Source organism: Convolutriloba macropyga, chromosome 4 (assembly GCF_964194025.1).
Source record: "Convolutriloba macropyga chromosome 4, txConMacr16.3, whole genome shotgun sequence".
Classification (NCBI taxonomy): Eukaryota; Metazoa; Xenacoelomorpha; order Acoela; family Convolutidae; genus Convolutriloba; species Convolutriloba macropyga.
In genome coordinates this window covers 25,669,054-25,813,232 of record NC_134471.1, presented here as the reverse complement: position 1 = coordinate 25,813,232, position 144,179 = coordinate 25,669,054, and the positions used below count along the sequence as shown (strand labels likewise).

General features: G+C 34.2%; 4 protein-coding genes across 5 annotated transcripts in view; 1 reads left to right on the top strand and 3 right to left on the bottom strand.

Annotated features, from left to right (window-relative positions):
- Positions 1 to 9,586, top strand: part of LOC142337555 (uncharacterized) — a 288,613-nt gene extending 279,027 nt beyond the window's left edge. The window contains exons 4-6 of the mRNA XM_075386865.1: positions 6,838 to 6,996; positions 7,944 to 8,003; positions 9,015 to 9,586. Coding sequence (XP_075242980.1) covers positions 6,838 to 6,996; positions 7,944 to 8,003; positions 9,015 to 9,450 — 655 coding nt within the window. The 3' untranslated portion in view covers positions 9,451 to 9,586. The remainder of the gene's footprint in view (positions 1 to 6,837; positions 6,997 to 7,943; positions 8,004 to 9,014) is intronic.
- Positions 9,587 to 49,066: 39,480 nt separating this feature from the next.
- Positions 49,067 to 125,428, bottom strand: LOC142338341 (uncharacterized). 2 transcript variants are annotated; one of them, XM_075388048.1, is made up of 5 exons: positions 124,653 to 125,428; positions 123,094 to 124,025; positions 62,508 to 62,760; positions 56,244 to 56,446; positions 49,067 to 49,878 (listed from the first exon to the last, which is right to left on the bottom strand). In XM_075388048.1, the coding sequence occupies exons 1-5, from the start codon at positions 125,419 to 125,421 to the stop codon at positions 49,552 to 49,554; spliced, it is 2,484 nt and encodes an 827-aa protein (XP_075244163.1). In that variant the 5' UTR covers positions 125,422 to 125,428; the 3' UTR covers positions 49,067 to 49,551. The 2 variants fall into 2 exon arrangements, with proteins under 2 accessions (XP_075244163.1, XP_075244164.1); XM_075388049.1 differs by having other exon boundaries at positions 123,094 to 123,953.
- Positions 125,429 to 126,018: 590 nt separating this feature from the next.
- LOC142338035 (nidogen-like) lies at positions 126,019 to 132,982 on the bottom strand. The gene is made up of 2 exons (XM_075387667.1): positions 132,599 to 132,982; positions 126,019 to 126,644 (listed from the first exon to the last, which is right to left on the bottom strand). Exons 1-2 carry the CDS (start codon positions 132,948 to 132,950, stop codon positions 126,019 to 126,021), a joined length of 978 nt encoding a protein of 325 aa, XP_075243782.1. The 5' UTR covers positions 132,951 to 132,982.
- Positions 132,983 to 134,368: 1,386 nt separating this feature from the next.
- LOC142338340 (uncharacterized) lies at positions 134,369 to 136,573 on the bottom strand. Its single transcript, XM_075388047.1, has 3 exons — positions 136,152 to 136,573; positions 135,031 to 135,343; positions 134,369 to 134,772 (listed from the first exon to the last, which is right to left on the bottom strand). The coding sequence occupies exons 1-3, from the start codon at positions 136,341 to 136,343 to the stop codon at positions 134,372 to 134,374; spliced, it is 906 nt and encodes a 301-aa protein (XP_075244162.1). The 5' UTR covers positions 136,344 to 136,573; the 3' UTR covers positions 134,369 to 134,371.
- Between the last annotated feature and the right edge of the window lie 7,606 nt (positions 136,574 to 144,179).

Below are 144,179 nucleotides of genomic sequence, written 5' to 3'. Positions count from 1 at the left end.
CGGTCTTTTTTATGCGATTTTTTGCTTGACTGATTTTTCGTCTGTCGCTTTTGACTTTTCGTCCTCAAAAACGAGATAAGCAGGTAGCGCCCAGCAGACATTAAGTGCTCGTAGAGCCTTTCAGCTCGGTTTAAGCTCAAACTGTATTGGAGACTTATACTTATGGTGTGATGGGAGGTTCTTAGAGGTTGAAGACACCCCCACTGTCCCCCCCCCCCCGCGGTGCACCCCCGCCCCCTGGCTGCGTTCGTACAACCGATCGCTACAAAAACACAATTTTATACTAATTTTCACATTTTTTTTCACGCATTTTGAAAATTTTTATCGTATTTGGAATTCTTTTAAACTTAGTTGTCAAGGAACCTCCTGTAGTGTTTTATAACAGGTTACTGCATAGTTACTAGTGGTAGTGGAATGGTTTCGACTTTCTAACATCTAGAATGTGAGCTTTTTTTGACAATACGTGCAATTTTTTTTCAATTTTTTTGTTATTTATTTTTCATTATTCATGTCCTTGCAGACGCAGGGAAAACATGTCTTTGCATAAAACGTCCTAAAAAATTTGATAAAATGTCACTGATAAAATTCGTTTTGCATCGAATTGCTTTCAATTTTTTAATATGACAATTTTTAGCAGTTTTTTATTAAAACTTGCTTTTTTCCAACTTTTTGAAATTTTTTGTCAGTTTTTAGGTTTCTGCAGCCTCTAGAGCCAAGAAACCTCCTCTAGGGTTTTACAATAGTTTAGTGTGTAGTTTCAAAATGTAATGAAATGCTTTTCAAGGTTTCGACTGCCCAAATTTTCACTTTTTACAAAACTTGCAATTTTTTTGTCAGTTTTTTTTTGACATTTTTTGTCCTTCTTCGGATTTTTGAGGCAAAGATAATCTCTGTTAGGGTGTGATAATCAATAACTGGAATTTTTTTTTCGGCCATGGATTAGTTTTTGACTTTTATTATCACAAATTTTCGCATTCTTTTATGCAACTTAAAAAGTTTTTTTGAAATTTTTTTTTGTCATTTTTTAGGTTTCTTCATCCTGAAGAGTCACATAACCTCCTCTAGGGTTTCATTTTAAGTTACTGCATAGCTTCTAGATGTACTGGAATGTGTTTCAGGATTTAAGTATCAGCAATTTTTTAAAGTTTTGACAATTTTTTTTTAGTTTTTTAATCTTTTTGAATTTTTTTTTCAATTTTTTTTTGTTATTTCTCATTATTCATGTCTTTGCAGACGCAGGGAAAACATGTCTTTGCAGAAAACATCCTAAAAAGTTTGATAATATGTCACTGAAAAAATTCTTTTTGCATCGAATTGCTTTCAATTTTTTTATATGACAATTTTTAGCAGTTTTTTTAATAAAACTTGCTTTTTTCAAATTTTGAAATTTTTTGTCAGTTTTTAGGTTTCTGCAGCCTCAAGAGCCAAGGAACCTCCTCTAGGTTTTTACAATAGTTTAGTGTGTAGTTTCTAAATGTAATGGAATGCTTTTCAAGATTTCGACTGCCCGAATTTTCGCTTTTTACAAAACTTGCAATTTTTTGTCAGTTTTTTTTGACATTTTTTGTCCTTCTTCGGATTTTTGAGGCAAAGATAATCTCAGTTAGGGTGTGATAATCAATTACTGGAATTTTTTTTCGGCCATGGATTAGTTTTTGACTTTTATTATCACAAATTTTCGCATTCTTTTATGCAAGTTTTTTTGAAAATTTTTTGTCATTTTTTAGGTTTCTCCATCCTGAAGAGTCACATAACCTTCTCTAGGGTTTCATTTTAGGTTACTGCATAGCTTCTAGATGTACTGGAATGTGTTTCAGGATTTAAATATCGGCAATTTTTTAAAGTTTTGATAATTTTTTTAGTTTTTTAATCTTTTTAAATTTTTTATCATTTTTCTGGCACCAGAGTCCTAGAAACCTGCTCCAAGTTTTAGGATAAGCTGTTGCACAGTTTCTGGAGTTAATGGAATGGTTATCAAAATTCTAATTATTTCAGCTTTTTGATAAAATTTAATTTTCAAATTTTCGGACAATTTTTGTGTTCCAAGTTTATGGATCTTTACGAGCCAGTGAAACTATTTAAAGCTGGAAATAGGGATACTGGATAGTCTTTTGAGACAATGAAATGGTCTTGAAGACTTTAATATCTTGAATCTTGGCAAGATTTTGTGATTACTGGCTATTGTTTTCATAATTTTTGAATATTTTTGTCCTTTTCTGAGTTTAACGATCATTACTGGCCAACGAAGCTTTTCAAGTCTTTAAGTTGGTTTACTTGACATAACTCCAGAAACAAAAAATAGTTTTGAACTTTTTCACTGCAAAATCTGGCAGCTTTTATTTTAAATTTTGCAATATTTTGCAAATTTTTAAAATATCATTTTTTTATTTATTTACTAACATGGCTAGAAAACTGCAGAGTCGAATCAAGCTAAAGCCAGCCTCACTAAACCGTGGCTAGCTACTGACAAAATCAGCCCCTCGCTGGTTGTTTGAGATCAATTCGCCCGAAGTTAGTCGGTTATATAGTTTTTGATCCTATATAAGTGGTTCCTACCTATATGAACTACAGACCCCCCCCCCCCCCCCCAACTAGGCACCTACCTTTATTGCTTACTAAAAAAATTTTGTCCATCTATTTTTCGTTTGCTTTTTTGATGTGTTTGAATTGGGAAAGGTTAGTTAAGAGATTATATTGCATGGCTCTTCGAGTTGTGTCCGCTAGTCTACCGGATATGTCTCCTATGCAATTATCAAATTGACTGATTTTTCGTCTGACTCTTTTGAATTTCCAAAAAGAGGATAACAGAAAATGACCGGAGGGCAACCAGTTTTCGTGAAGTCTTTCGACTTACTAGACTCTAAGTATGAGATTCATGGAAAGTGTTTTTTGGAGACATAATTTAATGGCGTGAAGAGCTGCTCCTAAATTTTTGACGCCCCACCCCCATTATTAGCTCCCCATCCCCACTTTACCCCCAGTCCACCACCCCTGTACATCTTTAAACCCGTAACCCATCGCGACCCCCGTGCCCCAACCGCGCTCACGCCAAGGCGCTTCATTTAAGCTTAACATAGTCTCCCTAAACTCTAGCTAGTTCTTGAAGATGCCAATCGCTGGCCAATTGTTGAGAGCGTTTCGGCCAAACTTAGTAATTTATGTTTTGTTAAGATTTTTTATCGACGCTACATTAAAATGTGAACCTCCGGAGTTATCCTTTTTCATTGCAGTCTATCGCTTAAAACAATGGAAATGAAATGGTTGAAAGAGATGGCGATGCGCATGCTTTTTTAAAGGATTAATCAGTTTGAGCCGCATCATCCCCTGTATCTTGCAAGTCATAATGGTAATCACAAGCTCTGGCTATTTTTTCAAATTCTGGCTATTTTTTCAAAATTTTTGTTTTTAGAGACTCGAAGCGGTGAGCTGTTGAAATTAATCTTATTGTCGTCTTGGTTTTTTTCGTTATCTGACCCTTTAATATATTCAATTTTTTACGCTGTAAAGCTCAGAACTGCTTTTCGTGTCGTCCTTAGTGTCGGTTTTCTACTGATTTTATATTTCTCAAGTCCTTTGTTATATTTCCAAGCAGTATATTTTTTGTAAAGATTTGGGTGAAATTTTTCATCTTTGATGATTTACTTTTTTCTATAATTGATTTTTAGCATCAATGGAAAGGTTACTTAGATAAAACTGAGAAACCTTTTCAAATTCAATAGGGGCTCCTTTATAAATGAGACTGGCACTAAAAGAACAACGCATCTAAAAGGTAAACACTAGACTTTTTCATTTTTTGAAAATCTTCAATTTTTTAATTAGGTTTAACAGATTGCATCAGCAACTCCCTCAACTAAGTTTTTGTGTCTGTTTCTATCTATATTCTATGGCCCACTATACTTCACTACCTGTTTAATCAAACTACTGGCCTCGCTTTTCCTTTTTTCGTCCATTTGCTTTGTAATCGTTCAGTTTTACGTGATCTATCTCTCTGCACTTTACTCATTGTACCTTAATTTGTCTTCTCACACTTCTGTTTTTCCACTTACTTTTTTTCTTTGCTGTCTTAAATGAGATCTCATTCTTTTTCGATCACTGACTGTTAACCACTTGCTTTTCCATTCTCTCTATATCTATACCTTCTCTTTTGGTTTGTCTGATTGCACTTTTCTCTCATTGTTTATCTCTCTCTATCTATCTATCTGTTTCTTTTCTTCTTTGTTTCTTTCTTTCTCGGGTTCTTTCTTTATCTTTCTACTTTTTTAGTTTCCTCGACTTCTTCCCTTTCTCCTTGTCTCTTCTCATTCTATTCCTTCTGTCTTTCTTATCTGTATTTTCATTTGCTATTTTTGTGTCCTCTCACTCTTTCTCATCTATCTATCTAGATCTCTCCTTTTTCTCATTCTTTCACTTTGTTTTCTCTATTCTTCGTTCCTTCACTTTTTGTCTTCTTTACTCTCCTGATATCAAGCTTTATTTGTCGCTGTTCTATTCATTATGTATGTGTGTGTCTTTTGTTTTTGCTGAGAGATTGATTTTTAATTGCTCTTGAACGAAGATCATAGCAATTATTGTAAACATGTGTCTTTTTTAAGCAAAATTTTTGCTTGACGGTTTCGACTTTTCGAGTGAATTTACGCCCTTGACTTAATGCGTTTCGCGTGATCTAAAGTTCTCTCTCAATCACAATTTCAAGCAGCTGAACTCCATTGGCGGCAATTTAATACTAAAAGTCAAATGAAAATTGCGCCGATGCTGGTGCCATTTTTTCACTTTAAATCAATAGTGGTATATCGTAACCTCTAATGTGGTTATTTGAAGCCCACTATTGAACTTCTTGGTCCCATTTAGCCCCCCCCCCCCAACTGAAGCAGGTTGTAATTGATTAGAGCTCCCACTAGTCTTTCGAGAGCAATTCTTCCAACGTTTAGTCGGTTATGTTTTGCGATGGTTTGTTCCTTTGTGACTGCTCGATTTCTCTGACTTTATTTCAATGAATTGGAATTCAAAATAAATTCAAAAGTCGAAAGTTAGCCAAAATCAGTTTCCTTTTTAATAGCCGCGAAGCGATAGCGGCTATTATTGGAGACAGCGTGGTTTTTTTTTAATTAGTCGTCTCCATCGATGATTCTTACGACCTAACTTTTTGGAATTGAGTTAAGTGACTTCTTTTGCTTTGCAGTTAAAATTTGTGTGTCTGACGTCATTTCTGCTTTTAGATCAATTGCGTGACTTACCTCACTCACAAATTGACTTCTGAAGTCACTTATGGAACTTTAAATTTTATGAACATAAAATAGTGTGCATCTAAGTAGCGCCAAACTTATATGCCCTAGTTCTTGAGTATTAGTCTTGAGCTTTTGATTTCGAATATCAATTTTGAAAAAGCTCTCTTAGCGCTTTTTCCCTCTAGACTGTATATGTCAAAAAATTGACAGTCCGAATCTAACCCAAAAAGTGTAGTTGTCTATTAAAGGACTGGTGGTCGATCTGTCTATCTTATTTCTTTAGTTGTTTCAATTCATGGAAGGCCACAAGCGTCTATCGCGGCTATTTTCCGGCAATCTGCGGGCTATGTTATTCAAGTTTTTGTAGTGGTATTTGTGATACTTGGTAATACTAAATTTGAACCTTTTGGTTAAAAGTACCTCGCGCTGAAGGAGGCTGCAGAAAATCAAGACCACGACTGTCTGAGGAGATAAATTCCTCCGTTGATTTTGCTCTGTTTCTTTTTTCGTCGTAGAGCAGTTTGAACACCGTACACCATTGAGTGCATCACTGAGTTCAATTGGATGTGTTTGCATTAGTTGTGTATTTTTTCATTTTGGTACATTCCGATAAATTTTTGGCCTGCAAATTTCAACTGAATTGCGAGCGTAACGTCATTTTCAATCTCGTGGAGCAAGTTTGTTGTTCATATGCGTGATTAAGACAGGTCAACTGAGTGCGTGTCATTCTAATTGAAGGTAATTGGAGAGCAGCTGATAGAAGCAGCAATAAGTTGCACGGTTACCTAATCAAAATATAACATTCGGCAATTATTAAAACGAAAAGTTTCTTTTTCGTCTTATCTTTTTGAGACTGCAGATCTACAAGGATATCTCGGCTGTTTTCTGGCATGTTCGAGTTAAGTTGCGAATTTGCCACCGCCAAGTTGTGTGCGCTGCTAAGATATCGAACCTGCATTTTTGTTTGTTAATTGGTCTCAAACGAAGTTTGTAGCAATTATATTAGTCCTGCCGGTCTTTTTTTAATGCGATTTTTTGCTTGACCAATTTTTCGTCTGACGCATTTGACTTTTCGTCCTCAAAAACGGGATAAACAGGTAGTGCCCAGCGGGCATTAAGTCTCTTAGAGCCTTTCAGCTAGTCTTCAAGTATGCGATTCATAGAGTCTGTTTTGGAGACTTATATTTATGTTGCGAAGGGCGGTTCGTAGAGATTGACCCCCCCCCCCCCCCCCCCACTGTTGCCACCCCATCAGCCCCCCGGTGCAACCCCCCCCCCTCCGCTGCGCTCACTTAACCCCCTTCAATTAAGCTGAAGCTAGCCTCACTAAACCGTGCCTAGCTACTGACGAAGCCAACCGCTCGACGGTCTTTGAGAGCAATTTGCCCGACGTTAGGTTATGTTTTTTCATTTTAACGCTGTTTATTGGTGACGGTGTAGCTTAAACAATTAATTTCAAAGTGACTTATCTCAAATGACTTTGATTTGAAAGCATTAGGCCAAGTAAAGACTGTTCTGTTTAGTTTTTACGATAGAGTCAATCGAGCAAACTTTGGTGCCAGTTTTTATCAAGTCTTTAATGTCTTTGACTTTTGACTTGTTTGCGTTTTAGACTTGTTTGCGGTGCTCGTATTCGCACTTCTTTCGCTCTTCCCAGAAACCAGGGCCGCGCAGCTGGGGGTCCAGGAGTTCCCAGATGCTATCAGTGTGGACGATTTGGTCACTACTCTAGAGAGTGTAAACCGAAAGTAACAAGAGCCGTTCGAGACGAGTAAGCAATGGTTTCAATTTGATGCTGTTTTTAATCATTTTTTTCCAAGTCCTCCGACTTGGAAACGAACCTGTGAGCTGTCGTCGTGTTGTTGTAAACTAGAAGTAAGAAGAGTAAAATGAAATATCAGAAAAAAACCGTGATAACAGATTCTTGTTTTCATTTTTGGCCTTTTGTCACGAATAAACATCAAGCACAACTGAATTTTAGCTTGTTTATGGTGTATGGTTTTGCTCATAACCTCAACTGGTTCTTGCTTTTAAACTGATCAATTCTGGATCAACATGTTGCTAAAAAATCGCACAACGTTGATGATAAGTTTTTGTCGAACAATTGAGTTGATAATGAACTGGTTGACATCATCGTAAATAATTCAATAATTTGAATTATAGCAAAAAATTCATAACTACGTTATGATTTATGGTAAATAATTTATAGCGTAGAATCGGCAGATTTCTGAAGCACTTGAATTGATAATTAACTCAATTGTCATAATTTTTGTTCAATGATTCAACAACAGTACAAAAAATCGGCTAATTTAATCACATGAACACAAGTTCATCGTATGTTTTTGCGGTGATAAATTGAAAGCGCCCACACAGTGACCTGTTCTGGGTTATGAGCAAATTGGCCTCTCGGTCGAAGTGACATTCAATATGAATAGCTTCGACTGGGATGTGTCATCTATGTAATGATGCGAGAGCATTCGTCACGGTGGTTATGTACAGACAATGAACTGCCTCGAATGCACTACTGAACTGATCTGAACAATTCTGGTCTCATATGAAATGGCCACTATGGTTCATTACCAAGTAAGTAAGACACGTCCATTACATCATTAGGATTGATTTTAAAGAAATCAAAAAGTTTAATACAATTTTAATAATTTAAATGTAATAACGCTTAATTTGATTCGGAAGTTGATTAATTTTGATCTGCAATTTTAGCTCGAGCTCTTCCGAGGAAAGGTCACCCTCACGGACACCTGAAAGGGAAAAGAGACACAGGTTAGTCAGTTTACGATTGCAGTCCAACTTTCTAATTGGTAGACCAAAATTTTGATAAATTTAATCTTATGGCGTAATCGGAGTTAGTACGAAAAACCATAAATGGCAATCGGGTCAGCTAACCAGTTTCAGCGAAGTACCAACCGGTTCTTTTTGGATTAGGAATGTATTTTTAATAGCCGCCATCAGCCTCTCAAACGGCTATTATTTAGGCGCTCTCCGTTGTTTACAATTCAAAGAATTTGAATTGTATTGGGGCTGTTCACACATTTTCATGATATTTGAAGTCAAATTGGAGTAGTGATTTTGGTTACGCCGAAACAGGAAGTGGAGCGAAACAGCGAGTGGTTTTGCGGCGTGAAATTTTTTAACTCTAATTTTAAAGTTGAGTGAGAAAACGGTGTTTGAACAAAAGTTCGCTTTCTAGCTATTGATTTTTTGTTCAGATGCGGCAATTTCACGTTAATTTTTACTGTTTTTTTTCGATTTTTGGATCGGATTTTTTTAATGATTTTCCCAATCCATTCATAGTTCATTCTAGGCCTATTTTTCAACTAAATGGGTTCTAAATTCTTTCACGCATTGAACTACGCAATGTAGTGAATACGGTCAATGTCAAAAGAGTAAATTCAAAAGAAAGGGGATAAACCGATAAAGCCCCGTCATTAAGTCATAGTGCATTAGGTTATCAAAGTTCTTTAGAGCGATTGCGAGCTGATATTAGTATTAAGCTTAATACCCTTCAGTTTAGAAGCTGAACTATGTATAGGTTTAGGATCTAACTGAAACTGCACACTGAATTGGAACAATTTTTGAAACTTAGGAAAACTTAGGAAAATTCTGTTAATTTCAATCTTTTCTTTTTTCTTTTTCAATCCCGATGTGCGTCTAGCGCGTCAACGGCGGCTATTTTCCGGCAATCTACCGGCTTTGTTCTAGAATGTTATAAAATGGTTTTGCGTGCCAACTATCATGGTAAGACAAATTTTGGATATTGGTATTGTATTGCAGTTATGACAGACGGTCGAGATCACGCTCGGGTCGACGAAGCCGATCAAGGTCGCGAAGCCGAGGTGGAGGTGGTGGTGGACGGAATAACGACAGCCGTGGGGGCGGAGGCGGAAGGAGGTATCGCAACAGTCCTCCTCAAAGATCTCGAAGCAGAAGCGGAGGACCCCAGGGTGGTCGGAACTCCTACCAGCCGAATGGAAGCAGCAGTGGCGGAAATTATGGAAGCAGTAGTGGAGGCGGTGGAAGAAGAGATGGCAAACCGGAGTACGACCAAGGTGGATATAGTAGAAATGACATGAAAGAATACAGTCGAGGTTTTGGGTACAAAAGTCGAAGCAGAAGTCGCGATCGAAGGGATAACCGTGACAACTATGAGGCTTCTCGGGGTGATTCAAAACGGGGAAGTAAAAGAGGATACAGTCCTAGATACCATTAAAACTTGAGTGCAATTCTAAACTGTTTCAAACTTTCCGAGTTGTTCTGATTAAGAAGGCTTATTTTGATGAAAACTTATTTTGTGCGTCTCACTTCTTGTCCTGTACTGATTTAAAATTGAAAATATTTTTGGTGGACACATAGTAATGACAATGGAAAAGTTACGATTCGCTCAAAGGGCCGAGATACATAATATGAGTGGCGATATATGGTGGCTTTTTCAGCAAAATTAAATAAATATGGTTATTGAGGATAGGGGCAATTTTGCTTTTTGCAAAAATCAGCAAATCAGCAATTACGAAAAGCAAAATCGCTTTTCGTAATTAACATCCAGATGAGATCGCAAACCAGTCGATTTACCTCAGAAATGGGGGCGGACATTTTTTGCCGAAATTGTTTTCAAAATAGGTTAATAGACAATTGGTGTCAACACATTTGAGACAAGTCAAACCAAATTGCCAGCTTTTGACGTTTGTCAATGTTGTTCAAACTACTTAACAGATAGAACAGAAGAGTGGTTTTTCTGTTCATACAGTTTTTTGAAAGAGCAGTCGAAGTAAGTTATTCGAACAAAGTTATTCAGGTGAAAGTTTTCCTACTGCCGCCTAACCAGTGAGGCTAGTCTTTTGAAGCTCAATCTAACTTCTAGTCAATTTGCCCACCACTCGCCAGTTTGGCTTTGCGTCCAATTTCGCTAATTAGCAGGTTTGTAATGCTCTCAAACGAAGTGACTGTCAGTGTAAATGTTTTCAATTGCTGTCAAACAAAGTTTAGCAATTTTATTAGTCCTGTGGTCTTTTGCGATTTTTCGCTCGACCTATTCGTCTCACCATTGTGACTTTCGTCCTAAAAAACGTCTGAGTTTTTTGTTACCATTTGACTTCACGTCATTTGACTTCAAAGGGATGAACAGATCAGGCTTGGAGAGCATTAAATTGGTTGATCAGTTTTAGAGCCTTGCACCCTACTAGTCTCCCGAGTATGCGATTCACGGAATCTGTTTAGACAAAAATCATTGTGGAGGGCGTTTCCCCAATCCACTGACCCCGCACGCTCAGCGCCCTCTCACTTCACTCACCCACAGGGCTTAATAATTGCCAAGTCACAGCTAGCAACTGACCTCGCCAATCACTCGTTTGAGAACAATCCGACCGACATCCCTCGTTTATTTTTCCAATTTTTAAGCTCTTCAAGTGCTGTTTTTTTGTAGACTCACCTATGACCCTTGGAAATGAGTGGCGTGGGTATTTTTCTAATTTTTCGTGAGATTGGAATTGCTTCTAACTACGTTGAGATGCAACATTAAACTTTAACTAAATGGCGCGCAAAAAACTAAAGATTGTGAGTATTTGTTCAATATGACTTTATTATGGTTTCAATAAAAATTCAATCATTTTTTGGAGTTAAGTTTTTGAAAAACAGTTAAAACTTCTTAAATGCAGTCTTTAAAGTTTTTTTACCATTTTTTTTGCAAAATGTTTCATTGTTTCGTATTTTTGAATTGTTTTTTCCCTATCTTTTTATTCTCTTTAGGAGAATAGATCTTTGTATTGGGTGACTGATTATCTTTTCTAGGTTTCAAATGCTGAACAATGAAATTCATTTGTTTTTCTTGATTTTTTAAATTTGATTCCTAACTTTCAAAAATTTTTTTGTTACGGTTTTCCTTACATTGTGTCCATATTCTTCATTTTATAGTTAGTATCATTCTAGTTTTGTCCTGGCACCTACATTTATTTTCGGTATATTGTTTTTAGTTGTTAAAAAATTGAATGATCTCAGCTTTTTCTTAATGATTTTCGTCATTTTGGTTCGCAATTGATTTCATTCAACATAAGGCAGTACTAAGAGTTTGATAGTAAGCCTTTTCCAAAATTTCCACTTATTACTGTTTATTGAAACATTCTTCCGGCCTTTGCTAATAATTTATATGATTTTTTTTCCTTTGAATATTCTGCTGCTTATGTCTTTTCTATGATCATTTTAATTTTTGAATTAGTATGAAATCTTGTTGTCTAGCATATGTACAACACGGAAGCAATATGTATTGTTTTTTGTCGTAATTGTAGCGATTAGAAGTGTAATTATAGTGGTTTTCTGTTTCTAAAATTAGCATTCTTTTTTCAAAAGGTTTAACTGAGTTTCTAAGATTTTATCTGCCGTTTGCTCTCGCGATCTTTTTGAGACTACAACCATGAGTTAGTTGAGGGTAATTGATAGCCCTGCCAGGTTTTTCAGTCGATCAGTATTTTGATCATCTCAATTCTTTCGGATTTTTTTAACGTTACCAAAAGTTTTCAGTAATATGAAATTTTACTGCATTTTGTTTTTCTTGGTGACAGTGGTTTAAGTTTCATCAATTTTTAGATCAGACCTGGGGAGGTTATGAGTTAATAGTTTAATACAAAAGATAATGGCTTCCTCTGCAATTATGGTTTTGTTTGTGAAGTTTTGACGCTTCGAGTCGCTTCCTGAATTCTTCCGGCTATGTTTTTTTTTTACTTCGTCGAACTTTTTTCGCTTTACCATTTTGCCGCTTTTTCAGCATTTTGCGTGAAATCTTTTTGACTTCTCTAGGCTAGTTTCTCTCTTCTCTCATTCTGCTAAAAGTGAATTTGAACATCAGTTGCTCAGCAAAGCAATTCAAAATGAACAGAGTCAGAAGAAAAATTGAAGTCAGAAATAGAAACGGGATAAACCCATAAAGCCCAATTTTAGATGCCCGCTATTTGAACGTCGTGCCTATAGGTCTTAGTTACCATCTCTTATGCTCATTGGTATTGATAGTAGCCCCTGTAGCCTCTCTCTAAGAAACAGAAGTATGTTCAACTACGAAATGTCATCAAAATAAATTGGACTTAAAAATGTTTTTGTACAAAAATCTTTTTTTTCGATATCTTCTATTCTTTCAATCCCAATCATGCTGATTGGAATCAACGGCGGCTATGTTCGGGCATTCTGCCGGATATGTTAATGAATTTTTTCCAATTTGTAGAATCTTGGAGAAAAAATTGATGGTTCAACGTATGTAATACAGGCTTCTTTGTTTATAATCGGTTAATAACAAATTTTGACTTAATACAAATGATGTTTCTCAACGAATGCTATCGATGCAACTGTGCGTACCACTCAATGAGCAGCTATCATTTTATAACTAATTGGTTTACAAATATTTGCAAGTATTTATTCCTTTTGTTATCTTGTCATTTGGCGGCGTTGAAGATAATTGTCGGCTTTCCAATAAAACGTAAGTGAAGAACTGGGTCTCAATTCATTTTTTTACATTGACAATTCTTGTTTTCGTAAAAATAATGTATAGTTTTTAGTTTCGCATGTATTTAATGTTCTTTTTGCTGTATTCTCACTTTGTGTCATGAATTAACGGTCTCCTCGTATTGATACTTGATAATGAGCAACTAATGAAAAAATTTATTGGTTTCAGATCAAAGCTAGATTTTTTTTAGATTTTTTAATTGAGCATATGTTCAGTTCTTCCTGTTGTTCTATCACATTGAGAGTTGCACCTGGCTCTGTAATGAAGAGTAATTGAACCTATTTAAGGTATCTAGCTGATGCCTTTTGTGTCTGATTTCTAACAATTTGTTTTCATTAGAATTCGTTGAAATTTTACTGACTGCAATAGCGAGCTATTATCGAACTTTTCTGTTTTTCGTTCTTAGTGTGTTGAGTAAAGATTTCTGTAACGACCATATGAGGTCGCTCTCAACTGGTATGTTATTGGGTCTCATTGGTATTCCATGGCCGAAGAACCAGCAATAGTGTCATTTTTTTAAATTATGATCATATACTTAACGTTCAATTTTCTTATTATGATTCCTGATGGTTAGGTTGCAAGTTTATTCAAAAATTTGGATTGTAAATCATGACTTCCTATGTCTGTTTTGTTATCAAGATTTTTTGCCACGAGCATATGATGTCAAGCTCACTTGAATTATTTTTCATTTCAGTCAGACTTTTTTCATTCATGCAACTTCTACTGAATTGCATGTAACGCAATTTTTCACCCTTAATGAACGGGGTTGTTTTGTTCTGTCATGTGATAAAACTTCAGCTGTGACTTACCGCAAAAATGACTTGGCCATTCTCAAAAAGACTTTTGCTCACTTTCATTGAAGATTAGGTGAACAGAGTATATGTCACTCAAAGTGAAAGCAATTTGAGGGCAGCTAACAGAAACAACTAAAGTTATACAACTCACTCTACCTAATGATTTTGTGATAGCTGTGAGATGCTTCTTGTTGAATATTGATTATAATTTTTGTCTGAAACTAACTTGTTTTGAAACTCTCGCTCAAATACTTTGTTTGCAATATTTTTTTGTAAAATTTTGTAAAGTACAAGTTATCTGCTGATTTATATGGCAGTTTATAATGCAGAGAATTTTTTTGTCAAGTCCTAATAAATTCAGATCGTATTATATTACAATGTGTTCTGGGAGCACCTTATACAAAATTTTACTAGCTTTGTCAGCCCTATGGATGGCTAAATATGCATTACTTTTTTCTATTGCGAATAAAAACTTTAGCCTATTGTGCTCTTTTTTTCCAAAATTTTTCACTTGGCTAGTTTTTATCTTCGCGTCTTCTGTATGAGCGAGTTCTCAACTTAGCGTGCTATAGAGAACACATCTTAGATGGACAAACGAAATACAAATGGAAACTCAATCTCATTAGATCTTGTAATTTCGTTTCTATTTATTGCTTGTTTACAGGATTCTGTCTGAACTGGTCACTTTTATCTTTAAAGTGCAGGATTAAACATATCTAGCTGTTTTTATCCAAACATCCTTTTTTTCTTCAGTTACATTCGGTTTCTGTGCAATCGCAATTTCAGTTTGTTGAGGCTCTGGTTATCAATCGGGAATTTTTTCTCCAAAAACTGTTGTTTAAGTTTTTCGGATAAAAAAGTTGCGGTCACCGCTCCACTGGATCAGTCTTGCCAGGATAGTTGAGCAGTTTTTTTTCCGATGTTTATTGATATTTTTCATTGTTTTTTGTTGTGCGCATAATTAACTATGATACTATTGAAAGAAGTACTGTGCACACCCGTGTTGGCTAGATGCTATTGTAGCGCTACTATTATACTATGAACTATTTTTTTTCTTTAATGCTCTAGACAGAAACTTGTTTTGCTTTACTCATTTTGTCACTTACTGACATTTTGCGTGCAATCTTTTTTGACTTCTCAGAGCTAGTTGCACTTTTTTTGATTCTGCTAAAAGTGCTTTTATACAGCAGTTGCTCAACCGAACAAACTAAAATGAACAAAAACCGACAACTAAATTGAACGAACCCCCATTAAACTGTGCACCCCCACTAGCACCACGTGTCATTGCATAGTAAATCATTATGAAAATGTACTGCACGTGCATTGGGGATGCAAATAATATGCACTCACTAAGCTGGGGGTAACAAGCAATCGAAAAGATCTGAACTGATTTAAATCCAATAATCCCTGTTTTAGATGCCAGCTCCTTGGACTGTGTTCTAATACTTCCTAGTTACCACATCTAATTTTGATTGGTATTGATCTGTATATTCGTTCATTATGTTCATTAGGAAACAGGACTCTGTATAACTATGAAATCCAATCAAATAGCTCGCACTTCTAAAAAAATGTCTGGGTCATCATTCTATTATTTCCAAAGTTGGTTATGTGAAACAATTGCACCTATTGTCACCTGTGAAAATTTTGATAGATCCTGTTTTATTGAAATAGGAAAACATGATTAAGACAGTTGTCAATACAGGTGGAAAATTTTTGAGTTTGTGAACAAATTTTGAGTAATTTTTCGTACGGCAATTAGAAGGATCGAGCAAACTAAAGTTCACCAAACTTTTGCTGAGCGAGTGAAATTTGTTCTCACGAGGTTGTGATCAAAAGTTTTTAATTTTTTTAATTTTTTTTTGTTGAATGGTCATTCTGGGCTGTATTAAACACTATTTGATGATTTTGAGGTTACTCGTTAATTTAATACTGTTATTAAATCTCGGAAGGCAATTTGGTTTTAGATAGCTCAAAAAACTATGGGAACTAGAAAATCAAAAAGAGCTAAGAATTCAGTAAAATTTTTATTTTTGAAGGTTCCATATTCATCTAAATAAATACTTGCTTCCTAATATGTGGCTGTATGTGTGTTTATGTGTATTATATATGGCGCTGAAAGAACGCTCTTATCATAAATACTTTCGGTCAGACACTTAAAAAAAGGATCGTTTCCTTTGGTGCACGAAGCCAACTAAGTTGGTTCCTATTATCTGCCTCCCGGACGCTCCAGCCATATTTTTTACAATGATTTGCTATGTAATGACAGGTGCTCTGTAACGGTAGGGGGTGCGTTCCTTACGGTGGGGATGCAATTCTAGGGTCAGCACACACTAAATCAAATTAAGGTAAATTAACCTTAATGGAATTAAGATAAACCGTTGTTAAGGTAAAGTTTACCTTAATTTACCTTAACTTGGGTTGAGGTAAAAATTTACCTTAACTTTGCAAGGTAAAATTACCTTAGATTACTTAAACTTTTTAGTAACGTTCTGCTGTACAGTTATTGAAAAATTGTTAGGCCTGCTTAACAAAAACGAACATGCCTTCAGTACTCCTCTTCGAGTCGTACGAATAGATGAACTATACGATTCAAACAGTGATCCAAAACCCAAACCTTATTTCTTCAAGGCGAAATTTCTAAATGGTCACTTCTGTTCGCCTTCCTATTCTTTACTAAAATTATTTACCTTAAAAGTTCAGGTTAAGTTTTTTAAGGCGAATTTCAGGTATTGTTTCAGGTATTTTTATCTTAAATTTCAAGGTAATTTTTGCAATTTATCAAGATAAGTTCCGGTAATTTTACCTTAACTGTTCAGGTGTTTTTTAAGGTAAATTTAAGGTAAGTTGAGGTAAAAGTAAATTTAAGGTAAGTTGAGGTAAAAGTTCAGGTGGTGCCCCCTTAATTTTTCAGGTAGTTTTCAGGCAATTTTAATGTAAGTTAAGGTAAGTTCAGGTAAGGCAAAACTACCTGAACGTTTCAGGTAAGTTAAGGTGTTTTTTTCAGGTAAGTTTACCTGATTTTTATTTAGTGTGAAGAGTACAGGGTTTATTTTGCATCCGAGATAGCAGATTGAAATTGAAATTACAAACCTATAACTAATTTCACAACAAGTTTGCTTCCTTCAACGAAACCTTCTGACTAGAGCTTTAAATAGTACCTGTAGAGCTTCCAATTTTAGTCCAGAATAACTTATTATCATAGTTTTATCTTGTTCGGAACAATTAAAAGTAATTCAATTTATCTCTAGAAATGTCTTCTTGAGCAATTTTGAGCCACTTTGCAGCTATTTTGGCAGCCACATCTTCTTTTTCTTGGGAGCTCGATGACACAATTTTATTGTACTGGATGAAGAACTTCTCATAACGTTCATCAATTGCGAATGAAATACAACGTAAGGCCAAACTGGAATTCCCAGCCAGTTTTTTCCAGTCCATTTGGAATCTATAAACATCCCTTTCCGGATTAAAATTGGACCGATTTACTCCGCAACTTTGTTCTAATTTCGCATTTTCTTCTTCGAGTTGCAAAATTTCGTTTTTGCAATTACGAGACGCGCAATGCTGGGCTTGGAATTGTTCGAACTTTTTGTCGAAAGCGACGAGGGTGTAGTTGAAAAACCAAATTGACTGCTCGTGAAACTTTAAAATTTCCGACATGTTTTGATCCGACACTTTGAAATGACTTGATGACACTTTTTTTCTCAAGGACGCAAAGTCTGATAGGGGCAGACATGTCAGCTTATGAAGCATGATAATACCTTTATTCATTCGGTTAACTGGAATAATCAGATCAAAGTGATTGAAAACATCGACCGCGCATGAACGAAATTCTTCAAAAATTTTTATTGCCCGACATCTGTTAAGAATAATACTTGTTCCACCTTCCCACAGTGGAAGGACTTCTGTGGGCATATGAAAGTGGGATTTTTCGTTATTTTTCATCCTTTTTTTGAAGTGATCGAGGACTTTGTAGAAATTAGAAGGTTGAAATTCATTTTTTACGTTTCTGTAATTTATTAGAGAGTTGACTTGGTCCGCAACATTTCGGGTAGTTGACACCCAAAAGAAATGTTTGTTTGGAAAAAGCGTTTGGAAATCTCTGACAGATTCTATCTTAACATGTGAAACCGAATAACCAAGATTTTTGTGATTCCGATTCAAAAAAGCCTCCAAAGTTCCTGTGTATAATATTTCATATTTGTGATAATGAGTTGCAATTTGTGTCACTATTGACGACAGTGTTGTTGAAGCTACCTTGTAATTCTTGGCAAACATAATTTTGGTTCTTCCTTGGCCACAAAGTTTATGTTGTAAGTTGGAATCAAATGATTGAATTTTTTGAACGGCATTGAAGTAAGAAGGTTGAGGCAATATCGATTGATAATGTGAACTGAATCTAAACTTATAACTGTGGAATAAGTTCACAATTTGCCACAGTACAATTGGAAGTAAGAAATAACATAAAACGTAAACAACTGTTTTTTGAAAAAATAACATTATTAGTTTCGCCCAGATCGTATAACCCGCTTGCTCTTGAATATAGCAACGAAAAAAGTAGTTAGCTTATTATAAAACTCTGCATGATGTAAGTTTATATTCTCAAAAAATTAACTATTCAGATTGTTGTGCCGGGGGCACGCGTAATATTTAAAAGTGTCTTCTTTGTTGAAACGAAGGCTCATTTCTCAATTCTTTGTACAAATAAAGGTTCAGAAATGGTTCCGTTTGTCAGGTCGCCACAGAAGATTAGTGACGCAAATCTCACGAAATTATAAACTGTTGCCGGAAAAAAGGGGGCAAAGCGTAGCCCCTATTATATTATTCAGAGAGGAACCTTCAAGTCATGTTTTTCTAACTAACCGTCACCAACAGTGGCGTCAGTGAACCGATGTAAATAGCTTGGTTCTCTGTCGTTCAATCGCATCACCACAATCTTAGAGTCAAAATTAACTTAATGCGGAAGACCCGCACAGTTGCTCCAATGACACCACCCCTAACAAAGCTCGAACGCGCAGCCCCGACACAAAGATGAAGGTTAAAGTGGGAGCAAAGACAAAATTCATGAATCAACCCAAAAAACCAACAAACCCAGTTCCAACAACAAAAGGGTCTTTCACATTATAACCAACCCGGCTTAGTGGTCCTATACTTTAGCCGCCCCCCCCCCCACAAACACACACACACACAGAGACACACAATCATGTTAAGGGGGTAAAATTTAGTCAGGGCTATAAAGATAAACACCGAAACAAACTCCTCCAATGACAATTCTTTCAAGAAATCCAACACCAAGCCGAAATGAGCGGCCGAAGGGTCGAAGGGTGTGCAAACAATCACAGAATTTTGCAAAAAAGGAAGCAAATTGTTGAAAGACGATTTCTGGGTTAGAAGAAGCATGCTATGAACTGATTTTGCAAATGCACCAGGATTAGCAGGATTAGCGTTATGAGTACATGGGCAAAAAACCGACTGCTGGAACAAGGAAGACGACACGGTGAACTAAAATTGAGAATCATTTTCCACCAGATGACACTTCTATATCAGCAGCAATCAACAATCTTGTGAGCGATGAAACACCAACAGCAGCCATTTTGAAATTTGAAAGGGCGATAAAAAAAAGCAACATTGCTGCAAACAAACAACAACAAGCAGCAAGCGATAAAACTTTAACTGTCAATCAAGTGAAAAACAGCAACACACACAGGCAAGACAACGTCAACTGCTTTTGGAACATCAGACTAGCTTACCTGGATGTATTTAACGGCCGAAAAGCAGCAACACAGTAATTCGAATAGGGTTTTGAAATTACAAGAATCCTTCTGCAACACAAAAACGGCCATTTTCAACATGCTTTTAACCACCGGTATCCATCCACACGCCTTATCTTGAACTTTTTCTCTAGCTGAATTTTCAAAATGTCAAGTGGATCCAGTGTAGCCTGCATAGAAAAGTTCCGCAACCAACAATATCAGACCTCAACCAATGTCTTAATGAAAATACTGAAGCTGCATCAGAGCAACCATCAAGCACTCATTCCAGACACTGATTAACTTGAACAAACACAGCGGCAAAAAACAATGAACGTGATCAACCCAGCTGACAGCAGCAGTCAGAAATATCGAAAGCAATGAACTTTTAGTTTGCGTCTTCATTAACGACGAAAACGTCAACTATTTGATTATATAATATTCAAAATCGAAACGACTCTACATAGCAGTCCATCGCAGCAATTGCCTGCACTGCGATAGCGTTCTGCTCGAAAACTTACTAAATTTTTTTAATCGGAGACATAACCATGGGAAGCGAATTCTAAGGTCTTGCCTTTTTATGTTTCAGCCAACGGAACACTGCTCAAAACAAGCAACAGACAACTTGAAAAGAATTCTCAGGGGGAAAATGCAGTTTTCCAGAAGACAGAAGCAAGCGTCTCAACCAACTCAACCAACTAGTTAGCGGATTGCTGAAGGCAAACTTTTAAAAACTAAAGAAGGGATGCGAGGTGAACAATTACAGTGCTAATTTTTAGTACAAAGTCCAGAAGAACACAAGATGGTACATACCTCACTATGGTGTTGTCGCCACAAACTAATCAAAATAAGAAAAACTCGAAGTGCTAAAGAAGAGCAGTGTCGGACTGGACCAACAGATTTTAGCTAACTACTTCGACAAGGAGCAGTTGTTATCTAGTGTTCTATTGTGGAGTTTTTCAAGCTAACTGCTGTAAGAAAGCTAAGGTGTAACTGGAGTTTTATGAATAACAACGGTACATCAAGTGGACCAGGGATTTGCCTGCCTGAGCCCAGTTTGTTTTCAACTGACAGCAGTAGGCAACATCGTACACCATCCGTAAGACCATACAGAGAAGGAACAAACCAAATGGACGACCTGGCTTCAGCCTTTGAATAAATTCCGCCATCGGTCTTTCGTTTTGTCGGCTGATTGATTTTTAAATCTCCATTTCTGTGATAGACAAAATTCTGCTGCAGGAGCTATGGACACCTAGACGAGAACGGGAGAAACAACACCATCACGTGGAAGGAATGAAAGCAATTACAGCCTGGACTTAGGAAATCGAATAGATAATAAGATAGGCGTCAAAAATATGAATGGTATATGGTACTTGGGAGTTCTATGGGAATCACATCTGCGTTTGGTCACAACAGCCTGTATAAAAGCTCATGAAAGCGCGAGGAAACAGCAGATCGTTATCCTTTGTAGTCTTCAAGTGAACATCTTTACAACAACAAAAAAAATGTTACCGCAGGTACGCTTCTACGCAGCCAAAATAAAGAAAATAAACGTAGAGGAATTCATTTTCATGCAAAATTTTGTGAATTAATTGCACGGCAGTCTCTTGAGATTGATTAAAAACTTCAATGTTGAACACAAATTTTACTTTGGAATTAACTGACGAGATACGAGATGTACCAAGCACTTACCATAGTGAAGATGTCTCGAAACTGAAAACGGTCCAGCAGAACAAGGAAAAAGTAAAAATTTGGCTTCACAACAGAATGTGCTCTGCGTTACTCACTGGCTACAAGCACCAAATTTTTACACGGAGCACACAGTCATTTCAGGAAAACGAAAAACCAACACAAACAATTTTGTTGATAAGCCTAAATAGGAACGTTTTTTTCACACAAAAAAATAACAAACTGAAGAAAACTCCATTGATGCAAGCTGATTGGATTGACTTTATAACTGCATGCGTATGTAACCATTCGATTGAACAATGGAATATGCAGGTCACCACTGCAAAAGGAGTTCAATTTTCTCAGACAAAAAAAAACGAGATTGTTTGACAGTTTCTCAAATGGGAGCAAATTTTCAACAATTATGTAGGCATCGATTATTAAGTTTAAGGCATTCAAGCATTCAACATTGTCGCTCTTTTATTCAAAAGTGGTATGAAGTAGATTTTCAAGGGATTTTATTACTGACAAAGACAAACACAGCTATGTAGACAGTCTCAGATTGTTGCGGTAAACATTCTTTTGACCTTCATATTTCAAGAGCTTCAAAACTTCAATTCTAGATGACTTTTTCAACAAATCCAACAATAAATTACCACGTGATTTGAACTAAGAAATTATGATTTTATCCGATTTTATCACAAACACTTGTTTCCTTTTGGGCTTGAGTTCTTCTTGAACTTAAAGCATTTAAGTCTTTGAAGCGTTTAAAGCAAGTGTAGATAACAAAAATAAGTGTTGCAACGCAACACAGATCCTCCAGTTTGATATTTCAATCAAGTCAGTTTCTTTAAAAGCAACTGTTCAATATCTTGTTGAACTTTTTTTGGCATAGAGTCAGCGTTATACTGCCATAAAAATATTTTTTTGCGCGTTCACCTGCTAAGAATTACAAGCTTTTCCATAAGTTAGAAATTTACAGCACATCTTATGCATAACGGCATTTCAAAGGGGTCTATAATTTAAATGTCGTAGTGACAACGCATTTTACTTTATTTGCACAGCAAAAGATTAAGAGGAGGGTTTTTTACAACAGCAAAGATTCGAAGATACGTTGAATCGGAGAAAAAATGATGGGACTTTTATCCCCTTCGAGCTGCACAGATTATCCAGAGAACAAACCAATTGGACAACATGGCCTCAGTTTTTAAAGATATCTCAAAATTTCCTGTAACAATCCGAGAAGTTAGAGGGGAAAGATAATTGACAGGAAAACCGAAACAGATAGAAAAGTTCCGCCATTGGTTTCTCGTTTTATCGTCTCATTGATTTTTAAATCTCCATTTCTGTGATAGACAAAACTTCTGCTGCAGGAGCTATGGACACCTAGACAAGAACGGGAGAAACAACACCATCACGTGGAAGGAATGAAAGCAATTACAGCCTGGACTTAGGAAAACGAATAGATAATAAAATAGGCGTCAAAAATATGAATGGTATATGGTACTTGGAAGTTCTATGGGAATCACATCTGCGTTTGGTCACGCGAATAAAACTGCCTGTATGAAAGCAGATGAAGGCGAGGAAACAGCTGATCGTTTACTTTTTGTAATTTTGAGGTTAGCACCTTTGCCTCAGAAAAAAAACCAATCTTGTAACAGCAGGTATGCTTCTGCGCAGCCAAAATAAAAAGTAAACTTAGAGGAAATCAATTGCATGCAAAATTTTTGGAATTAACAGCACTGCAATCTTGAGTAGAGTTAAAAACTTCAACGTTGAACACAAATATTACTTTGGAAGTAGAACTGACGAGGTACGAGATATCACAAGCAGTTAACAGTGAAGATGTCCCGACTGACACTGAAAACCGTCCAGCAGAACAAGGAAAGAGGAAAAATTTGGCACCACAAAAAATTTGTTTACCACCTCATAATAAACAGTTTTGTCAACAAGGTTAAATAGGAAAGTTTTGGCCATACAAAAAAAGACCAAACTGAAGAAAACTCCATTGACGCAACTAGAGAAGCAAACTGATTCGATTGAGTTCATAATTGCATGCGCATATAATCATTCGATCAAACAGTGGTATGTACAGATCACCACAGTAAGAGGGAATCCATTTTACTCAGACAGAAAAAAAACGAGATCGTCTGACAGTTTCTCAAACGGGAGCACAATATCAACGATTACGCAGGAATCGATCAACAAGTCTAATTCAAAACTTGTATGGAGTAGATTTTCGAGGGATTTCACTACTGACGAAGACAAACACAGCTATGTAGACAGCCCCAGTTTGATTTTTCAATCAAGTCAGTTTCTTTCAAAGCAACTGGTCTATATTTTGTTGTCAGCGGTCAGCGTTATACTGTTACAAAAATGTTTTTTGCCCATTCGCCTGCTTAGCATTACAAGCTGTTCACATATGTTAGACATTTACAGCACATGGTATGCATAACGGCATTTCAAAGCATTCTATAATTTAAAAGTCGCAGTGACAACGCATTTTACTTTATTCGCACAGCAAAAGATTAAGAGGAGGGTTTTTTTTACAACAGCAAAGATTCGAAGATACGTTGAATCAGAGAAAAGATGATGAGATTTTTAACCCCCCCCCCTCGAGCTCCAAAATTTTGTGGGCCGTGTGAACGATATGTTGGAATGATCAAAAGAATGCAGGATAATAATCGTACAACAATACTGGATCAGGATTAAACTCTTCTAATAACACTATTTTTAAAAGCAGTAAGTATAGCCATCGTATAGCCATCGTATAGGTGGATTTCGTATAGCCATCCATTAACCGCATGCTAATAAACGAATTGCTCACATAATTGAATAAAACTTTAGCTTTAGTAAATTCAAGCATCAAAAATTTCATAGGTACACAGACAATTTCATGTCTTCACGCGTTAGCATGCACTTTAACAAAATAGAATTCAATTCATTTATTTGATAAATATAACTTTAATACAGATGTTAGATAAGAGGCTTTAAATAAGAAAATTGGAGACTATTACAACGTGTAATTTGGCGTAGTAAATTATGCAGATAACTGAGTTATTTTTGGCAAATTTTCTCGAAAAATTAATGAAGCCGTTTTATTGAAAAGATGAATTGGTTGAAAATTAACTAAGAAAGAGTCAGGTAACTATAAAAAAGGCTTTGGGTTTAGTTGAACTTTAAAAGTGATTCAAGCAAAACAGGTAAAAAAGCATTAAACAGAAATAAAACAGATAATCGATGAAGTCGATCAAGTGATAACAAATTCTACACAAAGGGATCTGTTTTTGCAAAGTATGCATAGTATCAGGGTTACAAAACTTAGTATCAATTTCTTCGTTTTTAAATGTATGGGATTCAAGTGTGTTGGATCAGTCAAAAATGATGATAGGTCGCAAGTGTAGGTTCAATTATATTTAAGAGATCAGGTCATCAACGGGAAGCAAAGCTGGAAACAGAATCAAGAACCATTATGCGACTGCTCGACAACATCGGCATCTCTTTCAGAAGCACTACAACATTTAAATCAAAAGACAGGTCGGACAATTGAAAACAGCAGCAAGAAGCATATAAATGCAGCACATAATTAATTTCAGCATTTTCAGATTTTTTTAATTTATATAATCATACAATCTTTTTAATTTGGCCGTACCATATTGTCAGCAGAACAGAAGAGTGTAGACATAACAGAAGACAAAACAACAAATCAGCAAAGGGAACAACTGGAGATTTTTCCTGATTTTCAGCAGCTACTCAAATTGAACGCAGGACTCATCATATCCTACAACAACTGAACAGCAGCAGAACTTATCAAAAAACGATGGTAATCGTTGCCTACCTTCAGGAACACTTCTTCTCTAGAATTTCGTGTCTCATCAGCAGTCAGAAAGGCATAGCAGCGAAGACTAAGACAAATCAATTTTAAAAATCTACCAGCAGCATTTACAAAAACAATTAATTATAAAGCCATCAGTCGACAAAGATTACAAAAATATAAATAAATCTGTGGCTTGAAATCACTAAATGTTCAATTGTAGATACATCTCAATTCAACATCAAAACAAACAAATGCCAAAATAATCTGTATATTGTGCACGCCAAGTCAATAAAAACATACGACAACAAACGATACTGACTTCAACCACAGCAGACTTGAAGTTCTGATTTTTTTCTGTATTTGGAGTTTGGGTTGGGTGGAATATTTGGGGTGGAGTTTTGGGCTGGGTGGAGTTTGGGGTGGAGTTTGGGTTGGGCGGAGTTTGGGGTGGAGTTTGGGTTGGGTGGAGTTTGGGGTGGAGTTTGGGTTGGGTGTAGTTTGGGGTGGAGTTTGGGTTGGGTGGAGTTTGGGGTGGAGTCTGGCAGAAGAATGTGCAACACTCTGTTCAAGTCAAAGCGTAATGTGAACACTTTTGTACAAAAGTTGTTCACAAATGATTCTAAGTTTCTTTACGGTAGCAATCAAAGATTTGTTGCTCAAATTTAACAAAAAACTAAACTGTTACCGGGGAACAACGTTAGTAAAGGTTAGCCCGGCATATTGTTTCAAAAAGAACTTTTAAGCCAGGTTTTTGTAAGTGCCACCAAAACTCTTGTCAGTAAATCAAGCTGAAAAGCTTTGTTTTCTGACGTCCGATCTCGTCCGAAGTTAACTGAAATCACAAGTGTTTTTCAGTGTTTTTAACTGCAAAAGTGTTTTTCAAAGAACAATTTAAATGATATCTAGTAAATTTATACGAGAATTTTTTTCTACGTACCCGGTCCGACCTTTTTGGTACTCATATCAAACAATTCCACTTTTTTATAGCTTTTTTTGAGTAATATCAATCCTATTCATGTTTCTGCACAAACAATTTTTCTAACGCCTTTCTCTTTAAATAGAGAAAGCTAAGTATTTTATAATTTTTGCGAACTTTCATGCAAGTTTTCTCCCTTTTTTATTTTATTTTTTTAACGTTTACTGTTACCGCTAGAATGTGTAAAGTTCTTGGTTTGACTCTAATTTATTTAACAGGTGAAGGAAGTCCAAATCAATTATCAAAACTTTTTGTTTGTTTGAAAATCAAAGAGTGAACAATACATAAGTAAAGATAAAAACATTGCTTATAAACAAAAGCTGTTTTAGGAGGTGACCGTAGCTATGGAAAATTTATTTTCTTTTTGCAAAAGCTTTACATGACAGCTTGGAAATCACCATAATGATAAAATTCAATAATAATAAATAATATAATAAATTAAATAATAATGATAATAATAAAATTCAGAACTAATATTTGATAATGAGAATAACTGCATACAACTGCTTTCAAAATATCAAACAATTTACTCAATAATAACAGCAACAAGTAATAAAAAACTTGCTGAAGAAGATATTTTAAAAAGCAGGGTGTTTAAGTTTATATGAAAAAAAGGAACAAAAGCCTTCATACAGCAAATGCAGACCTCTCCTTGTCAAAATTATCCCCCCCTGATTACCTCCAAACTGATAAGGGGGAAATTGTCTTTTGTGGATAAAACGATGTAAGATTAAAATGGTAATGGGGGATAATCAGGGAAATTTTTAGATTTTACATCCCAAAGTTTTCCCCCAAAAAGATGTAAGATTACGGAGACAATTTTAGGGAGTAAATTGATGTAAGATTACGGGGTGATGGGGAGTAAGGGGAGAATTTTTATATTTTACCCCTCCCTCCCCCCCCCCCCCCCCAAGTTACCAACACCCCAATGAGATATAATATTAGGGGTTAATTTTAGGGAGGTAAAGCGATGCAAGGTAATGGGGTAATGGGCAGAAGGCGGGAAATGTTAGATATTATCCCATTAAAATTACCCCCAAAATTGTAAGATTTGGTGGTATTTTGGGGAGGTAAACCGATTTAAGATAATGGGGTAACGGGCAGTAAGGGGGAAGAGAAATTCTCTTTAAATGACGCAAATAAATTGATCTTTCGTTTTGCGTAGCTTACAATTATTGTCCCCCTACAGGCCTCATATATAGCACATGATAACACTCGGCTTACGTTCTGTTCAGGGATATAATTTACCCTCTACTCTTACATTACCATTGCGCCCTACTCTTGCATCGTTTTACCTCCCATTACCCCTCTCTACTCTTGCATCGTTTAACCCCCATTACTGCTTACTCTTGCTACGTTTTACCACCCGTACCCCCTACTCTTGCATCTTTTTAAACCCCATTCCCCCATCTCTTGCATAATTTTATTCCCGTACCCTTACTCTTGTGTCGTTCCCCCCCTTTACACCCTACTCTTACATCATTTTACCCCCATTCCCCCTAACCGTTTCATCCCCCCCCCATTGTCACCCTACTCTTGCGTGATTTTACCCCCAATACCCGCCTACTCTTGCCTTATTTTACCCCCAAAATTACCCCCTACTCATACACTATTCTTACCCCTAAAATTACCCCTCATTACCCCTACTCTAGCATCAAATTACCCCCCCCCCCACCCCTCAAAATGATGTAAGAGTTATAGAGGGGAATTGGCAAAAAATTCCCCCGATTACCCCTACTCTTACAGTTTTTTTGGGGTAAAAATTTGACACGGGTAGAAAAAGTATTATAGAAATAAAACACTGGACAAAAACAGAACTTACGCACACAACTCTTATTTATTGATTTACTTTGAATTTTTTTGCTTGAAAACGAAAGAATAAAAAAAATATGAAGTCCTGCTTTCTTCCAATGTAAGCCAAATTTCAAAGTTTACCAGATCGATTCAGTTTTTGAGATCTTTTAGACGATAGTCACATTCAAATATCTACGCTAAAATTTGACCACCGCAGTCTTTAACAAAAAATATTTCCACCATAATTGAGATTGGAACAGAATTAGGGCTTATTCGCGCAGCTACAACCAAATGGAAATAGTCCTGTTTTTCATTTTTTATCATAAATAATAAAATTTGGGGTTTTTGGAATAATTGTTACTCCGACGAATAGGCAGAAAATGATTTTACAAAAAGCGTTTATAAATATCTTGCAGTTTTGAACTAACAGTACTTCTTTAACTTTTAGATCAAATGTGTTTTTACCCTGAGTTAGGTTTGATAACTTCCAAAGAAAACAATATGACTGCTGTGAATGTTTGTGTTATTGAATAGCTGGTTATAATCTTAAACACATAGTTAAAAGAAATTAACTACTTAAAAGAAATTTTTTTGTTTTCCTTTTTCTTTATTATTTTTGTGTTTCTTTTGTGTTTCATGACAACCATACTGTCTCCATTTAGCACAATCATTCATTGAGAACAATACAATTAAGAATATCCAATAGAGAACAATGATCCATTGTTATTTGACACGGAGACGGTAAATAAATTCATTGAAGCCAACAGCATTTGTGTAAGATTTATTTGTCAGCCGGAAGCTTAAAAAATTAGATTAATTCTTGAAGCGGAGGCAAAGCAGGCTGTACGTGCAAGTATTACTAAAACAACCTTACAGTAGTCACCAATTTTGCTGTCTGTATTAAGAAACCGTAGAGTGGTATTTTAAAAAATCACTCGAAATTTATTTCCTATATAATTAGTTTGCTGACATGTCACTTTAATGACAAATGAAGTGTTTTAAGCGATGCATATCTTTCTTGGGTGCTAGGGATATTGGCCGGCAGGGTTTTTAACTGACAAAGACCCAACGGGTAGGCTTTGGTAACGATAGTTAATGAAAATAGTGCCGTATATTTGGCCGTTTCAAATTGGCCAATCACAGCTCCAAAATTAATTTACTTGCTTGTGCAATTTTTTGGCTACTTTTCGCAGTTTTTGGTTTTCGGCTAAAAGCCATTTCGGCAAATACGGTTTCCACCGTCTTTTGAAATCCCTTCATCACCAGGTGACCGATTAAAATGAACAAAAAGAAAAATTCTAATTGGAATAAAATGTCGCTATGTCAAGGAACCCTTGTCCAGGACGCCTTCAGTTTTCTCGAATTGCGACTGTTGAAAATTTTGTTAGTTACAGAGTGGAAAAGTGGTGACGAAGTTTTTGGTCCCGCATCTCTTTTAGCAAAGTTTTTGTTGCAACCCCATATTAGTAGGAGAGAGGATACTGTTTCTTTGATCAGTCAATTTTGTCTGATTGACATAATTGACTTAAAAAGACATTAATCATATCATCAGAAAGCACGCCGAGCGTTAAAAAAATCAATTGCAGGATTCTACAAAAAATTTTCTTCTTTTTTGACCTATATGAACGGTCATTTGACTTATTCATTTCCGATCACTGTTTATATCGTTGTGTGTGACCTGGCTAAAAAATATCCAAAAAAACCTTTGAAATTATTTAGTCCATGAATAAATTTTCTGTTGGCACAATCATGTGTTATCATCATTAACACCTAATCTACTATATTAAATGTAAGCTGCACTTGAGCGCAATGGTTGACAGCTCTCTTATCTGCACATGTTTTAACGGTCCCTACATGCAGCCAATACCACCATACTTAGACTCCTGATCTGCAAATGTTTTTGTGCTCATTGAGCATGCACCTTGGCAAATACTAGCGAGACGAAAAAGCCATAGAGCAAAATTGTGCTTCTATAGAAAGTTCAATAGACGGCAGTCGGCATCGGTAGCTTAAACGGATATAGCTATGTCTTGTAGGCGAGGGCATTGCTTCGAGCCCGAGTGAGGGCAAAAAAGAACGCATAATTTTTTGGGAAAAAATTATAGGTTGGTTTTTTTCCGTTCTTCATTTCTTTCTTTTTATTGTTTATTCATCGTCCTGTCGTTCTTTCTTCCTTCTTCATTTCTTTGTTTCTCCCTTCCTCTCTCTCTCTCTCTCTCTCTCTCTATGTGTGTATCTCTTTATCTCTTTGTGTATCTTTCTTTCTCTCTTTCCTTCTTTCTCTTTTATTTCTCTCTTTATTTTGACTTTTTTCCCCTCACTCCTCTTTCTTTCTCTCTCAATCTCTGTCTCTTCATCTCTTTCCTCATTTTTCGTTTTTTTTGCTTTTACTTTATTTTCTCACTTGAGGTTCTTTTGTTCTTTTCCCTTGTTTTTTTTTGCTTTTTCTCATTTTACTTGTCTCTTTCTTTTCTTTCTCTTGTCTTTGGTTTCTCTCCGTTTCGCTTTTCGCTTTATTTTAGCTTTTTCTCTTATCCTTTTTTCTCGTTCAATCCTGTCCTTCTTTGCTGTTTTTCTTTTTGACTTCCCCCCTCTTTGATTTCTCATTAATTGTGTAAAGACTATTTTTTTGTTAACAGGAACGAGACAAAAAACGATTCACCAAAAGTTGCTTATAAAGAAGTTTCAATAGACTGCAGTAGTCATCAGTAGCGTAAGGGGTTAAACATAGGGCTTTTAAGTGAAGGGCATCGGTTTGAGTCCAAGTACGAGCTGATCAGAACGCACGATTCCCGGGTAAAAAAATTGGAAGTTGGCTTTCTTTTTCCGTTGATCAATTTTTCCTCTTATTGTTTTTTCATTGTCCTTTTGTTCTTTCTTCCTTCTTTGTTTCCTTCTTTCTCCTTTTCTCTATCTCACTCTTTGTCTCTTTATCTTTCTGTGCATTTTTTTCTCTTTCCTTCTTTCTCTTTCTTTTCCCTCTGTATTTTCTCTTTCTTTATTCTCACAGTCTTTTTTTCTCTCTCTCTCTCTGTCGCTTGGTCTCTTTCTTCATCTCTCGTTTTACTTTGCTTTCTCATTTTTATCACTTGATTTTCATTTTTCTTTTGCTCTGTCCTTTCTTTTTTGCCTTTTTTCCATTTTATTTGTCTCTTTTTTCTGTCTCTTTTCTTTGGTTTCTCTCCGTTTCTCTTCTTTTTCGCTCTTTCGTTTTCTCTAATTGCTTTTTTTTGTTCTTTCCTGTCTTTCTTTTCAGTTTTTCTGTTTACTTTCGTTTTTCTCTTCCCCTCTTTAATTTCTCATTAGTTCCTTTAATTCATGCGTTTTAAGGCGCCCTATATTGCCATATTTTGCTCTCATAAAACATGCCGCAATTCAAAAACAAGCGAGCCTAATCTGACCGATATTGTGCTGATGTGGATATGACTTGCTGATTTGGACGTAAGCAATAGGCATCGGTAGCGTAAGGGACAAGACCAATTGTTGTTAAGCGAGTGGCAGGGGCTCGAGTCTGAGTATTGAATGAGAAAGACACGTAATTTCTTGGGCAAAAGGTTGGCAAATAGTTTTTCTGTTTCTTCCGTTCATGCTTTTCTCTTTCTTTCTCTCTCTTTCTCTCGTCATATATAAACTCCTAAATTGTGCACGTAATGAATAAGTTCCGAATCTTCTCATTTTTGAACGCTCCTTAAACATGCAGCCTAGCGTTGTATATGCGTTTTGAGACGCGCTATGCCACCATGTAGATGCTGGTTATATGCAAATTTCTAGCGCTCTTTTAACATAGCGCTCCTTAAACACAGCAAAGCCAAAATTGTCGCTCAACAAAAATTGCTGTTAAATAGCGTAATGGACGCCAAAACAAAAGTCGGTTGCCTAAGGGGTAAAAGATGTGGCTTTTAAACGCGGGGCATGGGTTCGAGTCCCGAGTCGGTACGAAAACGAAATCCTAAATACTTTTAAGCCTTTTCGGATATGATATTGTGATGTTTTTGCGGGCTTGGCAGTTTTGTTCTAATTTTTGTTGAAATAGCTTAATAAGAAGTGGTAAAGAGTCCTTATAGTGTATACAAACTATAGCAGGTCATGGCTAATTGGGGAAAGCAAATCGCTTGAGCACAAACGTTGTTGAAGGTTTTTCTGTGTAGCAGCCTAAAAACATTGGCTATGAACTAACAAGAAACAAAACAGTAGTTGTTGGTAGCTGTTGTTGATGAATGCGACGCAAGCTTACTTCATTATTTGTCATACCTGTAGTACTTTATAATTTTTGAGAGCACTCGATTCTGATTGGAGGTGGATTTGAGCGCACACTATTCTGATCAGGCGTAAACGGTAGTCTGATTAGATGAGGTTTTCGAACGCCTAAAGGTTTCGAGCGCGCGATAATCTGATCAGAGGTAACTTTAGTCTGATTCAGTCTGATCAGAGTTTATTTTGGTCTGCGCCTCAACCTGGGTAAGACCTTAATCGAGGAGTTTCCTCGAAAACTTTTGTTTTTTAAACAGATGCCCTTGACCATTATCCTCTTTACAATAAAGTGTTCGCGTTGAAATTTATAGGAGGAAAGCGACCGTTTAGCTGGAGCAGAATAGAACTGAATGGAGTTAATTTACAGAACCCAAATACATTTTCGTTTTCGTCCAAAAGCACCAACTCTTACTCGCTGAATTTGCTTTCAATTTTAATTGGATGTATTTCCAATTTGTTCTGTTGAATTAAAAGAACAGGAGTATGAGTGATATCTTCTTCGAAAACGTCTCTCTAATGTACTGAAGTTCTAGCATACTTTTTGGCCTGTTACATTTGCCAATTCAAAACAGGACGACGTAAATTGATAATGATAACTGTTGTGACGTCATCGATAGAGGAGAAACTTTTTTCCTTGAATCCGTGATAGCAGTCCCGGAGTGAGGTGATGGAAATAATAATCAGTTATCCAGACAACTATTGGCCATGATTAGACAATCCAGGCAAAAACTAAATTCGCCATGACTCGGCTATGAATCAAACAGTGTCGAATCTAATTTGACCGCCTCAACATCATTTTTGCTGTATTTAAAAGCTGTATTTATTTTGCTGTATTTGTTCTCAAAATAAAAATAATTTCAGGCATTCACTCATTCTCTTCCTAACTTTGTATAAATTGGACGCAAACTGTTTGCGTAATTTCAACTATCATTGGTTATATGCTAATTATAGTGTGGACTAGATCCGCTGCATTCGCCTTTCGCATTTCGCCAATTGAAAAAGTTTGCAAAACTAGAGAAATCGGAATCATAGGTCCCCATTTCAAATAGAACATTCGACCCCAATTCGGCACAATTGTCCATGGCACTATTCCTAAACTGAGCATCTTCTCTCTGGTCTCTGTTGTACAATGTATTTCCGGCTTTTTCTGTCGTTTTAGCAACTTTTCTGGACGTTTCTCCGGCTGTTTCTGACGTTTTTAGCAACTTTTTTTGACGTTTCCAAGGTTGTTTCGGACCTTTTTAAGAGTTTTTTGTTGTGTGACATTAAATAAACAAGGGGGGGGGCAAGACAGCTATCTGATTTAGTCCATCACTTTATGTTAAATGAGAGCATTTAGAACTAATTTCTATTAACTCTAACAAAGTATAATAAGGCGATTATAAGGTTTTTCAAGCTCTCACGGCTTATGTTTATATATTTGTTAGTGTTGAGTCAATTTCTGGTTGCGCCTTTGATTCTGTTTTCAGTGCCTTGTATTCTCGTTTGTTTGCATCATTTGGATGATTGACGTATCACGCAGATGTTGATTGGTATTGTAGAGACGTCTGTCCGATTCTTTCAGATATTTCAGTACGACGTGTGCAAGTTCAAGTTGAAGCGTGTCCTCTTCAGTTGACGACTGAAGCGTGTCAGTTCACAGGTGCACAGAATTACGATTTAAACACGAACGAGAAATACAATTGCCACAAAACTGGCTGCATCAAAATTCGTCGGCTACTTCTCACTGACTAGGAACTCGATTGGCAAAGATGGAGAGAATTGCGCACGAGCAATACGATTGGCACACAGCTGGACGGATCAATATTTTTTGGCTACTTTCTCACTGACCCGGGACTCAAATGGCAACGATGGAAAGATATGAGCTTTTAAACTACTTTGAAAATGCTTCAGAAATACAGTTTATTTTGAATAACCATATGTTGATTAATTAATTTTTGAAATTGTTCATCCCGATAAGGGTTTTTCTTGCTGTTCAGTGCAGAAACATCCTAAAATTCATCATGATCATAGAAAACACAGTTACTGAGGTTCATAATGTTCAGCAGATTCCCAAAAGTTTACTCTGGATTTTACCATGAAATGTCTGATAAGTGCCATGATCACAGCTCTGCGCATCGTAAAAATCAGAATGAAAATACTATGATTCAGTACTGAATTTATATGACACTCAGATCCGGGTACGCTTCGTACGTTTGTACCTAGTTTGTGTGGTGCGAATTTTTTAAGATGTAACTGATTGCAATCTCTCAGAGGTCATTTGCTGGGTATGGGGTGATACTAATGACATGTGATGCACAAAATAGTCATTTTTCATTGGTCGCAGTAAATTTTAAATCCTTTAAGCATAACTATGCAATAAATTTTGGTTCTCAATTTGCAACTTTCATCTTTTTCGCATTTTGCTCAGCAAATTCATAATTTGATTAACTCACGTTTCCAGCGCTGTGAAATCATATTCTGGCAATAATGTTATTTCAATAACAACTCAGTCTCCTACTTCTGCAATTTAGGCACAGTTACCTAAAACGTTTCTCAATTCTGCTCAGCATTTTCACCCTACTGTTATAACGTCACTAGGAAATTTCGCCTTTAGAAATCCGATCCTTAGTTGATGAAAAAGAATTCACCTTGCGAAAATATATTTTGAAACAAAAAAGTACGACAAGACGCAGTTACAAAGTGCCCTCTTTTGCATTGATCCATGCTAGACGAAACCAACACTAGATTCTCCGCTACGATGGAAAAAATGGATAATGTTGTTCAAATTAGCACTTTTGGCTATTGAGTTTTTGGTCGCGTCGACTCTCAACGCAAGAATGTGTAATGACCGCTGGAACCCATTTACAAGGGGACACATTTGTTGGTGCATCAGCTCAATCTGAATAAAATCTAGCTCAGGCAATTTCCAGCAAATGATAAATTTTAAAACAAAAACAAAACAAAGCGAACATAGCAGGAGGACAAGTCCTGACGTACAATTCAAAGAATTTTCATTGACTAAACAAAAAACTAGACCTAGAACGGTCTATGTGTGAATTGGGAAAACCATTTCTAAAAAATCAGATCAAAAAAATTTAAAAAAAGAAACAGAAAATCAATGTCAAAATGCCGCATGTGGAAAACCACTAGCGAGAAAGCGAGTTTTTTTTGGAACACTGTTTTCTCACTCTACTTTAGAATCAGAGCGAAAAAAATTCACCACACCGCATAACAACTCGCTTTTTCGCCCCACTTCCTGTTTCGCCGTGACCAAAATCACTACTCCAATTTGACTTCAAAAATATTGAAAATGTCTGAACAGATATTAAAAAAAGTCAGCGCCCAATACAATTCAAATTCTTTGAATTGTAAAAAAGAGAACGAACTCAACAGCAATGCCAAATTCAAAACAGCCAGGTATAAAAGCTGTTACACAGATTTCGTTACTCTATTCGAACTGAAATAGCGGTGCCAAAACACAGGATTTATGGTTCTTAATTATATGCTATTTCGTGGAGCGAATTCGACATTAAATTTGAGATATGAGAATTCGTTTTTCTGGGTGCTAAGTTCGCTTGCAATTGGCGGCACGATTGTAGCTATAGTTTATAGAATTGTATTTTGCTTAGCGAATTACAACTATAAGTTGTTTGAATACAATTGAGTGTTTGGCGGAGCGGATTTGAGAATAAAGAGAGGCAACTAAACTTGAATTACGAATTGAGCAGAATGAGGAAATCAAAATTAACCTAATTTGATCAACAATTTGATCACAACAAAATATCTGCAAACGCGGCAAGACAAATCACAAGATTACATGAACAGACAGGTTTTTCAGACAAATTTTGTAAACAAATTTTATAAACGTGAAATATGAAAATTTGATCTTCAAACAGGAAATTGACAATAGAAATTTGAACTAAATGAAAACAAGATGAACTAATTTAAAATAACTTAAAATTAAACAGATTTGGTGTACCCAAATCAATAGCCCTTTTTTAATACATTGTAATACTATACCACGTTTCACGCTCGGCGAAAATAAACGACGAAGTGGTTTATCAGAAAATTAATAACATATTTACTGATTACTATAAATAATACTTCAATGTTTTTGCAAGGTTCAATCTGAATCACTTTCATATAGTCTCTCAGCTTCGCCGACTGTCATGGACGTTTCTGGTCCCTCGTAGTTTGGTGAGATATAATACGCTTTAGTCCTAAATTCCGTGATTGACGGCGAAGATCTTGACTCTGAGCTGCGACTTTCTTGATTGAAGATACAATCGACTTATTTTGGATTTGAGTTTGTTTAATTAGCTGCCTTCTTTTGTTTCGTGAAGGTGCTGTAGACGAAGAAGTTGTTGGAGCGCATGTTTGGACAGACGCTAATGATTCGTCTGATTCCGTGATTGACGGAGAAGATCTGTTTTCTTTTTAATGGCTGTATTGCTGCAGATGCTTTGGTAGCGGCTTTCCTTTTTGCTCTTGAGCGTGGCTCCGCAATTACAATTGATGTCAATGGGAGCTCCATTGGCGGCGCGTAATCACTTAGATTTTCTGAGGGTGGCTGTGGCGGTACTGTTCTTTTGGGTTTTGTCGGCAATCTCACTCTCAGTGCTCTCGTAACATTAGAATGAATGGATGATACAGCACTGGCATCATCGGCGATCTTTCGATGTTTCATTCTCTTATTTCCCTCTAACTTCTTCCTTGCCTCTTTGGCATGTTGGTTTATTAATTCTTCCGTTATTTTCCCGGAGTGTACTTTTGGTCTCCTATTTGCTTTAGTCCCAAATTTCGCCAAATCAGAGTTGCGGATCGTAATTTCCCTTTTACCTGGTTCTTTGATAACAGAAGTGTATGAATCCGTCTTGACTACTGAGGAACCAGGCGCCAAGACACCGTAATGTCCATCAAGACTTTTCTTAGACCTTTTAGTCCTCGGTTTTTTCTTGGCTAATTTGACTGATTAAGATGTTTCTGTCCGTGGCACTGGCAGGCCAACATCAGGATGAGTTATCAGTCTAGACTCCTTCTCCGGGTTGGCATTCTTTCTCCGGGTTGCATCTTTGCTCAGTTTGTCCCTGTTGTGTTCCAGTTCTGTGTCGCTTCTGGCGTCTACATCCCAATTTTCTTCAGAATTTAGTTCCTCCCAACTGACTGTCTCCAAATCTAAATATTTATTCAAATGTCTCCAAATAGCTCTATCAAAAACGGTGTTCTTCGAGATTCGCGAGCTGGCTGCGCCATGTCATACAGATTTCGTTACTGTATTCGAAGGAAATAGCGGTGCAAAAACACAGGATTTATGGTTCTTAATTATATGCTATTTCGTGGAGCGAATTCGCTATTAAATTTGAAATATGAGAATTCGTTTTTCTGGGTGCTAAGTACGCTTGCAATTGGCGGCACAATTGTAGCTTTAGTTTGTAGATTTGTATTTCGCTTAGCGAATTACAACTATAAGTTGTTTGAATACAATTGAGTGTTTGGCGGAGTGGATTTGAGAATAAAGAGAGGCAACTAAACTTGAATTACGAATTGAGCAGAATGAGGAAATCAAATATAACTAAGTTTGATCAACAATGTGATCACAACAAAGTATCTCCAAACGCGGCAACGCAGTCAGGATTTTCAGACAAGTTTTGTAAGCAAATTAAATAAACGTGAAATATGAAGATTTGATCATCAAACAGGATATTGACAATAGAAATTTGAACTAAATGAAACCAAACTGAACTAATTTAAAATAACTTAAAATTAAACAGGTTTGGTGTACCCAAATCAATAGCCCTTTTTTAATTCAATGTCATACTATACCACAATCTCGCCTTAGACTTCGAATGTCCTCAAATTTACTTTAAAAACAGGCAACATGCTTGGCCAGTGCCCTTTGTCAAAATTGTGAACTTTTCTGGTCACCTTGATATAACAAATTGCAATGCATGTGGAACATACTGTTACTAACTTTGTTTAAAAACCACATTACACGTGTTTACCTTAAAACTATTGAAAGCAACATTCAACTATAACCACAAAAAGCAGATGCACAGCAAAAATCCTATTCCGTCAGTCTACTTCAGGAAGAAAACCAAGTTTCACTAATTAACTACAATCATAGCAGCTCAGATCATAACATGGTTGCAGTTATTGTTCACAGAATAGAAGAAACAGCCTTTGAATTTGAGAATTTTTCCTTGAAAAATTGGAGCTTTTGTTTGAGTCGGAAATCGTGTGTTGCAAGAAGAACACACCTCTTGCCAGTCAAATAGCCAATAATTCACAACAGTTAGGCCGCAAAGTCAAATTTTGAAACTTATCGCTCATTTTGAATGATCAAAAACTCATATAGACAGATTTAATTTTAACGGAGGCTAGTAACTATTCGAAGCAAATTTGAATTTTATCAACGGTTGTGTGAGTGACATATAATGAAAACAATCAAAAGAGCATCTGAATTAATCGAAAAAATTGATCCAAGAAACATCTGCCAAATGCATATAAGTATACAAATCAATTCGGTTTTACAAAACTTTTTAGAGTTATTCTTTAATACGTGTAGGGTGAACTAAATCTTCATCTGGCCACCGCACAAAACTCACTCACATGCCAACAGAATATCAATAAGCAATTACTTTTACGCGTGAAAATAGCAATGGGTTTACTGATGATATATTGACACTACGCAGATACAGCAGATTAATTTTTCGAAGACTTTTTTGTGTGCCTTAAAAAACTGGACAACGGCAGTCTTATTTAAATTGAGCCAAATATATTTTTTGTTAAAATAGAGACAGATTGGCTCAGTTTAATTTTTTTTGAATTCTAATTTTTCACACCTAAAAAGCAAAATATCATCTTTAATGTCACTCGCTCTGACAAGTACACTAAAAATACGCTCTTTTCGGAGATAATCAAATGGCATCATCAAATTTATCTCAAATTGGGCACAAACTCTAAACCCTTTACCTCCTCTACTAAGAAATCATCGGGTAGGTCATTTGTAAAAATCAATTCATTACAACAAAAAAACCGCATCGTGAAATCAGTTTAAAATTTTTACCAGAATTGGCAACCGCAAAACTGATATTAACTATTGCGCTTCCCGATCAGGCAGCTGCTGGGAGAAAACATACTTGTCACGTCTTTTCATTTTATTATGCGGACGCGTTACGTTGTCAGCGAGATGCAACAAGGAGGCTCAGTAATGTGCAATTGCACATAAGGTTCCGACCCCGCTCATCCACAATTTTGGCATAATTGTCTACCAAATGAGGAACAGATAGAAAAACACAAAAAATCAAGTATTTTTCAAAAAAAACTGGTGTATGAACGAAAAGATAGCCTCCAAAGCAAATAAGTCAGTGAAGTAAAAAATGAAGCATTAGATTGATGAGATAAGCCGATATTAAGAAAGCGAGCGAAGACGAACGGCAAAATCAAACAACAACAACAAACATAAATTACATCAAAAAATTTATGTCCGTTTTAAAAAACAAAACTTAATAACAAAGTGAAAATAGCGTCAGATAAAACTAAGAAAAACAAAATAACCTGTAATTCACCAAAACAAATGGATATTAAACAGTTCACAACAAGGCTTGGTAACAATTAGACAAAAAAAACAGAAATTTTATAGTTAGAAAATTCTCTGAATTTTTTAAAAAGAACAATTAATTTCAAAATAATGAAAACCATTAGGAATTAGCTAAAATATCCCATAGGTTTACAATTACCAATGCTTCTATAGAACACAATCAAGAATTGTCGGTATTCAAATTTTTATGCAGCTGCAAAAAGAAAAACAAAAAGACAAAAAACAAAAATTCAATTAAAACTAGCCAGAAAATGCTTTGGAAGCCGTAAAGCCATACTTTGGCCGCCAAAATATGTTCGATTGCACCTTCGTCGAACACAGATACTGTGTTTTGTGACCGCTCATTAAAGAAACTAAATAACAATTAGAGAAAAGAAAAAATGCCAAATTATGTAATAACTGTTTTTTTCGAAAAAAAATTTATTTCCAAAGACATGAAAGCCATTAATTAAAAGATTAAAATTTGAATAGGTTCGTCCATTTTTCCAAAAAAGCCCTTGAGACCTGCAATTATCCAGAATATGTCTGACGTCTACAAAAAGAACGTCAAATATGACAAAAATCAAAAATTCATATACTTTTTTTGTGAAAAACCCGTGTGGAAGCCAGTAAAGTCACAACGAATTCGTTAAAACATTAGATTTATTACACCAATCCCTTTTGACGCCTTCCCTTGAAATGTATTAAGTGACCTTTCTTTAATGAAACTGGGTAACAATTACACAAAAAAAAAAGCAAGGTTGTGTAATACTTGTTTTTATCGAAAAAAATTTATTTCCAAAGAAATGAAAGCCATTAATTAGAAAATGAAAAAATTGAATGGGTTCGTTTATTCTTCCAAAGGAAACCCTTGAGACCTGCAATTATCCAGAATATATCTTACGTCTACAGAAAGAACATCAAATATGACAAAAATCAAAAAAAAATTAGTTTACGTTTTTTGTGAAAAACCCGTGTCGAAGCCATTAAAGTCATAATGAATTCTTTAAAAACATTAGATTCGTGACACCAATCCCCTATGACACCTTCCCCTGACAAATAAAATGTCATTTTTAACCTTTACTTCACGAGACCAGATAACAAACAGACAATATATGGAACAAAATTGCGAAGTTGAAGTGTTTTTTTTTTCATTTTGGAAAACAATTGTTTTCAAAGTCATGAAAGCCATCATCTATCTTCCAATATCAGAACATCGGCTGATCTACTTTTCCCTGAAAACCCAATCAAATTGGTTCATTGTACAGTAAAATAAATATGACTAAAAAGACAAAGTAAAAACGACAATTAAAGACAAAATTTTAAAAATTCAATTAAATTCTTCGAGAAATAATTGTCGAAGCGGTAAAGAACCACAATTTAAATAATAAAGGATTAAAATATTATCAATTGTGCGTTAGTTTGAACACAAAAATCTGATATATGAACTGCCGATAACATGATAATTTAACAAAACTAGAAAACATGAAAAATGGGCAAATACCTAAAAATTAAAAAAAAAATTGCGAAATCTAGTAGTATCAAAGCCAGAACACCATATCAAGAGGCGTAAGATCACAATAAAGACTAATTTTGAAGTCAGCAGAAAGAAGGAGCACTCTTTGATTGCTGACACTAAGCTACAATTTCATCAAATTAAGAGAAAAATTGAGGCAAAGTTCAACAAGCAATTTTTTAATTAAAAATCAAATATTTTAAAAATCAAAACGACTATGAGCTTTCAAGCAATCCACTAGGGAAATTATTTTGACGCAAATTAGGAAGCCAATAAGACCTATCACTAGTGAGCTTTGATTTGAAATGTATTGTTGTTTAATTAATATAAAAATGACCGAATTTTTAATATAAAAACCGACTGATGACAATCCGATTTATTTCTGGATTGTAACGGTTCAAGGTTGGTACAAAAATAGTCCTGCTATTACTGATTGTCCATAAGAATATTTAATTCTTCGAATGTCATTAATATAGATATTTTGTTATTTAAAAATCAAAAATAAATGCTGCGTTTTTGATAATCAACGAATAAACTTAGCAAAGAACGGTAAAGTTTCAATTACAGAGCACTCTCAACGGAAATTGAAGTAGAATTAGCCCCCTTTTTAGTCTACAACGATTGTGTTAGTGGTGTTTGGTTGTTCACTTCCTACAAATCTAATCAGAGAAACTAAAGAAACTTATTTCTTGCTGTTTTTGATGAAAAAGTCTGAATTTTGTGAAATATTTAGCCGGAAATTGTGACAAAAAAATTATAATGAAAATAGCAGACAATATTTTTGTCTTTAAACGTAATATAAACAAGAATTTCTTGAAAAATTTTTTTAAATTTTATCAAAATTTGCGAAAGTTTAGTCAAAAATTCCGAAAAAAGCTGAATGAAATCAACGAAATTCACTCTATTTTCTCGAAAGTTTAAACCTCAATATCTCCCTGTAGAAAACGAAAATCCAAAAAAATCTTTTTAATTCCATATTCTACGCTGGACAAGCTTTCTTATGATACCAGTCTCAACTCTCTACGATGAATATATCGATCGGCCAAAATTGACTGAACAAAAAAACCCATTTGAGTATAAAGTTCCTCCCCCCTCAAGAGGGGTCGGAACAATTATTTGGATGGTAGAGTAAGTTCAATAGTCCTAAACTACCTACTTGGAAAACAATTTACATTATTTACTGGCCGTGGAGCACTATCATCCACTGTAAAAAAAAACGCTCTTCGAACAAGTTACACAAAATTTGTTCAACTTATTTGGCAGATAGTCCTACTCCTTATGAGATTTCAATTGCATGTTGTCTCTGCAGATTTTTTTGTTGATTATATATCTCTTAACTATCGCTTTATATTAAAGATGGAAAAAAGTGATCGCTGTGATTTCTTTTTTTTGGAAAATAACTTTGAAAAAAGTCTCAGATGAGGCAGCACTGGTGACTTGTTTTGGTCAATGAGGCCCTGAGAAAAATGAACAAGGGGACGAATGTGCGAAAAGATTTTTTCTAGTTATTTTGCACAACTTGTATTTTATAGACAAAAAGATCTCGATCACTGTAGCCTTTGATGGTAAAATTTATCAGTGAACAGGAGCATAATTACAAGACTCGTTTTTAATTTTTTCTTAATAAATTTACAGTTTTTAAACCGGCTGGAACATTTTGTGCAAGAGTACTTTATCAACCCTCCATATCTAAATTTTCAATATATGGGCACTTCTGTTCATGTTACCTGTAGTTAATGAAGTACTCCATGTAAACAGTGTCATTTATCATCTCTGCCACCTAATTAAATTTTGATCACACCACGGTCAGATTTTTTACGCAAAACAAAATTTTTTCGCGATGATTACATTTTTAGTGACTTCACAGCCCTCTTCTCTCCTCTTAGATACTGACATTTTTTTCTGAGACTGAGGGAGCTATGTGTTGCTTGCGAAAAATGAAGATATATCATTTAATGGCGGCGAGTTAAACTTGTTTATACCAAATTTCTGAATCAAATCATGTCAAAATATCTTCGTCGACAAAACAGTAAGTCAAGAAAATCGAAAAAATCAAGAAAACAACATGGAAGGAATCCTTTTCCGAGATGCTTTTAATTAATAGCTTTCTGATGTTCTTTTTCTTTTTTATCGAAGCCCAGAAATTTTGTAGATTTAAATTGTACGACGTTTGAATGTCTTTGTTTTAAGATTATAAGGACTTTGCAACCGGTTTTGCGTGATCTTTAATTGTCAATCGCTCCCCATATTTTCCAAAATGGCTATCATGTAAGACGCTTGCTTAACAAATGTCGATCTTGCAAATTTCTGGCAGAAAATGGTTGTTTTGGAAGATTCTTGCAATATAACCATTCCGCTGCAGAAATTAGCCCTTGATCTTCAAGTATTGGAGCTTAACAACTTCAATTCACTATCATTTCTTTAAGACATCTAAGATGAACTAAGAAATCATAATTTCAACTTCTTAAACAGCAATTAATTTTTGAAGCGTTTAAAGCAAGTCTGATCATTAATAATAGGTGTTGCATCGATTATACCAAGATGACAAGAAAAAAATCATGCAAGATAACCATTTGATTTCGACCCGGTTAACAACAACTGGGACCTGTTTTTCAACTGAGGCAAATTGCTCTTAACACTTTTTCATCCCCCCTATTTGACATACTGCAACCTCTTAATATTAAAAAGATATAATACTATAATTAGTATTATATCTTTTTTAATATTACGAGGTTGCTGATTATTCAGCGCTACTCTTGCATGTTTTTAATACTACTTTTTCAATGATTTTGTAAGATTAGCGGTAAATTTAGCGGTGATTTTTTGGAGGAACTGCAATTTTTGGCGGTGAAAATTTTTTTTCACTGCATGAGGGTTGAAAAAATTTTTTTCAGCGCTTAAAATTGTTTTCAACGCATTCATCGTATTTAGCGCAATTCTTACACTTTTTATTCAAATTCACCGCTAATCTTACAGCTTTTAGCGATTTTTAGCGGTGACACCTTGACCCGGGTTGACAAATTTTTTAATACCCCATCGACAATTCTGTTTTTCAGCGACAATTTAATTTCTCTATGTTTCCAAAAAATGAGCTTCCAAATTCCAGAACAGCTGATATCACACACGTCCAGCTAATTTCCAGGACGTATGTTTTAGTTCCGGCCAAAATCTAGGAAGGTTGTTTTAGTTCCAGCCAAAGTCCAGGACATCACATTAGGTCCAGACAAATTCTTTTCATACCCAATATCTGTCGAGGACAGTCTTTTCATACCTTAGGTCTGTCGAGGACGGTATTTTAATAATTCCAGGTCTCGACTAGGGCTGTTTGATCATCGACATTTTGTGATCAACATTTTGTCATGAATTTGTCATCTGTAGAATACAATAAAAACTGGGAAAATATTTCAAATAACTATTTGAAAGGACCTTTCACAAATTGAAGCAAAAAATGTCCTTTCCATCTCTGATTTTTTTTCATAAGAGTTAAAAACTAAAACAAAGGTTTCTCCTCGTTTGACAGCTTTTTAATCCAGTCATCAGCAACTTTTTCATCATCATATCCAGGTTCTCGGATGTGTTTGTTGTAAACTTTGAAATAGTCAAACGAATTTCCACTCATCGCAAACGACAAACATCTCAAGGCCAAACTGTGATTCGATCTCAATAACTGCCAATTGTAGCTGATAGTTGAAAAGTTGACGTCATCAAAACGTTTCAGACTGCAATTTTCTGTCAGTTTTCGGTTTTCTGCTTGAAGCTGTCCAATTTCGCTCTCACAATTCGGATTTGAACAGAATTCTGCTCGAAATTGTTCGAAATATCTGTCAAACAAAGCTGACGTATAATTATAAAACCATAATGACCGCTTGTGAAATCTCAGTACTGTCGACATATTTTGAACCGATAACTTGAACCGATTTGTGCTAACTTTTTTATTCACGTACGCGAAATCCGACAAAGGTAAGCACGTTATTTTATGAAGCATTATCAAACCTTCATTAATTTTGTTTGCCGGAATAATTAAGTCAAAATTGTCGACAACATCTTTCGCGCATGTTTTGAATTGCTCGAAATTTTCAATTTGTCGACACTGGTACAAAATGAAACTTGTTCCGCCGTCCCAAAATGGTTTCAGTTTTGTCTTATGTTTGCGTGGTCTGTTTTTATCATCTTGAGCTTCGAATAATCTGACAACTTCCTCAAATTTTGACGGCTCGTAATAGCGTTCAAGTTTCATGAAATTTATAACTGAATTAATTTGATCTTCGACGTTTCTGGTGGTTGATATCCATATAAACTCTGGTTTTGGAAACAATTTTTTGAATTTTTGTAGAGATTTCAGGTGAAAATGCGATAAAACATAACCAAGACTGGTTCCATTTTGGCCCAAATAAAAGTTATACTTTTTCGGAATAAATATCTCGTATTTGTGATATCGAGTAGCAATTTGAGTTAAAATTGATGAAATAGTCGTTCCGGCTACTTTTGCGTTTTTGGTAAACATAATCTTTGTATCACTTTTATTACATCTAATCTTCGTTAAAAATTTATGATTATAAATATTATCGGCTCTATTTCCGTTCGACAAATTGAAAGTATTGAAATCTGCGAACAAATTTGTGGAGTTTGACTTTTGCAAATTTCGACAAAGAGCAAATAGTTGAATTATTACAGAAAACGAGACAAGAAGAAGAAATGAAATTTTTATTATTCTCAGTTGGTTGAACATTTAAATTTGTACAACGTTTTAAATTGCGGCTGAAAAATCGTACTTCATAAAACCGATTATTAATTAGATTGTGCGTTGAAGAGAGCTTTTTGGTCTCTGAATTAAACTTTAACGCTTCTCATTTATTTTTTGGCAAATTTATCTTCATTATGAGGTCTCAGTGCTCTCATTACTTATGATTGTATTACTGATTTTGCTGAACTTACATGCGCTGATGGTGACAATTGTTTTGATAAATGATACAATTTTTTACAGTTATTAAACAAATAAAAGGTTCAAAATTACAGCGGCATATCTTATTCTCCATCAGTTATCCCACATCAAAAAAAAATATTCTTCGAGCATTACAGCTAAGAGGAGAACTATATTGCAGGCCATCTTTCTTTCTTTTAAAGAGAAAATTTTTGTATGCATTTTTGGAAGATAAGAGTGGCACCTTGGCTGAAAATATGATATCCAGAAAGAAAACTTCCACCTCTCCACTGCAGTCCAAAAAAAATTACGCACACACGTACAAACAACCAGCACCACATTCGCAAACTTCAAATCCTGTATATTAAATGAAGGGCACTTCATAAGACACCATGTTTAACGAAAGGTGAAAATGCGTGTTTGATAGGCCTCTGTAGAGCATGTTTAAAAACTCTCGAGGAGAATTTTTAATAGCTGTCATGATTAAGAGGCAGGAAATTTATTATAAATAGATGCAGAAAGAGGGCAGTGTCCCAGAAACGCTTCTAATGGAAGACGATTGTTCAAAGAGCGCGCATGAGAATAAACAATTTTTTGCTCCCAAACAAATTATTTGTCGTTTAATTGCTTTCCACAAAATTTCTCATGCGTTGATTTTGCTTCTCGATCTCGATTTTCGATATTCTTCGATTTTCATTTCTCGAATTTTGATTTGAAATATCTAAAATATTCTCTCCTGCAGCTATTAAAGCACTAGAAACAACAGCTTTTTTCTTGTAAAAGCGAGATAGAAACAGCACCAGGTTTTTTAAAAAAAAATTCTTAGTTGTTTATAGGAGGTTGTGATAATGCTTAAGCTGCTTGGAAACGTTTATAGCTCATCACTAAGGCAGGTTACAATTAGCCTCATACTTGGTTTCAAGACTATTTGTTCGGATGCTTGTCGGCTGTTTTATTGTCCACAAAACACAGAAAAATTATTTCAATTTAAATACCGATCTATCATTTTTGCTCAAACGTAGAATTGGAGAATTTTCTTTTAAGGACTCAAAGGGCAGTAATGGCGGTGTTTTTTTCCTAATCGGTGACTTCTGTATTGGATGATGTGTTTCAGAGGAGCTCAAATAAGGCGTTTGAAAAAATGTATAGGTCAATCTGCTGAACAAATTTAAGAGAATTTGAGTGGATTTAGTTGATATATTTTTCGTAGAAAAAGCTATAAAAGTTGGTCCCTGGCGGGTTTTAAAAACAAAATTTGTCATTTCAACATAATTTCAGTAGAAAAACTAATTAACTAAGTTATTTTTAGTGCGTCTGGAGACCCTTTTAATCATCAGATTAAGAAAAATTGGACTTCGGCTGCGTTGTTCGCTTTTGAGCAGTTTTTGTAATCTTATTCCATTTTTACAGGACCTTGAGTGCTTTTTGCTGACCTTTGTCTTAAGTTTTTTAGTTGGTCTTCCAATTAAATAGATTAATATTTTGATTTCTGTCTATTTTCAAAAGTGGTGTAAATTAATTAAAATTTTTGCCTACAGTAGTCTTTTTTCTCAAGCGTTTTGCCTATTTCTTCTGAGTAAGGCTTTTTAAAATAGCTTGGTGCGTTTTTGATAAATATCCTAGAGCTATTATATAGGTGTTTCCACTAACTCTTGGCAGTTCAATTTTTTATTCATCGCAATATTTACCGAAATAATATATATAAATTTGCAACTTCTTGTCGATTTTTTGTTCTTTGCCTTTTTTGTTGTTGTGTACTATTTCCCTGGTTACATTCGCTTGGTGCGCTGATCGAGGAATTTTGTGAAAATTTTATCCTAATTTTTTTTTATTTTTTCTTGGTGTCCTGGTTTTCTCTTGGTAGCGTTTCACGTAATTTCTTGCATCAAATTGTGACAAAAAAATCTTTTCGAGGCGATTTGTTTTGGCAACAGTGGTTTCAGTAGCGCAACTTGTGAATAACTTTTATCGGACTTTTTTTCCAGATATCATTTCCCACGTTATGGTTCTTCTGTTCTTATTTTAAAATGACCTAATTAGTAGACTATTTGTTTACATTAAGTGGGTTGCTAGAATCTGTACTTTGAGTCAATTCCAGAGTGTTGGGGTTGATTCCAGCATGATTCCAGAGTGATTTTTGCAGCACGAAATTTTGAAGCGTGAAACATATTGTAGTGGTTTGAGTGTCGAACAAAAATGGATAATTGAGCGAAAAGAGAACTTTTGTTCATATTGGTGTTCTTGAGAGAATGAGAAGAAAAAGTTTCTCTAAATAAGCAAATTTTTTCAATAACGTAAACTTTTTACTTTTCAAACTTTTTTGGTTTTAAGTGTTTTTTCTGCTAATTAATTTGAATGGACTATATTAATTATTTTAAGATTGTTTTAGTAATGGACTTAGTTTTTTTGGTAATTATAACGAAATTTAAGAAAATTTTGAATTTCTTCGGCTGTTTCGAGTTTTCTTAGACCGATTTGCCTCGATTTTTTTCGACCTGTTTTGTTTTTTTAACATTCTATGTCAAATGAAAAGAGTACTGTTTCCAGAGAGCTTTTTAATTACCATTTTTTTACCGCTTTGTTGGTTTTAAAAACAGCGCTTTAATGAGAAATTTGACAAAAAAACGGTAACTTGTAACTATTTTCTGGCAATTTCTTGCAGTTTTTCAATTTTTCATTCAAATTAGATAATCTTATGTCAAATATTTGTTCGGATCATTTTGTTTTTTCCCTATTTTAGTTTGAGTATTGTATTGGTCTCGGATTTTTTAAAGAAACATATTCTTTTCTAAGTTCACTTTTATTATATATGGATATTATTGAATTTCTCTATATTTTTTAATTCATTTGAATTTTTTGGAAGAGTTGTTCGATTCGTTTCCGGTATTCTGTTGTTTATGAGATTTTTCGGCAAACTCAAACTGTTCTCAATGTCTCGCTGCTTGTTGCAATGCTAGAATGATATTGTTTGTTGATGTTTGCTCATTTAGATTAGTATTGTTCGTTGATGTTTACCTATATGCTCATATTTCCTGTACCCATGAAAAGACTTTACCTCGACTCTAACAGGGTGCTGGATCGTGTAATTATATTCAATATTGGACACCGCTACTAAAATTATAAAGTCTTTTCATAAGGTCTAAACCCTTGTTATCTAAAGATTTGATATATCAGGATACCCTTATGATCTGACCTGCGCTTCTTAGAAATTCTTAGTTATCAGGAGCTCCAAATCAAAACTAAACTGACAATTGATCAAAATAATACTTTATCGTGATCAGAGACGTCCTGGCCAGACTTTCTTGGCTCGTTGAAAATAAATTATGATGAGTTTTACTGGTGCGAAATTATCAATTATGGTATTAAGCTAGTTCAAGACAATTTATCGTCAGAGTATAATCAGATTTTAGCTCCATAAAAATGAACTATGGTGTCTTTAGCCAGATTTTAAGTGTTTGCTTGTGCGTTCAATTATCAATGTATCTGAATCGATGCACTTAAGGTGATGTGATTATTTATAATCGATATGGCTACCTGGTTTGGTGGTTAGTAAATTAAAACTCACAAACTATAATTGAACTATATTTCAGCAGTTACAGCCTTACAATATCGAGCTTAAAATTATTCCACGTTTATGAAGCTAAATCTATGTTATCGAAAACTATCTCAAATATAAACTGGTAAAGCTTTATAGAGAATCTTAAACATCAGTCTGAGAACCGTTCTAAACTATTTGTAGTTTAAGCATAACTGACTTTTGTTTGATTTCAGTTAATTTATGTTTCAATTTATCAACTGACTGTATGTCATTTGATGCTGGTTTGAAGCAGAATTTGCTACTCTGCGCTTTACAGCAATGATCACTGTTGCAGAAATTGTTGCAAACAAGGCCATTATCAATGTCAGAACTATCATCACAGGCGTTGAGAAAAGACAGCTGAAGTCGCAAGTTTCTTCTGTTGACTGAACAGAAAGAGAGCTTTCCAAGTACACGTCTAAGAGCTGTGTGTGTATGTCCATTAGTTCCTCCATCTGTTTCCAATTGTCGGCCAGTTGCAGATTGCCAGTTAAAGCCACGTCCAGAAGACAATTTTTGTCAGCGCCACATTTCTAAAAGTTGATTATCACATTCAATATAAGTAAGACACCTCCCTCAAAATTAATGTTGCACACGTAATTCTGAAAACTAATGCTTGATGTTTGGAAGTCAGTGCTCGCTATTCCCGTTTTGCCTGCTTATTTGCAGATTGAAATTAAATTGTTGCAAAGCACTAATTTTGTGGCTAATGACGACGACTCCTAAAGTTAAATATCTAGTTTCATTCAACCTAGTTGTATTACAGTTTCAACAACTGGTTTTGGGAATTCAATTTCTTGTAAAATGGGTTGAAAGGCTGTTTAGATGGGTTGCCTCGAATACCAGCGAGGCCAACAGCTAATGCAGTTAAGATTCACAAATGAAAAAAAAACAATTTCAAAAATTCTCATTGCCACATTTTTGAGCTAATCTTTTTTAATCAAGCATCGTACATTGATCATTTACAACAAAATAAAAATAAAAGCGGTAGAATTATGGAATGGCATTACAAAGTACAAAAATCTTTACACCATTCGTTCGTGCTTCCGCAACGAAACGCACACCTGGAGCCTAAAATATCTTTTAAAGCTGTACTGCAACTTGATCCACTGGCCAGTTTCCCCTGTTTCTGTGGATAACAAGTCTATTTGGCCAGACTCAAGCGAAAACTCAAGCTAAAACTTTATAAAGAAGTCCAACAGAATCTAATTAATTGTTTCTGTCTTTGTTTCAGAGTACTGTAAAACGTTTTTACCTTCTAAACTTTCCTGATAAATGGCTCAGCATGAGTAAAAAACAACACATGAAGTGCGACATATTTTTCCAGATATATTCAAAAAATTGTTGCAAATATTTTTTAAAAAATTGATTTTTCGCGACTTATGGACAAAATTTTAAATATTTGAGACAAATTTATTTTATTTATAGCCCGATAGTATCTTATTATCATCCAAAGATTTGGATTGTATTTGTGCGTTGTTTTTTGTGAGGACTTTTAAGAAAATCTTGTTTGCACAAAATTTTATTTCTGAGAGTGGATTTTATTTCACGTGCGACAATTGACCTCTGTTTTCACTCTTATTTCTCTTGAGTTCTACCAAAATGTTACTTACGTGTTCTAGTTGCTCCTTTTTGAATTCCTTGAATCACTGAACCGGTGGCTCATGCTTTTTATTAAGTTGTAACCATTTTTCTCATAAAACATCAGTGAACTTTTTGATGTTTGCCCGTATTTTTTAATGTTTCGGTTGTCTTACCACTTAATTCCAGTAATGGCAGGTTCCATTGGTTAACAACGATGTCTAAGTGAAAAATCGAATGGTTTCAGTTCACAGTTAAATGTCTCTTTGACTTTAACTTATTGTTCCGACCCTCTTGAGGGGGGAGGAACTATATAATCAAATGGGTTTTTTTTTGTTCCGTGAATTTTCGCCGCTCGATATATTCATCGTAGAGAGTTGAGACTGGTATCATTAGAAAGCTCGTCCAGCGTAGAATTTGGAATTAAAAAGATTTTTTTAATTTTCGTTTTCTACAGGGAGTTATCGAGGTTTAAACTTCTGAGAAAAGAAGAGTGAATTCACGTTGTTTTTATTCACATTTTCCGGAATTTTTGCCTAAATTTTCGTCAATTTTGCTAAAATTTGTTATAATTTTTAAGAATAGTGTCGTTGATTTTATTTTTGAAGACCAACATGCATTGTTGACTGTTTTGATTTAATTTTTTTGGTCGAAAAATCTGGATAAACATTTCAAAATTTAGACTTTTTCATCAAAAACAGCACGAAATAAGGTACTTTAGTCCACTTTGATTAAATTTGCCGACACTGCACCCCCAAACAACACTCATACAATCTTTGTAGACTCAGAAGGGGACTATTTCCACTTCAGAGTCCGCTGAGAGTGCACTGTAGTTAAAACTTTGCCGTTTTTGCTAACTTTACTCGTTGATTATCAAAAATGCAGAATTTATTATGAGTTTTCAACTAACAAATTATCTATATCTACAACATTCGAAAAATCAATTGCTCCTAACGGACAATAAGTATTAGCAGGGCTAGTTTTGGACCATTCTTGGACTGTTAGAATCCAAAAAAAATGGGTTAATCAGTCGGTTTTTTTTAAAAAAAAAGACTTTTTTTTAATAATAAAGAACAGAACATATCAAATCAAAGCTCAGGAGTAATAGGTCCAACCAATTCGCTTGCTAAGCAGCTCCAAGCTAATGCACTTAGTTTTTTAATTGAAAGTTTATGGTCGTTACTTTTTTTCGAAATAATTGACTTTTCAATAAATAATGGCTTAATTAACTTTTCCTCTATTTTTTCTTAATTTTTCAACTTCCAGCTTAGTGTCAGCAAAGAAAGACTGCTTCTTCTTTCTACTGATTTAACATTTGATCTCGGTTGCAGTTTTAAGCCTGAAGTTATTGTTTTCTGGCTTTGATACTACAAGATTTCATATTTTTATATTTTTTTTGTTTTTATATTTGCCAGTTTTTCACGTTTTCTAATTTTGTCACATTATCACATTATTGACATTAATTCACATTAATGGCTTAATTAACTTTTCCTCTATTTTTTTCTTAATTTTTCAACTTCCAGCTTAGTGTCAGCAAAAAAAGACTGCTTCTTCTTTCTACTGATTTAACATTTGATCTCGGTTGCAGTTTTAAGACTGAAGTTATTGTTTTCTGGCTTTGATACTACAAGATTTCATATTTTTTTGTTTTTATATTTGCCAGTTTTTCACGTTTTCTAATTTTGTCACATTATCACATTATTGACAGTTCCCATGTTACCTTATTAGCATTCAGAATAAGGCAAAATTGAACATATTAAAATTTTGAAAGATATACATCATCGTTTTAACGGCCTCGACGCCTCTTTCTTGAACAAATCAATTGAATTTTTTAATTTTGTCTAACTGTTATTTATACTTTGTCGTTTCGGTCGGATGAAAATTCCTGTATAGTGATAGCTTTCATTGGCTTTTCATGGAAGAATAGAAGAACAGATATTCTGATACTAGTAGATAGCTGATGGCTTTCATGACTTTGAAAAATCGTTTTCCAAAATTTAAAAAAAAACTTTTTAACTTCATAATTTTGTTCTTTTTATTTTTCTTTTTGTTACCTAATCTCGTTAGTTAAGTACAGGTCAAATATGACATTATGGATGTCAAGAGAATAAAAGGGATTGATGTCCCAAAATCTTTTCTTTAAAGAATTCGTTATGACCTTACTGGCTTCGACACCGGTTTTTCACAAAAAAAAGTAAATTAATTTGATTTTTGTCATATTTGACGTTCTTTTTGTAGATGCAAGAAATATTCTGGAGAATTACAGGTCTCGAGGGCTTCGTTTTCTTGAATAAACGACCCTATTTAAATAGCTCTTTTTGTATTTAATGCCTTTCATGACATTGAATGTAATTTTGTTTCGAAAAAAAAATTCAAAAGTTTTACATACTTTAGCACTTCGATTTTGTCTACTTGTTACCTCGTCTTAGTAATGAATGGCCACGTACTACATTATAGTTGTTTGAAGAAGGCGCAATCAAATATATTTTGAGTGCCAAAATTTGGCTTGACGGTTTTGACAGCGTTTTCTGGCAAGTTTCAATTGAAATTTTTTTTGTTCTTTGTTGTTCTTTTTAGCCGCTTTAAAAAATGAATAAGGACAGGTCCTAATGCCCTTCTATAGAAGCAGTGATATTCGTTAATTTGTGGTAATATTATTTGATTCCTAATGGTATTTATTACTTTGAAGTTAACTGTTTCAAAAAAATAAGTTAATTTTTTTACTTTACTGTTTTTGTTCTTTTTGCATAATTGTTACCAAACCTTTTTATGGACCGGTCGCATATGTTTTCTGGTTATTTAAAGTTATTTTTGTTTATTTTTAAGTTTATCTGACGGTATGTTGACTTTGTTGTTAAATTTAGTTTTTAAGAGGGACATAAATTTTTTTATGTAATTAATGTTTATTGTTGTTGTTGTTTGATTTTGCTGTTGGTCTTGACTCGCTTTCTTAATATTGGCAATCTAATGCATCAATTTTTACTCCACTGAGTTATTTGCTTTGGAGGCTATCTCATCGTTCATACAGAATTTTTTGAAAAAGACTTGGGCTTTTTTGGGATTCGCAAAAAATAACTTTTGGGTTTTTCTATCTGTTCCTCATTTGGTAGACAATTATGCCAAAAATGTGGATGGGCGGGGTCGGAACCCTATGTGCCATCGCACATTACCGAGCCGCTTTGTTATTGTTATAGATTGTTAGCCAATTTTTTTTTATACTCAACGGCAAAATTAAGTTAGCGCCACTTATTTTCACGAAATAAAAAATCAAAAACTAAAATGCAGAGTTTGAAAACTATTTTTAAAAGAATTGATGTCCTACATTATGCCTTTTGCCTACCTGTGAAAAATCAGATAAAACGTAACGTTCACGTACCAGAAATCTTAATGTAATGTTGATGAACTTCATCAAAGTTTCATTGTAAAAAGAAAGTTATCACAAGGGAAAAAAATTTTCAGCTTTGTTCAACTATGGCCAAGTTAAACATTAGAAAAAGCAGAAAGATGTAAATAGATTGTGATCTTGTGACAATTTTTGTTTTACAGGAGCAAGGTAATCTCGGTTGAATTTCGCCAACTTTACTTTGGGGTTTCTGGAACGTGAATGTTACGTTTTATCTGAATTTCATCGGTTTAGAGGATAAATTGTGTTAAAGTAGTTCTTTGCTATTTTACTTCGCATAAATAGGGGGTACTCAGATGAAACCCAACGTTCTAGAATTGTTATGTAATGTTGATGACCTTAACTATTTCTTCACCTAAAACTAAACAAAAATAACTTATAAATCACCAGAAAACATATGCAACCAGTCAATAAAAAGGTTTGGTAACAATTATACAAAAAGAACAAAAACAGTAAAGTAAAAAATTAACTTATTTTTTGAAACAGTTAAATTCAAAGTAATGAATACCATTAGGAATCAATTAATGTTACCACAAATTTACGATTACCACTGCTTCTATAGAAGGGCATTAGGGCCTGTCATTATTCTTTTTTTAAAGGGGCTAAAAAGAACAACAAAGAACAGACTCGCTTTCTTAATATTGACATATTACAGCAATCTAATGCATCAATTTTTACTGCACTGAGTTATTTGATTTGGCGGCTATCTTATCGTTCATACAGAATTTTTTGAAAAAGACTTGGGCTTTTTTGGGATTCGCAAAAAATAATTTTTGGGTTTTTCTATCTGTTCCTCATTTGGTAGACAATTATGCCAAAATTGTGGATAGGCGGGGCCGGAACCTTATGTGCCATCGCACATTACTGAGTCGCCTTGTTATTTTTAAAGATTATTAGCCAATTTTTATTTATACTCAACGGCAAAATTAAGTTAGCGCCACTTATTTACGAAAAAAAAATCAAAAACTAAAATGCAGACTTTGAAAACTATTTTTAAAACAATTGATGTCCTACATTATTCCTTTTGCCTACCTGTGAAAAATCAGATAAAACGTAACGTTCACGTACCAGAAATCTCAATGTAATGTTGATGAACTTCATCAAAGTTTCATTGTAAAAAGAAAGTTATCACAAGGGGTAAAAAATTTTCCGCTTTGTTCAACTATGGCCAAGTTAAACATTAGAGAAAGCAGAACGATGTAAATAGATTGTGATCTTGTGACAATTTTTGTTTTACAGGAGCAAGGTAAACTTGGTTGAATTTCGTCAACCTTACATTGGGGTTTCTGGAACGTGAATGTTACGTTTTATCTAAATTTCATCGGTTTAGAGGAGTAATTGTGTTAAAGTAGTTCTTTGCTATTTTACTTCGTATAAATAGGGGGTGCTCAGATGAAACCTAACGTTCACGTTCCAGAAATTGTAATGTAATGTTGACGACCTTAACTATTTTTTCACATCTTTCCGTTCTCTCTAAAACTTAATTAGGCCATAGTTGAGGCCCAAACATGAAAACTTGGCCAAACTTGAAAACATATTACCAGTTGTGAGAACTTTCTTTTTACAACGAAACTCCGATGAAACTCATCAACTTTACATTGGGATTTTTGGTACGTGAACGTTACTTTTTATCTGGTTTTCAAAATGCGTTTTTAAGTTGGAGTAATAGTCCCTTAAAATGAATTTTTACTTCGTGAATATAGGGGGTTCGAACTTATTTTTGCTGTTCAGTATGTTCAGTATGCGTTATTCATTTTGCTGTCTAATCAATTAGTCTTATTAAGGGTGTAGGTCTCTTTGGTCGCTAATGAGGCATAAATATCTCACTCCCTCCCCTGCCTTTCAGTTATGATAACTTTCTGAAAATGAACGAGAACCTCAACTTTGGTTCCATTCCGCGGGGTTAAATTATACCTGCTTCGCTTTGCTTTCGATTTGCGGGTTTTGAAACACCGCCTCGTAAACTGGGGTAAAAGGAGATCCTATTTCGATATCGTCATCGATTGTCATCCTTGAATCGATAGCGAACAGCCACATGTCCCTCTCTACTTTCCAACTGTCACCAAAGTTGTGGTGAATGAAGGTCATGTTAGAGGTCAAAGGAAGAAAGGTCTCGTCTGAAATCAATATTAAGCTGTAGAAAGTGACATCCCGTTTATGCTTTATTAATGGTTCCCGAAAACTTGCTTTGAGCTATAGCTCCCTCGGTATAACGATGTTGATTAGTATATTGACAGAAGCGCACGGATTTGGCATGGAAGCCTCCATCTAACCAAAAGGTTCGATAGATCAGTCGGTTAGAGCATCGTGATAATAACGCGATGGTTGAGAGTTCGAGCATCTCTCAGACCAAATTCATCTAATTCTAGTTTGCTCTAATAATTTTTTTAGTAAGCGGGGACCGCCTGTTCTCTTTAATGAAATTTACACATTTTTTGCTTATGGTTTTCGCAAAAATATTATTTTGTCCCATTGAAAACTAAAATTTGAAACAGAATGGAAGTAATAATCGCAAAAAAGTCAGCCCAAAAATTTGCAATCGTTATCTTGAATCAATTACTAAAGTAACATGATAGACAAAATAGTGCGAACAGAATATGTAAAATTGTGGAAACATATGAAGAAACGAAAAAATTCAAAACCGGTTATCAAATTTCTGAAAAAATTGATTTTCCAACAATGCCCTTTGGATACGTCTCTGATTTGTCAATGATGACGATAACACCAAAAGTTGGCACATTTAACAATATTAAAAACACTAGGTTAAAGCACAAAAAACTTGTGTAAAAAGACAAAAAAAATGTCATTTTTTCCAGTATACACATGGCCATTGATCACTCATTAACGTACTTTTGGATACCTATAGCAAACGTAAAAAAAAGCAAAATAAGGCAATTGAACAAATTAATCCAAAAAAGCTCAATAAACAGAAAAAGTCAGAAAAATTACTAAAAGAAAGCATAATAACAGACGGAAATTTGATTTATACTGATCTTTGCCATAAACGAATCGTTATTGACAAAAATCAACTCCATCGAAAACCAAAACACCCTGAAAATTCATTTCAAACTATTGGCATAACAAGTTTTTTTCTGACAAACCGAACTTCGCTGTAGGAAGCTCCCAGCGGGTTACTTGTTGGCTCTTATCAAACATAAAAAGTATCGGCTTCATAGGGTAGAGTCCATATCGTAAATTGCTACTTTTGTTAAACTCTGCCTTGTTCTTTTTTCTTCACTTTCTTGTCACTCCTGTAGTTTATATGATTCTCAGCCTCTTCGGAGTTGTATGAACATGGCCTTCTCGCGATGTAAACAACCTGGTTCAACAAAATTCCAATTGAGTTTTAATGATCGGAATTATAGCCACTGAAATTTTAGTGGCGTATTTATTCGTCACCTCGCCCAAAGTGTATAAGTGTGTGTAAAATGGAAACAATTTTTTTGCTTATAGATTTTAAGTTGATATAAATTCGATATAAATGATTTCGTAAAATCATTTTTTTACATATCTCAGTTCACTTTGTTGCTTGATAACTGCTAGGCGATGTTTGATTGTATTGATAATGCAATCAACGAAACCGAGAGCTCGAAACCAATCAACGAAACTGAGAGCTCGTAAATATACTTTATGTTACTACTTTTACAGACCATTCTACGGTATTAATTATCAGTAGCCATGCTTGATCAAAACGTACGTTTCTCGGTACACAATTATTACAACTAAAATTCATGACAATGTTACCCCACGTTTGACAAAAGAGTTTTGAAATGGATATTTGTAGAATCTATCAGTTGCAATTAGTGCGTAGAATTGATGATTATTATCTTCCGGTCTGGGGCGGGTAAAACCTAAATTTTGTTCCTTCAATTGGTTCCTAACACATTGGAATTGAGTAACCACATGACTTTGGATTTATAACCTTCGTGTTCCTGTCCAATAAAAGCGTATTGTGTGCATGCGCGAAAGACTGGCTATCAGGTCAAGATCAATGCAACTTCACAAGACATCAGCAGACATGTTGTTCATTCCCGTACTTTCTGGATAGGCCGAGTGAAAAGATTCGATCATCGCGTCCTTCAGGATATGGGATAATGCTACCCTATCATCAATGTACAAATACCAATTCCTTGCGTTAAGATCTTTCAAACACGTGTGAATATAGCGCCTTACGTCGTTCCTCGTCCCTGGCACTCAAACACTCGCATGTTTTTTAAGGATTGCGTCCTTGGACGTTAAGTTAACACTATTTGGCTGCACAACTGATACCAGAGAGCGATGATCAGTTCGAACTGTGACTGTTTTCCAGCAACGAATAAATTTAAAATGGTCTTTGCTCCAAACTAGCCCCGGAATTTCTAATTAAATGACATTTTTTATTCACAATTGGTCAGGAAACGTAGCGCATAAGATATAGCTTTCCATCCCACTGTTAATTTTCATTTTTGTACTTCCGCCAAAACTTCCCGAGAAGCGTCAGACCTGACTATTTATTGTATTCAGATTTGTGTCAAAATAGGACTTTTCCGTTATCTTTGAAAATTACCTCTCTATTCGATCGTTTGGTTATAATCGTTTGGTTCCTGTCATACGAAACATACTTGGAGCATGTACTGGAAATATTCCGAAACAGTTGACACACATTGGCTAAATCCAGTTCTGGGTGATATACTGAGCCCACTAATGATCTCAACTGTTTGAAATTTTTTAATGCGCAATAATAAAAAGGCTGCAATTTTCCAACAAAGGGAATACTGTCAGATCATTCAAATTTGTACGCTAAAGATTTGACTGCTTCTCCAGAAAAATGACAGTCAGCTAAGATGAGGCTTAGTTTCTTTCTGCCTAATAACTCGAGGCACGTTTCAAGTTTTCTAGGTTATTGCCTGAAATTGATCCTATTATGATATCGTCGATGAAGCGTCATGTCAAAGATGTTTGGAATTCTACCGGAAAAACTGTTAAGCCATAGCTGAACTCCCGTTAACTCTGTACGTTCCACTACAGTCACTTGCGATTGAGTTGACTATGCAAGTACTTCAGGTTTATTGTGCTAAGAATGGCGTAATGGTGTATCCGATGTCCATTAGAAACTCAATGCTTAACATCTGTTACTTATTATAATGAATAGCTTTGTTTGTAGTTTTAGAATTCTGGGCAGTTGTTTTTGACTTGTCTCGCTTTACTTTACCAATGACTGCAAATATAAAAATGTAGTCAACCAGTTTGGAAGTTGTTCACTGTTACCAATAGATAAACCCTCAGCTATTTGCTGTTGTATATGAGGTTGGATATGAATGGGTATTCTTTAACTTTTTTGGTGCGTTGCTGCTGATTTTTTTTATATTGTAAAATATCAATATGGGGGTTTAAATTTACCAGCATTCATAAAAAAATCTGTGAATCTGCTTGCGATATCTAAATTTGCGGACAAATTTGAGCTTGAACTTAATTTGCATGTCTTAAGTGCCACAAGTGTAACACAAAACTCGACATTATATCTTTCCTACAAGGGTTTGGCGACGACCATGCACAACCCAGATGTACTCTGATTCAAATTTCCTCCGGAAAAAGATTTCACAGGACAATGTAACAAAACTGGTCTTCTGTTGAGCTTTTCTTGATTGTTCAAAAATTTGTTGTTTCGGTTTGATTCCAATCTTTCTTAGAACTGTTCTGCAATATCTCTCCTGCCAACAAATTGTTGATAATAGTGCAAGTGTTTCGAGAGGTAGCAAAAATGTTCGTTTCATTTTGCCCAATTTTTACATGCGTTGGTTTGCTCCTTTCTTCATCAGATTTACAATTTATTACTGTATAATTATCCGACATTCTATTTGTCGAATGAATTTTGAAAGGGCTATCTCTGGCGTCTTTGAATCCGTTTTCAAACCTCGCTAACCGTTCTTGAGTATTGAGGGTTTTTTGGATTGTCTTGCGAGGATCGACAGACTCTCATGAAAAATTACTGGTTGCTACGTTTTCTGCATGCTCGTCCGATGGTGCGGAAATCAGGATTGTGGTCACTATTCAAGACTAAGCCACGATTTCTACAAAATTTTCTCATCTGAGGTGTTTGTCATTGTCATCTTTGAGAGAAATGATGTTTATCCGAGGGTCGAGTTTCCATGGCTAATAACTTAAACCATGTGACCGCATGGGGTTGCTTGGGATACATTCAATCGAGCTTACGTGTTTATAACCCAAGGCCCGAGGCCTCAGGATAAGGTTTGGCCTAAAATATCCCCAAATTGGTCAAAAACTTCTTTTTAGCGTAATTTGGGTATTTTTGTGTGGATTTCAAGAAAATTAATTCGTCTGCCAGGTACAATTTTTTGGGGAGCACAATAAAGAAAATTTAGTAGACACCTCCTCTTCAGCGAAATCTAATGATATTTTTAAACCTATCATTTAGTGATTGCTGGGATTCGAAATAACTTCTGAAATTGCAACCAGAGCTCCAATGGATGAGGTTCGCGAAAACAAAACAAAACTACAGTCTGAAACTTGAAAAGTTACAAAGTCAAAGTTTTATTAAATTTTCATTTGTTTCATCTGATTTTTTAAACTAGATTTCAAATAGGGGTTTTGAAAGAAACTCTAAGCTAACTTTTTAAAATTTTTTTGAACAAATACCAGAAACGGGATTGACATTTGCAAACCAAAAACATGCAAAAGATCACTTAACCTTTAATTGAGTTAAATGTTGAGTGATTTATAAATTTTCTTATTGCTTGAAACTTCGTAAACTTCAAAATGGTACACCTTTAACAAAAAGGCAGGATTAAACATTTGAAACCTTCTTTATTTAATATTTTCGAGTGCTCAAATCTAAACCGCGGATCTCATTTCATTGATTTTTTGGTTGTCAGTAATATGTAAAAGTAGAACAAGACAGTTTAGATGATTTGCAACGGAACATTTAAAATGTAATTTAAAATGCGATGTTTCATTATGATGAGAAAATTGTTAACCTTTATGCCCATTTACTGAAACAACAGACAACTGGCAAGCCGGGCAAAATTTTTTGTCCATGAGACAGAAAAAGATGAAAAGTTTAGGAACTCTACGAACATGTCCCTCTTCGTGTAACTTCTTTATAAACATGCCTTGTCAAATTGGTTTTCACTCTTTGACAATATCTGAACAGTTTGCAGTTTCATAAAAAGTTTGACGATTGAATAGTTACTTTCAAAACACGGAAGCAAACAGCTGGTTGTTGCCGTGTCCATCATTTTGGGCACTGTCGCAAAACAGCTCTGGCAACAAAAATAATTGTGCCGTGAAATGTTCACTCACAAAATTTTATTCCAAATAATTTCCGACTAATGAAGTCAAAATTATCTATAGCTGTTTCCATCGTTCATAGTATATCTCTTCATTTGCATATTGCACTCTTGAAAGCTCGACTCTAATTTTTTATGAAAAGACTTTAGCTGGACTCATGAAAAGACTTAAACTTGTTGCTGGATCGTGTAATTATAGTCAATGTTGGCCCCCACCACTAGACTTTTAAAGTCTTTTCATATGTCTGCACCTAGACCTGAGTGGAAGCAGATGTTGTACTCATCCTCTGAACATGAAGAAAAATAAAATTAAACAAGAACAAACAACTAATAGATCACTCATCATCAGTTTTTTTTATAGAAGACTTATTGAAAAAGACCCATAGTTTTGAAAAAGTAGTTAACAAACTTTTTGGCATTAAGTATTAGAGGCATTTAAGGTATAAGATGGGCCTAATGTTTATGAAAACATGTTTTACTATTTAGTTTCTTGCTTCGCAATAATAAAGTTTACAATTCTTATTCGGTTCTCGATTTAACTATATCCCAGGTTTGGGTCCAGACCCAAATTGAGCTATGATCAGAGTTTCCAGACCAAAATGACCACCGATCATGCTTTTCAGACGGAAATAACCTCTGCTCAGACTTTCTAGACCATAGTACTTTTTTACTTCCATAGGAATCAGTTTCCACATTAACAGGGCCTTTTTAGCAGCACATGCTCATTGTCTATTTCATTAACCAATAGTTCTGAATCTAAAGTTGCTTTCGTTTCACGCAGCAACGTTTTCACAAATACTGGATTTTTGACCACCTCATTCGATTTTTTTTCAAAAAACGCCGCCATGTTATTGATTTTACGAATATTTCAACTCAAATAGTAAATTCTTACTCTTTAGAGCTAAGTCATTGCTCATATCGCCGTCGAAGTTTCCCAAAAGACCTCTCAGTTTTCCCACTGCATCCGATGGAGGCGAAATTCCTAAATTGAGAATTTTGTTTCCGGCTTCATCCGAGACAATAATAGCTGAGATGACCAAGCCTGATTCAATCATGCGCAGGGTAAATTCAGTCTGAATTTTGCTGCCGCTGCCACTGCGCATCAATGACAAGAAGACTGCATCTCTTTCTACAGAAGGTGCCTCCTGAAACATTATATTCAATTAAAAATTGAAACTTGAATTTTGCCAATTTGATAGTCAAGATATAAATTGGTAAAAGCATAATTCCTGGAACAAAAAGGATTCTCGTCAGACAAAAAATAGTCTGGCAACCTGAGCAAAAACCATATGTTGCTTTAGTTAGTTTTGCTTAATAATAATAATTTTGGTTCCGGCGTAATCGCAGCGGAACAGCATTAGGCCTACAGTAGCCTGTTCTCAGCTGCTCTTTTCTTATTACTGCCCACATTTCAGACTGATCTTTTTATGAGCAGCACTGCTCTTTTGTTGGTAACTTTGGCCGATTTTTTTGCGTCTGAAACTTTCACTTGGTACAATCATTGCAGCCAACTTTGGTCAGGCTATGGTCAACCTGAAGCTATGGTTAAGTAAGAGTTCATCCTTACACAGACAACTTCACGGAGGCAGGGGATTGAACTCTCAATCATTGCCGTGTGAATCACACACCTTACCTCTCGGTTATCACGACAATATAATATAAAGGCAATCCTGCAATTGAGTGTAATAAGAATGATCGAATAATGATTCAACGATTAAATTGAATGTGTACGTGAAAGTGTAACAATGTGTACGTGAAAGTAAACAATGCTTCTGATGTTGTCAACTTGAGAAATCCGGTTGTGAGAAATCCCTTCAAATGGCCTCACAATTCGATGATGACTGACGATGACAAAGTTATGAGATTATACGCCTCAATGTCGCCAGATCAAAAACGGCTCATGGGAGAAAAACTGAATCATTGTGAAACACAATGATCATTTTTTCGTCTATCACCCCTTGCCTTCAAATCGATTGAATGATCAAACAAAACTTTCAGTTCTCAGTGCATACTGAGAACTTTCACTTGGTACAATCATTGCAGCCAACTTTGGTCAGGCTATGGTCAACCTGAAGCTATGGTTAAGTAAGAGTTCATCCTTACACAGACAACTTCACGGAGGCAGGGGATTGAACTCTCAATCATTGCCGTGTGAATCACACACCTTACCTCTCGGTTATCACGACAATGTAATATAAAGGCAATCCTGCAATTGAGTGTAATAAAAATGATCGAATAATGATTCAACGATTAAATTGAATGGCCATACTTTTACCTCCGCTTTTTAACGGATCAACAACACAAAACCATCGTCACACAAAGTCACTGAATAACAGCAAATTTAACATTTGACATTGCGCTTTAGGAGGTAATTCTGTTTTTAAAGAGTGCAACTCTACAAAACTTCGAAATTGAACGTAGATACGATAAATAGAATTTCGCAACAAGAGTCTAACTGCGCAATTATTGATGGAGAGGTAGTTATATACAACCAAAGCTAAACGAAGTGAACAGTATATTCATTCGAAGGACTGTCATTTGGCATAAAGTTTGTGGCATGGCGTTATTTTTTGTTTCAAAAGAAATGATTGCGCTTTTAGAGGTCGGCTGCGCTCTAGCTTAACTTTTAAGTGACCGATTGCGTTCAAAAACATCAAGTGCTGAAATTCAAAACACCATTGTTTGTTCAATTTATAGACAAGTTTGCTCATTTAAACTCAGTTTTTTGCAATTTCATAATTACCCATGGAATCTATTGATGCTCTTATTGCTGGAATCACTGATGAGGCTACAAAAGCAGTTGTGCTGGCTGTTGTACAACAACTAAAGGAGCATCAAGACCAATGTGATCAGAGGTTTGCTGAATTATGGGACTTTGTATCAGCTCTTGACAACAGATTAAGGGAGCAAGAAAGGTACACCAGTAAAGATTCTATAATTATCGATAACCCGCCCTGTGATGCTCGACATGAGGAGACTTTTCTACCTCAGCTTCTTGTTTTTCTCAATAAAAAGTACAAGAAAAATGATATTACGATTTCGGAATCGAGATTAAAAGCATACCATATACTTCCTGGACCCGTACCCCTGCAAGATAATTTATTGCCTTCAATCATTGTCCAATTTGTTCACTTCAGTGATAAAGCCGAGATATACAAAAATCGTAGGATGCTTAAATCGATTTAAAACGAAATCAACAACAAAAATATTTGGATGATAGAAAGACTCCCTCCATTAGATGCGTTTGTCAAAAAGCTTGCTGAAAATAAAAATCTCATAGCGGTCAGCAATAATTGCAGAGTCTCGGTGATGTCCAAAAACAATAGCGGTAACAATGTGTACGTGAAAGTAAACAATGCTTCTGATGTTGTCAACTTGAGAAATCCGGTTGTGAGAAATCCCTTCAAATGGCCTCACAATTCGATGATGACTGACGATGACAAAGTTATGAGATTATACGCCTCAATGTCGCCAGATCAAAAACGGCTCATGGGAGAAAAACTGAATCATTGTGAAACACAATGATCATTTTTTCGTCTATCACCCCTTGCCTTCAAATCGATTGAATGATCAAACAAAACTTTCAGTTCTGAGTGCATAACAAAAAACATAACGAATATTTGAGCTTTATCCTGTTTCTCATTCACACTTTAACTTTCAAATTAAGCCCTTTGAGTTTTTTGGATAACTTTTTTCGGCTAAGGGTCTATGTTCCAAAGAGGTACAATTGAGACAATTACTTACAAAATTATATAATAAACACATGTTAAATTGCGACTTCCGCGATTTGACTGTGGTGTTTCTAATTTTTGGTTACTAGACGTTCTTTTTCTTGCGAATCGGACTCATGGTTTAACGAAATAAAACAGAATTGCGACTTTCTCGATTCTCTCAAACTCTTAAGATGGTCACAGTCAAACAGGATTAAGACCTGCGCAAATCCTGGTACCAATTGAAACTTTATTCGATGTAAATTATTTGTTGACTACTCTTAATTTGCGACTTCCGCAAATTACGAGTGCTAAATAGTTTTTTTTTAATTTTTTTTGTTTTAAATTTGATTACTGAGCAATTTCTTGAATTGATATTTTATTTTTAAGAAAGCTGTTTGTTTCTAAAAAACTAAAGGAACGCATGACGTTAACTTTTGTGTATCATATGGGATTTAAAGTTTTGCTTCAGAACATCCGTTAAATTCAAAAAAAACTTTGATGACCTTGAAGTTTTCTTACATCATCTTGATACAAAGCCTCACATTATTGCTCCGACTGAAACCTGGACATCCGAAAAAACATTAAAAGCATCATTTCAGCTGACAGGTTACTCCAAGTTGATAACTTGTGATAGAGAGAGTAGAGGTGGTGGTGTGGGATTTCTTGTCAGTGATGAACTCTCGGTAGAAATAATACAAAAGACAACTAAAAGGCACCAACAAATCCTTACTGTAGAAATAGAAACCGGCGAGAGCAAGTGTTTAGTAACTGTTTTATACAAAGCGCCAAATTACTCAACCGACAATTTTACAGATGATCTGATAGAACACTTCGAGAATACAAAAAGCGACGTCGATTCACGTATTCTGTGCGGTGATTTCAATACAGATATTAGAAAATTGAAAAAAATAGTACAAAACTAATAGAATTTCCCAAGTTATTTGATTATCATTTAAAAAACATCTATGATTGTACACGTGAAACTGTAAATAGCCAAAGTGCAATTGACTTTTTTTTGCTAATCACAATTGCAAGTTCTATGTAGAGAAAACCAAAATTTCAGATCATTATTCGATCTTTCTAGAACTAGACATTGCAACAAAAAATAGTGTTCCCCCTGTCCAAAGTTGATCAAACAACTACACAAGCTTAAAGATGAGAACTTATGTCTTGATATTATTTTTGGCTCTACAAAAAGTTTCAGGAAAATAGAAACTTTATCAAATCTTTAGAGTTAAATGATGTCTTTACTGTCATTCAGGAGTTGATTTTAAAGGCCAAGGAAACTTATATACCCAAAAAGACTATTTTCTTTAGAAGTGGTTGTAAAAACAGCTGGGTTACCAATAAAATTAAAAACTTGTCGCAGAAAAAACACATTTTATGGACTAAATATCTTAAAAGCAAGCTCGAGGAAGACAAAGTGAAGTACAAAGTAGTAAGTAACCGGCTGAAGGCACTCTGCCGGCTGACTAAAACTGAACACTTTGAAAAGAAAGTCTCTTCTAAACATAGTTCCCGGACTTTATTCCACCTAGCTAAAGACATTAGAAACGACCAGAATGAAAACAGAAGTATTTGTGATCAATTCAATGATTTTTTTGTGAACATTGATCATCAACTAGCAAATAAAGAGGTTTGTCAAGACAATCTGAGACAAGTAAAAACTGTCACAAATACCTTATTTCTCCAAAAAACCAAAAATTCTGAAGTATACAAGATAATTAATAGTCTACCAAACAAAAGTTCGGAGGACTGCTACGGTTTAAGCAGTCTATTACTAAAAGTTGTAAATCCAGTGGTGTGTGATTTGCTTGCTGATCAGTTCAATAGGTGTATAGATGAAAATGAATTTCCCGAAGTTTTGAAATTAGCTAAGGTTTTGCCGTTTCACAAGAGCGGTGATCGAAACGACGCTGGTAGTTTTCGACCAATCTCTTTACTACCAATTATTAGTAAAGTTTTTGAAAAACTTTTGTTCAAACGAATTTAAGATTTTCTCAATGTCAACAGGGTTTTATCGCCCAGCCATTTTGAGTTTAGAAGCAAACGTAGTACCATTGATGCGGTTGCAGAAGTTGTTGAGTTTTTAGGAACAAATAGAAATCTTAAGACACCATCTAGCTGTACCTTCATTGATTTAACTAAAGCTTTTGACACGGTGGACCATGATATTCTGTTTAAAAAATGTTATGCATACGGACTCAGAGGGAAAATATTCAGTATTTTACAATCTTTCCTTGCTAATCGATCACAATATGTAAAAATTTAGAATCAGACTTCATGTAAAAAAGCAATAAGCATCGGTGTGCCTCAGGGTTCAGTCTTGGGTCCCTTACTATTTCGGCTATACATAAATGATCTACCTGCAGTATGCCAGCATTCGAAAGTAACTATGTTTGCAGATGATACAAATTGAACTGCTCATGATCTAAACATTCTCAACAAAGACATGACAAATGTAGTGAATTGGATGTCTGCTAACAAATTGACTGTTAATTTTGAGAAAACGAATATTGTTGTTTTTAACAAAAGCGAAAAACAAAACTCAAACAAGTTAACTATAGGTCAGAAAACAATTGAGAGCAAAGACACAGCTAAATATTTAGGAATACACATTGACAAAGAACTTAATTTCAGAAAGCATATTAAAATGGTCCAACAAAAACTTCAACAAATCACATCAAATTTATTTCAATTGAAACGTTTTTTCAGACAGAAAACTATGGTAAAACTTTACAAAGCTTATGTTCAACCAGTAATTCATTATGGGGCTCTTATCTATGGGTGTGCTAATAAAACAGATCTTAAAGACCTAGAGTGGTCAAAAAACAAAATTTTGAGAATTATATTTTCTTTAAAAAAAACTGAAAGCTTGAGAGATTTGAAAAATAGAGAAAAAATTTATTCGGTTTTCGAAATACATATTTATGAGCTGTTCAAAATAATGTCCAGATGTGTTCGACAGGATCACAATAACGAAGTTTTCAAAAACATGATAACCGAAGATGAAATTGTCAAAAGTATGGGTGTTCAGGGACGAAAAAAACCTTTAAAAACAAGAGAAAGAGCTACTACTGAGAGAACTAACAAAAATGATAAAGCTCAAATTTGTCCAGAGGAGACATCACTCTGACAGGTCCATTGACCTATTTGATGTTCTCCCCAAATGCATATAACTTCTTGATTGTAATTTGTTTGTGTAATCATTAAGTGAATTACTCGATATGTATTTGGAAAAATTCATTATTATTATTATTATTAATTAATAGCTCGATAAGTCAAAAACTGAAGTCTAAAGCACATCTAAGAATAATTAGAGAAATACGTTTACTTGTAGTAATTGATTAGTCTACGAGAGCACAATTGAGGTAGAGCGTTGTACAATTGTAACGAATCCAGGATTGAATCAGTGACGTTGTGGTACACTGTTGACCCCCACATGCACTGAATTCATTACCTAACCCCTATACTTTGTACAATCCTTTAATTATTCATTTATTTTCCACATTGTCATAAAAAGAAGTATGACCAGGAATGTAAATCAAATTTGTCTCCGATGCTCATTTGAGATTCATACTTTACAAAACATAACTTGAGATCATATGGTAATTTAATCTGTATAGTTTTAAAAACTCATGTTCCTATCAGAGACGTCCAATGAAAGAGCAACGCGGTTCTCCGTATCCATACCATATGGATTACTGTATGGCATGGCGCAGTCAAACAGTAAAACTTCCTCTAGAATACGTCTAAGAATCGAACCAATTGGGCAAAAAGCATGAAGCGAACCTCCAGTACCATGGAAGAAAAGGAAACCATACAAGAAACTCGCGTTGTTAGCAAAGGAAAACATAGATCTAACAAAACTAGTGGGACCTACTCCAAAGAACGCCAGATCACATTACGAACCCATATAAGAAGAACCAAATTATGACCCAACTCCAACATGCAAACGCGAACGCCGCACTCGAAACGTGCAACTCAGGACGAATTGGCAAAATAGATATAGGAATATGAGCAACTTGGGGTTGTGCGGGATAAGACTGTGAAAATATCAGACGAGAAATCTTGTTCGTTGCTCATTATCAACATTCGAAAGGAAGGTACCTAACAAATCAATTAACAGCACCCACAAAGGAGGATAAATCAATCGAAATAAAGACTTATGGAATCTACTGGAACGAACTTTCAGCACTGTGGCAAAGATAAACCTTGATAAATTTACGATCTGGAGCAGAAAGTACAAAGAAGACGAATCGATGGAACAAATTTATAGGGTGACTACAGAGATTGCAGAAAATAGCGATTTATAACATCTAGAGAGCGAGTTGATCAGAAATAGTTTAATTTTTCAAAAGAGGAACTGCAATATTCAGAGCGAACTACTCATAGAAACAGTTAGTCCAGAACGAGCACAACAACTCGTGAAGATAATTTTACACAAGAATTGAAAAACCAAACACTTATAGAAAGCAACACAAGTGATTTAGTTACACCGCAAGCACTGAAATTCGAAAAAGTGTCGGCACTGGAGACACGAGCATTGGGTTACAGGAGAAATCGCACACAACGACGATGCCCACAGGATTTTGTAAAAAAAACAACAGCCGAATCTGCGGATTATTGATTGAGAAACACTGTAAATTATAAAGCCCGACAAAAGGACAAACAAGTAGATAATGCAATCTAAGAGATCTTGTCTTGAGGGTATGCAGACTCTCACACAAATCCACAATTAGACAGGCTGACAGAGATGTCAAACACTTAAATCAGGAAAACAATTCCGTCAAAATTTAACGAACACTGCTTTTCGAGACAAATCGACTTCAGACGACTATTCAATTTTGTGAACCAACGGGACAGAAAACAAATATAGGTAAACATAAATTTCAAAAACGTGAAAAGTAGAGCACTGGGTGATTCAAGGAGCACCTACATAAAACTTAACAAGTTATTATCACCCAAATTACACCAATTCACGCCAAAAATCACCTCGAGCACTTATGATTCGAAAAAAATTTGAATTTAACCGATCAAAACTATTGGTTCTTTGAAGTGTAGAGAAGAGTCAAGCGGATAGACAGTGGAAATCAAGAAATATTGGATAGTACCGGGTGGTCACCAGCCGTCAATTGGAGGTGAATTTTTTGAAGCAGTAAATTATTAATCAATTTATGAGGCATTTGTCTTTTACATTTGAGAGTCGCAAATAAGCATACTAGCCTAATAGTCCGTTCAGGACTATCGAAACATCCTGTAGATATTACAAAGCCTAAAAATTTTTTTCAACACACCAAAAAAGTAGACTCATTCCAATTAATCAAACAGAAAAAGTCCAGTATCTTACAAAATTATTATCTAAGAGTCATGTCGAGAAATTAGGACGTTGTTCAGACAAACATTTGATTTTTTCACCAGTGATAAAAATCTTTAAACGAAATCTTTAAGTCTGTTAAAATTTCATTATACTCAAAACCACTAAACAAAGCAAAAACAAAAACAATTATCGATTGCCAAACATTGAAGTTTTAATGGGAAAATACAGAAAATAATTATAGTAGTAAGAAACCAGTACACTTGAGATCACTTTTTGGCTCTTTTTACCCAAACGTGTTCGATCATGCGCGCGGATGAAAAGTTCTTGGCAATTATTCCCTGTATGTTAGGATTGTTGCCTGAAATTTTAATGGACTTACCTTTTTGAACAGGACATGTTGGCTTGCCTCTTTAATAAGGTATATAAACACACTGTGGAGAATACTGTCTGTAAGCCCGGCAAATGCCTAAGGGCTTCAAATCCACTCTATATTTGTCATGAACACTTTTGCGTAGAAATCTGGGCTTCTAATGTGAATAAACTATATATTGGTACTGCGTAATCAGGGTTAATTCCTGCATACGCAACTTTGAAGCACACAAGTTTATAAGTTTATGAGGGATATTTAAACCCTGTGAAGAAGATTGTTTGTATACAAACGTTTGCGGGCTATAAATCCAGTGAACACTTTTGCGCAGTAGCAGAAATCTGGGTGTCTAATGTGAATAATCTATGTATTGGTATTGCGTCTCACGTTGAAGATTTTGTTTTTTAACTACATGTGAAACGTCTGGGTTGGAAGCGTTCTACTTGCTGATGAAATTATTACCTATGGGCTATTTTTAGAACACAAACTCAAACTCGAACTCGTCTGGCTCAGACTGTTAATAGACTTCCCTTTCATTTATTACACAATAAGCCATATGATTCAGACGTATTACATTTTGACGAAATTCGTATCCGAAAACAACAAGTTCGAACACGATAAAAGGAAGTAATTGATTCTTCAATAGAATTTATATAAAAAAGGAACAAAAAAGCATTCTGAAAGATAATAATTTACTGAAACTTTGACCTCATCAACTGTTGTTTTGTCCAGCAAAGAACAATTGACAGGGAAGACAATCTTCGATTGAAAAGAACACAAGTTGAGAGTAACTTCTACCCCCGCAATTTAAATCAGGTTAATTCATCATTTGAAAAGAATTCACCGTTTGTAGTTATACTAAGAAGTTAGGTCCTTGAGGAATCTGAAAAGTATAGAAACATCTTGTTTTTAGTTTTGAAGGATCTATCAGAAAAACGAGTGGTGTCAAGAAGAACAGTTGGGTGGAACAACATCTTGTCACTTTGGTTGCAGAGAGCATACGGACCCAAAAGACGGAAAAAAACTCTTGTTTGAATTCCGAGGGCTTCAAAAACAAATTGACATAAGAAAGCAAAAAAAGGAGAACATCTGGAAACCAGAAGAGCAGCATTTTTTGTCTATCCTCAGAGCGCATCGAGAATCCCTAGACAAGTGGAGTGGTTCAAAACAGTATACTTTTGGAAAGTAAGTTAAAAAATCTTCTTTAATCATCACTTACCTCCGCCATCATTTCAACCTATATAACTCACCCACGGATTAAGAAAAGGTACCAAAATAGTTAAAAATTAGCATCCCTTAATCATCAGGATGCAATTTTTCGCTATGTTTTAAAGGAGAGGAGCTGAGATTAGTCGATTAGCAAATAATTAAGAAACATATTTAGTTGTTAAGATTGTATCACAAAATTTATGACCTATCAGATGTGAAATATGAAAACTACTTTAAACTAGCACAAATATACTTTAAAAAACATCACTTTTGCTCATACAACATATGTATGAGTCAGCAGAGGTCAATTGTACATCATTTTTTCCCTCTTAATGTACAAGTCCTAGAGAAAAATTTCTTAAGGAAAAGTTGTTCCATCAGTGAAAACTAACACAAAACTCTTTAAAAAACATCAATTTTTCTCACATAATGTATGTATGAGTCATCAAAGGTCAATTGTACATCATTTTTTTCCTCTTAATGTACAAGTCCTAGAGAAAAGTTTCTTAAGGAAAAGTTGTTCCAATAGTAAAAACTAACACAAATATACTTTAAAAAGCATCACTTTTGCTCATGCAACATATGTTTGAGTCATCAAAGGTCAATTGTACATCATTTTTTTTCCTCTTAATGTACAATTTCTAGAGAAAAGTTTCTTAAGGAAAAGTTGTTCCATTAGTAAAAACTAACACAAATATACTTTAAAAAACATCAACTTTGCTCATATAACATATGTATGAGTCATCAAAGGTCAATTGTACATCATTTTTTTCCTCTTAATGTACAAGTTCTAGAGAAAAGTTTCTTAAGGAAAAGTTGTTCCATTAGTGAAAACTAACACAAATATACTTTAAAAAACATCAATTTTGCTCATATAACTTATGTATGAGTCATCAAAGGTCAATTGTACATCAATTTTTTTCCTCTTAATGTACAAGTTCTAGAGAAAAGTTTCTTAAGGAAAAGTTGTTCCATTAGTGAAAACTAACACAAATATACTTTAAAAACATCAACTTTGCTCATGTAACATATGTATGAGTCATCAAAGGTCAATTGTACATCGTTTTTTTCCTCTTAATTTACAAGTCCTAGAGAAAAATTTTTAAGGAAAAGTTGTTCCATTAGTGAAAACTAGCACAAATATACTTTAAAAAACATCAATTTTGCTCATATAACTTATGTAAGAGTCATCAAAGGTCAATTGTACATCATTTTTTTCCTCTTAATGTACAAGTCCTAGAGAAAAGTTTCTTAAGGAAAAATTGTTCCATTAGTGAAAACTAACACAAAACTACTTTAAAAAACATCAATTTTGCTCACATAACATATCTATGAGTCGTCAAAGGTCAATTGTACATCATTTTTTTCCTCTTAATGTACAAGTCCTGGAGAAAAGTTTCTTAAGGAAAAGTTGTTCCAATAGTAAAAACTAACACAAAACTGCTTTAAAGAACATCAATTTTGCTCACATAATATATGTATGAGTCATCAAAGGTCAATTGTACATCATATTTTTCCTCTTAATTTACAAGTCCTAGAGAAAAATTTTTTAAGGAAAAGTTGTTGCATTAGTGAAAACTAGCACAAATATACTTTAAAAAACATCAATTTTGCTCACATAACATATGTATGAGTCATCAAATGTCAATTGTACATCATTTTTTTCCTCTTTATGTACAAGTTCTAGAAAAAAATTTCTTAAGGAAAAGTTGTTCCATCAGTGAAAACTAACACAAAACTACTTTAAAAAACATCAATTTTTCTCACATAATATATGTATGAGTCATCAAAGGTCAATTGTACATCATTTTTTTCCTCTTAATGTACAAGTCCTAGAGAAAAGTTTCTTAAGGAAAAGTTGTTCCAATAGTGAAAACTAACACAAATATACTTTAAAAAACATCAATTTTGCTCATATAACATATGTATGAGTCATCAAATGTCAATTATACATCATTTTTTTTTCCTCTTAATGTACAAGTTCTGGAGAAAAGTTTCTTAAGGAAAAGTTGTTCCATTAGTGAAAACTAACACAAATACACTTTAAAAAACATCAACTTTGCTCATATAACATATGTATGAGTCATCAAAGGTCAATTGTACATCGTTTTTTTCCTCTTAATGTACAAGTCCTAGAGAAAAATTTTTTAAGGAAAAGTTGTTCCATTAATGAAAACTAGCACAAATATACTTTAAAAAACATCACTTTTGCTCATACAACATATGTATGAGTCATCAGAGGTCAATTGTACATCGTTTTTTTCCTCTTAATGTACAAGGCCTAGAGAAAAATTTTTTAAGGAAAAGTTGTTCCATTAATGAAAACTAGCACAAATATACTTTAAAAAACATCACTTTTGCTCATACAACATATGTATGAGTCATCAGAGGTCAATTGTACATCATTTTTTCCCTCTTAATGTACAAGTCCTAGAGAAAAATTTCTTAAGGAAAAGTTGTTCCATCAGTGAAAACTAACACAAAACTACTTTAAAAAACATCAATTTTTCTCACATAATGTATGTATGAGTCATCAAAGGTCAATTGTACATCATTTTTTTTCTCTTAATGTACAAGTCCTAGAGAAAAGTTTCTTAAGGAAAAGTTGTTCCAATAGTAAAAACTAACACAAATATACTTTTAAAAAAAATCAATTTTGCTCATATAACATATGTATGAGTCATCAAATGTCAATTGTACATCATTTTTTTTTCCTCTTAATGTACAAGTTCTGGAGAAAAGTTTCTTAAGGAAAAGTTGTTCCATTAGTGAAAACTAACACAAATACACTTTAAAAAACATCAACTTTGCTCATATAACATATGTATGAGTCATCAAAGGTCAATTGTACATCGTTTTTTTCCTCTTAATGTACAAGTCCTAGAGAAAAATTTTTTAAGGAAAAGTTGTTCCATTAATGAAAACTAGCACAAATATACTTTAAAAAACATCACTTTTGCTCATACAACATATGTATGAGTCATCAGAGGTCAATTGTACATCATTTTTTCCCTCTTAATGTACAAGTCCTAGAGAAAAATTTCTTAAGGAAAAGTTGTTCCAATAGTGAAAACTAACACAAATATACTTTAAAAAACATCAATTTTGCTCATATAACATATGTATGAGTCATCAAATGTCAATTATACATCATTTTTTTTTTCCTCTTAAAGTACAAGTTCTGGAGAAAAGTTTCTTAAGGAAAAGTTGTTCCATTAGTGAAAACTAACACAAATACACTTTAAAAAACATCAACTTTGCTCATATAACATATGTATGAGTCATCAAAGGTCAATTGTACATCGTTTTTTTCCTCTTAATGTACAAGTCCTAGAGAAAAATTTTTTAAGGAAAAGTTGTTCCATTAATGAAAACTAGCACAAATATACTTTAAAAAACATCACTTTTGCTCATACAACATATGTATGAGTCATCAGAGGTCAATTGTACATCGTTTTTTTCCTCTTAATGTACAAGGCCTAGAGAAAAATTTTTTAAGGAAAAGTTGTTCCATTAATGAAAACTAGCACAAATATACTTTAAAAAACATCACTTTTGCTCATACAACATATGTATGAGTCATCAGAGGTCAATTGTACATCATTTTTTCCCTCTTAATGTACAAGTCCTAGAGAAAAATTTCTTAAGGAAAAGTTGTTCCATCAGTGAAAACTAACACAAAACTACTTTAAAAAACATCAATTTTTCTCACATAATGTATGTATGAGTCATCAAAGGTCAATTGTACATCATTTTTTTTCTCTTAATGTACAAGTCCTAGAGAAAAGTTTCTTAAGGAAAAGTTGTTCCAATAGTAAAAACTAACACAAATATACTTTAAAAAAAATCAATTTTGCTCATATAACATATGTATGAGTCATCAAATGTCAATTGTACATCATTTTTTTTTCCTCTTAATGTACAAGTTCTGGAGAAAAGTTTCTTAAGGAAAAGTTGTTCCATTAGTGAAAACTAACACAAATACACTTTAAAAAACATCAACTTTGCTCATATAACATATTTATGAGTCATCAAAGGTCAATTGTACATCGTTTTTTTCCTCTTAATGTACAAGTCCTAGAGAAAAATTTTTTCAGGAAAAGTTGTTCCATTAATGAAAACTAGCACAAATATACTTTAAAAAACATCACTTTTGCTCATACAACATATGTATGAGTCATCAGAGGTCAATTGTACATCATTTTTTCCCTCTTAATGTACAAGTCCTAGAGAAAAATTTCTTAAGGAAAAGTTGTTCCATCAGTGAAAACTAACACAAAACTACTTTAAAAAACATCAATTTTTCTCACATAATGTATGTATGAGTCATCAAAGGTCAATTGTACATCATTTTTTTCCTCTTAATGTACAAGTCCTAGAGAAAAGTTTCTTAAGGAAAAGTTGTTCCAATAGTAAAAACTAACACAAATATATTTTAAAAAAAATCAATTTTGCTCATATAACATATGTATGAGTCATCAAATGTCAATTGTACATCATTTTTTTTCCTCTTAATGTACAAGTTCTGGAGAAAAGTTTCTTAAGGAAAAGTTGTTCCATTAGTGAAAACTAACACAAATACACTTTAAAAAACATCAACTTTGCTCATATAACATATGTATGAGTCATCAAAGGTCAATTGTACATCGTTTTTTTCCTCTTAATGTACAAGTCCTAGAGAAAAATTTTTTAAGGAAAAGTTGTTCCATTAATGAAAACTAGCACAAATATACTTTAAAAAACATCACTTTTGCTCATACAACATATGTATGAGTCATCAGAGGTCAATTGTACATCATTTTTTCCCTCTTAATGTACAAGTCCTGGTGAAAAGTTTCTTAAGGAAAAGTTGTTCCATCAGTGAAAACTAACACAAAACTACCTTAAAAAACATCAATTTTTCTCACATAATATATGTATGAGTCATCAAACGTCAATTGTACTTCATTTTTTTCCTCTTAATGTAAAAGTCCTAGAGAAAAGTTTCTTAAGGAAAAGTTGTTCCGATAGTGAAAACTAACACAAATACACTTTAAAAAACATCAATTTTGCTCATATAACATATGTATGAGTCATCAAATGTCAATTGTACATCATTTTCTTTCCTCTTAATGTACAAGTTCTGGAGAAAAGTTTCTTAAGGAAAAGTTGTTCCTTTAGTGAAAACTAACACAAATACACTTTAAAAAACATCAACTTTGCTCATATAACATATGTATGAGTCATCAAAGGTCAATTGTACATCGTTTTTTTCCTCTTAATGTACAAGTCCTAGAGAAAAATTTTTTAAGGAAAAGTTGTTCCATTAATGAAAACTAGCACAAATATACTTTAAAAAACATCACTTTTGCTCATACAACATATGTATGAGTCATCAGAGGTCAATTGTACATCATTTTTTCCCTCTTAATGTACAAGTCCAAGAGAAAAGTTTCTTAAGGAAAAGTTGTTCCATCAGTGAAAACTAACACAAAACTACTTTAAAAAACATCAATTTTTCTCACATAATATATGTATGAGTCATCAAAGGTCAATTGTACTTCATTTTTTTCCTCTTAATGTACAAGTCCTAGAGAAAAGTTTCTTAAGGAAAAGTTGTTCCAATAGTGAAAACTAACACAAATGTACTTTAAAAAACATTAATTTTGCTCATATAACATACGTATGAGTCATCAAATGTCAATTGTATATCATTTTTTTCCCTCTTAATGTACAAGTTCTGGAGAAAAGTTTCTTAAGGAAAAGTTGTTCCATTAGTGAAAACTAGCACAAATATACTTTAAAAAACATCACTTTTGCTCATACAACATATGTATGAGTCATCAGAGGTCAATTGTACATCATTTTGTCCCTCTTAATGTACAAGTCCAAGAGAAAAGTTTCTTAAGGAAAAGTTGTTCCATCAGTGAAAACTAACACAAAACTACTTTAAAAAACATCAATTTTTCTCACATAATATATGTATGAGTCATCAAAGGTCAATTGTACTTCATTTTTTTCCTCTTAATGTACAAGTCCTAGAGAAAAGTTTCTTAAGGAAAAGTTGTTCCAATAGTGAAAACTAACACAAATGTACTTTAAAAAACATCAATTTTGCTCATATAACATACGTATGAGTCATCAAATGTCAATTGTATATCATTTTTTTCCCTCTTAATGTACAAGTTCTGGAGAAAAGTTTCTTAAGGAAAAGTTGTTCTATTAGTGAAAACTAAAACAAAACTACTTTAAAAAACATCAATTTTGCTCACATAACATATCTATGAGTCGTCAAAGTTCAATTGTACAACATTTTTTCCCTCTTAATGTACAAGTCCTGGAGAAAAGTTTCTCAAGGAAAAGTTGTTCCGTTAGTAAAAACTAACACAAAACTATTTTTAAAAACATCAATTTTGCTCACATAATATATTTATGAGTCATCAAAGGTCAATTGTACATCATTTTTTTCCTCTTAATGTACAACTCCTAGAGAAAAGTTTCTTAAGGAAAAGTTGTTCCATTAGTGAAAACTAACACAAATATACTTTAAAGAACATCAATTTTGCTCACATAACATATGTATGAGTCATCAAAGGTCAATTGTACATCATTCTTTTCCTCGTAATGTACAAATTCTAGAGAAAAGTTTTCCAAAGGAAAAGTTGTTCCATTAGTGAAAACTAACACAAAACTACTTTAAAAAACATCAATTTTGCTCACATAACATATGTATGAGTCATCAAAGGTCAATTGTACATCATTTTTTTCCTCTTTATGTACAAGTTCTAGAGAAAAGTTTCTTAAGGAAAAGTTGTTCCATTAGTAAAAACTAACACAAAACTACTTTAAAAAACATCAATTTTGCTCACATAACATATGTATGAGTCATCAAAGGTCAATTGTACATCATTTTTTTCCCCTTAATGTACAAGTTCTAGAGAAAATTTTCTTAAGGAAAAGTTGTTCCATTAGTTTAAACTAACACAAAACTACTTTAAAAAACATCACTTTTGCTCATATAACATATGTATGAGTCATCAAAGGTCAATTGTACATCATTTTTTTCCTCTTAATGTACAAGTCCTAGAGAAAAGTTTCTTAAGGAGAAGTTGTTCCATTAGTAAAAACTAACACAAAACTACTTTAAAAAACATCAATTTTGCTCACATAACATATCTATGAGTCGTCAAAGGTCAATTGTACATCATTTTTTTCCTCTTAATGTACAAGTCCTGGAGAAAAGTTTCTAAAGGAAAAGTTGTTCCATTAGTGAAAACTAACACAAAACTACTTTAAAAAACATCAATTTTGCTCACATAATATATGTATGAGTCATCAAAGGTCAATTGTACATCATTTTTTTCCTCTTAATGTACAAGTCCTAGAGAAAAGTTTCTTGAGGAAAAGTTAGTCCAATAGTGAAAACTAACACAAATATACTTTAAAAAACATCAATTTTGCTCAGATAACATATGTATGAGTCATCAAAGGTCAATTGTACATCATTTTTTTCCTCTTAATGTACAATTTCTAGAGAAAAGTTTCTTAAGGAAAAGTTGTTCCATTAGTAAAAACTAACACAAATATACTTTAAAATACATCAACTTTGCTCATATAACATATGTATGAGTCATCAAAGGTCAATTGTACATCATTTTTTTCCTCTTAATGTACAAGTTCTAGAGAAAAATTTCTTAAGGAAAAGTTGTTCCATTAGTGAAAACTAACCCAAAACTACTTTAAAAAACATCACTTTTGCTCATATAACATATGTATGAGTCATCAAAGGTCAATTGTACATCATTTTTTTCCTCTTAATGTACAAGTTCTAGAGAAAAATTTCTTAAGGAAAAGTTGTTCCATTAGTGAAAACTAACCCAAAACTACTTTAAAAACATCACTTTTGCTCATATAACATATGTATGAGTCATCAAAGGTCAATTGTACATCATTTTTTCCTCTTAATGTACGAGTCCTAGAGAAAAGTTTCTTAAGGAAGAGTTGTTCCATTAGTAAAAACTAACACAAAACTACTTTAAAAAACATCACTTTTGCTCATATAACATATGTATGAGTCATCAAAGGTCAATTGTACATCATTTTTTTCCTCTTAATGCACAAGTCCTAGAGAAAAGTTTCTTAAGGAAAAGTTGTTCCATTAGTAAAAACTAACACAAAACTACTTTAAAAAACATCAATTTTGCTCACATAACATATCTATGAGTCGTCAAAGGTCAATTATACATCATTTTTTTCCTCTTAATGTACAAGTCCTGGAGAAAAGTTTCTTAAGGAAAAGTTGTTCCATTAGTGAAAACTAACACAAATATACTTTAAAAAACATCAATTTTGCTCACATAATATATGTATGAGTCATCAAAGGTCAATTGTACATCATTTTTTCCCTCTTAATGTACAAGTCCTGGGAGAAAAGTTTCTTGAGGAAAAGTTGTTCCAATAGTGAAAACTAACACAAATATACTTTAAAAAACATCAATTTTGCTCATATAACATATGTATGAGTCATCAAAGGTCAATTGTACATCATTTTTTTCCTCTTAATGTACAAGTCCTAGAGAAAAGTTTCTTGAGGAAAAGTTAGTCCAATAGTGAAAACTAACACAAATATACTTTAAAAAACATCAATTTTGCTCAGATAACATATGTATGAGTCATCAAAGGTCAATTGTACATCATTTTTTTCCTCTTAATGTACAATTTCTAGAGAAAAGTTTCTTAAGGAAAAGTTGTTCCATTAGTAAAAACTAACACAAATATACTTTAAAATACATCAACTTTGCTCATATAACATATGTATGAGTCATCAAAGGTCAATTGTACATCATTTTTTTCCTCTTAATGTACAAGTTCTAGAGAAAAATTTCTTAAGGAAAAGTTGTTCCATTAGTGAAAACTAACCCAAAACTACTTTAAAAAACATCACTTTTGCTCATATAACATATGTATGAGTCATCAAAGGTCAATTGTACATCATTTTTTTCCTCTTAATGTACAAGTTCTAGAGAAAAATTTCTTAAGGAAAAGTTGTTCCATTAGTGAAAACTAACCTAAAACTACTTTAAAAACATCACTTTTGCTCATATAACATATGTATGAGTCATCAAAGGTCAATTGTACATCATTTTTTCCTCTTAATGTACGAGTCCTAGAGAAAAGTTTCTTAAGGAAGAGTTGTTCCATTAGTAAAAACTAACACAAAACTACTTTAAAAAACATCACTTTTGCTCATATAACATATGTATGAGTCATCAAAGGTCAATTGTACATCAATTTTTTCCTCTTAATGCACAAGTCCTAGAGAAAAGTTTCTTAAGGAAAAGTTGTTCCATTAGTAAAAACTAACACAAAACTACTTTAAAAAACATCAATTTTGCTCACATAACATATCTATGAGTCGTCAAAGGTCAATTATACATCATTTTTTTCCTCTTAATGTACAAGTCCTGGAGAAAAGTTTCTTAAGGAAAAGTTGTTCCATTAGTGAAAACTAACACAAAACTACTTTAAAAAACATCAATTTTGCTCACATAATATATGTATGAGTCATCAAAGGTCAATTGTACATCATTTTTTCCCTCTTAATGTACAAGTCCTGGGAGAAAAGTTTCTTGAGGAAAAGTTGTTCCAATAGTGAAAACTAACACAAATATACTTTAAAAAAAATCAACTTTGCTCATATAACATATGTATGAGTCATCAAAGGTCAATTGTTCATCATTTTTTTCCTCTTAATGTACAAGTTCTAGAGAAAAATTTCTTAAGGAAAAGTTGTTCCATTAGTGAAAACTAACACAAATACACTTTAAAAAACATCACTTTTGCTCATATAACATATGTATGAGTCATCAAAGGTCAATTGTACATCGTTTCTTTCCTCTTAAAGTACAAGTCCTAGAGAAAAGTTTCTTGAGGAAAAGTTAGTCCAATAGTGAAAACTAACACAAATATACTTTAAAAAACATCAATTTTGCTCATATAACATATGTATGAGTCATCAAAGGTCAATTGTACATCATTTTTTTCCTCTTAATGTACAAGTTCTAGAGAAAAATTTCTTAAGGAAAAATTTGTTCCATTAGTGAAAACTCACCCAAAACTACTTTAAAAAACATCACTTTTGCTCATATAACATAGGTATGAGTCATCAAAGGTCAATTGTACATCATTTTTTTCCTCTTAATGTACGAGTCCTAGAGAAAAGTTTCTTAAGGAAGAGTTGTTCCATTAGTGAAAACTAACACAAAACTACTTTAAAAAACATCACTTTTGCTCATATAACATATGTATGAGTCATCAAAGGTCAATTGTACATCATTTTTTTCCTCTTAATGCACAAGTCCTATAGAAAAGTTTCTTAAGGAAAAGTTGTTCCATTAGTAAAAACTAACACAAAACTACTTTAAAAAACATCAATTTTGCTCACATAACATATCTATGAGTCGTCAAAGGTCAATTGTACATCATTTTTTCCTCTTAATGTACAAGTCCTGGAGAAAAGTTTCTTAAGGAAAAGTTGTTCCATTAGTGAAAACTAACACAAAACTACTTTAAAAAACATCAATTTTGCTCACATAATATATGTATGAGTCATCAAAGGTCAATTGTACATCATTTTTTCCCTCTTAATGTACAAGTCATGGGAGAAAATTTTCTTGAGGAAAAGTTGTTCCAATAGTGAAAACTAACACAAATATACTTTAAAAAACATCAATTTTGCTCATATAACATATGTATGAGTCATCAAAGGTCAATTGTACATCATTTTTTTCCTCTTAATGTACAATTTCTAGAGAAAAGTTTCTTAAGGAAAAGTTGTTCCATTAGTAAAAACTAACACAAATATACTTTAAAAAACATCAACTTTGCTCATATAACATATGTATGAGTCATCAAAGGTCAATTGTACATCATTTTTTTCCTCTTAATGTACAAGTTCTAGAGAAAAATTTCTTAAGGAAAATTGTTCCATTAGTGAAAACTAACACAAAACTACTTTAAAAAACATCACTTTTGCTCATATAACATATGTATGAGTCATCAAAGGTCAATTGTACATCGTTTCTTTCCTCTTAATGTACAAGTCCTAGAGAAAAGTTTCTTAAGGAAAAGTTGTTCCATTAGTGAAAACTAACACAAAACTACTTTAAAAAACATCAATTTTGCTCACATAACATATCTATGAGTCGTCAAAGGTCAATTGTACATCATTTTTTCCCTCTTAATGTACAAGTCCTAGAGAAAAGTTTCTTAAGGAGAAGTTGTTCCATTAGTAAAAACTAACACAAAACTACTTTAAAAAACATCACTTTTGCTCATATAACATATGTATGAGTCATCAAAGGTCAATTGTACATCGTTTCTTTCCTCTTAATGTACAAGTCCTAGAGAAAAGTTTCTTAAGGAAAAGTTGTTCCATTAGTGAAAACTAACACAAAACTACTTTAAAAAACATCAATTTTGCTCACATAACATATCTATGAGTCGTCAAAGGTCAATTGTACATCATTTTTTTCCTCTTAATGTACAAGTCCTAGAGAAAAGTTTCTTAAGGAGAAGTTGTTCCATTAGTAAAAACTAACACAAAACTACTTTAAAAAACATCAATTCTGCTCATATAACATAGGTATGAGTCATCAAAGGTCAATTGTACATCGTTTCTTTCCTCTTAATGTACAAGTCCTAGAGAAAAGTTTCTTAAGGAAAAGTTGTTCCATTAGTGAAAACTAACACAAAACTACTTTAAAAAACATCAATTTTGCTCACATAACATATCTATGAGTCGTCAAAGGTCAATTGTACATCATTTTTTTCCTCTTAATGTACAAGTCCTAGAGAAAAGTTTCTTAAGGAGAAGTTGTTCCATTAGTAAAAACTAACACCAAACTTTCTTTAAAAAACATCAATTCTGCTCATATAACATAGGTATGAGTCATCAAAGGTCAATTGTACATCATTTCTTTCCTCTTAATGTACAAGTCCTAGAGAAAAGTTTCTCAAGGAAAAGTTGTTCCATTAGTAAAAACTAACACAAATATACTTTAAAAAACATCAATTCTGCTCATATAACATATGTATGAGTCATCAAAGGTCAATTGTACATCATTTTTTTCCTCTTAATGTACAAGTTCTAGAGAAAAATTTCTTAAGGAAAATTGTTCCATTAGTGAAAACTAACACAAAACTACTTTAAAAAACATCACTTTTGCTCATATAACATATGTATGAGTCATCAAAGGTCAATTGTACATCGTTTCTTTCCTCTTAATGTACAAGTCCTAGAGAAAAGTTTCTTAAGGAAAAGTTGTTCCATTAGTGAAAACTAACACAAAACTACTTTAAAAAACATCACTTTTGCTCATATAACATATGTATGAGTCATCAAAGGTCAATTGTACATCGTTTCTTTCCTCTTAATGTACAAGTCCTAGAGAAAAGTTTCTTAAGGAAAAGTTGTTCCATTAGTGAAAACTAACACAAAACTACTTTAAAAAACATCAATTTTGCTCACATAACATATCTATGAGTCGTCAAAGGTCAATTGTACATCATTTTTTTCCTCTTAATGTACAAGTCCTAGAGAAAAGTTTCTTACGGAGAAGTTGTTCCATTAGTAAAAACTAACACAAAACTACTTTAAAAAACATCAATTCTGCTCATATAACATAGGTATGAGTCATCAAAGGTCAATTGTACATCATTTTTTTCCTCTTAATGTACGAGTCCTAGAGAAAAGTTTCTTAAGGAAGAGTTGTTCCATTAGTGAAAACTAACACAAAACTACTTTAAAAAACATCACTTTTGCTCATATAACATATGTATGAGTCATCAAAGGTCAATTGTACATCATTTTTTCCTCTTAATGCACAAGTCCTATAGAAAAGTTTCTTAAGGAAAAGTTGTTCCATTAGTAAAAACTAACACAAAACTACTTTAAAAAACATCAATTTTGCTCACATAACATATCTATGAGTCGTCAAAGTTCAATTGTACATCATTTTTTCCTCTTAATGTACAAGTCCTGGAGAAAAGTTTCTTAAGGAAAAGTTGTTCCATTAGTGAAAACTAACACAAAACTACTTTAAAAAACATCAATTTTGCTCACATAATATATGTATGAGTCATCAAATGTCAATTGTACATCATTTTTTCCCTCTTAATGTACAAGTCATGGGAGAAAAGTTTCTTGAGGAAAAGTTGTTCCAATAGTGAAAACTAACACAAATATACTTTAAAAAACATCAATTTTGCTCATATAACATATGTATGAGTCATCAAAGGTCAATTGTACAACATTTTTTTCTTCTTAATGTACAATTTCTAGAGAAAAGTTTCTTAAGGAAAAGTTGTTCCATTAGTAAAAACTAACACAAATATACTTTAAAAAACATCAACTTTGCTCATATAACATATGTATGAGTCATCAAAGGTCAATTGTACATCATTTTTTTCCTCTTAATGTACAAGTTCTAGAGAAAAATTTCTTAAGGCAAATTGTTCCATTAGTAAAAACTAACACAAATATACTTTAAAAAACGTCAACTTTGCTCATATAACATATGTATGAGTAATCAAAGGTCAATTGTACATCATTTTTTTCCTCTTAATGTACAAGTCCTAGAGAAAAGTTTCTTAAGGAGAAGTTGTTCCATTAGTAAAAACTAACACAAAACTACTTTAAAAAACATCAATTCTGCTCATATAACATAGGTATGAGTCATCAAAGGTCAATTGTACATCGTTTCTTTCCTCTTAATGTACAAGTCCTGGAGAAAAGTTTCTTAAGGAAAAGTTGTTCCATTAGTGAAAACTAACACAAAACTACTTTAAAAAATATCAATTTTGGTCACATAATATATGTATGAGTCATCAAAGGTCAATTGTACATCATTTTTTTCTTTTAATGTACAAGTCCTAGAGAAAAGTTTCTTGAGGAAAAGTTGTTCCATTAGTAAAAACTAACACAAAACTACTTTAAAAAACATCAATTTTGCTCACATAACATATCTATGAGTCGTCAAAGGTCAATTGTACATCATTTTTTTCCTCTTAATGTACAAGTCCTGGAGAAAAGTTTCTTAAGGAAAAGTTGTTCCATTAGTGAAAACTAACACAAAACTACTTTAAAAAATATCAATTTTGGTCACATAATATATGTATGAGTCATCAAAGGTCAATGTACATCATTTTTTTCTTTTAATGTACAAGTCCTAGAGAAAAGTTTCTTGAGGAAAAGTTGTTCCAATAGTGAAAACTAACACAAATATACTTTAAAAAACATCAATTTTGCTCATATAACATATGTATGAGTCATCAAAGATCAATTGTACATCATTTTTTTCCTCTTAATGTACAAGTCCTAGAGAAAAGTTTCTTGAGGAAAAGTTGTTCCAATAGTGAAAACTAACACAAATATACTTTAAAAAACATCAATTTTGCTCATATAACATATGTATGAGTCATCAAAGGTCAATTGTACATCATTTTTTTCCTCTTAATGTACAATTTCTAGAGAATAGTTTCTTAAGGAAAAGTTGTTCCATTAGTAAAAACTAAAACAAATATACTTTAAAAAACATCAACTTTGCTCATATAACATATGTATGAGTCATCAAAGGTCAATTGTACATCGTTTTTTTCCTCTTAATGTACAAGTCCTAGAGAAAAGTTTCTTAAGGAAAATTGTTCCATTAGTGAAAACTAACACAAAACTACTTTAAAAAACATCAATTTTGCTCACATAACATATCTATGAGTCGTCAAAGGTCAATTGTACATCATTTTTTCCCTCTTAATGTACTAGTCATGGAGAAAAGTTTCTTAAGGAAAAGTTGTTCCATTAGTGAAAACTAACACAAAACTACTTTAAAAAATATCAATTTTGGTCACATAATATATGTATGAGTCATCAAAGGTCAATTGCACATCATTTTTTTCCTCTTAATGTACAAGTCCTGGAGAAAAGTTTGTTGAGGAAAAATTGTTCCAATAGTGAAAACTAACACAAATATACTTTAAAAAACATCAATTTTGCTCATATAACATATGTATGAATCATCAAAGGTCAATTGTACATCATTTTTTCCCTCTTAATGTACAATTTCTAGAGAAAAGTTTCTTAAGGAAAAGTTGTTCCATTAGTAAAAACTAACACAAATATACTTTAAAAAACATCAACTTTGCTCATATAACATATGTATGAGTCATCAAAGGTCAATTGTACATTGTTTTTTTCCTCATAATGTACAAGTCCTAGAGAAAATTTTTTTAAGGAAAAGTTGTTCCATTGGTAAAAACTAGCACAAATATACTTTAAAAAGCATCACTTTTGCTCATGCAACATATGTATGAGTCATCAAAGGTCAATTGTACATCATTTTTCCCTCTTAATGTACAAATCCTAGAGAAAAGTTTCTTAAGGAAAAGTTGTTCCATAAGTGAAAACTAACACAAAACTACTTTAAAAAGCATCACTTTTGCTCATGCAACATATGTATGAGTCGTCAAAGGTCAATTGTACATCATTTTTTTCCTCTTAATGTACTAGTCCTGGAGAAAAGTTTCTTAAGGAAAAGTTGTTCCATTAGTGAAAACTAACACAAAACTACTTTAAAAAATATCAATTTTGGTCACATAATATATGTATGAGTCATCAAAGGTCAATTGCACATCATTTTTTTCCTCTTAATGTACAAGTCCTGGAGAAAAGTTTGTTGAGGAAAAGTTGTTCCAATAGTGAAAACTAACACAAATATACTTTAAAAAACATCAATTTTGCTCATATAACATATGTATGAGTCATCAAAGGTCAATTGTACATCGTTTTTTTCCTCTTAATGTACAAGTCCCAGAGAAAAGTTTCTTAAGGAAAAGTTGTTCCATTAGTGAAAACTAACACAAAACTACTTTAAAAAACATCAATTTTGCTCACATAACATATCTATGAGTCGTCAAAGGTCAATTGTACATCATTTTTTTCCTCTTAATGTACTAGTCCTGGAGAAAAGTTTCTTAAGGAAAAGTTGTTCCATTAGTGAAAACTAACACAAAACTACTTTAAAAAATATCAATTTTGGTCACATAATATATGTATGAGTCATCAAAGGTCAATTGCACATCATTTTTTTCCTCTTAATGTACAAGTCCTGGAGAAAAGTTTGTTGAGGAAAAGTTGTTCCAATAGTGAAAACTAACACAAATATACTTTAAAAAACATCAATTTTGCTCATATAACATATGTATGAATCATCAAAGGTCAATTGTACATCATTTTTTCCCTCTTAATGTACAATTTCTAGAGAAAAGTTTCTTAAGGAAAAGTTGTTCCATTAGTAAAAACTAACACAAATATACTTTAAAAAAACATCAACTTTGCTCATATAACATATGTATGAGTCATCAAAGGTCAATTGTACATTGTTTTTTTCCTCATAATGTACAAGTCCTAGAGAAAATTTTTTTAAGGAAAAGTTGTTCCATTGAAAAAAACTAGCACAAATATACTTTAAAAAGCATCACTTTTGCTCATGCAACATATGTATGAGTCATCAAAGGTCAATTGTACATCAGTTTTCCCTCTTAATGTACAAATCCTAGAGAAAAGTTTCTTAAGGAAAAGTTGTTCCATTAGTGAAAACTAACACAAAACTACTTTAAAAAGCATCACTTCTGCTCATGCAACATATGTATGAGTCATCAAAGGTCAATTGTACATCATTTTTTTCCTCTTAATGTACAAGTCCTGGAGAAAAGTTTCTTAATGAAAAGTTGTTCCATTAGTGAAAACTAACACAAAACTACTTTAAAAAACATCAATTTTGCTCATATAACATATGTATGAGTCATCAAAGGTCAATTGTACATCATTTTTTCCCTCTTAATGTACAATTTCTAGAGAAAAGTTTCTTAAGGAAAAGTTTGTTCCATTAGTAAAAACTAACACAAATATACTTTAAAAAACATCAACTTTGCTCATATAACATATGTATGAGTCATCAAAGGTCAATTGTACATCATTTTTTCCCTCTTAATGTACAATTTCTAGAGAAAAATTTCTTAAGGAAAAGTTTGTTCCATTAGTAAAAACTAACACAAATATACTTTAAAAAAGATCAACTTTGCTCATATAACATATGTATGAGTCATCAGAGGTCAATTGTACATCATTTTTTTCCTCATAATGTACAAGTCCTAGAGAAAATTTTTTTAAGGAAAATTGTTCCATTAGTAAAAACTAGCACAAATATACTTTAAAAAGCATCACTTTTGCTCATGCAACATATGTATGAGTCATCAAAGGTCAATTGTACATCATTTTTTTCCTCTTAATGTACAAGTCCTAGGGAAAAGTTTCTTAAGGAAAAGTTGTTCCATTAGTGAAAACTAACACAAAACTACTTTAAAAAACATCAATTTTGCTCACATAACATATGTATGAGTCATCAAAGGTCAATTGTACATCATTTTTTTCCTCTTTATGTACAAGTTCTAGAGAAAAGTTTCTTAAGGAAAAGTTGTTCCATTAGTGACAACTAACACAAAACTACTTTAAAAAACATCACTTTTGCTCATATAACATATGTATGAGTCATCAATGGTCAATTGTACATCATTTTTTCCTCTTAATGTACAAGTCCTGGAGAAAAGTTTCTTAAGGAAAAGTTGTTCCATTAGTGAAAACTAACACAAAACTACTTTAAAAAATATCAATTTTGGTCACATAATAAATGTATGAGTCATCAAAGGTCAATTGTACATCATTTTTTTCCTCTTAATGTACAAGTCCTAGAGAAAAGTTTCTTGAGGAAAAGTTGTTCCAATAGTGAAAACTAACACAAATATACTTTAAAAAACATCAATTTTGCTCATATAACATATGTATGAGTCATCAAAGTTCAATTGTACATCATTTTTCCCTCTTAATGTACAATTTCTAGAGAAAAGTTTCTTAAGGAAAAGTTGTTCCATTAGTAAAAACTAACACAAATATACTTTAAAAAACATCAACTTTGCTCATATAACATATGTATGAGTCATCAAAGGTCAATTGTACATCGTTTTTTCCTCATAATGTACAAGTCCTAGAGAAAATTTTTTTAAGGAAAAGTTGTTCCATTAGTAAAAACTAGCACAAATATACTTTAAAAAGCATCACTTTTGCTCATGCAACATATGTTTGAGTCATCAAAGGTCAATTGTACATCATTTTTTTTCCTCTTAATGTACAAGTCCTAGAGAAAAGTTTCTGAAGGAAAAGTTGTTCCATTAGTGAAAACTAACATAAAACTACTTTAAAAAACATCAATTTTGCTCACATAACATATGTATGAGTCATCAAAGGTCAATTGTACATCATTTTTTTCCTCTTTATGTACAAGTTCTAGAGAAAAGTTTCTTAAGGAAAAGTTGTTCCATTAGTGAAAACTAACACAAAACTACTTTAAAAAACATCACTTTTGCTCATATAACATATGTATGAGTCATCAATGGTCAATTGTACATCATTTTTTTTCCTCTTAATGTACAAGTCCTAGAGAAAAGTTTCTTAGGGAAAAGTTGTTCCATTAGTGAAAACTAACACAAAACTACTTTAAAAAACATCAATTATGCTCACATAACATATGTATGAGTCATCAAAGGTCAATTGTACATCATTTTTTCCTCTTTATGTACAAGTTCTAGAGAAAAGTTTCTTAAGGAAAAGTTGTTCCATTAGTGAAAACTAACACAAAACTACTTTAAAAAACATCACTTTTGCTCATATAACATATGTATGAGTCATCAATGGTCAATTGTACATCATTTTTTTCCTCTTAATGTACAAGTCCTAGAGAAAAGTTTCTTAAGGAAAAATGTTCCATTTGTGAAAACTAACACAAAACTACTTTAAAAAACATCAATTTTGCTCACATAACATATCTATGAGTCGTCAAAGGTCAATTGTACAACATTTTATCCCTCTTAATGTACAAGTCCTGGAGAAAAGTTTCTTAATGAAAAGTTGTTCCATAAGTGAAAACTAACACAAAACTATTTTAAAAAACATCAATTTTGCTCACATAATGTATGTATGAGTCATCAAAGGTCAATTATACATCATTTTTTTCCTCTTAATGTACAAGTCCTAGAGAAAAGTTTCTTGAGGAAAAGTTGTTCCAATAGTGAAAACTAACACAAATATACTTTAAAAAACATCAATTTTGCTCATATAACATATGTATGAGTCATCAAAGGTCATTTGTACATCATTTTTTTCCTCTTAATGTACAAATTCTAGAGAAAAGTTTCTTAAGGAAAAGTTGTTCCATTAGTAAAAACTAACACAAATATACTTTAAAAAACATCAATTTTGCTCATATAACATATGTATGAGTCATCAAAGGTCAATTGTACATCATTTTTTTCCTCTTAATGTACAAGTTCTAGAGAAAAAATTCTTAAGGAAAAGTTGTTCCATTAGTGAAAACTAACACAAAACTACTTTAAAAAACATGGCTTTCGCTCATATAACATATGTATGAGTCATCAAAGGTCAATTGTACATCATTTTTTCCTCTTAATGTACAAGTCCTAGAGAAAAGTTTCTTAAGGAAAAGTTGTTCCATTAGTGAAAACTAACACAAAACTACTTCAAAAACATCAATTTTGCTCACATAACATATCTATGAGTCGTCAAAGGTCAATTATACATCATTTTTTCCTCTTAATGTACAAGTCCTGGAGAAAAGTTTCTTAAGGAAAAGTTGTTCCATTAGTGAAAACTAACACCAAACTACTTTAAAAAACATCAATTTTGCTCACATAATATATGTATGAGTCATCAAAGGTCAATGGTACATCATTTTTTTCCTCTTAATGTACAAGTCCTAGAGAAAAGTTTCTTGAGGAAAAGTTGTTCCAATAGTGAAAACTAACACAAATATACTTTAAAAAACATCAATTTTGCTCATATAACATATGTGTGAGTCATCAAAGGTCAATTTTACATCATTTTTTTCCTCTTAATGTACAATTTCTAGAGAATAGTTTCTTAAGGAAAAGTTGTTCCATTAGTAAAAACTAACACAAATATACTTTAAAAAACATCAACTTTGCTCATATAACATATGTATGAGTCATCAAAGGTCAATTGTACATCGTTTTTTTCCTCTTAATGTACAAGTCCTAGAGAAAATTTTTTTAAGGAAAAATTGTTCCATTAGTGGAAACTAGCACAAATATACTTTAAAAAACATCACTTTTGCTCATACAACATATGTATGAGTCATCAAAGGTTAATTGTACATCATTTTTCCCTCTTAATGTACAAGTCCTAGAGAAAAGTTTCTTAAGGAAAAGTTGCTCCATTAAGGAAAACTAACACAAATATACTTTAAAAAACATCAATTTTGCTCACATAACATATGTATGAGTCATCAAATGTCAATTGTACATCATTTTTTTCCTCTTAATGTACAAGTTCTAGAGAAAAGTTTCTCAAGGAAAAGTTGTTCCATTAGTGAAAACTAACACAAAACTACTTTAAAAACATCAATTTTGCTCACATAACATATGTATGAGTCATCAAAGGTCAATTGTACATCATTTTTTCCTCTTTATGTACAAGTTCTAGAGAAAAGCTTCCTAAGGAAAAGTTGTTCAATTAGTGAAAATTAACACCAAACTACTTTAAAAAACATCAATTTTGCTCACATAACATATGTATGAGTCATCAAAGGTCAATTGTACATCATTTTTTCCTTCCTAAATTACAATTCCTAGAGAAAAATTTCTAAATTAAAAGTTATCACAATAGGGAAGCAAAATTGCTTTGTAAGATATGAATTTTGCCCTTACAAAATGTATATGACAAATCAAAAGTCAACTGAAGGTTTTTATTGCGTGTACGAGAAATACAAAACAGTTTTTTTTATTGGAATTTTCCTTAGGTAAAAAATTATGCAATTTTGAAAATTAGGTTTAAAAATTAACTCGCCAAAAAAATCTCCAAAAGCTCTTTTGTTCAATTTTCTCTCACTTCACATCTGTGAAAAAAATGACACTAAAACTTTCCTACTTAAGATATAGAAAGCAAATATTGAAATAAACCTGTCATTCAATCAGCTGTCATTCAAGTTCCTCAACCATAGCAAAGATTTCTCGCTTAAACTTATTTAGGCTAAATGTCATTCTAGGCTAAGGTCAATGGCAAACTTATTTAGGCTAAATGTCAATGTATTTAGGCTAAATGCAGGCTAATTGTCATTCTACTTGATTAAAATAACGGTCCCAAAAAGCACAAAAAACTCCTTAATAGTCTTATTTATTTATCTTTGGCCGTTTACAAACATTAATTGCAACCAAATTTTTCGACTAAATTCCGTTTGTACTCTAAAACATAACTAAATTTGTCCAGAAATATTTCAGAACGGGTCAATGAGTCATCAGAGATTTTAAGCCCAGAAAACATTTCTTGTAGGTAAATTTTTTTATAAATCAACAAAGGATCTTAACAGAAATTTTCAAAGTTCAGTAAAACCGCTAAGCGCTTTTCTACAGAGTTTCACTTATATTTAAAAAAAACTGAATTTCTTCCTAGAGGCTGTACATTTGTGAAATTTATATAAACAAAAACATACCAAAGAGTTCATCTATTTTAATCTTAAAATCAAAGAAAATTTGAGATAAAAATTTGTGAACATTAGCAAAAGTTTCCTATCAATAAATAACTACTCATGATTTTTTTGTTGAGGTTGTTCTTCAAAGCCATCCTTAAACAGTTAATAAACGTTTCCAGCAGTCCGTAGAAGCAAACTAGTTCTTATTAGATGTCATAAACTAAGACATATTTTCTCTACCTTTGTTTTTGAATGAAAAACTAAATTAAAAACGTTCAGACCATTTTGTTGAAGAAGCATTTACTTTAGAGTGCTGACTCGTTTGGCAGCACCGAAAAAGAAGTCAACAACAAGAATTTTGTCAAAATTACAGTATGAACTATGAACGTTATGTTCTACATATGTATTTGTAGTAACATTAATTTTCAACCAATTTATAGAACCGAAAGAAATTTAGTTAGATAATAGTTGCATATTGCGTAATCAACGGAAAATTTCAGCATCTGTTTGACATTATATCAATTTGAGTGCGAAGATCTGCAATGTTAAATTTTTAAAGTACCAAAATAAAATGACCAGAAACAGAATGTTGATTGGTATGACAAAGATCAGCACGGTAAAATATGCTATGCGTTACCAAAAAAAGCCAGTTTCTTCCCATGCTATAAAAAGCGGCGATTAAAAATCACAAAACTACAATCCAAAATTGTTGCTTGTTTCTGCTTCAGGAAACTATACAGCTCTTTAACAATCTACTCGAAATTTATGATAAACTTACCAGATGAAGCAAAACTGAAAAAAATTTGTTTTCTTGGAAAATAAATTGAGACAACTATATGGATTTCGACTTTTTCTTAATGTGTTCGGTTTTTGTCAACTTTAGCTAAAATTCGTGATCCTGCAAGGTACGATAATAAATTAGTATGCTATGATATTTGATATGTAAAACTTGATTTGCTCTTCAGTGTCAATTAATTGTGTTCGTCAACCACAAAAATGTTCTCAGTTGACTCTTGTGAAAATTCGTTTTGAGCACCGAGGTCACGATCATCAATTTTGAAAATTCAGTCAATTTTTTGTCATATTGCATCTAGAAATTGCTTTTATCAAATTTTTTATTGAACTTCAAAAGCATTAAAAAAGCAACCCAAATTACCAACGATTTGATTGTCACACTTTATTGATAACATATTTGTCTGTAAGTAAAAGATTTATGTGACAATTTTCAAAGCAACCCAAAAAATATTAAGGAGAAAAAGTCAGTTGGAAACTTTAAGCAACTATACAGCCAACTTCTATTCAAATCCAAAAATCAAGTATATTAAAACAAATTGCCAAAACTGCCATAAAAAACATTAGTTCCTTAACTTGAACTTAGCCTAGTTCCACTGCGTCCACAAAAATTGAAAAACCTTTTCAACAAACAAAAATTCAAACAGACTTTATAGAGACAAGAGTACTATAAAAACATTACATCATTTTTTTCCTCTTAATGTACAATTTCTAGAGAATAGTTTCTTAAGGAAAAGTTGTTCCATTAGTAAAAACTAACACAAATATACTTTAAAAAACATCAACTTTGCTCATATAACATATGTATGAGTCATCAAAGGTCAATTGTACATCGTTTTTTTCCTCTTAATGTACAAGTCCTAGAGAAAATTTTTTTAAGGAAAAATTGTTCCATTAGTGAAAACTAGCACAAATATACTTTAAAAAACATCACTTTTGCTCATACAACATATGTATGAGTCATCAAAGGTTAATTGTACATCATTTTTCCCTCTTAATGTACAAGTCCTAGAGAAAAGTTTCTTAAGGAAAAGTTGTTCCATTAAGGAAAACTAACACAAATATACTTTAAAAACATCAATTTTGCTCACATAACATATGTATGAGTCATCAAAAGTCAATTGTACATCATTTTTTTCCTCTTAATGTACAAGTTCTAGAGAAAAGTTTCTCAAGGAAAAGTTGTTCCATTAGTGAAAACTAACACAAAACTACTTTAAAAACATCAATTTTGCTCACATAACATATGTATGAGTCATCAAAGGTCAATTGTACATCATTTTTTCCTCTTTATGTACAAGTTCTAGAGAAAAGCTTCCTAAGGAAAAGTTGTTCAATTAGTGAAAATTAACACCAAACTACTTTAAAAAACATCAATTTTGCTCACATAACATATGTATGAGTCATCAAAGGTCAATTGTACATCATTTTTTCCTTCCTAAATTACAATTCCTAGAGAAAAATTTCTAAATTAAAAGTTATCACAATAGGGAAGCAAAATCGCTTTGTAAGATATGAATTTTGCCCGTACAAAATGTATATGACAAATCAAAAGTCAACTGAAGGTTTTTATTGCGTGTACGAGAAATACAAAACAGTTTTTTTTATTGGAATTTTCCTTAGGTAAAAAATTATGCAATTTTGAAAATTAGGTTTAAAAATTAACTCGCCAAAAAAATCTCCAAAAGCTCTTTTGTTCAATTTTCTCTCACTTCACATCTGTGAAAAAAATGACACTAAAACTTTCCTACTTAAGATATAGAAAGCAAATATTGAAATAAACCTGTCATTCAATCAGCTGTCATTCAAGTTCCTCAACCATAGCAAAGATTTCTCGCTTAAACTTATTTAGGCTAAATGTCATTCTAGGCTAAGGTCAATGGCAAACTTATTTAGGCTAAATGTCAATGTATTTAGGCTAAATGCAGGCTAATTGTCATTCTACTTGATTAAAATAACGGTCCCAAAAAGCACAAAAAACTCCTTAATAGTCTTATTTATTTATCTTTGGCCGTTTACAAACATTAATTGCAACCAAATTTTTCGACTAAATTCCGTTTGTACTCTAAAACATAACTAAATTTGTCCAGAAATATTTCAGAACGGGTCAATGAGTCATCAGAGATTTTAAGCCCAGAAAACATTTCTTGTAGGTAAATTTTTTTATAAATCAACAAAGGATCTTAACAGAAATTTTCAAAGTTCAGTAAAACCGCTAAGCGCTTTTCTACAGAGTTTCACTTATATTTAAAAAAACTGAATTTCTTCCTAGAGGCTGTACATTTGTGAAATTTATATAAACAAAAACATACCAAAGAGTTCATCTATTTTAATCTTAAAATCAAAGAAAATTTGAGATAAAAATTTGTGAACATTAGCAAAAGTTTCCTATCAATAAATAACTACTCATGATTTTTTTGTTGAGGTTGTTCTTCAAAGCCATCCTTAAACAGTTAATAAATGTTTCCAGCAGTCCGTAGAAGCAAACTAGTTCTTATTAGATGTCATAAACTAAGACATATTTTCTCTACCTTTGTTTTTGAATGAAAAACTAAATTAAAAACGTTCAGACCATTTTGTTGAAGAAGCATTTACTTTAGAGTGCTGACTCGTTTGGCAGCACCGAAAAAGAAGTCAACAACAAGAATTTTGTCAAAATTACAGTATGAACTATGAACGTTATGTTCTACATATGTATTTGTAGTAACATTAATTTTCAACCAATTTATAGAACCGAAAGAAATTTAGTTAGATAATAGTTGCATATTTCGTAATCAACGGAAAATTTCAGCATCTGTTTGACATTATATCAATTTGAGTGCGAAGATCTGCAATGTTAAATTTTTAAAGTACCAAAATAAAATGACCAGAAACAGAATGTTGATTGGTATGACAAAGATCAGCACGGTAAAATATGCTATGCGTTACCAAAAAAAGCCAGTTTCTTCCCATGCTATAAAAAGCGGCGATTAAAAATCACAAAACTACAATCCAAAATTGTTGCTTGTTTCTGCTTCAGGAAACTATACAGCTCTTTAACAATCTACTCGAAATTTATGATAAACTTACCAGATGAAGCAAAACTGAAAAAAATTTGTTTTCTTGGAAAATAAATTGAGACAACTATATGGATTTCGACTTTTTCTTAATGTGTTCGGTTTTTGTCAACTTTAGCTAAAATTCGTGATCCTGCAAGGTACGATAATAAATTAGTATGCTATGATATTTGATATGTAAAACTTGATTTGCTCTTCAGTGTCAATTAATTGTGTTCGTCAACCACAAAAATGTTCTCAGTTGACTCTTGTGAAAATTCGTTTTGAGCACCGAGGTCACGATCATCAATTTTGAAAATTCAGTCAATTTTTTGTCATATTGCATCTAGAAATTGCTTTTATCAAATTTTTTATTGAACTTCAAAAGCATTAAAAAGCAACCCAAATTACCAACGATTTGATTGTCGCACTTTATTGATAACATATTTGTCTGTAAGTAAAAGATTTGTGTGACAATTTTCGAAGCAACCCAAAAAATATTAAGGAGAAAAAGTCAGTTGGAAACTTTAAGCAACTATACAGCCAACTTCTATTCAAATCCAAAAATCAAGTATATTAAAACAAATTGCCAAAACTGCCATAAAAAACATTAGTTCCTTAACTTGAACTTAGCCTAGTTCCACTGCGTCCACAAAAATTGAAAAACCTTTTCAACAAACAAAAATTCAAACAGACTTTATAGAGACAAGAGTACTATAAAAACAATCCTCGCTGTAGAAATATTCATATTGAAGCTTTCATCAACTACAGATCAGTCGTTCTTTTTTTCTCAATGAATTAGTACTGATTTTTAAAAACTTAACAACAAAAAATCTTAGGGAAGTACGTTTAATCTTTTATGCTAGTTGTTGCAAGTGGTTGCAATAAAGTGAGTTTCCGACTTTTTTAATCCTAAACTAAAACAAAACCTAACTTCGGAACACAAAACGCAAGACTACCATGTTTTTGGGGTTCAATCTCTGATTATTTCATCAGTATGAGCCCAGTATTTTAAAAGTATTTTTTTTGCCATACAAAACTGCATTCCTATCTAATATTTGCCAGAATTTGGGATCACCTGCAAAAAACTATAGTAAAAAATTTTCAAACGGTAAAGTTTCCCCTTCGTTGACGAGGATTACGCGTAATCAATATTTTTGATACATGTAAATATTTGATGGAAAAATTAGAAAACAAACAAAAACTACAAAAGCAAGTTATTTAGTTAGATAAATCATTTTAAAGCATTCAACAACTGCAAACCAGTCGCTTTGATTGGAGTCAAGCAAATTGTGTACCAAACTAATTTTTTGCAGGCACAATATTTCAAACAAATTAGAAGTGTAAGTTTCTATTTTTCTCATTAAAACCAAATTTTTTAACAGCAGTTTAAAGATAGAAATATACAAAGCAAAACGTCTCAATATATTCACTTTTCCTTTTCTTCTCTAAAAAAACTGTCTTTTATCGGAATTTTTAAAATCAATTGTACACTTATTGTTTCCATGATTAATTGTGTTAGAGTGAATTTCAATCAATTCCAATCATCATTCCTTGTGAGCTCACAAAATTTCACAACCACAAAAGCTTATACAAGGTCAAGATCATTGATTTCATAGATAGTATTTCTTAGGAATTTTAAGTGAATAGGTTAAGTGATAAAATTCCTTGTATGGCTTAAAATACAATATATGATCCGTGGATGAGTCGTTTTAGAAGGTTTTTTCAAAGTGTTAATCAGTAATCAAAATATTAATATACCTTTTTCTGTTTTAGATGAAGACTTTCAACTGTGACGAGTGCTCGAAGAAGTACAACAAGAAACAGAAGCTATTACAGCATATGGAGAAGGAGCAAAACACAAAATATGAAAAAACAGCAAGCTATGAATGTGGAATTTGTGGTAGCAAATTCACATTGAGCAGAAATGTAATCCTTCATTTGAAAACAGTTCATGGATGTCAGACGTACACAAAGTGCAAGCATTGTACACAAATTTATGGCGACACTTTATCGTGTGCTAGACATGAGGATGATGCTCATGATACTCACACAGAGGCTCCAGAAAAAGTTAAAAGCAAAATTGAGCAACTAAAGGCTAAACATGCGATCAAAAAATTCTTCCAGTCGTTCAGATTACAAGCGGACAACCAAATTGATGTCTTTAGTTTTGTTACGGAGCATCTCAAAGACCTTAAATTATTCGTGAGAAACAAAATAACAGTGCTTGGACCTTTGAAAATTCAGCTCTCTGTTTTTGTACAGATGTTGAAACCCACAGATGATACCAAAGTCGGCTGTCATGCAAACACAAAGTCGAAAACTTTAACAACACAAAAATATCAGACGATGAAATTTTTGAAAAGGTTGACCAAATGAACAACTCAATCCAGATCTTTTCAACCGGTGGCAGTGGATTTGTAGTTCAGAAAAATGATCATTTGGATATCAACATTAACAAATTCAAGCCTATCAGAGGAAGCAGTTACATTGCTACGCCATCCGCTTTAGTTGGAAACCATTTTCTCCTAAATATACGAAACAATGATAACAAATGTTTTGCATATTCAGTCCTTGCATCACTGTTTCCACAGAAGGAGAACAAAAATCGGCGAAGCAAATACAAGCCAAATTTGCACAAACTGAATTTTGATAATATTGAGTTCCCGATGTCTTTGACGGATGTTCCGAAGTTTGAGAAACAAAACAATTTTGGAATTAATGTTTTTGGTTTCGACAAAAACAAAATCCTACCACTTTACTTGTCTGGAAAGGGTGCACATAAAGTTATTCCATTGCTTTTGCTGACCGATGGATTTACTAGTCATTACTGCTTGACAGCAAACTTTCATGCTTTCATGGCCCGCCAATTCAGTGGTAAAGAACACCACCGATACAAGTTTTGCGAACGTTGCCTTCACGGCTTTCAAGACGCCCTATCACTTGAAAAACATTTGGATTTATGCGGGGAGCATAAAGCTGTTCATATTACTATGCCAACGGAAGACTCAAAAATTGAATTTACAAACTGGCATAAAACGTTTTCAGTTCCCTTAGTGATTTATGCCGACACAGAGGCTGTCAGACTAAAACATGACACTTGTCAAAATCCTGAGAAAAGCTACACCTTAACAAAAGAAACTCAGACACCTTGCACAATAGGTTTCTGTGCTGTGGATAAAGATGATGGAAGTTATTATTATAGCTTTGAAGGTGAGAAATGCATCCAAGAGTTTTTTCGGTGGCTCCGAGAGAATGCCAAATCTATTTCTGAGAGAAATTAAAAACATAGACGTCTCATAATATCTGATGAAGAGCGCAAGCAAATGATTGATCAGGGCACAAGATGTGTAATTTGCAAGCATAATTTGAACAACGAAAAAGTAATCCATCAAGATCACTTTACTGGTGAAATCTACGGTGTGGCACATAACAGCTGCAATCTTAAGCTCCGTACGCAGACTTTTACGCCTATTTTTTTCCACAACCTAAGTAAATATGACGCACATCATCTTCTGAAATACATAGAAATCCAATCGGAAGAAAAAATGACAGTCATTCCCTGCAACAGTGAGACATACATCTCATACTCGTTCTTTGTTCCTGTTGGTAAAAGCAAAGATGACAAGCTACTATATGAAGAATTTCGTTTCCTGGACAGCTTTCGTTTTTTATCGGGAAGTCTTGAAACTCTGGCTACAACACTAGAAACAAAGGACTACATTCAATTATGTAAACATTTCCCAAAACATGCCGAAATTTTGCAAAAGAAAGGAGTTTTTCCATATTCGTATCTCGACAGCTTTGAGAAACTCTTTGAAGAGTCGTTGCATTATTATGGTGATCAGTGGATAAATTCACTGTCTGGTCAAATTGAAGTTTCTGAGGAGGATGTTCAGCATGCTGACAAAGTTTGGAATATAATTGGCTGCAAAAATTTTGGTGACTATCTCATGTTGTATCTCAAAACTGATGTCATTCTTCTCGCTGACGTGTTTGAAAAATGCCGGAGACTGTTTCATCAGGTATATGGATTAGACCCCTGTCATTACTATAGTGCACCTAATATTTCATGGGATGCAATGCTGAAAACAAGTAAAGTGAAATTGGACTTGCTCTCTGGTATAGATATGCTGTTGTTTTGTGAGAGAGCCATCCGTGGAGGGTTGAATGGAATTGGTGAAAAACGGTATATGAAAGCTAACAACAAGTACTTGCATGACTTTGATGAAGGAAAACCAAATACGTATGGACGTTTTCTTGATGTCGTTAACTTATACGGTGGAACAATGATAAAAAAAACTGCCAACCGGAGGATTTGAATGGTCAGACATCAGCTTGGACAAGATCATGCAAACATCTGACGAAAGTGATGCTGGGTACTTTGTAATGGCTGATCTGAATTATCCTAGCAATTTACATGACTGTCACAATGATTTCCCTCTGGCTGCTGAGAAGTTAAAAATCGATGCTGAGATGCTTTCTCAGTATCAAGTAGAATTGGGAAACAAGACCAGTCATATCCCAAAGCTTCTGGAAACGCTTCAGTCAGAGCAGAATTATGTATGTCATTATGCAGTTCTGAAATTTTATTGTCAACAGGGAATCCAAGTAACCAGACTACATAAGACTCTGAAGTTCAACCAGAGTGATTTTATGAAGTGCTATATTGAGCAGAATACAAAGTTGCGACAACAACCCGTTATCAGCACCTTTGAAAAGAACTTTTTCAAACTGTTGAACAATTCATGCTTCGGAAAAACGATGGAAAATTTGAGATTTCGTTACGAGATGGTATTTGTTGAAAATGAGGAGAAAGCAAAATTCTATTGCAACAAGTACAATTTTGAGAAGTTCACTATTTTTCGAGAGAACCTGGTTGGGATCACTCTCAGCCAGAAAGAGATCAGGTGGAATAAACCAATTTATCTGGGTGCTGCTATTTTGGATCTGTCAAAACTACACCTGTACAGGTTTCATTATGAAGAAATGGGGCCTTTGTTTGACAAAAAAGCTCGAGTGATGTATCGTGACACTGATTCTCTCTTTTATGAAATTGTGACGGATGACATATACGAAGATCTTAAACAGCTGAAACATGTACTTGATTTGAGTGATTACCACACGGATCATCACTTGCATAGTGAATTGAACAAAAACATGCCAATTAAATTATCAGATGAGCTGAATGGTGACATTGTGATGGAAGCAGTTTTTCTGAAACCAAAAGCTTACTCTGTAAAAACTTTGCAGAAAGTCAAACAAAGTGCCAAGGGTGTAAGCAAGCATGTGAAAAAGACACTTCATCATGATAAGTTCAAAGATGTGCTCAAATCAAAATCACCCCTGAGAAAACTAGTAACATCTATAACTAGTGACAAACACACACTCAACAAAACAGAGTCTAACAAAATTGCCTTCAGTGCATTTGATGATAAGCGTTACTATCTGAGTGACGTTATAAGCTCATATGCTTATGGACACTACAAAATGGGTCACAAGCGGAAACAGCCCTTGGAAAAAACTCTAAAGTCCTATATTGAGATCAGTGAATGTGAAACCACCAGAGATTTAGCTGAACAACTGGATAGTGAGATTGAAGAAACCTTTTCACCACCTGATCCTGGGTTCTGGAAAACTTCTCAAATTGAGTCCGATGAGGAAGAAATATTTGATTTTGATGCAGCTCCAAACGAAAAGCCGTTCTCAAGATGTCCATATATCGATTTCGAAGCAGAGGAAGAGCCGCCTGCAAAGAAACAACGCTTGTCCAGTAAGCGCTAAAAAATTGATGATGCTGCCCAACTCCACCCCGGTTGGGAGTCTCAAGAAGTATTGCCGAGGAGATACAAAAACCTGCGACTGCTCCGCGCAGGAGCTTCTTGCGACAAAAACAGCTCTAAAAGGAGGGTTACAAGCTTTTCCACATGTACAGACAACGCAAATAGATGTTAAAGAAGATGCTGACGGAGAAGCAGTTTTAAATGGGTACATTTATAAAACTTAAAACAATGACTTAAAACTGAATTTTGTATCTTTTTTATTTAGATGTTTGTTATATATAGTTTATTGTTTGTTCTTAACCTTGCTTTATTAATTTAACTTTTTATTTTGTTTCATTTTTAAACCTAAGCAAAAAATTAGTTCCAAGTTGTCTGTCGGTAGGGTTTTGTTGTTTTTTGTTTCCTCGGACTCATTAATTAGCCATCATGAGACAAGATAACCGCAGAGTTAGAGTAAATAACCCATAAAAAAGGTGCGTCTCTATTTCAAATTGAAGTTGAGGTACGTGTTTTACATATTCAGGCAATAATCCTAACATACAGGGAATAATTGCCAAGAACTTTTCATCCGCGAGAATGATCGAACACGTTTGGGTAAAAAGAGCCAAAAAGTGATCTCAGGTGTACTGGTTTCTTACTACTAATTATTTCACGCGATTAGGCCAAAGACGTTTGGATTACCACAATTCACATAGAACATGTAATGTCAGCTGAAACTTTCACTAGAAATCGGGAAAGATTGTCACTTTAACGTTTTTCATGTAGAATGTACAGGTACGAAAAATTGAAACCGGATTCTACTGTCTCACGGATATGCTCGCTGAATTTGAAAAGTCTATGTACATCACTTTAGACCCCCTAAAACCACATTCTGTTTTTGGATGACATTCTAATAGTAACGCTATGGTCAAAAGCAAAACACTTAATAGACGTCGACTCGTGTCTCGATGCGTTAGACTAAGAAAGATCCCACTCCACAAAACCATCTATAGATTGGTTGCATTTTTAAATCGCTAACTCAGGTATTATACCAGTATACTCAAATATGAACGCAATATTAAAGCTCTATCTTCCAAAAAAAACTGAAGCAATTACGATGAGTGTTTGGGTCTATAAATCATTTTCCCTTCCAAAATTAGTACCTAACATGGCAACACTCTGTTATCCATTTTTGGGACTGCTTCAAACGAATTATAATTCTTAGAAGAACAACAATTGTATTTTGAGAACACTAAAACAAAAACTATCGAGTTGTACTTCAATAGAAACTAACAAACAGAACAAACAGAGGAAGACTGGCCCTGATATGTGTTTAGTGGAGTATTTATTGCAAAATCTGGTACAAGCAGCAAAAAGAACATCAAAATACAATGAAAAATTAATATTTGTGGTGGCCAAATAAAGAATCGGTTCAAGTTCTGCCAAACAACTGTTTCGTTCAAATGAAGTGCACGCAAACTTTACAGCAAATTTTGACCAAAAATATTTTACTCAATTATTGAGTCACGTTTCCACATATGGAAGAAGCGCCAAATCGGAACGATTAAGGCGAACAAACACGCGTAGACAATTGCAGAAAGAGTTATAACTCGTTTTTACTATCTGTTAATCTGAAATTCAGTTGTGCTCTCTCTTTGAACCAAAAACTGAATTTCAAATCCCTCAGTTACTGATAACAGTTACCGATTGATTAAATCCCTTAATTGTTCCGACCCCACTTTAGTGGGGAGGAGGAACTATATACTCAACTGGGTTTTTTTTGTTCAGTCAATTTTGGCCGATCGATATATTCATCGTAGAGAATTGTGAGTGGTATCATTAAAAAGCCCGTCCAGCGTAGAATACGGAATTAAAAAGATTTTTTCATTTTTTGTTTTTTACAGGGAGCTATCGAGGTTTAAAATTTGGTAAACATTCGACTGTTTTTGTTCACATTTTTAGTAATTTTTGCTACAATTTGGCACAATTTCGCTAATATAGTTCGAAATAAGTTAAAATTTTTAACTGCAGAGTGTTGTTGTTACCAATGGAGATAGAATAGCGTTGTTGAATTGTTTGATTGAAGTTTTTTTGGTTGAAGTTTTTGATAAAATTTTCAAAAATTCAAATTTTTGTCATCCAAAAATGGCACAAAATATGCTTTTATGGTCCAGTTTGTTAAAGTTTGCCAGACTTAGTGACCTGAAAACCTTAAAACGGACTCCCTAATCTCAAAAAGAGCGCTAGCTGCAATTAGGCGCCGTATGAAATCTTCTGGAATTAAAACTTTGCGTTTTTTGCAGATTTTACTCGATAAATATACGAAATGCATCGACCTTTTTTTTAATATTTGACAATTTCCACTCAACAATTGGTCTACTTCGCAAACACTTGGAACACTCGGTCGGTTTGCTGGGCGCGCGACAAAATCAGGGAGAGGTTCGACAATATCAAGGATTCTTAGAATCAGAGACTTTTTGGTCTTTATTTTGATGCTGCTTCAAAATATTTTGCTTTTGTTTTTTTTATGTTAAATACGGACAATATTTTTAATTCACGGCTCTGTTAATAACAGCTCCAATTTACGTAAGAATGTAGACACGGTTTGTTTTTGGAGAATCAAAGGGTTTTTATGGCTTTGAGGAAGAGTTCTAGTAAAAAATAACTGAACTCTTATCTTTTGCCTTCAATTGTTATTCTTTTGGCAGTCTGATTTCTAAGTTTAACGACTCAAAGATCTAAATTTTTTCCTCAAGAGGTGCAGTTGAACCATTTCTGTTCATTCAGTTGTTACCTAATGTCTCTGATGTTATTGAATGTATCTGTTTTAAGGAAATTTCTGTGATTTTTTTGAACTTGTCAATTTCTTATATTATTTTAGTCAGCATTTTTTTTTCTCAGTAAGTACAGGTCAATCTTTCAATCTTTCCTCCGTATAGAATACAAACTAATTTTGTGACCGATTGTCTTAACAGAAGGTTTTCTTGCTTTTGGTACTTTGACATTTTATACAAAATTTTTGTGTATAATTTCCCATGTTTGCTGTTGTTTTTGTTTCTTTTGTAATGTGTAACATTAGTTAACAACCTAAAAGAAAAAAGCTTTAAAACATTTGAAATTGAACATATTTTTTGCTTTCATAACGTTTGGTTTGAAGGGCTGCGACGCCGTTCTCCTGCAGAAATTGGTAGAGTTTTTTATTTTTGCATTTTATTTGTTGTTAATTTCTGTTGTCATATGCCAAATATTGCGTACATAAAAGTGTAAGTGTAATTTGTAGAAAAACAAATGAGCTCAATAACTTATATCGGTAAATAGCTAACTTATATCGGTAAATAGCTTAAATTTCTAAAAAAAAAAGTAAAAGTATTCAACTTATCCCTTTTTGTTCTGGTTTGCTTTTTTTTCGTATTATACAATGTTGAATATTTTCGTAAATTAGCCACATTATTTAGAGCTCTTTTTAATGTTTTGCTGAATCAAACAATAATTTTTCTGTTATTTAAACGTTTTAAAAGATGTCTTCAGGGCTTAGACAATTTGTTTCAGAAAAATTTTGTGAAATTTAGATACTTTTCAGTATTTGTGTTTTTTGTTGTCATTTTGTTGTCAATTTTGTCTTTTAAAGACGTTATGATGGTCAAATGAGACGCAAGTAAAGATGTTATAGTATCGCGGTTAATATCTTATCAATTTAGTGGCTTCAAAACTGTGGTTTCGTAAAGTTGTTTGTGAAACTTATTAGTTCAGCATTCAATGTTTTTTTTTATAGTCTTATGATTTAGTCTCATTAATAACAGTCGCAATTTGTTTTCCGGATATTTGCTAGACAAACTGTCTACTTTTTTAGTCGAAAGCTTTTCTTGGCTTTGAATTTTGAAAAAATTTGTTTTTAATAAAAAAAATGAGATAGATTTGTTTTTAGAAAAAAAAATGAGATGCCAATTTTTTTCTGATAAATTGTAGCTAAGCATCTCTATATACAATTCACGTTATTTATCTATTGAAATACAATTTGCTCTTCATAACTGTTTTATTTTCCTCAAATGGTCTTTCTTCTTGGAACAACCAGTTTTCATAAAACCAATTTTCGTGATTTTTGAATATTTGCCCCTTTTTGTAGGTTTTTGTTCTCTTTTCACAGTATCACAATAATGGGCGTAATTTGATTTACAAATTTTTGTAACTTCAAAAAATGCAAACGAAGATTTTTATTGTTTTTAGTGACCAGTTTAATGTTTAATTGATTGGGGGGACATCGTTTTCGTGCATAGTTTTTCGTGCAAATTTTTAGTTTTTGCCTGTACTTTCCGTTTTTTGTACTCGCACGGCATATCCTGGATAATGAAAGGCCTCAGTCGCTCTCTATTGGGGTATAAAAGACTCCCTCAATGATTTCATTTGATGCGTAATGTTTCTAATCAGTTCGAATTTAATTCTTTTTTAAAAAAAATGTAATGTTTTAATAAACTTTGCCCCTTTTGCTCATTTATAGTCAACTTGTTGCCAAATCGCATTGAGGAAAAGTCCCATATTTTGTTCCAAAAAGTATCGGTTAATCTTCTGAGTTTAAATTTTATCTGATGCCCTTTTGATTTGGTTATTAGTGGTTTTCAAAAAATGGTCAAGGAGTTTTGGTCGTAATTAACATTTGTAACTCTTTGATTTTTTTTGCCGTCTTTTCTGGTAGTCATATTATGATAGCCACAGGTCCCATAGGCCCTCTAGAGTAGATTGTTTTATTCTTTTAGTAGTTTGTTGAACAATTTGTTGATATGTTATTTTTTTTTATCTCTTCCTCATTTGGTAGACAATTAAGTGAAAAGTGTAGATGAGCGGGGTCGGAACTTAATGTGCGAACGCACATTACCGAGCTTCCTTGTTCGTTTTCTCAAATTAATGAAGAACACTTTTTCACAAAATTAATTTTCAAGTTACGATATTCCAATTAACTCTTTTATTACTTTATCCATTAGAAAACCCTGACTTCTACTACTGAACGCAAAACTTGGATATAGATACCCCAGAAAGACGCAACTGTTAACATTGACCCTAATGTAGGCTAAAACACAGTTGACGATATATTTAATCCCCTACTGAAAATTTTTCTGCGGATCAACACTTTTAGGAAAAATTACATACTGTTTTCAACAAACATCTGATTGCTTCACTAAGTTCTTAAGACACTGCGTTGAAGGAATAACGAGATTGTGCAGTTGCGAGAGGTCGAAAGCTTGAACAAACAGATCCGTTCAGATTGGAGAGATTTACATTTCGCAATGGCTGTCTATTCCGTGACAACAAAGCGGCAATCCTGAATATGTAGAATGTCAAAAAGATCGAGCCAATTCACGCATTGCACCCGGGTAGCTGGGGAGTGACTGACACGTCAGCAAACCCATGGCGGTCGTATAACAGCCACGATAAAACGTCAAAAGCCATTTAGTCTTTACTCTGTGCCTCAATTGGTGAAAATTTGAAACAATTATTCCTTAGTCACAGTAGAATAGTACAATAGTAAAAAGTAACGAAACAAATGAAGAAGTACAGCTAGGCTTTGCAGGAACTAAAAAAGATAGTCGGTATAGGTCCAATATTCTATGCAGTAATGGCGATTGACAGATTCAGCAAATACCCAAAACCCGTCAGCGAGCAAAAGTAGTAACGGAAATATCAGATAAAAACGTTGTAAAACTCCTACAATTATAAATATTTGCCCACGGGGTGCCATGAAATATATGATTCGGTGAAGCAAAATGCCCGGTCGGGAATGAAGCGGAAAAAATCTGTCAAAAAAAAAACAAAATAAATTTTATACAGGCCTCAGTCAATCACCATCGCGCTATAGGTCTAGTCAAACGCTTGATCCTAACATTCAGAGGACGCTTAACATGCCTAGTGTGACAGCTTGATTAACAATCAGGTTGATCGATTAAGAAAGCTTTGAAATCAATCATTCATAATTTAAAAATTTGTATACAACGGATTGCAACCATTTGGCTTTTCCACACACACACGTCAGTGGACCAACTAATACTCCGTTTATTAAATTAGCAACTGAACTTGACTATTGCGACTGTAGTTAAACTATTTACATAATGACACTGTAGAACCGGGGCAAATGCTCTCAGCGGAAACATGGAACAAAATTGACTATCATAGTTTCAAAGAGATAAAAGAAAACAAAATTTCACTGACCAGAGACGCTGGAAACAGATACAACAGGAGAATGTCATTCGAAATCCTTTTCACCTGCTTATCTGCCAGTTACCAATCCGTGCCTCTAATAACGTCTTCGGTACGACTATCTATTGCAAGAAAATTAGGCTCAAAGGAGCGGTCTCAGAAGAACTCTACGAAAGGGTTGTTTAAAGTACCAGCACCAGGCTCAAGGATAAAATCAACTGACAAAACGTGACGCTGTAAATCAATAGAGTAAGAAAGACTGACATCGCAAAGTTTGGTACCCAGGAGGAACTCTTCAACATGCAACTGAATTAAAGAAGACAATATTGGGACACGTACTTCTCAAACGTAGACAACAGATTAAAACTCACTCCTTAAGACCCACACTCACAAAAAAATGAAAATCAATTGCGCAGCAAGCACTGCAGATAAAAACATCAAAGACGAAAATGCTCCAGAAGAAGCATCGGCAAACATGAGGATCGGGGGACTAGTTTTAACGAAATGGTTACATCATCATCAAAGGGAACGCACACTAAGCGATAAACAGAAACAAAGAAAGCATGTGACAAACAATCCTAGATAACCTTCTCTCCACTATATTGATTTGTAGTAAAAAAATGTACGAAAACCTCATTTTACGAACTCAATAAATCTGTGCAACGAGGATCTAGAAGGTCATCGACAAAAAGGTTTTAAACAATTTAGGTTTTGGCAAACGTCTCTTTTGGATAAGTATATCCCATCACCCCCGTAGCAATCAAACGCAATCGAAACAGTGCAAGACGCGATCAGCAAGCTCAACAAATCATTCGCCCCTTACGAACCACTGCAAACATCCAATGGATTGTCGGATCATACACTTTTCTTCAGCAGGGGATTTTTGGTACAATGTTGACCTTCGAGGGACTTTCAGGTACTCACTTTATTACCTAGTACAGAGTTATCAAAAATAAATCTTGTATTATAAAAATTATAGAAATTAGAGAAAAATTAGATAAACAAAATAGAGCAATTTCCTTATCAGAGCCTTAATTTCTACAAAGCTTTTGAAATAAGAAAATATTTTTTTTATAATAGACTATGAACAAAGAAAACATGAACAACCTAAAGAAAGTTCAAACAGCTTTGGTTGAAAACCGGAGTTTTTCCACACCGACTTTCTTTGGTAGTCTACTTTTGCAACAAAAATTATACAATTATATCTTGTGGCACAGCAAAAAGCTGTTCTAATTAGGCAAACTGCCAGAACAATGCTAGTCAGTGTTTTAAAAGAATCCATATTTTGATGTCATTCAAACTTCTTTTGATTTCATTCCAACTTTTTACATCTTTTGGTGGGTTGAATTTTGTTTACTAAAATAATAACGTTCAAGTCTTTTAACTCAAAAATTAATTTTTCTGAAGTTTCAGTGATTTTTAAGATAGCATTAAAGATTAGCGGGAAAATATATTTTGAAATCCAAAAAAATACAGCAAAAATTTTTTATGTTTCTCTCATTAGAACCAGCTGCAAACATTGACCACATTTAAAAAACAATTTTATGGATTGTAAGTTGGAAGGCTCAAAAGAGTTGTAATATCTGAAGTTTTATTTTGATGGAAATGTCATTGGACTTTTTTAGAGCTGAGAGCTGAATGCAGTAGCGCAATATAAAAACCTCCGTATAATTTTAGTGGTGCCAGGATACAGCTTACCCTTTGCCAATTCAAGCCAATCAACAGAGAAAAAGATTTAACTGACAAACAGTTGCGCTCAAGGGAAGGGCCAATACTTAGCTGTTTTGCTTCGATAACAGAAGGTGAGGGTAGTTAGTAGGACAAATTCCTTGCGATATAAATGATTGTTAATTACGTTACATTGTTGTTGTAACTAAGTTGATAAAACTGTTATTCTACTTTAGTCTAAACATCTAGTTTCGCGCTAAGATATGGACGGTATACATAGGAAAAACATTCGCCTTTTACATAGCTGAAATAATTGTAACATTGTTGTTGCATCCTTACTTTTTAGAGTTATATTTCTTCCTTTTTTTTCTTTCGGTGCGTTTGCAGGGTAAAAGCAGAGTGTTCAAGCAAGATTAATTCATTTTGATTTTCAACTCTCTTTTCCTTCCAACTTTTTCACTAAACCTATTTTTCACACCAGATTCCATTCACGGCGCGTACTGGCTCTATTTTGATAGGGTACTTTTATATATGTCATATACGACGCTACATAACTAAATGACAGAAGCAGTGCTTCGCTAATTTTCAAAGAAACGAATATACAAAACGGTGGAAACCTTGCGAACAGTTATTTTTAAAGCGCTCAAATTAAATTGACTCAAGTATTCTCATTCTTTTTCACAACGATAACATTGCCGCCAGGAATTACTTTTTACGTTTATACATTGTTAGGTTACTTTTTTGACCAAATTTTTAAAGGTTCACTCCTTTAATTTTTCTTTTTATTCATTGTACACAATATCATATATCTGTTGTTTGACAAATTTTCGACAAAGCACTGCTTAGTAAGTGTAACAAGATAATATTACAAAAAATTAAGGAGGGTTGAGATTCTTCCATATAAATTGAAAAAAAGAGAGACTTTTGTTGAAGTGTAGTCATTTCACATTTTGCGAAAAAGAACTTGAAACCCGCAATTAGCAAAAGAATTAGGAATTCAGGAAATCAATTGATCTTATTTTACTGTTTTTTTTTCGAAAAACTGTTTTTATATAACATTTAATTTAGCTGCTATTGGTCTTCTTCGTTTTTCATCGATTTTAGAACCTTTGAGTCTTCGTACTGCTAAAGCTGTTTAAAAGGCTTAGCGTTCTATAATTCTATCGAGTCAGGTGCAGACGCTTGCGCAACTATATACTTTGGCTCGTCGATTGGAAAAACACATGTTTCTTGGATAAGAGGACACTCTCGATGTGATCACAGGAATTCGTTGTTGATTTCGTTCGCCGCAACCACTTGACGCAATCTGATTTTTCATCAATTTTTCCTTTTTTTTAATGACGTTAACTAGTCAATAGTGCTGGCAAACTTTTGTTCGTATATTAGCTTAAGCTGGTGTCATTTTGTTTCGAATGGGTTTTCAATTTCAATTACTTCCAAGCGGAAATTTGATACAAGTTTTTTTATTGATTCCGAATTTTTGAAATCCGCTAGATTTTGAAGATGAAGTAATGCAATAAAAGTTAGTGGCCGTTGAAAATTTGACATCGATCTTCAGAGTCGGCATCTCCGCAAAGGATTCTGCATCATTTCTAATGACAACGTTTGAGCATTTGACTGGTTCCCACAATTTCAGTGATATTTTGCACGCTTGACATCTTTGACGCAATATGTTGTTCAACGGGTTTGAACCTCAGTTGTGTGACTTTATTAGTTGATAGTTAGATGAGGCTCCTAGGATTATCCATTGCCTGTATCCGAAATTAGTTGCTTTTTCCTGAACTGGTACAGATTGAAAGTCCACGCCATAAAATTGAAAGGCTATAGAAAGGAGGACTTTTTTGAAGTGTTCACTTGGGACCTGAGCAATCGGAAGAAACTAGTTTATCCTTGTCGTAAACGCTGTCAATACGGTTTAGCGGAATATGTATGTTGATTTCCGGAAGTTTTTAATATCTATTTGTAGCATCATTAATTAGCGTAGAATTTAACTGAAGTTTGAATTTTCCTTTGTTCACGATTTTAGAGCACTTGCGCAGCTGTTGAGGTTTTTCGTTTCTTTTCTGAGGTGGCCAAAGTTTCTCTCAATTTTTTGTGAGTTGACTTTTTTGCAATTCTGTTAATCGTTTCATCACTGAATTTAATGGGTTAAGCTGTTTTCCGATCAAATTAACCTTTTTGTTCGATGCTGCTATGAGTTGTTGTTGAAATAAATACTGAATTTTTCTAACACTCTGAGTGCTTTTACGAATTTTTGTAGCCGGTTTTCGCAAGCTCGGTACAATTGCCATAAATGTCTTTGATAGCGCATATTTTTTGCTGCCTAATCCTATTCCGACACCAAGAAGGGTAGCGACACCAAGAAGGGTATTCTCTCACTCCATCTGCCAAGAGAAGGCGAGCAATGCGTCCCTTTATCAAAACCTGGTTTAGAGAATCTGTGTAGTGCAATGGTTTTATTCCATGTCCTCTCTCATTGAAGTTTGATTTTCCGGTGCATCTTTATACTCGTCTAGGCTTTTGTTAACTGACAAAGTGTATTTAGGGTTATCTGTAGCGTCCTATTCTTCCAGGTCTTCAAATACCAGATCGTGGCAGAGGCCGGCTTGAGTTTCCATATTTTCTTGAAGTTTTTTTACTGCTGTTGATTTTTTTCTCGGATGACAGCATTTAAATTACAGGATGAGGGGTGATGAAGTGAACATTGATGAACTTGTTTACTCTGATGAAAATCGGAAAAGATTCCTTTCTTAGTTACTGTTTTAACGGTTTAGGTTGCCGGCAAAATAAAAAAAAAGACAACGAATTTTTTTAATGGAAACAAATTTAAGCATCGCTGTTCCTTGTAAAGAACGAAAAAGAAAGAGCATTTGATGGCGCCTTCAAAAGTCTGAAGCCTCAGTTCTATTACAATGACGAATTTTGACAGGAAATACTCAGAACAAGCAAATAAGATTTGAATTAAAAAGGAAAAGGAGAGCTTTGAGCCGGCAGCAGTTTTTATTCTAACTTTTGTGTTTACAAACTTTTAATTTTTTTGGCCTTTTATTGCAATCAAATTTCACAAGTCAAAATTTCAGGCCTTTTGCAGTTTTCTGTCGTTTGAAATCAAAAGGATTCTGCTTGTTTTTTTTCTATCAATAGGGGCAAGCTCGGTTTTGTGCGAGGTTACTTTTACTCGTTTGGATGAGGGCTATTATTTGTGGCTCAATTGGGGCTAAAACATTTCCCTATATTGATGTGAGGACAGTGAAAACTCCTCCACTTTTGTAGCTGCTAGTATAGTCGCTTCGTGAGAATTAGTTTTCAGGAACAAAATCTGTATTTGACTTCTGTCGTCTACGCGGTTTAACGATGATGTAACAAATATTCCTGAATTCTTAACAAAGACGCCGAAAGTTTCAAAAATACCATTGGTTTTTGATAAATCAAATGTTTTTGTGGCACAAACACAATTAACGAGGTCTTGTTTACAAGGACTTAATGCTGTTTTTTGTGTTGGTACAAATTTTGAATAGTTGTTGTTCATGTCAAATGGAATCCTTTCCATCGCTTTCTTCATATTCGTTGGTAGTAAACGTTAGATCGGTCAACAGATATAACATTTTTCGTATCATCAAGTTGTCTGATTAAAGTATGATTCCCAAAATACGTAGATTACGGCAAAATGTTATTTAAATTCTGTTAAGCTGACACTTAAGGGTATGTCTACGCTGAATGGATATTGTTCCTTTTGACCAGTTGCGGTGTAATTTTCAGTTGTCAACATTGAATTTTTGGACACAATGTCTTTTACAATTTGGTTTAAAAATTTTTAGCCAGGACGCATTAGTAAAAGAACCTGTGTCTCAAAGGGCGTCAATCTTTAGGTTGACAATCTTTACGATGACAATTTGAGTGTCCATAGATTCTAGAATTTTTTTGACTAGTGTTTTTTTCGGGTGACCATATATAAATTACAGGATGAGGGACGATGAATTCAATGTTAATGAATTTGTCTGCGAGTAAAACTCTCCGATGAAGATTGCAAACGATTCCTTTTTTAGTTACTGTTTCAGGCAAAGAGTTGTTAACTGGAATCAAACTAAGCAACGCTGTTTGTTCACTGTAAAGAACCAAAAAGAAAGCGCATTAGATGGCGCCTCCAAAAAGCTAAATCTTCAGCTCTAATACAATGAAGATTATTGACACAAAATAATCAGAACAAGCAAACACGATCTGAATTCAAAAAGATAAGGAGGATTTTGTGCCAGCTGTAATTTTTATTCTAAGTTTTTTGGTTACAACTTTTTAACCGCGGGAGTTTTTTTGGCCTTTTAATGGAATCAAATTTGAGGCCTGTTTCTGATAACGCTTGAAACTCTCATCTAATCTCTTTCTAATCAACTGATTCTAACTAATTCTTCTCTATGTGTCCTATTTGTTGGAGATCTCCTATTCGAAAAGTATTACTCTATGCAATGGTAAAACACAATCTGATTTTAATTTTTGAATCATCAGGTAAAATTTGCTTTTCAGGTTGACCTGTGTGGTTTTTTCAGTTTGGCAAAAATTTGACGTTGACTGCCTTCATGATACTGGAAAACCTCTTCATAAGAAAACTTTGATGGCGCTGTTAATCTGCATTAACAGATTTTTTTCTCACTTTTGTAGACAGCGCCAAAGTGAAAAAATAAACTACATAAAGATTGACGCAATGTCCAAATTTTGATGTATGCAACTTTGTTAATAACTTTTTTCATGCACCAGAAATATCGTCTCGGATGTACATTGGTGATGTGGGACAAGCTGAGTAGACATGTTGAGGTTGCACTCTAACCTTGAACTTCGAAGCTGGACCGACATCAAATCAATGCTTTCCGAAATTGTGATAGTTTTTGTTGGGAAAAATTTTCTCAGACCTTTTTTCAGATTCGTATAGCACTGAGTCTTTCCAGGAAAACTGAAAACATTTCTATGCAATCTATTCCAATTTCCAATGGATTATACAGCGCTTGTCGTACTTTTTTCCTATACAATCAAAGTTTCAGGCTTTTTGTTGTTTTCTGTCGTTTCAAACCCAAAAAAATCTGCTGGTTTTTTTCTATCAAAAAGAGCGAGCTCGCTTTTGTACGAAGTTACTATATGTGTTACAGAATTTCCATCTATTCATCTATTGATGTGGACACCGTGAAAATTGCTACACTTGTAGCTGCAAGTTTTGTTGCTTCGTGAGAACATGTTTTCGGGAGCAAGACCTGTATTTGACTTCTGTCGTCTACGCAGTCTAACGATGATGAAACAAATATTCCGGAGTTTTACTCAAAGACGCCGAAGGGTTCACAAATAGCAGTGATGTTTGATAATTCAAGTGATATTGTCGCACAAACACAAATAACGAGGACCTAATGCTTTATTTGTTTTTGTATAAATGTTGAATAGTTGTTATTCATGTCAAATGGATTTCTTTTTATCGCTTTTTTCAAATTCGTTTTGTTGTAAACGTTAGATCGAATATCAGATTTAAATTTTTCGTATCAACAATCAATTTGTTGTCTGATTACAGTGCGGTTCCCAAAATTCGTAGAATACGACAAAATGTTATTTAGTTACTGTTAAGCTGATACTTAAGGGTATGTCTACGCTGAATGTATATCGTTCCTTTTGACCAGTTGCGGTGTAATTTTCAGTTGTCAACATTGAATTTTGCGACACAATGTCTTTTTCAATTTGGTTAAAAACTTTAGCCACGACGCATTAGTGAAGGAACCGGTGTCTCAAAGGGCGTCAATCTTTAGGTTTCCGATGACAATTTGAGTGTCCATAGATTCTAGAATTTTTTTGAATAGTGTCATTATTTCTCGGGTGACATTTTTATATTACAGGATGAGGGACGATGAAGTGAATGTTAATGAGTTTGTCTGCGAGTAGAACTCTCCGATGAAAATTTTCAACGATTCCTTTTTTAAGTTACTGTTTTAGCGGTTGAGGTTGCTGGCGCAATAAAAGAGGCAACGAGTCTTTAATTGAAAGCAAACTAAGCTTCGCTGTTCTTTGTTAAGAACAAAAAAAAGCGCATTTGATAGCGCCTTCAAAACTCTGAAGCTTCAGTTCTAATAGAATGACGATTATTGAAAAAAAAATATTGAGAACAAGCAATTAAAATTTGAATTAAAAAGGAAAAGGAGAACTTTGAGCCAGCTGTAATTTTTATTTTTTGTTTTGTGTTTACAAACATTCAACCGCGGAGTTTTTTCGGCCTTAATGCAATCAAATCTGAGGCCTGTTCTGATAACGTTTGAAACTCTCATCTAATCTGTTTCTGCTCAACTGATTACAACTACTTATTCTCTGTGTGTCCCATTTGTTGGAGATATACTTTTCAAATTGTATTAATTTATACAACGGAAAAACAAAATCTAATTTTAATTTTTTGAATAACCAGGTAAAATTTGGTTCTCAAGTTGACCTGACAGGTCTAATTAGTTTAGATTTTTTCTTTGCAACCAAGGGGCTCAGTTGCCAAAAAACTAAACATTGACTGCCTTCATGATATTGGTATACTTCTTATAGAAAAACTTTGATGACGCTGTAAATTTGCATCAACAGAAACTTTTCTCACTTTTGTACCCAGCGTCAAAGGAAGAAATACACTAAACAAAGATTGACGCAATGTGCAAATTTTGTTGTATGTAACTAAGTTAATAACTTTTTTTTCATGCATCCAAAATATCGTCTCGCAAGGGCATTCGTTTTGAGGGACAAGCTGAGTAGACATGATGAAGTCGCACTCTAACACTGAACTTCGAGGCTAGACTGACATCAAATCGATGCTTTCCGAAAGTGTGATAGTTTTTGTTGGGAAAAATTTCATCCCTTTTTTTTCAGAATCGTATAGCACTGAGTCTTTCCAAGAAAACAGTGAAAAAATTTCGGCCCGATCTGCGCCAATTTCCAATGGATTATATGGCGCTTTTCTTTTATACTTGATAGTTTAATAACACTTTCTTTTTTCTACACAAGTCAAAATTTCAGGCCTTTTGCAGTTTTCTGTCGTTTGAATACCAAAACGAAACTGCTTGTTTTTTTTCTATTAATAGGGGCAATATCGATTTTATGCGAGGTTGCTTTTACTCGTTTGGATGAGGGCTGCTATTTGTGGCTCAACTTGGGGCTACAACATTTCCTTATATAAATGTAAGGACAGTGAAAACTGCTACATTTGTAGCTTCTAGTATTGTCGCTTCGTGAAGATTCGTTTTCGGGAACGAAATCTGCATTTGACTTCTGCCGTCTACGCGATTTAACGATGATGTAAAAAAATTTTCGGGGGTTTTGCTCAAAGACGCCGAAGGTTTCAATAATACCAGTGATTTTTGATAATTCAAGTGTTTTTGTCGAAAACACAATTAACGAGGTCTTGTTTACAAGGCTCTAATGCCGTTTCTGTTTTTTTTATAAATGTTGAACCTTTTTTCATCATGTCGAATGAATTCCTTTCCATCGTTTTCTTCAATTTTGGTAATTGTAAACATTAGATTTATTTTTTCGTAACAACAATCACGTTGTTGTCTGATTAAAATGCAGTTCTCAAATTTCGTAGATTACGACAAAATGTTTTTTTTTAATTTCGGTTAAGCTGACACTTAATGGTATGTCTACACTGAACGGACATCATTCTTATTGACCCGTTGCGGTGTAAATTTCAGTTGTCGAAATTTAGTTTTTGGATACAGTGTTTTTTCAATTTGGTTGAAAGTTCTCATCCACGACGCATTAGTTAAAGAAGCGGTGTCTCAAAGAACGTCAATCTGTAAGTTTCCGATGAAAATGTGCATGTAAAACAGTAAGTTTTTTGTTTTTCATCGCTGATTCTGTGAGATGTGTTTCTGTAACAACAAAAAGTTTGACAGTTTCCCCTTTTTTTGCAGTTCCAATAGATTGCTCGTCCAATTCCCCTGGAATTGTGGTGACAACCGTGGTGAAAGCAACCGTGGTAATGAGTGTAACTAGCTCTATTCTCGCTCTGACTCTGGTTTGCTTTGTTGCTTTGTTCTGTTGTCGCTGCGTTTCAATGCTTTTAAGTTGAGAGCTAATATGAGCTGTTTGAGGGACAGTCGCTTGTTCAGTGTCTTGTAAAGATTGCTCTTGGGCTTGTAGGAAATTAAAATCATCAGAATTAATTGGTTTTTAAATAATTCGACTAAACACGGATGAAAACTCATGTTCAGGGAAAAGTTTTCAATCATGATAAATCGGAATTTGTGTAGTGCAAGTGATGTTTTCAATTTACGCTCCGATTGACATTTGATCTTCGAGGGCATCTTTATGCTCATCTAGAATATTGTTAACCAACAAAGTGTATTTAGGGTTATTGATAACGTCCAATTCTTCCAGGTCTTGAAATACTAGATTGTGGCAGAGGCCGGCTTGAGTTTCCATAGACTCTTGAAGTTTTTTGACCATTGTTATTTTTTTTCTCGGTTGACCGCATTTAAATTACAGGATGAGGGATGATGAAGCAAACTTTGATGACCTTGTCTGCGAGTAGAACGCTGATGAAAATCGAAGGAGATTCCTTTCTTAGTTCCTGTTTTAACGGTTTAGGTTGCTGGCTCAATAAAAAAGGCAACGAGTTATTAATTGGAAGCAAACTAAGCATCGCTGTTCATTGTAAAGAACGAAAAAAAAGCTCACTTAAAAGCGCCTTCAAAAGTCTGAAGCTTCAGTTCTAATACAATGACAAATTTTGACAGTAAAAAATTAGAACAAGCAAATAGGATTTGAATTAAAAAGGAAAAGGAGTATTTTGATACCGCTGTAGTTTTTATTCTAACTTTTGTGTTTACAAACTTTTAATTCTTTTCGGTCTTTTAATGCAATCAAATTTGAAACCTGTTTCTGATAACGCTTGAAACTCTCATCTAATCTCTTCGTGCTCAATTCATTCTAATTATTTTTTCTCTGTGTCTCATTTGTTGGAGATCTCCTATTCAAAATGTATTAATTGATGCAACGGAAGAACAATCTGATTTTAATTTTTGAGTAATCAAATAAAAGTTGGTTCTCAAGCTAACCTGAGAGGTCTATTCAGTTTAAATTTTTTCTTCACAACCACGGGGCTCAGTTGCCGAAAAACATTTAACCTTGACTGCCTTCATGATATTGTTAAATTTCTTCATAGGAAAATTTTTGTTGTGAAAATTTTGACGCTGGATATCAGCATCAACCGTTTTCTTTTTCACTTTGGTAGACAGCGTCAAAGGGAAGATACAAACTAAAGAAAGATTGACGCAATGTGCAAACTTTGTTGGATGTAAGTAAATTAATAACTTTCTTTTTCATGCATCCGAAATATCGTCTGTGAAGTGCATTAGTGATGGGGGACAAGCTGAGTAGACAAGTTTAGGTTGCATTCTAACACTGAAATTTAAGGTTAGACCGACATCAAATCGGTGCTTTCCGAAATTGTGATAGTTTTTTGTTGGGAAGAATTTCCTCTGACATTTTCTCGTATTCGGATAGCACTGAGTCTTTCCACGAAAACTTTGAAAAAATTCGGCGCGATCTGCTCCAATTTCCAATGGATTCTATGGCGCTTGTGTTTTATACTCGATGAATTCGTCGTACTATTTTTTCAAAACAGGTCAAATTTTCAGGCTTTTTGCAGCATTTTGTCGTTTGAAACCCAAACGAATCTGCTTGTTTTTTTCTGTCAATAGGGGCGGGCTCGGTTTTGTACGGGGATACAATAGAGGCTTCAAAATTTCCTTGTATGGATGTAAACGCTGTGAAAACTGCTACATTTGTAGCTGCCAGTATTGTGGCTTCGTTCGAAGTGGTTATCAGGAACGAGATCTGATTTTGACTTCTGTCGTCTACGCAGTTCAACGATGATGTAACAATTGTTCCGGAGTTCTGCTCAAAGACGCCCAAGGGTTCAATAAAACCAGCGATAATTGATAATTCAAGTGTTTTGTCGCACAAATACAAATAACGAGGTTTGAGGTTTTGTTTACATGGACCTAATGCTGTTTTTGTTTGTGTATAATTGATGAATAGTTGTTCCTTATGTCGAATGTATTTTTTTCCATCGCTTTCGAGCATCAGATTTAATTTTTTTTGTAACAATCAAACTGTTGCCTGAATGCGGTTCTCAAATTTCGTAAATTACGACAAAATGTTTTAATTTCTGTTAATCTAACGATTAATGGTATGTGTACGCTGAACGGAAATCGTTCTTGCTGACCAGTTGTGGTGTAAATTTCAGCTGTTGACGTTGAGTTTTGATACAATGTTTTTTTTTCAATTTGGTTATAAAATCTAATCCACGATGCATTAGTGAGAGAACCGGTGTCTCAAAGAGCGTCAAGGTTTCGGTTTCCTATAACAATTTGAATGTAAAACAATGGGTTTTTCTTTGTTTTTCATTGCTGATTCTGTGATATGTAGTTCTGTAACAACACAAAATTTGATAGTGTATCCTTTTTTACGGTTGCGGCAGATTTCTCGTTCAATTCATTTGGAATTCTGGTGACCGCCGCGATGAAAGCAACCACGAGAATGAGTGTAGCTAGCTCTCTTCTCGCTGATTCTGGTTTGCTTTGTTCTGTTGTTGCTGCAAATCAATGCTTTGAATTTGGTAGCTAATTTGGGCTATTTGAGGGACAGTCGCTTGTTTAGTGTCTTGTAGAGATTGGTGTTGGTCTTGTAGGAAACTAAAATCATCAGATTTAGTTGGTTGTGAATTAACGTCAAGAGAATGTCGGTTGCAAACCCATGTTCAGGGAAAAGTTTTTCAATCATTATAAATCGTCTAACTCTGTTGTATAAATCACTTGCTGAATTGCTCAAATCTTTAAGGCCGAGTATTGCTCTTTGTTAGAGATAAAACTTTCTCGTAAATGTCGCAAGGACAACAATACCCTTCTCTTTCATACTGCATTTGATAGTTGTTCATAAAATTGTAGCGCTCCCTTTTGTAATGTGAGGTGTAGCAAAGGGTCTTGTTGGCCTTTTGGAACCGCAGAAGGACCAATGGAACTTCTAATTTGTCGTTGAAAAATTGCAAGTTCGTGAGAAAGCAGAGCGGCAAATTTATCAAAAGGCACTGGTAAGGATTGGTTACCATATATTGGCGAATGATGAACGTCAGCTCCTGTTACATTTACCATTTTCCCCGGCACTTTGGGTGCGGGTGCTTCCAGATTTTGCATTTGCAGTATGTTTTCCGAATCTGTTCGCAAGAAGGTAAATAAAAATCAAATTTTTTGAATAAGCACTTGTTTAATGATAAGTAAAACAGGGGTACATATATGGTGACGTTTTCAGTACTAATCTTAAGACATAAGTTTGTTGAAAGATGATGGAATAACTTTTAAAATTTTTTAGACAAAGAAGTTTAAGTGAATATTTATTAAAAATTTCTGCTTTTATTTCTGTCGAGCTGTTACATCTTAACTTTTTAGAGGTATATCTATTCCTTTTTTGGATCCTTTTGGTGCGTTTGTAGGGTAAAAGCAGAGTGTTCAAACAAGATTAATTCATTGCGATTTTCAACTCTGCATTATTCTCAATTATTTTTCACTCCTCTTATTTTTCACGCAAGATATTGTTCAAAGCACAGATTGGCTCTACTTTAATACAATACTTTCATATATGCAATATTTGACAATTGTTTTCTTAGATTATAAGAAAACAGCAATTAAAAGGATGGACGCTTGCGTTATTTGTCTAACAGATATGTTTTGCTAGAAATTAACGCAGGAAACGTATGATACATTTTTTAACCTTTTAGTAACCATTAAGATGCTTTTGTCAAGACTTTTTGGACTGTTGAACGAAAACTACCCACCTCAGTGAATAAACATCCATCAGACACGATTGTCCTTGTGTTTTCATCAAAGCCCTCGAGCCGACTTCCATTTATGGAAATGACAACTTGACCACTCGGAGTCAGAAACAGCTCAGCTGAAGTTGTCAAATCTGAAGCGACAACACCGCTGAAGATTGTTCCGTTTCCCACGCGTCTCATGCTTGCTTGCACGGTCATGTTCGGACGTGATACTCCATCAGATCTCAATTCTATCATAGTGAATACTCCCAATCCATTGAACGTGTATTTGAACCCGTCCAGGGTTACGATGTGAGGGTCGCCCCGGTTTATCGAAGTCCTCCGCGGGATATACGAACCAATCATCGGATATCGGTATTCTCTGTAGCGATCGCATTTATCTTCATCAACGCAGCATGATTTGTAAAAGGAATATTCAACGTCAAAAAACTCAATCAAATTGCCCGAGTTTGGAATTGACCTTTTCGCGGTTCCAGCTCCATGTCTGGGGTCTCTTAAAAGCCTTCCGAACCTGTCATAGCAACACTGATTTGAAAGCGTTGATGTTCTTTTTGTTTTCAAATCATCTTCAGAATTGACTTCAGTGTGAAATTGAACAGCTCGGGAAATAATGCAAAAGTCTGCTCCTCTGTTCATTTTGCAGTCAGAGCAGAAGTAAAACGCTTCAGATTTGGGTTTGTTGGATCCAGGGCAGCACGGGTCGTAAGTCCAGCTTCCGGTTCTAACGTCTGCATGAGCAAACCAAGCGTCGTTTTGACCCCTGCCATTGAATGAGTTCCTCGGACAACCAAGTTGGGGCGCTTCTAAGAAAACATTGCGCCATTTTTTCTTGCTGCCATCATCGTGTCCAATCTCTGCACCTATTTGAGATTTGCAAGACCGTTTTTCGGTTACCATGAAAATTGGGTCAGGATAGATTATAGGGTCAATTTCTAAAACAGGCAAACGGTATTTTCAACGACTTGTCGGGTTTAATTTTAACAAAAGCAATAAGGGGCTAAATTTCAACAGAAAACACGCGTCGTTTCGAACTTGAACTTCAACTTATTTTTAAGTTGAGGATAGCAAGAAAATAAAACTAAATGTGCTCATCGCCGTTATAGCTCTTCTGAAAAAAGTTGAAATGATTGAAGTTTTAGACGAATTTCTAACATAGTTTCAGCACTTTCTGACGCTTTTTGTCGCGTAATTATGAAAGGAAAGAGTCGCTCTTCTTTTGAAAACTCAGCGTATTTCAAAGTATTTCTCACGTGATTTTGAAAAAATTCCACGACCCGGGTCTGTGGTTCAAAAATTCTTTGTATCATTGTTATTGTTGCATTATGTAATGATTAGCTTATACAGTGAGCTTATTTTTCTTGTAAAATCTTACCAATAATTTAAGTTGGCAAATTCAAAACTGCTTCAAAGCAACACTTGGCTAGACTTATCAAGCCTTTTGATGACCTGTCAGATCTAAATGATATTTTTGTATTTGTGTCATAATGTAATAATATGTCATTAAATTCGAGAACCAACTATTACTTCGATATAGAGCAAATGTAGAAGTTTATACTAACTGCAGTTTCGAAGCGAAAAAGAACCATCATCTGTTGAATTGATATGACAAGGTAGACTCTCTTTATCCTGCGAAACGTCGATGCTTACAAAACTGAATCCGTCTTTCATCTCAATCAAATATGTCTTCGATCCGTTATTAGCTATTACATGATAATTGTCTGATGCGACTTTGTAAGTACCATCCGTATTTCTCAGGATTCTTTCCAGACGGAATGCAATTTCTGTTGTAGAATGCACGAAAAACTCCGGATTCCAGGTAAAAGTGATTTCAGCATCCACTTTGTTCACCTCTTTTCTTTCTATGGTAGATGTTATCTTGACAGACAAATAGTTCTTTTCTTCTCCAGACTTTCTACGGTAATTATTACAAGTCACAAATGCCATTTTCGCAAATCCAGCAATTTTCTGGCCATTTAATACCACTCGAACAGTGACTGTTTCAGCTTTTCCCCAAAAGGGAAAGTTGCCAAATATAGATTTTTTATTGTCGGTTAATTTTCCCTCCACTTTGACTTCTTGCGCAGACCCTGAGAAAACGACTTCGATGTTTGAATCAATTCCTGGTTCCTGGTCACACAAGAACCCTTCTAAGTGGAATCTCTCGACTTCAAAGTACATATGGGCAATGTCAGGCTCAATTTTTGGCTTGCATCCGATATACTTCTGAACTTTTTTTTCTGTCAGTTTGTAAATGAAGAGACCGTTAGCTTCTACATTACTCTGCTGTACCAAGTTCTTCACATCGGGAGTTCGGGACCCAGGCAACATTGTAAACTGACCTAAATGAAAAAAAAACATGAGCTCTGAACGATAAGTGTTTTCTAAAAATGTCACCACATCAAATCAGAAGAAAAAATTCAATGGTTTTTCGTATTTTAGCGACTTTTCCCAAAATCAGCGACAATGCCTAAATCATCTCGACCAAATTGCCATTCTTAATCGCTAATCTCGGCAGCAAATTCTAGCGACAACAGCACTGCGAAATTTGGCAATTAATCCCCCAAATCGCGTTGCTAATATTCGCACCATTTTTTACCATTCCTCAGTCATCTCTGGTCACGTTTTGGTTTCAAGTTATTCCATTTTTAAAATGTTACGTTTGGATATTATTTGAACCGACTTAATAATTTCAAAAAAATCCCTCAGTATAAAAAAACTATTTACTGCAAAAAATATAAAAAAAATGGTAGCCGTCGACAACAAGCGTGCGGTAAAGAGGTAGGAGATCAAAGGATTAGAATCAATTAGACTTGTCGCTAGTATTCGCACACTGTAAAATTCGAAAACTGGAAACGACTATTCCAAAATTTTGAGCGTGTCGCACTTTTTCGCGCTCAATTACTTCCCTGATCTCAATACATGTCCCTAAAACACATGCATAAATAAGCAATGTGCCAAGTATATATACTCGAGCAAATGTTCATGAGGTTGACATCTCTGGCCGAGGTCCCAGACCAAAAATTTAGGTCGAGGTCCCAGACCAGCATCCACTTTGTTCACCTCTTTCCTTTCTATGGTAGATGTTATCTTGACAGACAAATAGTTCTTTTCTTCTCCAGACTTTCTACGGTAATTATTACAAGTCACAAATGCCATTTTCGCAAATCCAGCAATTTTCTGGCCATTTAATACCACTCGAACAGTGACTGTTTCAGCTTTTCCCCAAAAGGGAAAGTTGCCAATTATAGATTTTTTATTGTCGGTTAATTTTCCCTCCACTTTGACTTCTTGCGCAGACCCTGAGAAAACAACTTCGATGTTTGAATCAATTCCTGGCTCCTGGTCACACAAGAACCCTTCTAAGTGGAATCTCTTGACTTCAAAGTACATATGGGCAATGTCAGGCTCAATTTTTGGCTTGCATCCGATATACTTCTGAACTTTTTTTTCTGTCAGTTTGTAAATGAAGAGACCGTTAGCTTCTACATTACTCTGCTGTACCAAGTTCTTCACATCGGGAGTTCGGGACCCAGGCAACATTGTAAACTGACCTAAATGAAAAAAAAACATGAGCTCTGAACGATAAGTGTTTTCTAAAAATGTCACCACATCAAATCAGAAGAAAAAATTCAATGGTTTTTCGTATTTTAGCGACTTTTCCCAAAATCAGCGACAATGCCTAAATCATCTCGACCAAATTGCCATTCTTAATCGCTAATCTCGGCAGCAAATTCTAGCGACAACAGCACTGCGAAATTTGGCAATTAATCCCCCAAATCGCGTTGCTAATATTCGCACCATTTTTTACCATTCCTCAGTCATCTCTGGTCACGTTTTGGTTACAAGTTATTCCATTTTTAAAATGTTACGTTTGGATATTATTTGAACCGACTTAATAATTTCAAAAAAATCCCTCAGTATAAAAAAACTATTTACTGCAAAAAATATAAAAAAATGGTAGCCGTCGACAACAAGCGTGCGGTAAAGAGGTAGGAGATCAAAGGATTAGAATCAATTAGACTTGTCGCTAGTATTCGCACACTGTAAAATTCGAAAACTGGAAACGACTAATCCAAAATTTTGAGCGTGTCGCACTTTTTCGCGCTCAATTACTTCCCTGATCTCAATACATGTCCCTAAAATACATGCATAAATAAGCAATGTGCCAAGTATATATACTCGAGCAAATGTTCATGAGGGTGACATCTCTGGCCGAGGTCCCAGACCAAAAATTTATATCTTAAGAGCGCACAAGAATCGCGTGAAAGCACGAAGGACTGAATACAGGTGCTTTTGAACGCACGAAAATCTGAGAACTAGGCATACTCCATCTGTGGTGGTCTGGACATACCGCCATTTTCGCACCTCAATATTGCTCAATGTTGGAGTTTCAAATGAACAAAGATGTTAAGAGGCTTTTGATTGTATCTTTTTTTAGTTTTTGGCCAACTTAACCAACTTTATGGTGACCTTTCTCCACTTTTGGTTAATCTGCAGCTCTTCGACTATGTGATAAACAAAAAAAGTATCTATTTGAATGGCTTCTTTATCAGATTATTTGCTTGTTTATTGACATTTTTCCAAACGACATAAAGTAAACGAAAAAAGTCTTTCGTTCAAAAGTGAGCAATTACCGTATGAAACTCGGTTTTAGCAAATTTTGCCAACCAATTTTCTCAGAATTCTTTGCATCAAACTAAAAATATTGATTGGACTTTTTCTAATTTCTTCTGCGCTATCAAATGCGCTCTTTAGTTTTACTCGGCTTTCCCAGAAAGATACAAAAAGTATGAAACTTTTAAAACATTCACTTAAGATTTCGTTTCTTTCAAAAGTGTAGAAAATTATTTTCTAACGGTGGCGGTTGTTTTTTGAACATCTGAATGCTTTGTTTCCAGTTAGCATTTCATTTTCAAGTCTTATCAATGTTGCCTAATAATGACAATAATGATTGAAAAACTTTGTTAAAGTTAGCTTGAAATTATATGAAAGATTTGCAGTTTGAGCAGCGACTCGTGACTGTTATGATGTCGAAAATTTGACCATTTAACTTTAGACATAACGGAAGATTAATATCTGCAGAAAGATAGAAACACAGTTAGTACTCTAAACGTTACTGCGTGGCGTAAAGAACAGAATTCAATCTTTATTTCTAAAAAAATAATGAAGCCAAAAAGAAAAGCTCCAGCTGAAAAATTCGTAGCTGGAGTACTTGTGAGCAAAATCACTTAGAAAAAAATTGCCCTCAAATTGAATTTGAGCCAAAATTCTCAAATTGAACTTTTCCCTTGAATTTAATTAATGCTTGTGAAAAATATGTGTCTGGGTCAGTTAAATTAAAACGACTTTTCTCCTTTTAAATCAAGCAGCTGCAAAACATTACTATTGTAGAAAACTAAGCTAAACAAAACATAACCGCTATAGTACCGGGGAAGATTATACGGGTTGTGGGATGAAACTTTTCAACCCACCTTGCGTAAATCACAAAGTCCAGGAGAAAATCAAACTACAAAAACCAACAGCTATTTGTCTGATAAATATATAGAAGTTCTATTTAAAGAAGCGGGCAACAGCGGTGGGGGTGTTGTTAGCAGGGGGCAGGTAAACGTTGTGTGTGTGTGTGTGTGTGTGTGTGTGTGTGTGTGTGTGTGTGTGTGTGTGTGTGTGTGTGTGCATCAGTAGGTTGTGATGCGGATAGGTGGGGTAGGGGTAGGGGTGGGCGAAGCTTGAGGCTGCAGGGGGGGTTACATAGAAGGGAAGTCGGCTCAAAGGTAGTAATATTGAACATTGTTTTAAAAGAAATATTAATGAAGCTATTTCAAAACATTTTCACAGTAGCAGATCGTAATAACATTTTTTGAAGCAGATCGTAATAACTATGCATTAGAAATTAAGTAACTGAGAAGTTCCATGTTCAAAGCATGAAATCAATGTTCGAAGACAAAATCAAGTTTTGAAAAAGATAAGTCATTATTGAATTCATAAAAAAACTTGCTTTCAGAGAGAAAAACCAGTAAAACATCAATACTCTTCTTCAAGACGTGATTGCCATTTTTCAGTTTTTTAGGCCGAAAACTCAGAAAATTACTCAAAGCAAAGTATGGAAACCAAATGTGTTGCAGGTTCAACAGTGAGTGATTTGATATGCAGAGTAATTTATATGTACCTAATAATTCGATTTGATTTTAGACCCCAGCTGAGATGATATCTGTTTTTTCATATTAGCATCATGAGCAGTTCAAAATTTTTATGATCAGTTTAGCATTTCCTTAAGTTGTCCTGGATTTATTTGTACTTATATGCTCTCATTTTTTTTCAAAACCCCATGACATGCTACTAACTTATCAGAAAAAAAAATCATGCTCAGTTTCAGAATACTTTTCAAACAAAAGTTTAATATCTATTAAAGAACAGATTATCGTCTTTTTGTATTTATTGATATCATAGCTTTTAGAAGAACAATTTTATTTTGGCACTGATAATTTTTATTGATCGAATTCTTTTTCAACATATTTCCTGCTCCAATGTAAAGCTTAGATTCAGAAGATTTGTTAAACTTCCCTGCTTATGAACTTTTGTCTCATCTAGCTGACTCCTCACCAAATCATCAATTTCTCAAACAAACTCTTTTTTAGGGAGATTATTGTATTATTTCCAGTTGACTTCAATCTCAAGAAAAAGTAACCTTCTTCAAAACAAAGGCCAACTTGATTATTTAAAAAAGAGAATAAGCTTAAAGTGCGCCACTTTTTGTAAAATCCAACAAAGAAAACAAAAAATTGTACCAGTTCTCTTTTTTTCCAATTTGTTCAAAATTTCAAACGTTTGTAGATTCTTTAGTGAACCAATGTTTTTGCCGGCTTGATAGATTTGCTGCTATCATCTCTTCAGTTTAATTGATGCGTTTTTGCGGAAATTGTATCTAAAGAACTGAAATGGGGCAATATTGAAACTCAACTGGAAATAATACAATCAGCTCCCTATAAAAGAGCGTTTGTTTGAGAAGTTGATGATATAGTGAGAAGTCAGCTAGATAAAATAAAAATTCATGAGAAGGGAAGTTTGAAAAATCTTCTGATCCGAAGCTTTACATTGGAGCAGGAAATATGTTGAAAAAGAAATCGATCAGAAAAAATTATCAGTGCCAAAATAAAATTGTTCTCTTGAGTATTGACAAATCAATAGTTAGTGCAATTGATTGAAATTATAACAAATCGTACGTTTGTGCGCGTCTCTGAAAAAAAAACAAATAAAAATTGTTTTTCAAAATAATATTCAGGATCGTAGCAAAGCTCCTTTTTAGCAATTTTTGGTACTACCTTTTTATTTGAGTTGATTGGAAAGAAAATATCTGAAATGCTATGAATAGGGCCATACGTTTTGCTGTGGGTATTTCAAACCTGAATATAATGGAATTTTGATCAGTTTGGAATTTTTTGTGTTTATTTTGGATTTTTGTTTTTTTTTTGAAACCTCTCAAACTAATTTACGGTCTTCATTGACAGTTGCAAATTTTATCTTTACTCTTTGACTTTTTTGCATGTTTTATTTATAAACTCAACCTCTCTGAATATTTTCATTAGCAATAGCTTGATACTTGTATTGTTACTTTTCTTTGTTTTATATTTAACATTGATATAGTAAAAATGCTTAGGAACAATGCGGGAACAAAATCTAATTGCTTCACTTTACTTTTTATCAAAATTGTTGATGCTAATTTTTTCAGACAATTATATTTTAAAGGTTCTCGCCACATTTTTTTCTAATGGGATTTGGGCGGTTAGTTTTCTTGGTTCCATTTGGCGAAAATTTGGAAAACAATGTTTTTAATGAAACTACAGAAGTTATCAGTATTCTGTAGTCGACTCTTGGTTTCATTATCAACCTTGCGATACTGAAAATTAGCGCGTGAAAGTTGAGTTACAATGTAGGAAGCAAATTTGAGGTAAAAAAACAGCTGTAGCGTAAATGTCCCAACTGTGCAATGATAGATTCCGAAAACTTTCAAATGTTACTTTCTCCAACCTTTCTCTTCACAAATTCAGTTCGTGTTTGTATTCAGAAGTGTTTTCTACAAATCATGATCATCAGTATCACTCTTTTGAACTTCGGAGCTAAGTCATTGTTTTCACAGGTTAGCTTTTATTTATACCACCTGTATACAATTTTTTTTTCAGTACTCTAGCAAAACAGTATATAGCTCTAGTGGAACTCTAATGAATTGCACTAAAAAGAGAAAGAAGGATAAAAGAGAATTTCGCGTAAACACTTGTTTTTTGTAAATCGTAAATTTTAAAATTAGATTGTAAATTTTGTCAATGTCAACCTGACAATTTGTGTACAGATATGGTTTGCTTGCGCGGTTAAGTTTGGTTTTTAGTGCGGGTTTGCTTTCCAGTAGGAGATTTGACCTGTATGATAAATGATGACTAAAAATTTTCAAAAAATTGTAAACATAGCACTCTGCATATCAGAGAAGATAGAAAATTCAAATTTAAAAAACAATTTACAATGAGTTTTTATTCTGCTTATTCAATAAATTTAACCAAAAATTGCAATTCAACAGAGTATGTTTCCATATTGTTGAATGCCAAAGGCCAAACGGAAAGAATCAATTGTGTTTTTCGGTATTAATTGGCGTTTAGTGTAGACGGTAGTCTAGACTTGATGTTTTCAATTCACGAAAATTTGAGATTTATATTATATGGTACAAAAACCGGAATTTATAAAATATTGTTAGTACAAATGAAAATGTTCGTCTTGTAACCTTCTCTGTAATTAATTGCAATTTGATCACTCTTTGATTTTTCTGGTTTATAAAAGTAGAGGTTTTGACATCATTATTTCATTTGGATTGCTGTGTAGAACTCCTTCTCTTAAAAAGATCTCTATTTTCAGCAGAGCATTTTCTTCAACCCTTTTCTTCAAAAATTGCCTAATATGGTTTATTGAGAAATGACTCTCATTCAAAAATTTATAGAGTTGATTTGAAACTATTAGACAACTACCTTTGATGTCTAGTTGATTATGGCTGGCTTAGTTTCAACACTTTCAGTACACTAATCAATAAGTGCATGTAAAAACAGTTTGCATGAAACTAATAGTTAACTCTCCAGCCACACTTAGTTGGATTCATAGTTTCAGGGTTAGAAGCACTAATAGCTTGATGTTTTTGCTTGATATTTTTGATCTTTTCAGTTGACCCCTGAAGCCTATTGGATGTATTTCATTAACATCCTCAAATTCATGTGAAACAGATCTACATAATGGCACGTTTTTCACAACGGGGGGGGGGGGGGGGGGGGTGAGGAGTATAATTGACTCTCGCATTGTAATCCATTTAATGCCCCCCCCCCCCCCAGTACGTTATGCACCGCCAGTTACAGAGCACGTGCCGTTCAAAAAATCATTTTAAAAAAATACGGCACGCGCGTTTTCGAGATTTTAAATAATATACGCCCTCTAAGCTGGTCGGGGATAAACTGAAAATATCCGATAGTCTCACCTTTTCCGTCATTAAAGCCAGCTTGTGCATCAACTGTCTGCACTTTACTGTTAGTCCACTCAATTTGTTCATAACTTAGGAAGGAATAACAATATTTCCCATCCTCACAAGCCAAAACAACTTGAAAAGTGTTTCTCTTGTCAAACTTCTTATCATAATATCCCACTTTGTACCAGGTGGCAACCACAACCCAACTTGGGAAAAAGTTTCTATCGGAGGAGTAACTGTCGAGAACTTTAGACAGGGCGCGCTTAGTTCCAATCGAGGAGTCTTTCCTCCAATAAATTTGATTAAAATCGTCCTCAGGGGTTCCAGGCCTGTTGTCTAGATCAGCCCAGAATGGGGCTATCATCGCAGTTCCCTCAATTGGAAATGCCTGGGGTCTGTATTCGGAACCATTTCTTTTCCCCGTGAACAGAATGTTTCTTTTACTTAGCATGCGAACAAAACTAAATCGAGTTTTGCCCTACTAATAGTTTATACAGCCCATTACATTTATTATATGTCGTTATAAAGTTGCAGAAATTGCGGTTATGTTTTTTGAACAGGTAAATTCAATACAAATTTATTTTGTAAAACATCAATCGTCGATTGACTGTTGATGTTAATAGTTTTAGGGTGTCATATTCAACAGGGAAAATAAACAGTTCCCTGTATTTGTTATTAAGCCCAGAGAAGGAAATGAAGCCATTATTGCAAACCGAAAATTCAGAATAGTTTGCACCATAAAAATCGAAAGGTGAATCAAGTGATGTAATCTCTCCACAGCCATCATCTGTTTTTGGGTTCACGTTATCAATTTTTTGCCCAAAATCTAGCAAAATTTCCGAGTCTACTATTTTTAGAATAAAAGCGATCAAAACAACGTAACTAACAAACATTTTGATCTGCAAAAGAGAAATAATTTTATAATTATGGTCTCAATATTTCAATGCAAATAGATCGGAACAATTGTCTTATTGTAGGTCAAAGTTTACCTTTTGATTTCGCAAAGATTATTTACAAAGCAATATGCGAAATTCCAGTCAGAGTAGCACAAAATGTTTAAAAACTGTCTAATATATTTTATCAGTCATCAGAAATTTATGGTTTCAGGTTATCATTTCTGACAATTCTATTCATTTTCACATCAATTATAGGACCTATTGTGCCCCCCAGCATAGTTGCATAAATTTTACGATTCCCAGGTGCGCGTGCTAGTTTGTACCTAGAAACTTGCTATATAGCAGCATATAGTTTGCAGTAGCGGCCATAAAAGCACAGGGCCAGGAAGGCGAAAGTGAATTATTTATTTTGTAACTGGTTATTTATTTATTTTGTGATATTTTGTGATGGTATTTAGTTTGTGATGGTTTTGTGATGGTTTATTTATTTATTTTGTTTGGTTATTTATTTTGTGATGGTTATTCAGTCACCGATTCATTCATGAAACGATTGCAAGTCATGAGTTTGAGTGTGCGGCAAAATATAAATATATAAATACCATTTAAGCAGTGGATATACCTTGTTATTAAGAATTTTGTAACATCTTCCGAGATTTGTAATCTTTTTGGTCTTGGGTGGATAATCTTTTCTAAGATGCTCCGGCAAAGTTTGGTCAGATTCTGATCTCCACTTATGCGACCTCTTCCAAACTATAATGAAATCAAAACAACCCTGGACGTTAATCTCTTCAAAATTTGTGAGTGAAATTTTGCAAGATACTTGCAAGTCTAACATTGGGTCTTCACAAGGGAACTTTGAAAAATTTCATGTTCATTCAAAATTTAATTTTCAATTAACTGAATCAAACAAACCGACAGCAATAACTTTTCCATTTGCCAGTTTTTCTGTAACACATTTCAGTAGGAATTTAGACAAATCGGAGGCCGATATTCGTTCATGTGAGTTCAAAACATAAGATTTATTCTCTTCAAAATGCATCCGACGTGAATTCCGCTTTTCTCTATTTTCGCATTGTTTTGCAACATATTCCCTCTCGCTGTTCACAATTTCGGGTGCACGAACTATTGTCGTATTGCTTTTAAATGGGTTTGTGTCGGCATCCAATAGAAATGACTCGGCAGTGTCTAAGTCGGCGACGTTTTTCCGAAACTCGTGAGGTCGTACCACGCATTGTTTGAAATGACCTTCGGCTTTTGGTTCTCGCGCTTCGTCCCATTTGTCGAGAAGGGCTAAAATTTACAGAAATATGTAAAGAAATACGTATTAAATTTAGATTCCACGGGAGCCAGTTTACTACGTTTCCCAGTACGGTAGTTACGCTATCAATTTTTCTGCATAATCAAAGAAAACTCCATGCAAGGGGAAAATTTTTTTTATCAGTCCAGAAACACGCTTCAGTTTGTTTAAGCATGCTTATGAAAACGAGAGGAGGAAAATTGTTCCCATTTTTATGAAAAAAATTGCATAAAATAGGAGAAACTACTTACATTTTGTGCCCCACGTGCTCACAAAGACCAGCTGAATTGGTCGCTGTTCATTTTCTCCATTTAACGAAATCCGACTTTGGTTCGATCCGGCTACCCTCGGCGTCTCCTCTCCTTGGCGCTTCCCACTTTCAATTCGCCTATTTTCTGACTCAGCCATTGAATCAATGAGAACCCGAGTGGCCTCACTGTAGAGGGTTGTTCGGGTTGGCAGCATAGAGCACGAGCGACGACCTCCGAGACAGGATATAATGACGTCACAGTCGTCAAATACTCCTCTCATGTCTTCGGGAGTGAACAAATCTGCAGTGATGACCTGGAAAGATTTTTATCAAGTTTTGATAACTTGTTCACCCTTTAGTCATCACCAGCGCCTACACTTAGCCTGAATCAAAATTTTTTGGAAATTTGCTTCAATTTATAATTTTTCACCAGAAGTGGTTTGGTTTTCCTGTTCATTTTTTTCAATTTTTTTCGGAAAAAAATTCTTTATTTTTTTCTGAACTCTAAAATTAAATGAAACTGGTCATACGTTGATTTTTTCCAAATAATGGTAGACATTTTTTCTGAGCTCAATGCACAAGAAAAGTTTTTGAGTGAAACATTGATAAGAAAAAAAAACTAGATTATCTCATCGCTATTGAAAAATTTAAACCTGTTAGTCAGGTAGAAATAAATCAACAAAATAGCAAAAACCATGATCATGAAAATAGTGCTTCTGATCATTTTAACTATGGGCTAAAATAATAGGTATAACTTGAGTACTACGTCCAAATGTGTGTTATGGAAATTTGGGTGATTTCTGCTGGCACCCAGAACTGATTAATCAAACTCAAATAGGATTTTGTCAAATGCAGTACTTATAATCATGAGACCCAGTATTTTTCAGAATGACAAAACAGGCTGCAGATAGAAATTCAAGAGTTGTTATTAATTTAATACTGTTCGAAACCTATTCACACATTTTTCTCTGAATTTTTCTGTTGGCAGAGTAAAATGTGATCTGATCAGAATATGATTATAGTAAAAAACTTGCAACTGCAGTTTTATGATTCAGCGCTGCTGTACTCTTAGACTAATACCCGGTCACCCTTATAGACAATAAGAGATATTAAATTCCAAACCTGTAAGTTAGGATGACTCATAAAGGGCTTCTTTGAACCCAACTTATGACAAACAGCGACCACCTCAAAGTTGTACTTTTCCTGTTTCAGCGCCCGCTTTGTCAAACTTAGACCCAGGTAAGTTCCTGCTTCGTGGATTCCCAATTTAATTCGGGTTATATTGTTGGCTGGGAAAATTCTTGAGCTTTCCATAATTAGAGTTTCCTTTAATTTTTCTGATTTCTAGTTTACTGACTGTTGCTTGTGTCGTGTTCCCCGTTATTTGCTCACTTGTAAATATTTGATATATTTATGAAATTGAACGAAGGCGATTTATTTGTTTTTTGTGATCGAAAAATATGCCCATAGAAATAAAAAGGTCATAAAATGAATTTTTATAAGCAATAAACAAAACACAGTTTAATGACGCATGATAGGATGATCTTTTCAAAGCAATTTCGTAAAAATAAACAAAAATATCAATCAATAAAAATGAAAAATTAAGGAAAGAATGAACAATTCGATCTGCGTGGTTGAGATTCATTTGATCACATATTAGGTGAAGCGAAGCAATTTCAGACTCTTTATCGTTTTGTTGATTGTTTTGGGAAAATTTGGCACACCTGCTGAGCCGATATTAATTGTTTGTATATTTGTTTATTAATTGAAAAGCTCTTTAAAATGGGAAGCGAAAGTGTCAAAGTGTAGAGATGTCTTTCAATTAAACAACAGGTCAACATCAAATAAATAAATAAACAAAAATAAACACATATTAAAAATGAGCATTGGTTTAGCTTATATTATGTACTATTGCCGTTTGTTAAAACCAGCTGTAGATATCAACGTCCTAAACTCGTTGTTTAAAATTTCACTTTGTTTTCTCTAAAAAAATTGAAGAGTTGATCAAAGTAAGCTGAGTGAAATATACTGCAGAATTAAGTTCAGTCTGAACAGAGCTTAAGAAAACTGCTCAGGGAATACTTAATACTGTACTCTTTTGAACAGATGTTAGTGAATGAAGATCTCTGGCCATGGTAAAAAATTCTTTTCACTCAACCATCTTTTTATCTCCCTAATTAAATATGCAAAACGTAAACTTTAAAAATGCAACAAAATACAGCTCGCGACGAATGAAGCTCTTAAATGTCTAAAATGATAGATAGATTCTGTTTTTCGTGCAAGCCTATAGAGAAAAAGCTCAGAAAAAATGAATCAATAATTGGTACTAATTTTGCCAAATTTCTAAATGCTCTCAAAAAAGCAAGATATAACTCCAGAGGGAGCGCTAAATGGCGGGTTTATCGGTAGAATGAGATGTGTTATACTCAATTGCGATGTGTAGATCCAATTGAATTGCGAATGCTTTATTACAAGTCGAAGTGGGCAATTGCGCCGCAAGTGGCAACCCAATTTCTTATATCTGATTTACTAATATCTAGAATGGTCAATCGCGGTGCGATTGGCACTTGTCGAAATTACTGAGCTTAATTGAAAAGCGTTTTGCAAGATTTAAATTAAGCTGAGTTCTAGCGCTGCAAATGGGAGACTGAAATTAAAAATGATTACAATTTAAGAAATAAGGTTTGTTCAACTCAATCACGAACAAGGAAGTAACTTTTAGATTTGTTTATAGTGTGAACAAATGAATTTCCTGCATAGACAGTATGAACAGACATTACATTACTAAAAAGGGGACGAAATAAAGTTAACTGAAATGAGAGTAGCACTTGCCCTTCAAATGGAACTAAATAATGAAATTGAACTAAATACGGACATGGATATGTGAAGGGTATCCATCGCCGTATGACTTTTCCCCCTATTTGAGAGAAAAATAATATTACTAATTAAAATCAGAAAATTAATAATAATTCATCGGTTAACCGGTTACTAAATAATAAAATATTAAATAATAAATAAAATATAAGAGTTTATGAAGTTTGACGATGTTTATTCTCTATCAGAATTTTCCTCGTTCTCTGCTTGGAGTACAGTCATCTCCCTTGTCAAATTTTGAGGGTCCTCTGTCCATTCAGTTGATCTTCTCGTGGAAGTTTCTCCAATACTCTGATGCACATTCTCAGAGTAACCTTCAGTATTCCTGACTTTTTCTACGATAGTTTGAGACGTCTTCTTTTTCAGAGTTCGCTTTGTCTTTCGTACCGAAGAGGTGTCCGAATCCGAAGTATCTCTAATCGTGAGCTGTCTCTTGCTTTCCTTTCTCAGAATAGGCGTTGGTGGTTTTGATGAAGCCATTCGCGTCGCAGATGGTCCAGGTGCATCAGAGTTGGTCAGTTGCGGCGCGATTGGAGCAATTGGGCTTAATTGAAGAATTTGGGTTAAATCTGGCCGGTTAATAAAAGCCTCATCATGTTTTGGTTTCTCTTCGGGATTCTCATTTTGAGGGATCTGGCTACATTACTCGCGGAGGATATACACGATCTGCCTGAAGAGACTACACTAACATCATCAGCCTGCTTTCGGTTTTGCTTAATTTTGTTATCTCCCGTATTTTTTCTAATCAGGTCCCGCTTGTGTTTATGAATCTTCTGTTCAATAGTTTTTTCGATCGTCTTCCGGTATACTGCGTTAGATCAGTGTCCCTTTTCCGCACGCGTACCGAATTTTGCAATATCAGAATTTCTGACTCGCACCTCCTGTCTGTTCGGCTCCTTGATTACACTTGTCATAGGGATCACTTTACAAACTGTGCTCCCAGGTGCCAGTACTTCGTATAAACCATCAAGGTTTTTCTTTTGTCTTTGGTTCTCAAGGAGCTTTCTAGCCAGTTTCATTTGGACACTGCGTTCTGAGCAGGGAATTGATCGGAAAATTCCCCTCGATTTAATTAGGCGTTGTTCGCCGTCGTTTCTATTCTCTTGCTCAGCTGTGGCTCGCGAACTCGCGGCACAAATGACGCGTTCAATTTCTGTATCCGAACAGAGGGCCGTGTCTGCCCATTGCTCCTCTGACAGATATGATCGACCCGGAATCGTATCTTCGTCTAAATAATATTTAATTATTGCATTATAATTAAGATTTTTACTACTAGATTTAGTAGTGATATTCGATATAGGTTTGTTACATTTCCTACCAAAGTGTGCCTCAAATGGTGTGGTATTTATTGTTTTTTGTTTTGATATGCTTAGTCGTTGTATTATTGCTTCAAGTGAATTTTCTAAGTTAAATTTTTTATTTTATTGTGTTTTCATGCAAGATAATTGTCGTTTAATTGTTTGAATAATACGTTCGACTAATCCAATTGCTCTGTGAATATTTCCTGGTGCATAAAAAGGTGTAATATTATTTTCTGTACAGAATGTTTCAAACTTTTTTCCTGTAAGACATCTAGCTTGGTCTAATCTAATAGTTCAAGGTACTCCGTGGTGATAAATGTATTTATTTAAGAATTCGATTACATTTGGACCTGAAGCGTTATTTACTATTTCTGCTGTGGGGTATTTTGAAAATCTATCTATACTTGTAATAAAATATTGTTCTATGCCTTTTTCGTTCAAAATTGTTCAGCCAAAGTCTATTTGTATTTCGTCATTTGGTTCAATACATTTTGGTAGAGGTGCCCATTTGCGGTGCGAAATCACTGATTTAAGGTTCTTACCAATCTCCGTGCAGGCTTTGCACTCACTGGCTTTTGCCAGTATATCTCTGTGTATGTATGGCCACCAAATGTTTTGTGCGAGAGATAGCATGGTGAAACTCCCGGGATGTGTAGAATGGATATCCTCCAATACTGCATTTTTGATCGACTTTGGAATGGCTATCCGCTCATCCAAACACAAACAGCCATGCTTTACACTCAAGTCCCGCCAATAGGAAAAAAGATAAGGACTTATCTCTTGCAGCCTGTCTGGGTCATTCCGAATGACACAATCCCTCACCTCCTTGAGGATTGCATCTTTACCTGTCAAGATGGCTAGGAACTTCTTGCTGAAGACTTTGTTGAGAGTCTCGGTGAACAACATATCATCTGTCTCCTCAATCATGCTGCCAGTAGGTGTTTCAGTGTTTGAGGTAGTGTTGGTTCCGGGCGTAGATGGGGTGGTGACCGAGAACGTCACCCTTGCTTTTGTTGGTGTTGATTTGGATCGTGTAGCTTTGGCTTTCGACATTGTGCTAATATAGTTGACTGAATTATTCGAGTTGATGGATTTAATTTGTTTATTTACTGTGGAGTGATTTGTAGGTTGAATTTGGGCAAAAAGCGAGTGATTCTTGTACAAGTGGTATTTATACTTTGAAATTTTTGCTTTCGCGCTAAATTTAGCGTTATTAGGTGGATAATTTGACTTAATACCATTAATGGGCTTTATTGGGGATAATTGTTCAGAGTGTTCACATTCTTTACTGTCTGACATTTGCACCTCTTTTGCAGCAAATTTGCTAATGGAATGTGAGTTATTAACTTTAAAGTTATTTGGTGCAAATTGTGATTTTGTAACATTAAGTGGCATTTGCGATGCAAATGGATGTTTAAAATGCTGATTAATTTTAGAATTAGTAAGTGTTAATTGCGTCGCAAATGGTGCTTTCGATCGTAAAGGGAGTGATTGTGATGCAAATGTTTTATTGCGGATATGTGAATTAGTATTCAGTAATGTAGTTAATTGCGGAGCGAATGGCCGTTTTAACTTGTGTGAAGGCAAATGTAACTTCAATATGCTATTAATTTTTTTAGTTGCGTTTTTGTTTGTTTGTAATCAGGTGTTTCATGGAATCACGGATTTTTGATATTGTTGCTACAACAAAGTGTTCGTCATATGTAGACATCTTTTTAGTTCTCGCATATGGATTCCTTGAGATATAGTCAACGAGACCCATTTTGCACCTGGCATATGTTCGATTGTGAAATTGTACGGAAGTAGTCTGTCTATCCATCGTGATAGTTGGCTGTTATACAATTTGTTTGATCTATGCTCCTTCAGTATGGACAGTAGGGCTCTATGATCTGTCACTACTGTAAAATTTTTCCCGTACAAATAGAATTTAAAGTAGTCAATTGACCAAACTATTCCCAATAACTCCAATTCATTAACACTGTAGCGTTCCTCTGTTCAATTGAGAAATCGTGACGCGAATGCTATTGGTTTCCAACCGTCTGGTGTAATTTGATCCAATGCTGCTCCCAATCCGGAACGGGAGGCATCACATTTGACTCGAACATCAAGTTTTGGGTTATATTGGCTATTTTCTGTGCTATTGGCAATTTTTTCTTTGATCAAATTAAAATGTTTTGTGTGTTCTGCTGTCCAGATAAACTTTGCTGATTTCTTTAGAAGTGGTCTAAGTGGGTGACATAATTGTGCAAGATGTGGTGTGAATTTACCAATATAGAGCACTGACCCTAAGAATGATCTAAGGCGTTTTAGTGTTGTTGGTGGTGGTACTGTTAAAATTGCTGCAGTTTTAATTTCTAGGGGTGAAATTCCAGTTTGTGTCAACTTATAGCCTAGCAATTCAATTTCTGTTTTTGCGAAATGACATTTCTGAAGATTAATTCTTAGATTATCTTCATCTAACTTTTTTAAACATGTGAATACATATGCCAAATGGTCTGCTTCGGTGCCGGTACTGACAATTATGATATCGTCCAAAAAACAATACGTGTTTTGTAGACCTATAAGAGTATAGTCCAAAGCCTTCTGGAATTCTGCCGGCATATCTGTAAGACCATAAAAACCAGTTTTGAATCTAAATGTACCAGTAGATTCTCCACAGATGATGTTCAAATTTCAGTGTTTTGCTGTGTGGTGGTGTAATTTTAATTGGCTATATGCATACTTTAAGTCTAATGTGGTGAAATATGCTTGTTGACCGTTTTCTGTGTTGGTAAGGTGCTGCGATATTGTATCAATTAGCATGTCAATATTGGGCATTTGATATTTATTTTTATGTATTGCTTTATTTAGTACTTTGGAATCTAATGCGAGTTTTATTGATTGATCTTTTTACTGTGATGACGATCGGGGAGATGAAATGTTCGTCAGAGCAACTAGATAGTTTTTCGATATGACCTTCAGTTTGTAATCTCTCTAATTCCTCCGAAACTCTAGGTTGTAAATTTATCGGAACACGTCGACCTTTTTGATGCTTTGCTGTAAACTTTTGATGAAACTTTGATTTTGCTACATGTGTTTTGGACAAACAAATTCTTGATACTAAATGAGGAAATTGCGTCGCGATTGTCTCTTTAATTTTACATGTAGAAGTATTAATGTTATTAACACATTTAACATGTTCTGGTTGTTGTTGTACCACCGCAGGTCCCAGGGTTGTGAAAAGATCCCTCCCGATTATGTTTTTGTGCCCATCTTCTACCACAGTCAACATTGCTGCTCTATCTTTCCACTGATTGTAGGTTATTGTGGTTTCCAAATGCCCAAGAACTTTTATGGGTTCGTTTGAAAAAAGTTTTCAAGTTCCTTCTTTCTTTCGTGTCCGTCCACTTAGCAGATTTTGTGGTTCGGATGATTTGGTCTGCCAAAGTTTCCGTTATGATGCTAACTGCACTTCCAGAGTCGATCATTGCGAGTTCTCTAATTTCTCCCAGTTGTACCTCTACATTTAGTGGTTCCAGTTGATGTACCGAGTCAGACGAAATCACCGCCACGTAATCATCCGAATCGCTGTCGTAGTTTGAGTCATACACCTGTTCATAGTTGTTGGTAGCTTGTTATGTAATTGACGGATTCTTCATCATCACTCTTTTCGGGAGACTGGTCAATTTGATTGACGTTCGTTTGTTGGGCTCTCTGTGTTTGTCCCTGTGACTTTTTCGGTTTGCGGCATTTTCTTGCGAAATGGCCAATAATGCCACAATTATTGCTTTTCCTACCATTCGTGGGGCAAATCTGCTTATGGTTATGACTCCAACGAAGGCCACAATTCATACAAGTGCTTGTGTATTGGTAATTCTGGGGCACAGTTGCGTATCGCGTGAAATCTCGCTTGGTTTGTTTAGCTTTCGCGTTGCGATTGCGTATTTGGTTACTGTTGATTGAATTCACAGAGTTTGTGCCCGACATCAAACTCTGGTTTATCTTTTGTTGATTCTGCGCCCCCATCTCCATTTGTATTTCTATCTCCAATGCTCTGGATGGCTCGACTGTTTCTTTCAACAGTTCTTTTTGAGTCTCATGATCAATCATCTTCAATATGAATGCATCGAGAATCAAGGTAGTTTCTTCACTACCTAGGGTACCATTTTCCGCTAGTTCTATGAGACGACCATAGAAACTTTCCACAGACTCTCCTTTTTGCTGCTTACAAGAATAGAAAACAAAACAATCGTAAGTTATGTTACGAACTTTCGTGAAAGAATCTTCCATAGCCTGCCACAATTCTTTGAAAGGTTGTTTCTCTATTTAGAAGTGGGGGTGTTTATTCTTGAAAATTCGTCGTCCCTCCGTTCCAATACTCAAATACAACAAAGATATCGTTTTTTGCTCGCAAATTCCCCACGGCTTATCTCCACACAAAATCCCAATCTCCTCAACCTATTTACAGCGATTTTGCCAGTTTACCTTCAATTGTTGATTGCGGACTTTCCGATCTCTTTGCGTCGCTTGTGTATGGTTTTCTACTGGTTCTTCATAGGTTGGTTCAGAGGGGTAAGTTACTGTTGATGGAGGAGCGTATAACCGATTGTCTAATAGGATTCCCTCTTTAGCTAGTACAGCCAGTTTCCACTGTTGTGTCCATTTGTCCCTAGTCAGAGGAGGTGTTGCTGTTGGCTTTTCCCAAAATGCCTCTATGTGAAGTGGTGTCTTCTTAGAGCCCACTGCTGACTGCGCCATGTTATACTCAATTGCAATGGGTAGATCCAATTGAATTGCGAATGCTTTATTACAAGTCGAAGTGGGCAATTGCGCCGCAAGTGGCAACCCAATTTCTTATATCTGATTTACTAATATCTAGAATGGTCAATCGCGGTGCGATTGGCACTTGTCGAAATTACTGAGCTTAATTGAAAAGCGTTTTGCAAGATTTAAATTAAACTGAGTTCTAGCGCTGCAAATGGGAGACTGAAATTAA

Bases quoted from the DNA above. Each gene is read 5' to 3' on its own strand.
- LOC142338341 (XM_075388048.1), bottom strand. From the start codon at position 125,421: ATGTTGCCTGGGTCCCGAACTCCCGATGTGAAGAACTTGGTACAGCAG. The intron at 62,761-123,093 runs GTGGGTAGTTTT...ATAATGTTTCAG, and splicing joins ATGGATGTTTATTCACTGAG to GAGGCACCTTCTGTAGAAAG. The intron at 56,447-62,507 runs GTAAGAATTTAC...TATTGATTTCAG, and splicing joins CAATGACTTAGCTCTAAAGA to ACGAGACCTTTCTTCCTTTG.
- LOC142338035 (XM_075387667.1), bottom strand. From the start codon at position 132,950: ATGATAGCCCCATTCTGGGCTGATCTAGACAACAGGCCTGGAACCCCT. The intron at 126,645-132,598 runs GTGAGACTATCG...TTTTTCATTTAG, and splicing joins TGGCTTTAATGACGGAAAAG to GTCAGTTTACAATGTTGCCT.
- LOC142338340 (XM_075388047.1), bottom strand. From the start codon at position 136,343: ATGGAAAGCTCAAGAATTTTCCCAGCCAACAATATAACCCGAATTAAA. The intron at 135,344-136,151 runs GTTTGGAATTTA...AAATCTTTCCAG, and splicing joins TGAGTCATCCTAACTTACAG to GTCATCACTGCAGATTTGTT. The intron at 134,773-135,030 runs GTAAGTAGTTTC...TGTAAATTTTAG, and splicing joins GAGCACGTGGGGCACAAAAT to CCCTTCTCGACAAATGGGAC.